The 144,179-nt window shown below is 34.7% G+C and overlaps 3 protein-coding genes across 4 annotated transcripts; 2 read left to right on the plus strand and 1 right to left on the minus strand.

Moving 5' to 3' along the window:
- Positions 1-1,407: 1,407 nt before the first annotated feature.
- On the plus strand, positions 1,408-32,154 carry LOC111047970. 2 transcript variants are annotated; one of them, XM_039428039.1, is made up of 12 exons: positions 1,408-1,716; positions 11,775-11,845; positions 14,813-14,951; positions 15,308-15,411; positions 15,875-15,946; positions 16,960-17,076; positions 17,670-17,766; positions 18,395-18,606; positions 21,249-21,448; positions 22,605-22,761; positions 30,062-30,231; positions 31,226-32,154. In XM_039428039.1, exons 3-12 carry the CDS (start codon positions 14,858-14,860, stop codon positions 31,809-31,811), a joined length of 1,809 nt encoding a protein of 602 aa, XP_039283973.1. In that variant the 5' UTR covers positions 1,408-1,716; positions 11,775-11,845; positions 14,813-14,857; the 3' UTR covers positions 31,812-32,154. The 2 variants fall into 2 exon arrangements, with proteins under 2 accessions (XP_039283973.1, XP_039283972.1); XM_039428038.1 differs by lacking the exons at positions 1,408-1,716; positions 11,775-11,845 and adding an exon at positions 12,550-12,795.
- A 5,739-nt stretch (positions 32,155-37,893) lies between these two features.
- Positions 37,894-67,337, plus strand: LOC111047980 (zygotic gap protein knirps). The gene is made up of 3 exons (XM_022333826.2): positions 37,894-38,884; positions 62,365-62,442; positions 65,664-67,337. The coding sequence occupies exons 1-3, from the start codon at positions 38,795-38,797 to the stop codon at positions 66,501-66,503; spliced, it is 1,008 nt and encodes a 335-aa protein (XP_022189518.2). The 5' UTR covers positions 37,894-38,794; the 3' UTR covers positions 66,504-67,337.
- Positions 67,338-80,724: 13,387 nt separating this feature from the next.
- Positions 80,725-81,249, minus strand: LOC120351586 (keratin-associated protein 12-3-like). The gene has a single exon (XM_039429430.1). It carries the CDS (start codon positions 81,247-81,249, stop codon positions 80,725-80,727), a length of 525 nt encoding a protein of 174 aa, XP_039285364.1.
- Between the last annotated feature and the right edge of the window lie 62,930 nt (positions 81,250-144,179).

A 144,179-nucleotide genomic window follows, 5' to 3' on the forward strand; every position in this document is an offset into this window, starting at 1 on the left:
AATTGTTTCACCTCAAAAAGTGTCAAATGAACAAGATGTAAAATAACGTTGCTATCAACTCTAGTCTCTGATTTATTTGAAAGAAAAATATTGATATAAATGTCATGTTCATTCGACAATACATGTATCAATATTGTACCCTGCAGAGATGGATTTCTCTATTTATGTGAGTTACAATATTTGCTAGCTTGTACACTAATTCAAAATGAATTACATTATATAAAACATATCTAAATAATATTTATTTATATGATGCGTTTTTGATTGTATGAAGATATATTTATTAGAATGAAGATTGAATGCAATTTGAACTCCATTATTCATTACCGTATTGTAATGCAACTGTGAAGCACGAGGGTCGTCTACTGTTGGATGCGCGCGTGCTATCCTGTTTAGGCCCTTATGCACCATCTACGTTTAACTTTAATCCAGGTCTACTATAATTGACCGAGCGAAGTGAGGTCTAAGATTCAAGTCGACGGTTTGGCATTTCTCTTAATGTTTAAATGTTTTTATGTTGCGCATTTATGGCGAAACGCGGTAATAGATTTTCATGAAATTTGACAGGTATGTTCCTTTTTAAATTGCGCGTCGACGTATATACAAGGTTTTTGGAAATTTTGCATTTCAAGGATAATATAAAAGGAAAAAGGAGCCTCCTTCATACACCAATCTTACCGAAAAAATCAGACTATAGAATTATTCATCATAAATCAGCTGTCTAGTGGACTATAATACTACCCGTTCAAAAACATCGAACATCTTGAAAATGTATCTTTCCATGAACGTTGTAGACAGTTGCAGCCAAACCTGATAACAGCGCTCACACTCATATTCCGGGACGACACGTCACGGTACGATATAGGACAGCTCTATGTTTATTTAGGATTCTTTCTAGACATTTTTAATTGATAAATTATTTATTAATTTTTGAGAAAACATAACAACAGGTCAATGTAACTCACTAAGCGCGAGGTCTACTGTTCACAGAACTACTAGTATATTATATATGATCAAATTTTTATCATGCTTTACATTCGAGTTTCAAACAAACAGCTGATAAATCTCTCCGTTTGAACGTATGATCATGATCGTAGATTAAGCTTAGGGCAAAGCGATGCGTGATAAGTCTTCAGTAACGCATCTCAGATCTCACCTTACCCAAGAGCGTTCTGTGTCACATTGCAGTGCAGCTAGGACATCACAATCTCGAGAGAAAAGAACTCTACGCTCCAACATGGGACATTATTATATTTTATCCTATGAACTATCCTATATGATAATGATAAAACACATTTCAGTACATTGTAATTAGAATAATATAATGCAGTCTAATAAGTAACCCACAATTTAATTCAATTACCTTAATTGATGCATTCTAAAAATACTTCTGTTGAACTCAATCTTAATTTTTTGATTGTTTATATTAATATTTTGATATCCAGCAATATCGACTTCAAACTTGAATTTAATGTATTATACTCATTTTATAACGGTACTGCAATTCACTCATAGTGGTTATTATTGTATTTTCACATTCCATCTATCAATGCTTGTGCAGTTGAATAAATTTTATTGATTTCTCATATCAATCAGTTGGTTCTGTTGTGATTTCCTTTTTGTACTCAGCAAGCTCACGATTCGACAGTAACCATAGTGACCCAAGTAACAAGAATGTTAGCCTCTGCGTCAATTATGAATTTGGGACCTCTATAGGTAAGAAATCAATATTGTTTATGAAACGAATTAGTTGTGGGAGGCATTTCCTGTGTCTCCATAATTTAATCACACTGATCTGCTACCTAAAGAGGTATTACTGCACAAGTATAGAAATAAACAAAGACTTACATTGGCTCTTGCCTTGAATTTCCAAATGGCTCATTGATTAATTGATATAAATGAACCATTATTTCTTTCTTTCTATCAAAGCAACATCCACAGTTTTTTCAAAGTACCTAATATCACAGTTGTTAAGTTGTATTTATGTAATGTTATTGCCCAAGATCTTTTCTCTACATATAGTGTCATCAGGAAAGTAAATAGTTTTATGAATGACAGCTATTTGAACCATTCTATGGTACAATTCTATAATTTGAATCCTTCAAGAATCACAGCTGATACTCGAACAACTAAACAATTATTATATTATACCGTTACAATTTTAAATTTTAAACTGTTAATTTTTAATTAATAAGTTAATCAATGGCTGATTTGAATTTTGTCTGCAGTATAGGTTTGCTCAGGATAATTGACTATAAACTATTATCCATATTTGTTTCAAAACTTTACACAGTATCGCCTATAAATGCATTGTAGAAAAAGGAATACCGGTAAACTAACAAGTTCTTTAAAAACCTAATGATCAATAACATTGAGATACAAATCTCAGCGTGAAAAGAAGTCGCTGGTATACAGTTACAAGATTGTAATCCATTTAATTGAATAAATCTAATAATGTTCCTAATTTTGAAAATAATTTTTATTTTTAAACTTGGTAAATTGTTGACTGGTAATATAGAGTATATAAACTTAAGTGCGATAAAAATATAGCCTACCTACTATCACTATTTAGAATGACTTGAAAAGTGCTACCCTCAGATTCTCTCTATTCAACATTTATTTCAAATTATTAAGAATTTTTCAATTGATACCATACTTAAATTCTCTGAATATTGTATAGACTTCTAATATTTTTTATGTAATTTTCAATTTTTCTCACTTCCCCTTATGCCTCTATTCTGCTACTTCCTCTGTTCCTCTTCCCTTTCTCACTCCCTGTTTCTTTTCCCGATTTTCTAAATAAATTAGATACGGTAAAAAAGCTATGTTTTATATGGTATCCCATTCATTATTTTTGTTAATCATCGAACAGTCGGCCTCTGCGCTCAGGTTTTTTTCAACCTTGCAGGGACCTTATATATTCAAATTTTATTCTATTTAATGTATTTAATTTTTCATGTCATATTGTATTTTACTTTTTTCTGGCACACACCAGACAAAACAATGTTTACCCACTAATGAGTTTTTTTTTCAATTAAAGTTTATATTCAACCTTAGATTTTGAGAGTAAAATAACTTTCTCCAAGTAAAACTACAAACTGTATTGAAAATATAGTAAACTGTAGTGATTAATTGAAATAACTGTATATTTTGTAGCCTAATTATAATGAGAATGAAAATTTTCAAAATTCATTCATCTTTTAACAAAGAACAATCAGGTAATTAAACTAGAAAATACAATTGTCATATTATATGTCCGGGCAGAGAAATTACAAGTCCTGTCTTACAATTATAACCAAGAAGAAGATTGGTCAACAAGAAAAATATAAAATATCTTATTAAATAATTTCCCTTACTTCTTCAAATCATCAAATAAAATACTTATCAAAATCAATTCCTCCACAATATGTAAAAGAATTGTAAAAAATGGTGAGATTGTAGTAAAAATAGTTCTTTTCTTGCTTATTGGTGTAAGTATAAGGATGTGTATAAGGATGAATGTGAGCGATTTTTCGCACAGAACGGTAAATAAATGTACCTCAAATCCAGCACTGAATTTTTATATTTAGGATAATAACTGGTAGGGTGATGGATGAACTCAAATAAATTCTACTCAGTTCTATTTTTTTTAAATTGCCTACTACCTGATAAAGTTGATGGTACTGACAATGATATAATGTAGCCTACATTGAATTTGGTATCTAGTAATGTGAATTGATTTCAATAATATAATAAACAACACTCATATATAAGACCATTTAAATAAAATAAATAAATCCTGAAAAAGGATGCACAATCTCTTCTTCATCAGTTGAGAGTAAGCTTACAGTACACGAACAACGCTAGAATAGAATAGAATACATTTTATTGATCAACAAATATATAACATATACATGGATCTCGTCACGTCGGTCAGGTACAAAGGAAAGTGATAGACATTTACATAGATGAAGTAACTCAGATAGGCTACGGTACAATATAAAACAATGTCAGATAACATAAAACAGCATAAGATAACATGGAAAAACTTTGCCATATCAAGACTAGGTAGGTACTTTACAATTAATTCATTATGTGGCTGAACAAATTCGCTGCTGAGGTATTCCTCTAATGTATAGAACACCCTAGTTTTTAGTAGCTCCTTCACTTTTTTCTTGAACATATCTTTTGGAAGGTTTCTGATTACTGAGGGCAGTTTATTGAACAGTACGAACTGTTGATATTTATGGCTCTTGTAGGATTTGTGCAGTCTTATGGTGGGCTTTACCAAATCGAACTTTTTCCTGGTATCATGTTCATGAGATTCAGATTGTTTAATAAAGTATTTTTCATTTTCTTTTATGAAAACCACATTGCTGTAAATGTACACGTTAGCCAGGGTCATGATGCCCAAACGTTTAAAAGTTTCTCTGCACGATTCGTTGAATTTCAATCCCCCTATGCATCGCAGAGCCTTCTTCTGCCATAAAAACACTTTATTTGTAGTGGCGCTGTTCCCCCATAATCGAAGGCCATAATTCAAATGTGAATGAAACAGACCATAATATGTCATTAGCAGAATGTCAGTGGTAACTAAAGGTTTCAGTTTTCTTAGAAGAAATGTGACTCTAGCCAGTTTTTTACAAAGAAATTCAACGTGTTCATCCCAACACAATTTACTGTCCAGCACTATACCAAGTAATTTAACTGGTTGTGTGTAATTTTGTAATTCAGTATTCAGACTGCTCTTTAATGAAAACAATATTTTCTCCGTTTTAGTCTCATTAAGAGATAGACCATTAGAGGTGTACCATTCTTTCGATGCTTCAGATGATAGCTTAAGGTCACGAGTTAGATTCCCTAGATTGGTTCCAGAGTTCAGGATTGTTGTGTCATCGGCGTAAAGTACTGAATGACATGGGATGTTACAACTATAATCATTCACAAAATACAACAAATAGAAATGGCCCCAAAACTGAGCCTTGGGGTACTCCAGTCTTTACCGTTCTTGGGGAAGATAGTTTATTATTTACTTTCACAACCTGTGCCCGATTGCTCAGAAAGCTTTCAATCAAATTCAACTCTTTGTCCTCTATGCCATAGTACTTTAACTTTTTACAGAGCAGTGATTGTGACATGGAGTCACAGCAGTTATGTGACGTTGTGTGACAGGATTTCTGTCGTCTTTTGTTTTTCTATCGGGTACCAGCAGGTAACTCGTGTTTTGCTCTGGGGAAAATTTTCTGTTGTAAAATGCAATCATAATTAAAATAAGTCCATCCTCGGTAGTTAGATAGATGTCCACTTGAGCAAAGTATCACAAACAGGAAACTTGACGAATTGAAAACTTGATTATCTTTAAAAAAATGACTATAACCAGTCTCGGTAAATTAATGATCATTATGAAAAATTTCTAGGTAATCAGTTCAGTAGTTCAGACGTGATGATGCGTCATTCGTGTATTTCCTATCCCGTACATGAAGCGATTCTTTATCCTATAATATTATAGATTATACACAACTTTTGATTAGATGGATTAATAGATGGGTTCTAATAAAATTCTCGGAAATTTCGTAATGGAAAGCTCAATAAGTCAGTACCGGTACCTATTTATATACTATACTTTATTTACTAGTATGATACTAGTTACTAGTGATAATACTAGAATTTATTATAGGCTACTTAAACTTTCCAATACATTTTTGTTAAATTCGATAAAATTTAAGCCGGAAGAAAAAGTCTTACTGGAAAATTATAAAATCAATATTGTTATGAATCAGTCGAACAACTTAAAAACACATTGGTGTGGGGGTCAATCATGTGACTCATTTTGAATTATTATAAATTATTCATCAACACAGTTCAGTGATTTTAGTTTTCAAAAGTATTTACACTTCAGCTCCTATAATAAAATACGAGAGATTTAATAAAATACATGAATGGTATTCCCACAAAACTCACTGTAATTCAGTGAGCATGACTAATGAATCATGGAGACTCCCTGATACCTTAATCTGCTACCTTCTTTCATCTTAGTCTACGGTACTTTTAGAAAATTGAGAATCCCGGTTTTTGTGATGCATCACGCCAAAACTATACCGTACATTCGCTGATTTACTAAAAATTTTCAACAATTTTATTCATTTATCTATTTATCCGATACAAACATAGAAAGGTTCACAGACGAATTCCAGTACAAGCCTTACAGACATATACCAATAGTATAAGAGTATACAATAAAAAAAGAGAGGAATATAATATCGCACTCCATTAAATATCCACAACGATTCAGTATAACTAATAAGATTAGAAGAGAATGATATTTGGGTTAGTTTCAGGAATGTTAGTTGAGGGGTATACTGTAGTAAGAAAAATATTCATATAAATAAGGAAGAAAAAGCTTAAAAGAGCTAGTAGAGCTCAAAAATAACAATTCATTCATCAATTGAGCAGCATAATTTTTCACACGATTTTTCAAATGTATTGTACGGTCATAGAAGGGGTCAAGGAATGGGTGTAGTCTATAGTATAATCTTAATGTTTCATTAGGTAAGAATTCTGAATATACCGAGGACGATTGAAGGCCTATTTTGATTCGTTATTTATAATGAAGACTTAGCATGGTGACGTATATAAACACTCATCATAATGCCTTATATATCTTATAGTGTTTTTTTGCAGAGCGTTGCGAAATACGGGTTACATAGCCTACTATTATAGTCTGTATAAAATAAGTTGAGACACTTGGCCCTCCATTCGAAGAAATTACAGGGTTGCCAAATCATGTAAAATTGCAACTTTATCAAATTTCCAATTCAATGCCAGAATTGGATGTAGAATATCATCCCCTATATCCTAGAAGTGATAACAAAAACAAAGTTTCAGGGTTGAAGGATTAAAAGGAAATTTAACTTTTATGATAAAATTGCAAACATCGCGAAAATTTGTTTTTCTTTTGAATATCACTTCTCTCAGAATCATGGGGCGTAATGCGTGATAATTTTATATCAAATTAACGGGGAGAATGTCTCCTTTCTATTGGTGTCTGGATTATTTTAATCCGACTTATAATTATGTTTAAATAAATGATAATAATTAAAAATTATAATAAATTATAAAATTATTATTTTATAATTGTTTTTTAATTAATGATTATGTTCGTCAATGTCGATATCAAATTAACGGGGAGAATGTCTCCTTTCCATTGTTGTCTGGATCATTTTTATCCGACCTATAGTTATTTTTTAATAATGATTAGCTATGTTCGTCAATGTCGAGACATTTTGAGCAGAAAAAATGAAATTTTCTACATCCTAGAAACTTTTTTGTTTCAAAAAATAAGTTCTGTGTAAATATATTATTAGTTTACTAATTTTATTATTAAACTATAGCAGCGTCAAATCAAGTCTTTAGCTCAATTCAATTTTCAGTCTGTTGGAGAATAAAATATCAAGGTGGTGAAAGCGAGAAAGTTTCTCAGAAATAATTGAAATTATTTTTCCAATTGTCAAAAGTAGTCGGAAGATTGTATTTTGGTCTCTTAGGAATTTAAAAGTTAGGAGAGCGGCTGCATGGTATGCATTGTGTACCAAATTGTTTGCTAAAGGCTGGCAATGTGCAAGATATTTGACTGAACTATTTCAAACGCAAACAGCTGATTGCCTTTGGAAAGGAAAGGCTGTAATGAAACACTGCTTGGATTATTCGAGGCGAGGTTGTCATTTTCACTATTAATAATCACGTGGCTTGCAGTGTTGATGAATTTTTGAATCGTTCTCCGTATTTTGTTTTTGTCGTTAGCTATTGATAGCAAATGTTAGCACACCATTCAGCCGCTATCCTTGACTTTGAAACTCCTGAGAGGCCAAAATACGTTCTTCCAAGTACGTTTGACAATTGGAAAAATAATTTTAATTATTTCTTTGAAACTTTCTCGCTTTCACCACCTACTTATTTTTTGAAACGAAAAGGTTTCTAGCATGTAGAAAATTTCATGTTTCCTGCTCAAAATGTCTCGACATTGACTATAGGTCGGATAAAAATGATCCAGACACCAATAAAAAGAAGACATTCTCCCCGTTAATTTGATATAAAAATATTATGCATTACGACGCCCCATGATTCTGAGAGAAGTGATATTCAAAAGAAAAACAAATCTTTGCAATGTTTCCAATTTTATCATAAAATTTGAACTAGGATACCGGGGATGATATTCTACATCCAATTCTGACTTAGAATTGGAAATCTGAATGGAAAAGAATGGAAATCTGAGAAAGTTGCAATTTTACACGATTTGGCAACCCTGTAATTTCTTTGGATGGAGGGCGAAGTCTCAACTTATTTTAAACATACTATAGTGGTATAAATGAGTTAATTTCATCTCTTGGATAATATAATACACTGTAGGATAGGGTACTCAAATGTATGTTGAATATATTAATTTGTAATTGTATCTAAACCTATTCAAAAGACTAAATATATTTCAAAAGTTAATTAAAAGGTAACATTCAAAGTTTTGAAGGTTTGAACACATTAATAAAGGCCAAGGTGCCTAGAGTACATTTTAGGTACATTGATTATTATACAGAGTGAGTCATATGTATGGGAACCCCTCAATAAATTTGAGACTTTTGTAGATATAATACTGCAACTTTCAGGATAAGTTTTTGGTCAAATACTACCTTTTGACGTACAACTGAAGGGTTCCATACATATGACTCACTCTGTATGAATTTAATTACATTTTTTAGCACATAATCGATAATATAAAACACAATAATTAGATAATTCAATAAAATTGTATAATTGATAAATTAACACACATGCACAATGAATAATATTATGGAATTTCACTGTCTAACTATCGCATATTATGTTGGTCAAATACCAAGATTTTTCTTGGACCTCTAATAAAATTTTATCTTTTATTCTCTGTATAGATCCTTTAATAATTATGAATAATTCACTACAATATTCAATCACTCACATCTCTAGGTTCACACTACCCCACTTTCTTCATGTGTATTTTAGAACAGGAATAGGAGATTCAATCTCAGAATAATATTTCTCCAATCAAATAATATTCCTCCATTTCTATATTATGTACGGTACTTTCAACTTGAAAAAACCATTCATCACCTGATTCACAAATAGTGCGCCTCTATATCCATTGATTGAATAGTAGAGGTAGGCCTACATTCATTGTGCCATTCAAATGCTAACTGAGCTTTTTCCATGTTGTTAAGTGCTACGGTGATTTTTCAATTTCCCCTTCCTTCCATTTACTATAAATCCTATTAGAGAACAATTTCCAAGTGAGGAAATAGTGGGGATGGACTGGTGGAAACGGTTTGTTTGTTGTTGAATGTGAGGAAAGCAGCAAGTTGTGGTTGGAAAAGTGTTATTTATACAATAGCAAATGGGTGCATGGTGGGGGGGGGAGGAGAATGCGTTGATCTGTGTCATGGTACGGAGCCCTCCCTTTGGGGGAGAACACAAGGAACCCCCCTTCCACCCGTAACCATTCAGTTTCCATTCACCTCTTCATCCCAGTACCATGTTTTGAGCCATATTTTATATTGATAATGGTCTGGGCCTGTCCTTTCAACCAAACAATAGAAAGACATTTAATTTTCTCAAAGTAATTTATCACTCAAAGTAAACAGTCATATCTTTGACGTTTCATGAGCGTATTATGTCTGAAAGTTTTTCATTGCACTATTGCGTAGAATGATTACTATCATTTTCATAATTATATTTTATTATTACTGTATGACATTTTTACTGTAACAATAATAACTACCCTATTATTATTATATTATTATTATTATTATTATTATTATTATTATTATTATTATTATTATTATTATTATTATTATTATTCTCCTTTGTTATAAAATCATATTTCTAAATGTAGGATTTACATTTGTTGGATTAATTACCTATCTTCCTTCGCGGTGTAGAAAATGTTTTAGATTGAAGAACTATATTGTGCAGTAGTCAATTGAATCAGCTAAGAAGTTGGAATTAAAAAAAATATTTATAACATTGCAATGAATGATATGTTTTTATTTCTTTAGAACTAATGTATTCTCAAGTGTGCTAAAATAACTGGATTTTTGTCATTTTTTATGAATAGTGCTAGAAATATTATCTATTCAATTTTTCACACAGCTGAACTATCAACTCAAAAAATTATTGTAAATTGGAAATAAAGAATTATATCTAGTCTTACACAGGTTTCATCTTTGGAATTTCATAGCTTAATCAAATATCACGCGTTTTGTGAAATATCCTACTTCTGAATTAATTTAGTATTATTGAAATTCATTGAATGTATTATTCGTTCTCGAGTAAATTGCTGCTATAATTCTGAAAATGAAAAAAAAATCAATATCTTTCAGAATTAAGTGCATATATTTAGATCTATTTTAGGTAAATTGAGGCTGATGATTGACTGTTTAGGACTGCAACAATCCCAAATATTTAGAATCAACGTGATCATGCCAACTATAATAGCTCAATTCAACTGCAACTATAAGCTCAGTTCTGAATTCTGATCAAAGATTAGACCAATGTTGATTTGACGACCATAATCAATTATGGCTTAATATTAATATAAATAATGTTCATTCTTCTTTCTATTTCTCTCCCAGTAGCCTGCACTTGAGAAATATATCTCTATTTCTTATATGAGAAGTGGCTATCCTGCAATCATAGTCAATATACAATAGTGGATCCAAGGAAATCTTAAAAGGTTGTGAGTTTTCTCATGAATCATTATGCTGTACCGTGTCGGAAAATATATGTTGGGAATCCCTAAAATGGCATTTCTGAGTTATAGCGTATTGATTTTCAAATCATTCAAGGTCACACACTAACTGTAACCTATTATGAAACTAACACAGTGTTTTAACACTCACCTTGACTATTTTTATTGATTTTCATAAAAAATCCTACTGTTATACTGAAATACAGAAACCCATATTTGCAGTCATTAAATTATTCTGGAATCAGCTCCAAACAGGAATGTTTGAGATCCGCGAAATAAAGCAGCGGAATAGCACTATTTATAAGCCTATTTTATATACTTCATAATAATAGAAATACAAATTATAGAACCTACACTGAATACCGCTAACATTTGTTTTGGTACAAAACGCCCGTAATTTGGTACAGTATTTGTAACTAAAATTTATAGATAGTAACTTAGTGACTTGTATTCGTTTTATAAAAGTGTCGGTATTTTTTAATAACTTATCATGTGTAGGGATAGCCTCTACGCTCTCCAGAGAACTTTCACCTAGCTCAATCAAAATTAAAATTAATATTCTATCTTATTGATTACAACGTTATTCTTTATCAACGATTACAAAAAATTATTATACAAACTCCGAAATAAAAACATACAGACAAGATACGAAACAAAAAGCTTTCACGTTGTACTATATAGAACACCGTATTTATAAAATGTGTAATCTTTTTTTCACTTCTTACCGTGAATATGATGCCCATATAAGCTTTTTACTTGTGCATGGTTAATTGAATTGGTGCGTGGCTGATGTATCTAATGATCAAACATCATTGCCTATGGGCGGGCGGGATTCGAACCCGCAGCCAGATAGAGCATAATTATATTATAGAGTAGGAGACTGAAGATGCAAACCCCAGCCAGTACACCACTGACGAAGTCATAATAATTCATAATTTGAATTCTCCTATTTGAAATTTTCAGTAACTTTCCTTCACGGAAACTAATTTAAATTCGTGATAAATTTTTCAGATTCATGTTTCAGATATAAGAAGACCCTAATCACATCCTTCCAGTACCAAGAGCGAACTAGTTCCGGTATTAGCGCATTGAAAAGTAAGTACTCATTAAATGCTGACTTATCATGGAAATACACAACCGAACTTCCCTTCAACGATAATTTCCATTGAAAATGGAATTAGAATAGCTCGTGCGGGTTTATTTGGAGAAAACTTTTTTATCTGAGATAAAAATCTCTGGCGTGCCTGAACCTCGTAAATAACTTGACGTCTCAGAAGACCACGACAACAGCAATATAAAATAATAACTTCGTTATAAAGTTATTATGGCCTTGTTTTATCCTGACTTGTAATTATCTTACGTATTGGACGACTTGTGTCCGCAGCAAATGCCAACTTCCATGGAAGGGTAATGGTGGTTAAAGTCTTGATGGGTGTGGTTAAGCAATAAACATGGAAAGGAAAAGGAAAAGGAGATTTCGTTTTGTGGGATTAAGAGAGAGAGGATGAGACTAGATTCTGACTTGGCTGAGTCAAGGGTGAGGGTTGATATAATAGTTTCAAAGAGGGTGAACCTTGGATAAGAATTCACTAAAACGGATCCTCATTCTAATCCAGTACACCACAGTTCCAAAATCGACTTCTTCCACTGTTATTATTATTATTGTGTGTGTGTATGTGTTTTGCGAGTTGGAGTGGGGGAAATTCAAGACGGCAGAAAATTTCCACCCACCGGCTCCACTCATTTTCCCTCCACTAAACTTTCTCCCATCCCATTACCGGGTGCCGGCCACCATTAAAGTATTGCTAAACTCAGTTCTTCTCCGCAATTTGTATCAACCGCATAACTTGATTTTGTGAATTCAGTGGTTGATAACCTGTTCATCGTATCACAGTTCAAATTGTTTTGAAACTTATATTATTTAAACTTAGATATTCAAGTGCCAGCCCTCGCCGAATTGTGTGAATTTGAAGTGATCTTGTTTGCTGTATTAGATTTTTTTGAAGCGGAAATATCAAACAAGATTTATAATGGCCAAAAGACCGGTAGGTAATTTTGATTACTGCGATGAAATAGAATGAAAATTGTAAAAATATTTCACCAACTAACTACAACCTTGATTCTCGCCTGTAATTATATAGTTTACTGTCGGATAATGATTTATTCTGCTATTGTGCAGAAAGTGTTTCTTGGTGTTATTGAGCTGTTCCGCAGAATTTTTCACTGCCATTTTGCGGTATTTTTGAGATTTCTGATCCTCATTACAAATCACAATAATACTCGATCTGAATTCTATAAATTATTGTATGGTACATAATTATATGTTACCATAATTTTAAAAACAATGATCTATTATCGCCTACATTTAAAAATTTCAACAGGCTTATTCTCAAAACTACTGCTCTCATTGATTGTTGTCTTTTTTGTCTCTAATATATCCTCCGATTATTTCGTTATTGAATATCGAGCTCTTGGTCCGAGTTTGCTTTGACATCAAGAAATATAATGCTGAGAATATGGGCTTCTTATTATAAGAGTGCTCACTTTCCGATTTAGAAAAAGATTTCAATTTTTTCTGTATAACAAGTAGCGGCTGATTAGATTTTTTTTGAAAAAAAAAAATTAAAGAAATTTTTCAGAATGATTTTATCAAGACCTTATGTGTTGGATTATCCTATACTATTAAACGAGCAATTTCTGTTTATATGTTTGGATGTTTATATGTTTGTATTTCACCGGATGTCGAAAACGGCTCTAACGATTCTCACGAAATTCAGAAAATAGTAGGTTTATAATATGAAAATTCGATTGCACTAGGTCTCATCCCTGGGAAAACTCGCTGAAGGACATCAAAAGGGTTTATTCATCCTTGTAAAAACAGCTGATAATTTCGTCGTCTGTTGATGATGGAAGTGAGTGAGCGAGTGCATGTGTGTGGAACTGAGACAAAATTATGACTCAGCTGTTGAACTTTTGTAATCATTCAATCAGTGCCGGTTGTACAAGAGCCGGTTAAATTTTAATCCTGATTAATTCCAGTAGAACCAATCTGATAAGCTATATTTTTGAAATGATCTTCTCTGATTTGGATTAAAATTTAACATGCTTTTGTAAGATAAATTTTTGCATTCTTCTGGGAATTAATCTCAATCCACTGTGATTAGAAAGAACCTTTCTGTATGAACTATAAATATATTATAATTTCCTCTTTTGTAATAAATTTTATATGCTTTTGTACTCCAGAGCGGAGCTTGGTGCCTCGATATTCAAAATAATATCTCAATTCATTATTGCAAAGGACTTCCCATATATGGTTATGAATGCAAAAGATTTCATCTTCATTTGAAATATCCCCATTGTCCTAAGATTTCTCTCTGCATTGTCTCTGATGAGATCTATATTGTTTAAAAACTAAAATCAAATTTACTCTGATGACATTCATCTTATTCTGCAAAGGATTCAAGTAATCAGAACTATATCAACTCGTTGGACATTAAATTGAAAGAGGATTGAAAAGGATTTCGATGTTGTTGGATTCATTCAATAATATTTCTTAAATAAACTATTCATACAATCACAGTGAATGAACTCAATTGAAAATGATCATGATTAATATAATAAGTCAATACCGATCACTTGCCAATAATATTACCGTCGATTTCAATTTCGGTGATGGATTAATTTTCAATTACCGTATTGAGTAAATGATTATTTTTTTAGTTCATTCACTGTGATTGTACGAATAATTTATCAAAAAAATATTATCGAATGTATCCAACAGCATAAAAATCCTTTTCAATCCTCTTTCAATTTAATGTCCAACGAGTTGATATAGTTCTGATTACTTGGATCCTTTGCAGAATAAGATAATGTGATAGATGATCAGAGTAAAGTATCAAGTTCTTCAATATAGATCCACTATTGTAATATGTTATTGAATATTGAGGTGGATGAATATTTGTCAGTTGCGAAATTTTGTGTGAATTCGATGATCTAGTTAGTTTGAATATTTTTGTGATTGGATTTGACACTTTTGTAGCATTATCCAATTGAAATTTGCAGCGCGGAGGAAGAGGAGGTCGAGGGGGGAGGTCGAACGCTCGGAGAATGGCTGGCAAAAAAGGAGGAGCCGTCCTACTGCAGACTGAGGTCAACAATGAAGATGATTGGGAAAATCTACTGAAAAGAGAAGGACTCATTGGTTAGTTTGCTTCTATTTCTCATGCAATAATAAGGTGTACGTGATCTTATTTGAAATTGATAAGATTAACACTGAAGAAATGGTCAAAACTATAAAAGCAGTCATTTTAGACCTATTGAATGATTCATCGAAAGTTGGAATATATATAAAAAATAGTTAATAAGCATCAGTGATTTATAGTGAGTTCATCTGGTTAGTCATTGAAATTTGTTAGTATTCCCTAGGAAGTGATGAACGTTATAACAACAGTAGACAGTGATATTATTTTTATGATTGAAAGGAAGTTGGAAAAATTGAAGCAAATGAATATCCATTGTGGTGTGGAAGACTAAATTCAGTTGTTTCTGTGATTACAGTGGTTGATGTCTATTCTGAGTGGTGCGGTCCTTGCTTGGGTATGGTTGGAAATTTGAAAAAGTTGAAGCTTGAATTGGGAAGCGACTACCTACATCTTGCAATAGTGAGTTGGTACTTGAAATTTGATTGTAGAATAGTATATCCTTTAGTAAAATATTTTATCCAGATTAGTTATAATATATCTTTAATATTTATCCATTTCTTCGAGATTTTCATGTTTCATTGGAAGATAAGCTAGACCTACATCATCAAATTATCTAGGAATTTTGAGACCCTAGTACTGAGCAGGGCTTTTATATTCATAGATAATACATTATTGCAAAAAATTTATCCAATCAATATTTGAACTGAACTCCAACAAATATTATCAGTATAAAACACCTTGGAAACTTCTACAACTTGAAGGTACAGTTCTGTTTGAGAATCTGAAGTCAAATTTGTAGATTTTTTAGAGATTTAAAGATGATAATCAATCCATGTTTTTTTCTAATTTGGAGGACATTCAAATTGTTTTTAATAATTGATATCAATTCAGATAACTTCAACATGTTTTGATGGGGTTTCAGGCAAAGTCAGATACTATAAGAGTACTTGAGCGATTTCGTAATAAAAGTGAACCAACTTGGATGTTTATTGGGGTGAGTGTAATATATGAAATATTTAGAACTTATTTGAAGTAAAATATGATTCTGCTTCTTATTAGGCAAAGCTTGAATTTAAAAAAATCAATAATTATAATGATATTATGTTGAATATTGAAGAAGAATTATTTCTTCGAGATTTTTTTTAGAATATGATGAATTTAGACTAGACTGCATCTATCGATATATTTCATTTTCAGTTCACTAAATCATAATAATTGTCATGAAATCATATTCAATCACCTTCTGTGAATCAACTTCAATAAGAAATATCAACTAAAAAATATTGCTGGTAACATACATTTCTACTGTTCTGGGTACCTAGTTAATATGAATAGGATTTTCTTTCCAATTAATTTGTTTTTTCTGTGTAGAAATAAATTCGAATTTGAATTAAGTAGTACTCTTTTACTAATAACAGTTGTAGACACGAACGGATCGGCTACAATACCATTATCAAGTGTCAAAAATCTTGCAATCATTTGAAAAATATTGAGTAACTATAGAAGATATGATTGAATTGAATGCTTTCAAAGTAATGTGGAATGGGTTAAACAGTACCTGGTATTCTAAAATTCACTTCAGTTGAAAGTGTTCCACTCACAGGATATAATGGTTTTTTGTTACCAACTGTCTTTCATCAGTATTATTTCCAATAATTGAAAGTTGTATGGTAATGGATAATTGAAACTTAATTTTCTAAGTTGATCGTTTGATTGAAAACGTGAATAAATTATACTGCCTGATAATTGATAATAAGAAAAATACGGTAACTAAAACATCAGTTATTGGAGTTTTCATATACAAATGAATAAGAATGAATATGAAAAATAACTTGGTTTGTCTGTCCATTAGCCTTTTTACTGTAAGAGAAATAAAAATATATGGACCTTTATTAATATCTGTATTCTATTATCTAGTAAAGGTAACTTCAAGGAGGAATTCAAGATAGTGACAATGTTGTGTTCATGGTTTTACAAAAACCTTTAAATTACATTTAAATTTCGTAGGGAGGTCAGTTGGTCCGTGTCACGTTTGGTGCTAATGCTCCAAAACTCATACGAATAATAACTCAAGAACTAGAGAGAGAACTCAAAGCATTAAAAGGAGAAGCTCAACGAACTGGTGTGAGTAGCAATACCGGTACTCTGAAAATAATAATTATAAAATAATAATAGAAATTATTATAATAATTATTTATAATTATAAAATTAAGTTTAAATAATAGTTGGATTTGGAAATTTTCACAGATGAAAGCTATTGGAAATCATACTTAGCCTATATTATAACAGTGTCATTATTATAGATACTATTTATAAGCTTATTGATCAATAATTAATGCAATCAATATCAAGCAGCTGTATATTGAACAGCTAAACAATCCACTCACGGTTAAATTGAAGAGAAGATCTGGTGAAATTTGGATCATTTCGATTTTCTTATTCTAATTCTAATTATTTTTGTTAGTGCCAAGGTTTTCAATCTGTACACATAATGTTGTACAATGTTTTAATTTCTTATCAGACATAAACAGTACTACGGTATTGTCTTAGGCAATATCAGCTACAGAATGTAAAGCACTTCTAGCGGAAAACATAAAAACTTGTAATGGAACTGTGTTTCATACAATAGTTTTAAAAAAATACATACAAAACAAAAGACAGCCCAATAGACTGTTATTTCAATCAGTTTGGGAATGTAGTTGACAATCGTTTTGCAGATACCATTTGAAGAGATGACCGATGAAGAACAAGTTAGAGCCAAGAAACTTGCTGAGAAATTGGAGGCTGAGAGGCTGAAAGAGGAAAGAGAAATTGGTGAGATTTGCTATGATGCAACTCGCATAACATCTCTAATTCTTATTTTAATTTAATTAAATATCATCTTTTATTCCATCTAATTTTTAATTCAATCTTACACTTCAATTTGATTTATAGTTATAGTAAATATATACAAAAATATGTTTACATTGGAAAACAACATTTGAAATCAAACGCATTATTTTTACAATCCCCCACCCACAATTTTCAATGAAATTCTAATTAAAGCAGTCAAGTATCAATTTTTCCCAAGAAAGATTAAGTTTCACTCAAGAGAAAATTGGTGACGAATGTAATTTAAAATGAACAATGAAATAAGAAAATGAAAGGTGGAATAAGAAAAACACCAGAAAAATAAAGTTTTACTTTATTAGCTGACGAGAGTAATTCTAAATAGATGATACGTCATAAGAAAATCCATTTACAGCTTGTCTTAATTGAAAAAATACAAAGAAGCTAAGGAAATTCAATAAGAATACATGAACGTCCATTGCAATAATTTTACCGTTTGCTGTCCTTTTCAATAATTATTACATAAATTCTTTCTATTGGATTTATTATTTATTTATATACTTCCTTCGTAAATTTATTTGCTTTGGAACAAATGTTTACTTTTTCATTACAGCTGAACAATTGGAGGACTTGAAGATAAAGTCTCTGACGAAGCTAGCTCGCAAATTATCAACGCATACGCTAACACTGTACTTTCCTCACATGATTGATGAGGAAAAAAGGACGTGTAACGCAGCTTTCAAAATGCTCCACCAGTACGACTCCATCATGCTGATGATTATTGATCAGCAAGAAGTCACAATAAAAGAGGATCAGATTAGTGACGTGAGCTATATCAGAAATTTAATTATAACTTAATATCTCTGTTGCATTTCAATGGAAGCAACTGTCGCATGATACAGGAGCAGACTCATAGGTACCTACTATTTATATCCCATCCCATGAGAACCGTCCACTCGAAATAAGCAGCTGTCATGGAAGAAGCATTGATGTGTAGCATTAAAACCTCAATTTGATTACTTCTCTTTGGAATGTATCATATTATCTAGTGAATGTTTGAGAAATATCAAATATGATTGATTTATTCAAGATGATTACAAATAATCACAGTCACCGAGATTATAGATTTTAAAAGCTCAAATAATCTTAAGAATTATAGAATTTTGCTATTAAATAAATATCCAACAGCTTAAACTCGTAATTTGAAGATAAGCTGAAATGTTATAATGATAATGTGATTTATCCACATAAAACGATAAATTGCCATTTGATTTCAGAACATGATATCCAATGTAGATGTGAGAGTTATCAAAAATTAGATTTTCCACCTCATATGAGGTATAATATTATACAAATAAAATAAAGTTAGATATTTTCTGAGAATTCTAAGCAATCATCATTTTGACTTTTCGTGGAGCCGAACTGAATGTGGAATTTTCCATGAATATTGGAAAAATTATAATATACCTTATTTTAAATTTATTAATTAAAACTGGAATGTTAAATATCAATTGTATACCATCTAAAATATTGAAATGATATGAGAGGGTATTGTTATTGAGTTGATATACTCGAATATTTGTTTGGTTCTGTAATTTATTTATTTATCAATGACATAGGTACTGACATAATCATGAAATGACTGGAAATTAAAAAACAGGCTATTGTTTCTTATTATTTAATCAAAAATTCATCTATAAACTATCTATCTAGGTACTCTTTTTTTAATAAATTACTTTAATAGAAACAACTAAACGAGCTTGAACTTTTTCATACTGACTCCCTTCATGAATTGAGAAATGCTTCTACTCAATCAATCAAAGTAGTGATTTGTGAAGTTGTAATGCTTCTAATATGTTTTCTTCATATTCATTATTGAAGATACCTGGTTCATAATATGTAGTTGAATAGTTGATCACTACTCCTGCTCTTCCATATATAATAACTAGTAGGTAACCCGTGCTTCGCAAGGGTCTATTTTTAAAACTGCAACTTGACGTAATAAAAAATTCGAAATTTGAAAATAGGCCTATAACCATCCTCGGTTGATGAAGAATCTTTATGCAAAATTTCAAATCAATCAGTCCAGTAGTTCAGACGTGATGATGTGTCAAACATAATTTTCCTATATCACGTACGTGTATGAGCCAGCTCTTTCCATTATTAAAGTAAAGATGATGGATAGATGGATGATTTATCAGTATCTTTGAATGAGAATAACTTTTGAACGGTTTGAGAAATCGGTGCGGTTTTGATGCGACAGAAAATCAGTTATTTTTATTCGAATAGGATCCCCAATCATACCTATCATCTAGTGTACTTTTAAAAGAAATGTTCAGCTGCTTCTATACAACAACTGGACGCATGACAAATTGAAAACTTGACGTAATGAAATCTTGAAGAACTGAAAATAGGCATAAATAACCATCCTCGGTTAATTAAAAATCTATATGCAAAATTTCAAATTAATCAGTTGAGTATATTTCAGACGTGATGATGCGTCAAACATAATTCCCTATTCCTTACGTGTATAAGCCAGTTCTTTCATTTATTATAGTATAGAAAACTTAAGAATACATAATACTTGAAAACCTCACAGAATCATATTGAGTTTTGCAATACATCAATAAATTTTAGTTCGATTAGGATCCTCCTCAATTTGAATCAGGCAGCCTTTTGTTTTCCCAATTCCAAACAAAATACCTAAAATACTCGTTTCACTGCGAATTCGTGTCTGATAGTACATTATAACTGAAGAATATAAATTATTACTTATTTTATTGTGATCTATTTATGTTTTTCTTATGAAATTCAATCATAGGCCTACAGCATGAAGACTATGTCCATTTCATTTGTACTGGTGGCAAAATTTTACATTAAAAATAATTATTTGATAAAATCCAAGTTCAATTGTAATGAAAACAAATTCCTTCAAAAAATAATTGATAATAATACGTTCCGAGGGGAAAAATTAAGAACAAAAAAATGGGAAGCATCGGAATTGGAACCGAGGAACCATCGCTCCGTAAGCTAGCGTTTTACCGTTGAGCTACACAGCCGTTTGAAAATATTAGTCTTGAAACAGCATTATAACCTTCTCATAAAAAACACACTTTGGGCTCAACAATGTAGCCTATGGAACGTCATGTACGGTATCATAGATGAATTTGGACATTGATTCTGAAAAATCTAGAAGGAAAATTGAAATTTGGGCTTCCAGTTGCACGAGATTGATATTTTTAGAATCTATGTGCAAAATTTGGAGATCTAAATCATTCCCGTTTTTCCGGTATGCAATCCACAAGTTGACATGTTTTGATGCGAACAAACGAACACTCGAACACATGAACAAACACAACCTCACTCTCTCTTATTATATAGATAAAACAAAACATTAACTTGCTCAATGTCTCTTATGAATTTGATGTGTGTCTATTGGATTTTGAAGTGTTTTTCTTTATTTTCAGTTGTTCTACAATTCAGATCAAAAGTTTCCACCGAAATTCATGGAGTCAATCACAAAGCGGCCTTGCTTGGTGACCCTATTGTTGGGTCTGGGAGGTGGTGATTCAGATGCAGTCGATGATTTTCTCGGGGTGGTCGAGCAAAAACTGGGAGATCTTGTTTACGGCCCAGATATGAATCAAAATAAACCAGCACCTAACACGTGAGTAGCCCAATTTCCGGTTGTGTGGGCAATTGATAACAACTGAACTGTTCTCCATTTTATAAATTGTTACTAGTTTTTTGTTTTATTCAAAGACGTGAGCAAAGGATTAAGGAAGTCACTGTGTCATGGAATTTTATTAAACCTACCTAGTAGAGAAATTTATGAGTTATACTGAGCATTTGCATGTGCACATTTGCTATCAATATAGAGATGCCATCTAAAAATTGCGATGATCTTCGGAATCAAATCGCTTTCATATGTTTTTAGGTATGAACTGACAATCTATCATGAATGTAATATGATTCATTCGATTATCATCCATAAATAATTTATTATTAATTCTTTACTTGTTCATAAGTTCAAGAGTACGACACAGATAGTATTAAGTAGGTTGTCAGGTTTTATTTTGTTTTTAACTGATACTTGACAAGTTTAATCTGCATAACTCAAAACGAATATGTACAGAACCTACCCGCTAAAAACTTGATGAGTGACAGTCTTGGTTCTATAGCTCTTCTATTGTTTGTTGTTTTTCATTCAAATTTTGTCTCTTCATCTATAATATTTAATGATTCTGATCCATGTGAGTAATATCAATACATTTTTGTCAATTTGGAAATTCATGCTAAGGGTGAGACTGAATTCCTTCAATCAAAAATAGTTTCAAGATAGAATTATCTCACACTCTGGCAACATTGTCTCAACATCGCTCTGATATGATCATCTATCATTTCAAATCCATCCATTGGCCTAGTATATTAAAAATACTGAATAGAAAATTACAGGATTAGGAAGTGCTGTATAATTTGAGATGTAAGATTTGGACTGTTATGTGTTAAAATATTTCCGTAGAAAACATGATTCAATAAGTAACTTCAAGTGAGAAATGAATATAAAATATTCGATTTAACTAAGTATTTTGTTTTGTAACTTGAAATACGAAAATTTGAAAATATTCCAGAAAATCTCTCTTTTACAATTTTAAAATTAGCGATATACCAGTCATTAATATATTAATTCCAGAAACGTGGTTAAACTTCCCTTTTTTGTGTTCTCTTCTGACATTTTAGAAAATGGATTGAGATACTTTGAGTGATTCATGTATTTTAATTCTAGACTAGTTTCAAGTGGAGCCCATTTTGAATTATTTCAGACCTGCAGATGTTTTTGCAAGCAAGGTTGGCGATGAGGTATGGCCAGGACTATGGACTCCTGTAAATTACCTGTCCAAATCTTCAGCTGTTAAAATTTTATTCCCGTCTGTGATAAGAGCGATCGGATTTGAAGACGATAAGCTACCACCACCAAGGGTATGTTATTTATTATTATTTAAGGGTATGTATGTATATTATTGTGATGCTAGTAAAGATTGTTTAGAGTTATGTAGGCTAATCTTTCATGTAAAATGCATAATATAATTTTTTCAATTTTGGTATATTAAAATGTGAGTAACCGGAATTACAGCATTTTAGTAGCCAAAACACAAAAAATTATATTACTATTTATTTTATTATTAGAATAAATGATCTAATTAAGTAGTTCAATAGGGCTACTTGAATAGTTAATTAATAAAGTGATCATTTTAAAGCACCCTGTTTTCAAAACTGTTTCAATTTAACACTTGAAAGCCGAAACTAGTTGTTGTGTTTTATATAAGTTCAAAAGCTTGAACTTATATATGTTCAGAAGCTTTAACTTATATGTTCAAAAGCTATCTTTATGTTCAAAAGCTATCTTTATGTTCAAAAGCTATCTTTATGTTCAAAAGCTATCTGAGTAAAAGAACCCAGTCCCTAACCATAAATGATTAATCTAGTGTAACTAATTTAACTTATTCTTATGGTCTTCCTCAAGGTACGGTACTGTACTTTCTCTCATCCTTTTCATACTCTATGTAAATGACTTTTTAAATTTAAGACTTTAAACTCAAATGTTATATCCTTTGCAGATTATACTGCAGCTATTTTTCACGGTAATTCATGGAATGAAGTACATACCATAGCTGAACATAATATATGCTTTTAATTAAGAAGTGGTTAAATAAGAATACCTCATGTTTGAATATTGAAAAAACTAATTACATAACTTTCTCTGCAAATATAGTAGGGCAGCCTAACGATAATCAAGATTTGAGACTCCTTCTCAGTGCAATTTAAACTTGGGTAATTGTGATTGTCCCCACAATTAAAAAAGTCACTAATACTAAGTACTTGGGAATCATAATTGATGAAAACCTTAAAAGGGATGTTCATATTAAATACATATGTGGAAAAATGAGATATTTATCTTTTAAATTTTACTAAGTTAACATAATTCTTAATAAGAACCACCTGAAAATGATGTATCATGCTCTAGTCGAGTCAATTCTGCAGTAAGGCATAGTTGTTTGGGGAGGCTGTTTCAACTGTCATATTGCTGAATTATTTGTAGCACAAAAACTGATAATTAAAACTATATTAAGCAAACCCAGGTTCTATCCAACGGATATGGTTTTTAGTGATTTTGAGGTCATGACTATACGTCAATTATACATAAAAACCGTAATTGAATACTTAATAAAATATAGATCCGATTATCCTCTCACACTAAACTCTACTCTTAATTATTATAATCTAAGGGTCACTGATAACAAATATGTAACCTATAACACTAATATTGAATGTTTAAGGAGGCAGTTAATTTACATAGGTACTAAAATAATAAACCCTATTCCAAATCACTTTCTCATGGACAATAAGATCAGCGGAAAAATTAAACTGATATAAAAAACTGGACATACCGTAATTTCTTCTTCCATTTAGATATATAAGACTCAAGATTTCTGCTCCGGCATTGTTTTTTCATTAGTTCTTTTTTCATTTTTCAGTGGACTCACTTACCTTTATTTTACTTACCTATTCCTCTATTTTTCTTCCTTCCCCCCATTTCTACCTTCCCCTATTTCCTCATCACTTCTCTCTTCTTTTCTTTGCCTGCCTATTATATGGGAAACCATAGTTAGCTAGGTATCTTCCTCTCTTTTTTCTCTCTTCTCCAACACACCCAACCACAAAACCCATGGCTTTTTTATATTTGTAGCATTTTATTTGTTCTGTAATTCTTTCTCATTTTGTTTTGTGTTTTTTAATAAATTGAATCGAATTGAAAAAATTGAAAGTGCTTATATAAAAACGTTTTGAAAAATGGTACTATGAATTATTTCTGTATTAATTGAGAATAAATAAATAATAATTTAAATTGCTATCGACTTATTGTGACCTGAAAATAGTAAGTTGGAGTAAGTTGGACCTAAGCTTGTCTAGAGCCAACTCTAATTCACTTCCTAGTCATCCACCGATTTTCATCCATTGTGATTCATTTGTCGTTTTGTCATTAAGAAAGTTTTATTGTGTCTTCATCCTTGAAAATTAGGGTTAAACCACGAGAACCAATCAGAGAAGCCTTCTTTTCACAATAGCCTTCTCTGATTGGCTCTCTTGGATTTAATCATGATTAAAATTAAACAAGCTTTTATGCAACCAGGCTGCAAGTTTACTCAACAATACTGATGTCTTTCTAATTTCCCAATTATAATTCTTGTGAAACAATGCTGTAAGCTTATTTCATTTATCAATGCTTTGCTTATCAGGCTTCACAAAAAAGTATTTGTATATCTAGAGTGAAAAGTACTGTTTTTTCTCCCAGAGGGAAAAGTTTGAAGCCCGAGGTGAAGCCGAGGGCAACAATTTTCCTGAGGGAGAAAAATCATTTTTCACTCATGGAATACACAACATTTTTCCTCCACCTACATTTTTAAAAAAACTACAGATAAAATTATTTTTAAAAACGTACATGGCCAAACAATGTGTTATAACATGATCTAAAAATTAAACAGCTGGGCTGGCTTGTAATCACAGTTCTCCGCCGACAGCGCTATGCGCTATCTGTCAGCAAAAGTTGTAACAACAATGGCCGCCACAACTACAACTATGATGAAGTTCCCGTTTCAAATTTGATTAGTTAATGAGGAATATTCGTTGGCTGGTATTTTGAATAACATGGAATAAAGATTTTTTATACATTTCTTTAGCATAGTGATATGAAGTTTGTAATAATTTTAGCATACAAACATGAATTTCATATATTGATCAAATGTCTGGTTGAGGTATTGAATTTAGTTGGCTTAATGACTGCTCTATATGCTTCCTCATCTGAGCTTAGACCTTCTAACCTATTTCAAATGTACGTTTTTAAAATAGAGATGCTTCCCATGTTATTTAAATGGAGTTACTTTTACGCTCTAGGGAGTTTTCTTGTTTTTTCCTCCCGAGAGCGAAAAAGTGACACTTTAGTATTATGTTCAAGGGAGTAAAGTAAGCACTTTAGACATGAGGTGACGGAAAATGTAATTGTTTAAATTGGCTCGATTCCAAAATGTATCCGGAACCTATTTAAAATCCTAGATTTTATAATCTTTTTTTTGCTGAGGGTGATGCCCACATGAGCTCTAGGCTTTTGCGTGGATCATGAGGCGGATGATAATGAGAGATGAATGGACCAACAATTTTAGGTGGGTTCCAAACTACCGGGAAGCGGTTTTTTCACAACTCATGAATCATATTCAGAGGAGAGCTGGCTCAAGCGGTCACCCTTCCAATGGGGAATCATGCACATGATTCTTAAGGCTGTGCAAAGGCTAACAATAAACTTTTTACTCGTGATATTTTTCAAAGTTTTTTGATTTGCATATCATCAAGCTATCAAAATGAAAAAGTTTTCTTAAGAAAACATTTTTTTTCTGATCATTACTTTTGAGATATACGCGCCTAAAGTTTAAATTTTTGGGACAGAACATTTCAAATTCCGTAAGAGATAAATCCATGAGATTTAGAGGATGGTTTCTACATGGTATTGTTGATCTAGTAAAGCAAACATTTTCTGAAGATATCAATTTTTATGATAGTTATTCAATTTACTAAAAATAACTTTTAGTTGAGTTATTTTTGGTAAATTGAATAACTTTTCCAAAAAATTATCATTTCAGAAAATATTTGTTTTACTAGATCAACAATACCATGAAGAATCCATCCTCTAAATCTCATGAATTTATATCGTACCGAATTTGAAATGTTCTGTCCCAAAAATTCAAACTTCAGTCGCTCATATCTCAAAAAGTAATGATCGGAAAAAAATGTTTTTCTGAGAAAACTTTTTCATTTTGATAGCTTGATGATATACAAATCGGAAAACTTGAAAAAATATCATGAGAAGAAAGTTTATTTTTAGCCTTTGCATAGCCTTGACTCATCTAAGCGATAATGATTTGATGACAGGGATCAAATCGATTAAATTGTCTAGCTAGATAAAATTTCTCGCTGATTGATTATGATTACACAGCTGGAAATAATTCTGTCTCTCTCCCACACAGGCACACGCATCTTCTGTTATCGACAGACGACGAAATTATCATCTGTTTTTCCAAGGATGAATTATCCTTTTCATGTCCTTCAGCGATTTTCCCCAGGGATGAGACCTAGTGCAATCGAATTTTTATATCATAAACCTACTATGTTCCAAATTTCCATAAAAATCGTTAGAGCCGTTTTCGAGATCCGTTGAACATAAATAACCAAATATAAAAATAGCCAGATATAAAAATAATCATGTATAAAAATATAAACAGATATACAGTAATTGCTCGCTTAATATAATAGGATATAACTCCTATTTACGTTGGTCGCATATTTTATGCGTTGAAAATATGTTGGTCGCATATCAAAATGAAACTTCATAAGGTGTTTGTTTATAATATAGAACAAGGCCGTACCCAGAAAAAAAATTCCGGGGGGGGGGGGGGTTGTGATACTAGGCGGGGTCCGGAGGGCCCAATAAAACCTTTCAAGAATTGTCAAATAACCCTTTTCCAGACCATTATGTTTTTATTGACAAAACGAAGCTTTGATGGGCTTGCCCCTCTGACCATTTCCTTACAAACCCGTTTGTTCTCTCTGGTTGGCTCAAAAAGGTGCTCATGGCATTAAGGCTGTTCGGTACACTTTTTTTGTTTAAATTGGATAATCTTTTTCAATATAATTGTTAAGATCATTATAAGAGTGACAAAAAGTGGCAACTGAAATTTTCAAGTGGTCTAATAAGCGAGTTATGGGTCGTTGAACTGTGCTTAATCCGTTTTCTTTCCAGATCATAAATGGTTTCGATTATATTAACAGAGAGAACTTCTCTTAAAAATTCAAAAAATGTATCTCTCCAAACTAAAACATTTTATTCCCCATTGTGCCGTGCTATGAATTTAGAAAGTTAATTTGGAATTTAGAAGCAAACACACAATATAACTTAATAAAAGGGATGCTTGATAAACATACCTAGTGCTAGAGAACGGGAATCCAGAAATGACAAGAGAGACAACGAAATAGAGAGAAGATATCAAATATATTGTCACTTCTTACAGTTAAAATTCAACAGTTAATAAAACAAAATGAAGTTACATCATGAAAACCGAAAATAGAATCACTAAATTAAGAAAATTATCTCCGATATAGCTAATTCGATAGTATCCTACTCTGTCTGCTTTACATTGAAAACATCTTAGATTGAATCATGAGAAGCTTAAAGGACTCTAATTTCAGAAAGAAGAATTGAAAGTTATCATAGATATTGCTCAGAAATTAATCATAAATAACAATAGATATTTTAAAAGAAAGATCAGCATAAAATTCAGAAAACTTTTAGAACATTCAGAACACACTTGGAAACTTTTAAAACACTATCAAAATGCTATCAAATGTTAATCATATCCATTCTGTATCTTTATTATTATTATGAAAGCTGCAAACACAAATATTCCTAAAAAATCACATCACGGAATTCTCCCTTGGAAAACTATTTAAAATTATGTGATATCAAAACAAATTTAGAAAAGTTTAGGGTCCTTGAAACTTCATTTGATCCTTTACAACTTTAAGATGAAAATATCATTTACAAAACATTCATGGACCTTTAAACATTATATTGGCTAATTCAACTCTTAGTAGTTTAATAGATTATAGAATATAAATTTAAAGAAAACTGAAATTCCCAGCTGGATCCTTACATAGAAAATGTGGCCTCACATTTCAATGTAAAGATACAATCGAAAATCTACTATTCAAACGAAATAAATATTTGTAATCTATTAATTCCCAAATCAAAGTTACGATTTAACAAAAAGAATCCAATTCTGCACGTTTTAATTGCTGATTTAAATGGTTCACGTTTTACACCCCTCCCATTTTTTGAAAGTCTATAGTCACTAAAACCCATTCTGCCACATCCGGAGTTCCTGGGATGTTTTGTTTAATTTGGAAAAAGTTGTTACCTCAAAGCTGTTTCTTCAATTTGAATCTAGGCTCGGTGATCGAGCTCTACACGTCCAGATGGACAGGAGACAGCATACCCCAAGCTTCTAGGACTGTCATCGATTCAGAGGCATCTCAGCGGCTTAAAGACACACGTTCACGAGACATTCATGAACCCGTAAATTGATGGACTCGTACATTGATGGACCCATACTTTGACCGCTGTTAGAATGAAAAAATAAACTAGGATAATACAAATTAACTCAACTTCAGTTATATCATAAAGTCAACCTACTTTAGGTTATATAAAACTCAAATCAATACTTATTACTTTAAAACACAAATAGACATTACCTACTTCAATATCTTGATTTAATAGAAAATAATCTATTTGTAATTAGGGTCATGCCCTTTATACAAAGAGATGAGTACATAGTATTCCATAATACATAATTCACTAGTTGATTGAATCACTTCATAATATGGTCTTTTGAGTATTGTTGTTAGTTTTGTTCAGTCTGTCTCTTACATGAATTACATATAGAGTGTAATTAAAAAAAATAAATTACATGATAGAATGATTCTTCCTAAAGAATCAAGAAAGCTTTTCATTAGAATCAGCAGAACAAATAAAATCTATAACACAAAATACGGTCATTTAAATTTAGGTTAATAGCTTCCTCTTCAAAAATAATTTAAAATCAAGAATATCTCAATTCCTTCTTATAGGTACTCCACATTTCTACATATTACACTTAAATGTATCAATCACAATAAATTTAATACTTTGATGGAAGCTTTCATCGATAATAATTTCCTTAATTATATTATAAATCTATGACGCACCTTAGTAGCGGTAATAGGAGGAAAATCTGCATTGCGAGGTGACAAATTTGATATCCTCTCTTCTCAATAATTTTCCCCGTTATGTGGTCTGTGGTGAATAGGAAAATAAAAAATATAGACAATACAAATAGACTTAGCATCGTTTAATGCACCGCAAAATTGTGTGCGTAACGTACTTTTTACTAGAAATTGTTTTTTAATTTTGAACTCTTCTTTATTTACCTATGAAAATAATTAAATAATAGCCTACTTGAGAAATTCAGTTCCTATGTACATGAAAATTTTTATTTTTGGGAAAATTTCGAGGGAGGGTTCCAACCCCTGTGACCCACCCCCTGGGTACGGTCTTGATATAGAATATATTACAACGCTATGACTATAATTGTTTTCCAAACTCGTCTCATCAGATGTAAATTGAATTATTTTACAGTTCATAATGATATTTGAAGCAACAAAGGCGAAAGAAGTGGATGAGCTTGTACAAGAGTTTGCAAGTGAAGTTTTGAAAATGGGATTCTTCGACACGGTTGATCCGGAAACGGCCAAACGAGTTTGCAAAGGAATGAGTGATCTCGAGAAATTGCTTCCTGAAAAACTAAAGTGAGTGATGTGGATTACCTATAGATCTACAATTCATAATAGTAGAATCTTCGTTAATAATATTTAGTAGAACTATGAGATACATTATGAAAAACTGAACTATTTCATGGAAATCGATATGATCAAAATATATTAATAGAATCCCCTTGTGATCCAGGGGTGATGTCCAAAAATTTTGTCACTGTTTTTTTGGGACCCCCAAGATTTAACTTTGAGCCCCCCAAGAATTCCAAGGACGCAGTCTACGTCCAAACCCAACCCTATGTATGTGGGCACCCCCTGGCTAATTGTTTCCAACGTTCCAAATGATATATCCTTCATTTTCCAATTTTCCATTGTATTTGATTCGTATATGTGATAGCAATTATTAATTAATAGCTTATAAAATGAAAAATCATTTATTTCACAATATCTATTCTGTAGATCTTTGCATTATTAATTTCTTTTATTTATTTATAGGTGTATTCTGTAGCATCTGTTACAAATGTTCAAGTTTACTAACTTGATAGCTATTCTCTAACCGCCATGCACAAATCATACTCACATTCTTATACAAAAGTCCTCATTTACAAGAATCTAGATTAAAGAGACTGCAGACTTTGATGGTTGTGTTATAATGTCACCAAAACATTATTCTGCAACCTATGTGTACAAAATTGAATAAGAATTGTGTTCATGTGAACTTTCAATGCCATTAAACCTCGATCATTAGTAAAGTATACTGGTTGTTCGGGGCGAGGGTGGGGGGAGGTAGCAGGAAGCCACCCATCCTTGCCTGACTGCTGTATTCCTTATTATGAAATTACGACATGCTGCTGGCTGGTTGACTTGAATAGCTGGATGATCAAATGCTATTGCTAGTAGTGTCTTGATGCTGTTGAAGGGGTGAATTGGTCCAGGGATCAAGTTATCACCGTATTTTCATTGCATGAATGTATATTTTGTGATCTATCACAGTCTACCCGAATTGAATAATGTGTGTTTAATTTTTCAGAACGACCAAATTGATCATGTCAGTTGCCAAGCGGACCAGCGACCCACTTCTTGCCTTCTCTCAACTTGGTCCCATCTACATAAGTCCCGATTTGAAAACAGGCGTCAAAGAGTCGGATGCATTCTTTCCTCCCGATGAAGAGGAAATCACATCCGCGGATATTGTGTATGAAACGGCAGAAGAAGTAGCTGCAGAGGAGGAAGAAGAGGGTGGAGATGAGGAGGATGATGATGAAGAAGGGGCGTTCATAATGGGGGATGAACCAGGAGAAGCGCAGGAGGGAGCTGCTCAAGAGGGGGCTGCTCCTCCAGAGGGTGCACCTCAAGAGGGTGCACAGCAAGCACCTGAAGAGGGAGCACCTCAAGAGGGAGAACCTCGAACTAGTGAGCCTCAGTTGGGAGGAGAAACTGGAGAGGGAGAGACTGGTCAGGAGCAGGAACTGGGTGATTCCTCTGCTCCTACTGCTGCAGAGTCTGATGCACCAGATGCAGCAAACGCAACAAGTGCTGAAGAGGTTACAGCTACTGAAACTGCGAATCAAGAGACTGAAACGGTTGCAGAAGAGCCTGCACCAGAGGCTAGTTGAAACGCGCAAATCAATCAAACTATTATTATTCTTCTGAATGCAAATGTATTCTAAACAGGTCCTGTTTTCCATTTCAGGACTTTTATTACCTTATACAAATGAAAAGGATGTTGTTTTACTGTTTTAAACGTTGTTTAGAAGTACCAATCATTCCTCACTTATGGAGGCAAATTTTTCGAATGTTACTGATATAATCATGTTGTAGTGTTATGTTCATGTTAATGTTCAGTTGTTATGATATTTTGTTGATGATATATTGTTATCTATTGATTACTTATTCTTGGCAGAGGGTTCCTTCATGATAGTTGAAAAATGCTGTATTAAAATAATTTTTTTTCAATTGGATGATAGTTATCTTTCAATTCTGCAACCTGAAATCAACCAACTCTAATTAAGAACTATTCACGTGTACAGTATAATAATATTATTCATATCTTCAAGATGATTTGACTTTCACATGTAACTTTTCTATCGAAAAATCACAATTGCTATTGAATTGATCACACTCTAATAACGCATGTTCAAAATTGTAGGAATATTATTGAGATATTCCTTATAAATATTTTATTCTGTATTGAAAATGTTTCTGTTTATTAAAATAATGTGTTACCGATTTGAATAGAAAATTTGAGTTCAACAGACGCTGATTTAGTTCATATTCTCACATGAAATTTTAAGGTTGGTCAATTCATCTGTGATTGATGAGACACTTCAACAATAAAAGTAGGCCTACTATTGTGCTGATTTTCGAATATTCTTCTCTAAATTGGACAGACACTCTACAATTTCTATGAGTGGCAGTTTGGGTGCATATTCGGGAATGATATTCATGTCTATCATGAAATTATAGTTCAAACTCTGGAATAGCTTGTGCATCACGGCAATAACCTTATATAAATATGAAGTTCAGAGCTATTCTGGTAATACGCGAGTTGTATTATTAAATTACTGTACTGGCTCTGAATTTCAAAGGGTTTTTTGAAGTATAAATTGGATAGGGAAATCCTCACCACTCAAATCCTCACAAAAAAAAGAATTGATTTTCAACTAGTTCTGAGAAGCATAGCCTAAAGATCTATTTGTGAAATCAAAGTTGCCTTTTTGAAGGAAACTTGGTTCTTCGCAGTAACTAATAAGAACAAGCACCAATAGATTCTGTATTTGCTATATGAGAGAGAGGCTTCCGGTTGTGTTATCAACATGCACATCGGCGAGCCATATTTGTAAGTGAAATTGGTACAATGACACTGTTTCTAACAAGTGAGTACAATACATCATACTCATACATAAATATGTTCCTTCTAACAAGCGACCGAGGCACCGAGGGTGGCTTTGAATTCGATTTCTTCGCACGCTCAGTCCTAATAACAAACTAATGCTGGCGGCTATTGTGAAGTAAATAATCTATGAATGTTGCGCTGGGCACAACAGAACCGGCTATCGCTTTGTCCCCGGCAGATAACAAGATCGAGATCACTTTGAAATAATAACAGTGCAGAATTACTATTATTTTAATAAGCAGGGCCGCCCTTATTATTTCGCGTAATGGGGCAATAAATAGAATGATCTAGTGTGGGCTCGCTTGTTGAAGTCGACGTCTAGAATTCGATCACAGCTCTCCAATTACGCGTCTGTGTCATTGCAATTTGATGTTGCTGCGACTTTTCTGACCAATGAGGTGCCTGCCTGCACCTGCTTTTCTCCAGTTCTGTCCATCAGATGCTTCCCCATTCCTCAACCGGACAATTACAGTACCTGAGAACTGTGCAAACTCGTTGCAACAAAATCGAGAATAGTTTGTCGCTGAGCCACACGATTTATGTTTATTAGGCCAACCAGCGCTGGAAAAACATTCATTGTTCTGTAGTTGAGATTCCAGCCATGCCTCCTGGCTGCTGATACACCGCTAAATTAGAATCGGAATTACTTCTTTCGCCTACTACTGTTATTCTGGAGTAATGTGCTATGTGTTGCCAAGCGAATTTTGTTGCGGGATGATAGCTGAGGTCAGTGAACCATCAAAGTCAATTATTGCTATCGATCTCTAATCTCTACTGTATGTTGTAATGAAAGTTTCTAGATTGACTCTGTGAAAGACATAAAAAAAATGTTCATTGAAAATTCGATTCTGGCTCTATGGAAAATCGAATACAGTACATGATTATTGAAAATAAAACAGGAATTACTATCAAATATCTTGTACTTACATTTTAGCTTCTTGTTCAAAAATTTCTTTATTGAGGACTATTTGAAGTTCACGGAGTGAACCATTGAATTTAAAGAGTGCACAATATTATGAACAGCTCATCATGAACAGTAAGCATTAACGGTTGCTTTTACGAACTCGTAGAACCCTCGTTCAAATATGAAGTTGGACAGGAGTTGATAACCTTATGAAAATCTAATCATCCAAATTATATTATTGAAAATAATATCTGAATTATATTTCACAGTTCTCATACAATTGCATAGTGAATTCGAAACTTTTTGTAAAATGTGGGTTATTTATCGAATTTCGAAGCTCCATTTATATAGCTGATACAGTAGATTTTTCTGTTCATATGAAAAATTATCGAAATCAAAAGGAGTTTCAATTCGAGTTTCCCCATGCATTTGTTTCAATTCGAGTTTCCCCATGCATTTCCCAGGGTGGGGGTGGGAAAAAGTTTAAGTTTATCTACCTCTTTACTGAGATTGATCGATCAGTGGGTTGAGGTATTTTTCAATAGTCTGTTTTTGACTGCCTCCAATCATTCATCTCTTTCAGAATAGGCTACACATGAATGAATACTCCACCATATCGACTTATAGAGGAGAAGTGATTAGTTGATTGAAATGATTGAGAAAGTCCTGGAATATGGACAAGTAATTTGAAATTATCAGAGTTCTCAGGAAAGGAGAGACTGATCGCTGGATAAAGAAAGACTTGATAAATGGCCACTACTAGCGTACGAGAATTCTAATAAAGTCACTACAATACTGCTGCACTCTTAGTGAAGTTTTCTCATCTTGAGACTAAACTTTGATCGATTGGGCAAAACGAGTAGATCCTATTCAACGTTATGAGATTTTCAAGCAACAATTCAAAACTGCTGCTAGACGGTGCGCTACTAGCTTGGGAGCTCCACATGTTATTTATTACGGGACCAGCTCAGATACCACCATTTGAATTTGAATAATACCTCCAAATGCTAAGTTCCCAGGAAGACTGTACGTAGGTCGATTTATCATTGTGCTTCAGAAGCCGTTTTGTTGTCGGAAAAGTCAAAGTATTAAATCAACAGGAAAACGTATTAGAATTTCGCAGTTCGCTCAACAATTTGCAAAAATATTTGTGAAATATTGCTTTACATTATTGTTGACCTCCTGTGAAAATACCCAAAATTATGGTCGGTAACATAGAAATTTATCGAATCTTACAAGATTAAGTGAACAAATTCCACATAATTTTGATACCTTTCCTCCATTTATTTACCCTACCTATTGTAATATCGACTTTATTCTCGGCGATTGAGGGTACGGTTTTCGTGCACCTTGGAGAAAACCGTGCTTGTCATTGTTAACTCAAGATTTATCGAATATCATAAGATTAAGTTCAACATAATTCTGATACGTCCCTTAATATTGATTTATCCCCTCAATAGAATAACGTATGTATTCTTGGTGCTTTGCAATTTAATTCTCACACCTTGAGAGAGTAAATAGCGCATCAATATTATATTGTTATATTCCACATGAAAATGATTCATTGAGTCATTTTTCAATTAATTTTTTCATGTAAGTTGAAAATTTGGAACGATCTTCTCACGTTCAAAATCTGTACGAATTGAAACGAGAAAACGTATAATTATATTGACAAATATATCAATCTTTATTCTCACTTTACTGATAAAACAATTCCAGAAAGACAAAATGTTTCTATTAAGGATTCCCATTGACATTTCCCCACTAATAAATTTCCTCAAAAGTATGTTGTCTGTATAGAATAAGTTGAGACTTGGAGAGAATATCTGCGTTGCCAAATTGTACTGAATTTTAATTGTTTCATGCAAATCCATAGGTCTGGATGGGATGTATTAGATGTAGAGGTGGCTATGATTAGACATCACAGTCGGTGCAGAGTTGCCAATTTGAATATAATCCAGTCATATGGGCTTGCATGAAAAAAATAGATTTCGCACTATTTGACAACACAGCAATTTTATAGTTTGATTACTCTGGGTTTCATCAACTGCGATCAGCTATCTCGAATATCGGTCCAATCAGCTGCTTATACCTTCTTAGCATCGAGTTGATTTGGAATTCCGAATATCTTTTAGAAATCAATCCCACTTGATGTAAAAATCAATTCTTGTGATCCAGTATTAGAAAGCAAAATTTGAAATAATGAATCTCCTAGGTGAACTATTAGCTTCTCGAAAAGTTATCGGGATTATAAAAATTAGATGAGAGCTTCTCCCAAAGCTTATCCCGAGTTAGCAGCTGTTGGTGGAAATGAGGTGAGAGGTAAGTGGAACATTACCGTAGTAAAAAGCTCACATCTGTAGAAAGCTTCAAGGAGATTGCTTGAAAAGTCCAATTTTTTGAATTGAGTTCTTGGAGTGTGAAGCTAAAAAAGATGTCTCTCCAAATAAACAGTAAACAAGGAGACAATGAACACTTTCAGGTGCTGATCTCATTATTTCCGAGAGCAGCTCGAATTTTCTCACAGTTGCAAATGCATTAAAGAAGAGCTCACCTGCAGATAGTGGATCCAGGTTTATGCTGAACTATTTCATGTGGCGGTTGAGAAGGTCACCCGAACCACGTACTATCCAATTAGAGCGGTGCTTTAGATGTGCAGTCTGATTGACCCAATCTTTGCTCTGATCTGTGGTGGTGGTGGCCTTAGCGACCAGCGCAGCGCAGCGCCACCCAATCCTGTTGCCGCTCTCCCAGTCATAGTGATATAGTACGTGACAGTGTTACAATGAATAACGCGTTTACTCACAAAGACGATTGTTTGCAGACTCAAAATCGCCAAACAACAAAATAGAATTCACTTGAATCATTCTAACATACAACGTGAAGAGGTATGCTTGTTGTCGCCGAAGAGATTTGCTATCGACCGCATTGTTATGAATACGTAGATCAAGCCATTTCTAGCATAGCCTACAGTTTGGCAAGATCCAGTTAATCGAATATTGAAACGATGCATGATTTAGATTGTAGATCATAATTCGCTGTCTATGCTGGCCACTAATTGGAAGAATCAATTGTATAGAACAATATAATAAAATAAATTGGGCTTTCAGCTAAACTTGGCAACAATGAATATCTTGGCAAAAATGAAGTGATGTTCACCTCTGATTACTGGAATTGGAATTATAGTAGAAGCATCAGAATATAATAATCTTCTGGGTTGCTCCAGCCAGGATAAATTATTATTTCGAATCATATCAGCAAGCCAATCCAACCTAGGCCTATTATACTGGCTTGAAATCAATCTAATTTTTTTCAACACACTCATATTATTTGAACAAATCATTTTTTTCATTCTCTCAGCGGAAAAAACTTTTAGTTCTCATTGATTATTTTTTTAGTTCTATCAATATTATATCTAACTAATTATATTAATTTTATAATTAATTGTATTGTAAAGGAAGACGATGGTGGCGATAATTAATTGTAGTTCTTATTAATTATTATTGATTGTATCTTTCGATCTTGGAGTTTTGAATTAGCCCATTTATATAGTCAGGTGATAATGTCATCCGCCTTACATGCAGATGAAAAGTTCACATTGGGAACACTTAGGTACGGACACGGAAACACCTGACGGACTTGGATAGTTGACCAGAGAACAGCTACACTCTAGTCACTGGAAGAAGCGACACAAATTTAAGTATTTCTGTTGCTGCTTTTCCAAAGCCGTGTAGCTTCTTTGCCAACAGTCGCACTGTAGTGACCATCACACTATCCTCGTCTATTCAGGTGTCAGGTGTCCTGCTTGTTGAAGAGGCGCCCTGAAGCAGGAAGCGCTGATCGCCCAGAGCTGGTTGACGGGCAAGTGCTGCAGCCTGGCGGAAGACCTGTGCACTGTGCAGAGTTCAGAGGTCGAAGGATGCGCCTTCATTGACAACATTGCTCTGCAGCCGCGAGCACGTGTGCTGTGCTGTGCTGTGCTCTGTTGGCTGTGCTGTGTGCGGTGCGCGTCTCCGACTCTCTCTCAACCAGCTAGAACGCGCGCGCACTCTGCCAATCGCGCCCGGTCCTACCATTCAATATGCGAATATTGATTTTCTCAGCAATATCTGACTCCAAGAACGATTAGAATCTGACTTTCCAAAAAACTGTAAAGCATAATGATACTGCAAAATACTTCATGTGTAGTACTTGCGGGAAATTTTTAATCACCGGCTCCAAATAGTGACTAGTTAATCAATAGATAAATCAGTAGTTATGGGTGAATGTTTGTGGTTCTAATATCAAAGGAAATTTTTAAAAATTTTACATGCCGACTGTTAATCATCAATCATAAAAACATTATAAATATATTTTCTTGATAAGTTTCATTTTTGCAAGTTGCCATAACTATTGAGGGAAATCAATTCCATGTGAGGATTAAGAATTTTGTGCTCCAGACTTTCAGTAACTAAACATTGTGTGAGAAAGAGGTAGGGACATTTACCGATTTAGAGCATCAAGTTTGATAACTGCATACGAATACCATTTTGTGTTGTTGAGGAAATTTGAAAAAAATTCATCTGGAAAACGTGACTGGGGATCATACAGTTTGCAATTCAAAAAACCGGGAATGAAGATTTTCGCTCTAAACAGCTGAGGATTCTATTGGAGAAACGTGAAGATTGTTGGAAGTATTGGAAACCTCGAATTGAAAACTGTTGACTGAAAAGATTTTGTGGACGAGAGGAGTTGACAGAACGACGCTGACAGCTCCATGGATTGGAGATTTTAATGGTGGTATAGGTGCCAAGGGGGCAATGGCGGCTGGGCCCCCCCCTGGACCCCCTCGATGGTGGGGCCAACCACCAGCCTCCCAGCCCCCTCCCCCTCCTGCATCAGCTGACGTTGTAAGTAACTATTATTAATAATATTCTAATTTATATTAACATAATAATTGTAATTTTATATAATTTGTTATCAACCAGAGAAATTCGACAATGGAATATGATCACTTCTTCATATCAAATTAATTGTTAGAGTAAATCCTTTTTTATGATGAACGGAGTTGAATGATCAAGAATACATCTGAGTTATCTGTAGCATTGAAAGAGGATTCAGATTCTAGTTCTACAGAAATAGATTGATTGAATTTGGTTTATTGCAGAATTTCATCAAGATAATAGAAGAATAGAGTCATTCGTTGGATACAACAAATTAATAGAAGGATTGAAAATGATGTGTTAGAAAGTTTTGTAGATGTGAGCTCTAAATGCTTGAGAAATCTCACCCCTGAATCACAAGTGCTGTTTCGGAAATTATCAAGAATTTAATCATTGGTCAAATTTCGAATTCTATTCCCATGGACTTCATTTTGATAGAGGTTTGTTTAGTGGAAATTTTACTTTATTGACGTTTGAAGGGGTACAAGCCCCTGAATCTCCCTCGTCCCTCTCTCCCTCGTCCCTCTCTCACTCTCAAGCCTCTTCATCTTCCTGATCTGAAGGATGAATGGATATGTGTTCAATTATGTGTTCAATGTATGTTCAATATAGTTCATTCAACATAATTGCTACAATTTATTTGATGGAATTGAATTACTCCAAAAACCAAGTACTCATAGTATTTTATTTAGGAGTACTTTTACTTTATAGAGTTCTATACTAAGCGAGAAGAATTGAGAACATTCTCTCGTTTCTCTATCCTGATTTTAGGTATAGTATACATAGCTAAACTTTTGGTTGTTCTTACTCTGAAAAATAAATACTCAGCCCCCCAGGCTTCAAGATTTTTTCTCCTCTCTTTACATTTTTCAGTTATAAATTCTGATTTTTATTATCACAAGATTTCCATTATACTGATAAGACGAGTGTTTTACTTTGTTGACCACAAATTTCAATACATTTTATTTTATTTTTCCTGAAATTTGAATAGGGATAATCTTAAATGGTATAGTTTCTAGCTGCTGCTGTGCAAAGGTATATATTCCATTTCACAAAGTAAAAATCTATAGTCTTGATAATATGAGAGATTTTAACACCTATTTTCAAACTGGCATCCTATAATTTAGTTTTTATCATTAAATCTAGTTCCTACTGGATTCCGATGTATCGCCTGGAGCTGGTCTGTCGGGACGCTTTATCGAATAATTCATATAACTACAAATAAGATATTATCTTAAATAATGCTTACAAAGTCAAATGCTCTAGAATTAATGAATCATGTTCACTCACTTGAATTTTCTTGTTGATCTGCCCTATTATCCTAGCATAAATTATTCTAAGTTGATCTGCTTAGCGCAGGAAAGACTATCATTTTGTTAACTTTATGAGCCTGCTTTTCATACTTTAACGTCCAAACTTCTCTATTACAAGACAAATATATACTTCAAATATACCTCAAATATACTTCTCTAGAAATAAAGAAAATACATAGACGTAAAATAATTTTCTATTTAAATTTAGATGAAAGCTTTTTAGTCCGATTATTTCCCAAAAATTGTTTTGTATACCGGTTGTTCATTTCTTCGGACTAATCTAACAATCACACCGTCCTCTCATTTATAGAAAAATATTCTGCAGCATTCAGTAATAATTTATTGAGAGATTATAACTTACACATCAGTAATGTCCCTTGATTATTGGGATGCCTCCCAATTCAGTTTCTCTGAGAAGAAATTTACTCATGTAAAAATGTTTCTTGATGGTCTCATAAATGAACTTATAAATGCAAACGAGCGAAATGAGAAGAATGCCGGGGTTTTGTGTGGAATCAGGCCGTCTACCATATCCTGTGTTCGAGAACGTTCAACAATAGAAAGGTCTATCAGTGCACTCTGCATGACAAAAAACACTGATTGTAGGAAACACTGTTAATAAATGAATAGAGTAATTGTTACGTGTTGGGCTCTGCACTTGTTTGCTACTGTTTTAAGAGAACATCGGGGAACTCCCATTCAACCGTTAATTGCCCGGATCATAACATAAATTGTCTCCACATTCTGTGTCTCTTGCTTCAACTTCCCAAGTCGATTCATTCATTCCCAACCGCCTCACGCACAAACTTGGCTTTTATTACAAATTCAGTTATGTAGTTGCAATATGCACCCGAAAAGAGTCATTGCTTCCCTTGATAATGGATCATTATTATTATTATTATTATTGCTACCAATATAAGCTAAAATTAGCTTCACGGGGTAGCCACAAAATCTTTATAACAATTATGGATATCTAAATAAATCCTTTCAGTTCATACAATTGTCATTATTATTGTTATTATTATATTATGGAGATCTAAATAGATTATAACGACGTATGTGATAAATATAAGATATTATTATTCTATGATTACTCTAATTTGTAAACTGTCATATTATGTCATATGAGAAAAATTTGAATAAAAAAGTAAATAAGTAAATGAGATTCTTATTATTATCAGAATGTTGATGATTTAAGATAAAGGAGTTCTTGATCATTTAATTTTCATCGTACAGAGACTTGGAAGAATATTCGTGAAAAAAATAGTGATTCTAAGATCTTTTTGGAAATTGAAGTTTACTAGAATATAATCATCACGTGCTAGTAACAAAATTAGATTACTTTGTATTGCTTGATAAAAAGTGAAGAATGCTCTCATTAGTCAATGGATGGGAAAATCAAATCTATTTTGTAGATCTTATAATACTGCAGGACTTCACTACTCTTTGATAACCAGTTTGATGAAAATAAATATTTATACTTTCCATGCCTATTTATATATTCACTAAAATCAGCATAAGGAGTCAACTGTTAACTGCTAGTGATTGTTAGGAAAGAAAAAAAAGTCGGAAAATTGTGGAGTATTATTCATTATTGACATACATTTAAAATGTTTAAATGAATGTTTATTTCAAATTACGAGTATCTATTTCCATTATGTGTAGTGTTACAGTTGATGAGTAAGTTGTGTTATAAATCTTCATAATTATTTGTCTCAGCTTCCTATTGTTCTGCTCTTCTTTAATTTGTGATTTACTTTTTAATTTGTTGTATAATTTGTAATGAGTAGGATGTGACCTAGTTTCCCCATTTATTTTTTTTGTTCATAGTAAGTTCTATATTCTTTTTTTCTGACAAGTTTATCATACAATACCTATAGTTGTGTTTTCTATTTTTTTTTTGGAAGAATAAATTTCAATTTCAATTGTTCGAACTCACTGTCAGCGCATAAGTTATTCTTTGCCGGTATTGTCAATATTCTGACTCAAGTTGAGAATATTTATTTTATTGATTTGTATAATATAATTTTTATGTTGAAAAATGAATTTGAATTTAAATATGATATCATGATGCATATACTCATTCTGCATGCTTCATTGATCTCCCAGAGCAGTGAATTTCATTTCCTGTTTTTCACGCTTTCTTGTTGTGATATCGTTTCTGTTTAGGGCCTACTGCTAAAGTCTTGGAACAATCCTTTAATGCCATCAGTGATATGTTTGAAATTATATTTCAAGTAGTGTCTGCATTTTGGTGGTCAAGAAGAGATAGTGATTTATAAAATATTGATTTTAGAATCTCATCTGAAAGTAATTATTCACAATATTTATTGCATTATTTATTCACAATACAAATTACACTAATGTAATAATATTGGTAGATAAAATAATAAGGTAGTCCTTGTGCTATTTCTCTTCCAAATTTAGGTGACACAGTCCCAGTTAGTCTTTATCGTGTACAATTTCTATACAATTTTAGTCCAAATTAAACATAAAAACTATAAATTTTGAATTTAGATGGTAATGAGATAACAAAGCTCAAGTCTCAAGTTGAGTAGTTCCTGAATATAAGCTGGGTGTTCTCTTTCCTAATCAGAAAAACTCGGCTATCATTGGTTACTTCAGTCCCAGAAGTTTGGCAGCAGATGTCGAAAGTTGGACGATAAATAAAGCTTCATTTAAATGTGTCCACAAAGTTGAGAGTGCTGGAAAGACATTATTCTGAAAAATGTAGCCACAACATAAAATATGGATTAGAGAAGCATCTAACTGACCTAAGCCTCTTCTGTCATGAATAAAATATGAGTATAGCTTTTCCAGAGTTATACTTCAATTTCAATCTATGGAGCATAATCGGGGATAACAGGTTTTCGAATTTTGTATTCACCCAAAATTCCGGCTAATTTCGTAGGCTTTCGTTAAGCAATCTTTGTATGATAAAATTTTCAGAAAAATAATTTTGTTACCGTTAAATGAATTTGGAAATTGTAATTTTTTGTGCGCATTCTCCAAAATTCAATCAAAAGCGGCACCATTTAAGTGAGAAACATCTCATTAGATATTCCATTGAGCTACCGCTGGTTTCAGATCTATTATGGTATAAATTTGTGAGAGGATCATCTCTCCAAAGACTTACTACCATTTTCAGAATGACAGACTGTTATCGATCCACAGATCTCGATAAATACTTTCAGCTCTGGGTTATCATTCAGTAATTCACGAATTTAATCTCCAAAAATTGATCATTCTTTTTCGAAAGTGGAGAAATTAAATTTGAATTACCAAATTCTAAACTGAAAAAGTCATCAAGCCTTACCAAAAACACTCAGCCTTTGAATCCAGCCAATCAATTTTGTGTAAGATCAAAACTTGAATAGAAAATGATGATGCCTTTTCTGTAAAACAGAAGAATTTTCAATTGAAACAATGATCTTCGCTCGTTTTTGATTTACGACATTGTAGCTTATTTTTGAATAAGATCAACATAGAATAAGATTAACAGTTAAGTTGAATGATTAGGAAAGACGCATATTCAGTTTTCAAGATATATACTGAAAACTAAAAAACTATTGCACCTTTGAACCACCCACATGCCCTTAGCACAGGGGGCAGGTGAGGCGGCCTTTGACATAATTATCTCTGAACTATATCAAACAAAACTGCAGAGTCCAAAAAATTTGTTCCAAACATCTCCTATGTATATTAAATATTTTAAGAAAAATAAAATAATTATTTTGAGAAATCGCTGCCTGGTCTAAATTGGCTGACTGCTTGTGCGCAAGTACTGTAACATCCTGGAACATGAAATATTCCACGAATGTTAGTACTACAAAATAAATGAGATTGTGAATGTGAATGATTGTTTGAATAATTCAAATCTACAAATTACTTTCTTATTACGAGCGATTACAAGTAATAATTTTTCTTTATAATATTTTATGTTTAGCTCTTAGAGTAAATTATTTTTAATTTCTTACCAAAATTTGTCGCCTTCTGAATTCTGCCGCCCTGGATTATAGCCTCTTTAGGCCATTCATGGAGGTCCTGCTTTGCTCTTACTCACATTTTCTCTTTCTGCTTCTTAACCTCCTCCTACTCCTTCTAATATTGTAATCCTCCCCTTTCCTTAATTTACTCTTACCGTTTTCTTCTTTTTCCTCCATTTCCTAGCTATATCCTCCCCATCCTCCTCACTATCCTCCTCATCCTGCTATTCCTCATCCTCTTGCTACTGCTTCTCCTCCACCTGTTTCATCTTTCCTTCCATCTTCACTTGCCTTTCCTATTATTCCTCTTCCTCCTCCTCTTACTTCTTTGCCTTCTCCGTCTTCCCCTGTTCCTCCTATTCTAACTCTCCTCTCTCTTTTTTCTTCTTTCTTCTCCACTCCATTCTCCTCTTACTCATTCTCTCCCTGCTCCTCATCATTTCCCTCTCTTCCTCCTCATCCCACTTCTATTCCACTCCTCATCTTTGTTGAATCTCCTTCGTCTTATTGGTTTGTTCTCATTTTTCATGTTAAGTCATACAAAAATAAAAACGAAGTTAAAACTGATTTTACTATCGATCAAGTAGTCCTACGATTGATTAAACTTACTACGATTAAGAACGTTGAGAGTGTGTAACAGATTCTCACAACATGACACTGATGGGATGTAGAAATTTTGGTCGACAACCAAAAAATTTGTAAATGATTAAAAAAGAAGATCGTGTAGGTCGTTATTCATACAAGTTATTATTTTTCGTCTGTTTTTTGTTCACAAATATGATAGCACTAGCCAACCGGCCAGAATTTGGTGCAGTATCTCTTCTCCTTCTATTCCTAAGCTCTTTCATTTCCCTTCTTTCTTCTCATCTTCGCTTCCTCCTTCACCCATCCTTCGTCGCCTCGTCCCATCCAGAATTCGCGTAGGAGCAATGAACGGTCACGAATCCATGTATTCGTGGAATTTATTATTCATTGATGAAAATGTTTCAAAACTGCTACTTACATCTTTGGCTCCATTAGATGTTCGGAGTATGGAAAAAATGTTCGTCGTTTTATGAGAAGTTTGAAGAAAACACTGACCAGAGTTTACTGATTCAAATTATTTCGAACAAGGATAATCAGAACTTCCATATCATTATATCTTCATTATTGATGAATGATTTTTCAATTTCCATGATACTGTATTTTTTCATCTGTTATTCTTCACACATAATAATGATATGATATTGTTATCATATTATCATCTTCGATATATTACGTTTGCATTGTATGGAAGATAGTGGATTAAAGGAAGGGTCGAGTGCATTCGTCTTGTAATCTTGAAATGGGTATGAATAAAACCATATTCATGCATATATATAATAAATGGATCTTCAAGAAATAGACTTGGAAGTTGAAATAAAGTGGAAATAAACCTTTTACTAAAATGCACATATTCAATTTTCCAAAAATGCACAGGGAGATTGTAATCACTGATACAGAAAGACGACACCGATCCGAGAGAATGAAGAAATATTGGGCTGATCGAAAAGCCAGACAAGCAGCTTTAGAACCAAGGACGTTTTTAGTTGATTGACTTGAGTGGTGGACAAAAAAAAAACGAAAAAAAATAGAATAAATGGGTTAAATTCCTATTAACCTTCTTTAGTCATTTCAACAAGTTAACCGTCTTCAAAAAAGGGTATTATCGGTTATGAAGAAACAATTATTGATATCATCATTCACAATTAATTTATGTAGTGGCTAACACAGAAAATAGTTTGAATCGTTGCCTACGACAAACTTGTACTGAATCCGGAGTCATCGAGTTCTTGAAAGCGATTTTCAAGAATTCTTGATCTACTTAATTCTCATTAAAAATATTTGACATGAGTGATATCCATGTATAATTAGTTTGTCCAATCATTGACGATGACTTGCGCAGAGTCAAATTACTTCTACTTCAGTAGCCGTGATTTCAGCTAAGTACTGAATACTTAATTTCTACTTAAAACTATCAACTTCTAATCACTTTGACCAGTCTATGTTTAATGGTTGGATTATTACTATTGCAAGCAAATAATATCGTTCAATACTTCTTCCGTACTTGTTCGGTACAGTAGGCGGCGGTACAAAACAAAAGCAGCCATTTCGATTTGCCCCACACTTAATTACGTTTCCATTAGCAACAATAATTACATTCTACATAATTGAGCTTGTCAACATACATCAAAATAACTGTCTACTTACAAGGCGGCCTGTTGGTTAAAGTTGATGTGAACTGGAAGATTATTCGTTGGCAAGCTTCAATCCTTTCATCCGCTGACAGTTGAAAGTTGTTTATGTGTGTTATGTGATTTGTTGTACGTTTCTAAATAGATTCTTATAAGTTACATTGTGGATTTCAGGACAAGTTACTAACAAAAATAGTCGGTTGAATTTATATTTCAAGACAAAACTAAAATTAATGCTGCACAGCGGAGAAAACGGACAGTCTCTCCGACAGCATAATATATGAAGTAAGGTAAATTTTTCAAGATAGGGTTAATTATCATTGGTGATGCTGATCGGTGATGTTTTCTTTTGCATAAGATTTGAGTCATGAGTTTTCTGAAACAGTAACTTCTAGCTACTCTTTTATTAATGTGGCGGGGGGAATTCTCTTTGATGTTTGATACTCAATTGGAATAAATAAAGATATTTCGGTCAAAAACAAAATACTCATATCATTGAATCAAAGCGTACGCTGGATATCAATAATAATTGATATACGCAATACTTGAAAGTTGGATATCTTCACGAGTCATGGCAAAAGTCAAAAAGTATGAACAAGAATACTTGGAAAAATATGATTCATTTATGAAAAATATGATATTTTAGATTGGGGACTACGCTGGAGCCTATGAAGAGCATGTAGAAAACTTCGAAAAGTAGATCTCCATTAATAGACCTCATTAAGAAATCGTATTTTTCAATGAATCTTTGCCAATATATATATTATTTGTCAAATATATAAGATAAATAAAATATTTCACTAATTTATTGATTGAATTTTTCAAGTATAGTATGAAAAGAAAACAGGTGTTAGCCCTTAACCCTTTGTGGATTTAGAATTTCAGTTTTCTAGATTCAATAGAATACATTTTCCAAAGTTCAAAGTTTGCACCTCCTGAAAGATTGACGAGAATCAGTTCTAAGATTTTGGATGAAATTTCAAGACCATTTGATATTTCCACAGTGAACAGCAACAGCTATTTTGTTCAGAAACTTGCAATTTTCTACACTCACAGTGATCGAAGCCTATGGAATAGATTGATAATGCCGTTCCAAGTTTAAAAACTTGTTCAATTGAATTTGAATTTTTCATGAAATGTGCGCTGTGATGGCAAAGACTTGCCCATTCATAGGGCTCAAAACCTAGACGTTAGCAGTTTTAAATCTTTTCCAACTGCTTCGAACTTATGTTGGTGGAATTTTATGGATTGGTGATGGAATAATGAACTATATTCAGACAATAATTGGAGAAATTTTCAGAGAATTATTTTTACTTATAAGAACTAATTACATCATGAAATCTACTCATGAATTGTTTGAATGTTTCAAGGAGCTCGCCCGGGCTCCTGTTATTGGTTGAACGAATTTATTGACCGCCTAACGTGTATAAATTGCATTTTGATAGCGGGAGCCGTTCAGGACAGGATTCGTTGAATTTTAACCGAGCGCAAGTAATACATGCGCTGCGCTGCGCTGGTAGTCTGCTCCAGTGAAAGGAGTCGGGATGCGATGCATTAGCTGGGGTTTTCGCATCCTCTTGTTGGGCGATCGCGTTCCTTTGAGCGCAGTGCCGATCGGCCATTACAATCGCTTCGTGCTCAGACACCCAGAAATGAATTATTTCCAAAGGCAACTTATGACCTAGGTAATGCACTTGCCAGCTCTCTTTGTCAAACTCCATTAACTACATCTTGTTGTGATGGCACAATGATACGGTTTAGCAGGAGCTGGAACAATCGGTTCTACATCAGCCGAGCTATTTACGCTGCTGCTGCTGCTGCTGCTGCTGCTGCTGCTCGATCATTATCCAATCTAGTTTCTTTGATGCGATACCAGCCACGGCCACCTACCCTTCTGCTTGACTGGCGCGGGTGCCAGTGCCACATACATTGCATCGCCTTCCATCCAGTCATACAATCACTGAGTTCCTACAATTATCATTGTTTTTGCCATCCAAATCAACATCATTCAATGTGCGGGGTGAAAATTTCCTCCATCAATCATTAGCTCAATACTCAGAAGCTACAAAGCTACGGGTTCAAGATTTTTATTCAAAAGTTTGTGCTATAAAAGTATTGGATTTCAAGATCCAGTGCATAACTGCTATTCGTTTTCCAAATGCTGAGGCTTTTCCAGTCTATCCAGGCATGGAAAACTGACCTGGGTTCAAGGTTTTTACTCAAAAGGTTGTGCTATAAAAGTATGGGATTTCAAGATCAAGTGCATCACTGCTATTCATTTTCCAAATGCTGAGGCTTTTCCAGTCTAACTATAAATTACTAACGTGTCACCTAGCTAACATATTAACAACCAAAAATCTTGATTTCTATTCCGTTTTAAACTCAGAACCGTTAAATTCCGTTAAAAACTCAGTAGTTATTGTTCAATTTTCAATACTTTGACATTGCCTTATCGGTCTTTTGTTGTACTCGAATGAAACGGAGAAGCACCAGCAAAATATATAATGTCAAATAATGATACAATTAGTACTGTATTAGTCGATTTCCGAGTGATGACCCATTGACAATAAATCAGTATGCTTGCTTGCTGCTTCGAATCAAATGCACTCCCTACTCATGTGTGATAGATATACGACATTCCAACTCATTCTACTCGTAAAAAACGGATAAATTCGACTATCAAACTCCTTGATTTATTCATTATATTTTTCTAATAGCACTCATCATAAATCCACACATAATCGTAATATTTTTATTTGAGGTTTTACTGTCGTTAGAGGAATTCCTCTTGAAACTTCTAGATTCAGCTGAGGATCAGGTCTGGTCACAGCTTTATAAACACGTCTCGAAGAATCAACCATTCGAAGCTATGAAAGTTTTTAAAATTCAATTTAAGAGGAAGTTATTGCGAGAATAAATCTAAGAGAGAGGAAAGAGAACAGGTAGAATGAACAGCAGAAGATTGCTGTATAATGAGAATAAAAAATAAGGAGGATGTATTTGTGGCGACTATAACCGTATATTCTGTCAATACACTTTACGGGGAGCTGAGTTTAGTTTAGCATAATATATAATTTTTTATTATCGTATTTTCACTACTGGTGAGCAATTCAATAACTCAGTGATGATGTCGAATGTGCTGCTGCTGGGGAGCATCCTGTGTGCTAGTGTGCTAGCTCTCGTCAGAACACGTGCGTTAATAATAATTGCGAGGAGGTTGAGGTGGCCAGCCACTGGCTGCCTGGCTGGCGATCTATGGCTGGCGCGACGATAAATGACTTCTTCATTCCTTTGGAGATCGTCTCGTGTCCAGCTGAGATGACTCGTCCTGCGAAAATTATAAGTAATCGTAACGACTGAAATGTGCCAAGTGCTCTCTCCAACCGCGATCCTGTCTACGAAAAATGTCGACACTTGTGAATTGGAAATCAACATAGCAGCTGCTTATTGACGATTATTCCAAGTACGGAACGATATTTGCATGAAGCACAGTAGCGCAAATCCATTAGCATTTAGTTTAGCTCACTTGTGATCTTCAGACCTATTCAACATGCTGTGTACATAATGCAACAACTTGGCATTCATCCCTTGTCGCTTTCAACCTCCTATTCTATAGATAAAACCAGCAGTTTTACACTTTGCACTTTCCAGAATAATCATGTATTTCTCTGATAAGTTGTGAAGCCGTTAGGTATCTAAATGCTGTGTATCTTAAACTGCTTCATGTCGCAAGCTGAAACAAGGACATTTTAACACAAATAACACAATACTCAAATACTGAAAATGATGAGCCAAAAGTATAGAGAAAAGTATCAATCGTCTGTATCAGAAACTCTACTAGCTGCAAGCTTGAAAAAAACAATTGGAAATTTATTGGAAAAATGTGTTGTGTTCAATAAAAGAATTGGACTGTCCGAAGTAGCCAGTCATAGAGAATTGAAACGTACATTATTTAGAAACATTATTGAGCTGAAAATAACCTGATCTCAAATATTAGAGAGATGGATTTGTTAGACAAAAAAGCCATCACAAGCAGTAAAATTCAGCTGGATGGGAAAAGAGATAAGGATTTTTCATATATCAGTCTTCAGATAATCTATAGCTTTCAGATATACAGCCTATTCAAATAGGTTTGTTGTTTGCTCCTTCTGATACTTTTTTACTCTAATTTACTGGAATATACAAATGAATGCTACTACTTATTTGTGAATTCAATTTCTATTGAATCAAGATTCAATCTTGATTTAATCAAGCATTGAACTCTGTAACGAATGAATAGAAATTAATGTTAATGATCGGATTGAATCCGGGTTAAGAAGTTATTGGTATTCGATTTGATAGCTTAGCTACAGTCTTGAATGACATCATCTACTGTACTCAGAATTTTCAATCGATAATTAGTATTTTTTATGAAGAGCGATTGGCAACGATCGTTCAAGATTCAAGCATTTTGATCGTTCATAAACTAGATTCAATAATTAATCAGATCATCTCACGATACCTGGTCACGCTTGATGCTTCATAGCTGATTGATTAAAATAACTTCAAATTCCTATGTTCGCATGTCACATCTCACTTCTCACAACTCTATATTATTCCACTTTTCTATATCTATATTGTCAAGCTTTGATATTCCGAGAAGACTCAACTTTAATGAGAACCAACTCATCAAACTCTTCTGATCATCACAAAATTCCATTCTCCTAATTTATTTGTTGTGAATTATGAACTGTTCTAGAGATTAAATATCTAAGAAAATATCAAAGCTTTCATCAACTACTATAAGCACTTTTTGGAATGAGTTTTGGTGGTTTAGATCAGAGAAAATAAATCATTAAGACCAGTTAGGAATTTTCTGTTGAAAATGTTATGGCTCACTTTTAATGAACGACAAATAATAATAATAACTACAAACTGTATCACCCTAATTCCATGATAATAGGCTTGCATGTCAGCTATAATCAGTTACACGGGCGTCGATACCATAGTGAACAAGGGGAACGGGCTCCCTCAATATTTCAAAAATAAAAATTGTCACCCCAATATCTTAGAAAATAGTTTTGAAATTGTAGTAAAATTACTGCAAATGAAAAAAATGGTGTTTTGACTGGAGGTAAAACTATTTTATTAGAAATAAAGGCCTTTGATATCGTGTAAAAGCATTTCAAATCAAAGAGTATAGAATGTGGAGTTACATTCTACATTTTCTGTCTCAAATAAACAGTTTTGTATAGCAGACACGAGGCACGTCATCATCAGCAAGACGCGGCTCTTACCATTTCGTCTGTAACTCCAAACATTACAAACTAGCTGAACCATCGACTGGACTTGGAGACGGAACAACCTATAAATTTGGAGTTGAAAATAGCTCGTTTTATTTCATGAATGATCCTTTTTAATTAAAAAAAATTTCAACAGATTTTACAGATTAAACAGATATTATTAAATTATCCTCTAGGCAACGAATTCATTATTTGATCGCTGGCAGCGGGAATAGAATGTACTTTCTATAGAATATAGAATTTCTATTCTTCCCCCTCACTGCCTATTGATAGAGAAATCCAGTGAAACATTTTGAATGAAAAAGATGGTATCAAGTTATCAGAGATTGACAATGGTGTAATAACCGAAACCGGTCTTTCTAAGTATCAATAAATCTGTGGTTTTATACCACAATATCAATTTCCCAACTACACAAAAAGTAAAACATTTATTTCTAAAACATGTATTTCATCCTATCGTGCGTGCACGGGTGCGACTCTTACCTCGAACATTCCAGATATAAAATTTACCCCTTCAATTATGTCAAATATTGAACTTTCCCCCATAAATATTTGTTTTCTAAAAATCGTCCCTAGTAATAGTCACGCAGGTACAAAAAGTGCTGTTTTGGGAGTTGAATACGAACTAACTGAATTCTTTGTGCTGCGATTCTGGACCGCTTGAATTCAGAAAGCTGACCGTTCAACCCAGAAGCTTTTTACAGAGTACCCCAAAAACCTCCAAGTTTAAGTTCCTTTCCCAGATGATTGCAATTCCCACCAAACAATTATTCTTACATTTTTGTAGCTAATAAAAATCTAAAGAGAATGAACCTAAATTCAATTTTTCATCTTCAATGAGTAGGCTACTGAATTCCAATTGCAACTCAGAGTAGAAGCAACATAAAATCCAATTTCTTTACTATTGCATTTGTGGAATTGTTTGTTCTTGAATCAAAATCCACAAATGAATATTGATGATCCATTGAATGGATGCTGGTGGAGTAGGATCGTTTTCGTCATCTAGTAGGGTACGGTTAACGCAATCTCACCTATTGCCATTATATCGAAATAGCTTTACTACTGATGAAGATTTAGCATCAAGTATGAAACTGGTTTTATTCGCTTGATGACTGCACGACCGCGCATGCGCATGTTTATAGGCGAACAATACTAGCTTATTTCTAAATTTAATACTTGCAAACGTCAATTCTATTTTAACGATTCACCAAGACGAAGAAGCATGAACTAATACTTTGGCAGAACATCACTTCAATAATCAATGAAGCTAGTGTGACGACGCAGCTTCTGGATTTGTCTCGCTTCAAGATGTTATTCAAGACCAGCTTCCTCAATATGTTCAGTGATAAAGCTTATTATGCAGCCGGGTCACCCATTGCATAACTATAAGTGATTATTTTATTACACACTGAGTCTATTCCAACAGAGATATTGCCACACAGGCGAGGTATTTGTTTACTTCACTCAACTAAAGCGATCAGTTCTGATTTTTCTCTTTGCATCTCGTTTGAAGCACCGTCGTAATTATTAAAAAACTGAGATCTGACAACCTTGAAGTATTTGTAATCAAACATCAGCGATTGAATCTCTCTAGTATTTATCAATTCATTTTTATTTTCTTTATCGATCTGATTAAAATTGAAAGAGTTTGAGTGATTTAATTGAGTAAAGTATTGAATAGATGTATCTAGAATGGAAATTTTCTCCATTGAAGACGAATAAAATTTCATGTTGCAAAGGTTTCCTGAACAGGTGTCACGAGTTACTTCGAAACTTCAGCAAAAATCGAATGATCGAAGATCAAAGATCAATGTGACTGTAAAGATGATGATAGGCAACCGACAATAAGCGCCTGCAGATGAAAGGGTACCGATCGAAGTATTCTTGTTATCTCCTCAGCTGCGAAAAACGATGATTTTTGTAGCGTTGTTGGTGTAATTTATTGTGGGCCGGATCCAATATTGGCCACGAGAGAGAGGAAGAAGTTGAGAGGAGAGGCCTATCCACAATTGTCGGGGTGGTGACCCCCGAGGTACGTGATACGCGGGGATGCCTTTATTATAGGGGACCGCGTTGACACATACTTCCCGGATTGTGAACGTGCACTAGAAGACTCAAGACCGTCTTGCAATTGTTGCTATAGAATAGTCCTTGTAGTTATAGTTGTATTTCGTGTATAGTTATACTTACTACTAGCGGAGGGCCGATTTTCTTCAATTCTGAAAATTCCCACAGCCTCTTGTATCACGCTTTTTCAGGCATTGTCTTGATCTTGTGATGGACAATTAGGGAAGAAGAGAAAATACTGAAAAGAAAAGAAAATACTGAAAAGAAAAGCTGAAATTTTCTGTTATAGCCATTTATTTTGCTTTATGGAAGAAGATTCGAATGAGGTGGATTCAAGATTTGATAAGTTAACCATACCGTTCAGATTGGAATTATCTTTTTATCTCTAAGAGGCCTTAAGTCCATACTGACTATTATCTCCTTAGTGGCCCCTTGACACTTGCAACTCAAAATTTGTGTATAAATATGTGATCTCAAACCCTAGAATCCAAGCATGCTTTTAATTTTTTGATTAGCAGTTTGTGAACTGAACCCATGTCCAATATTGATTGGATGATCCAATTCCTGATCCTGTCCTTAGGAAACTCAGAAACCTATATGTCTTCATTGAAGAGCAAACGTGGATAGTTCTCGTCCTTATCCTTTATTTCACTTGAAAAACGAGATGATATCAGTGTGATGATTCACTTGCATGAAGTCATAGCGAAAGGTTCGAATCTGAATGAACGCTGTGTGATTGATGTGAGAATCGAGTTCAGTCCAGCAAATTGAATAATTCCAATTTAAACGTTTCTCAGAGTGAGAAATGAAGCTCTCCGAATGATTGACGGGTTTTCGTATTATTGGAGATAATTTGTCATGGATTCACTTTTCATAATCTTGTTCCTTGTGTGTGTGTGGAAAGAACGAAATTAATACGTGACGTTCCAATATGATTCGCTGTCACAAGGAATCAGGTGAATTAATTTCGTAATGTTGGTGAAGATTGGATGCAAATGCATATTCAAGGTGGCTTCGGTTGAGAGGCAAACATGAATCAGTTCAGAACCCTTCCAATCTACGATCATCCAGTCTGCGTCTCTCAAAAATGAATGAATATTCCGGAAACTTGGCGGGTTTTCATCATTGAGACGTTGTTGCTGCCTGCAATGGATTGAGCTGTCATACCGATATACATACGCATCGTGACATACCTTTCAGATCAACTGACATTGATATAATTTAGTAATAACGCAACATTGAATTCAACCTAGCATCATGTTCTCTTGGTCTTAATTTACGTTCAAACAAAACATGCGTGGATGTTGCCTTTGGATCCTCATGCATAATCAGTCTAATATTTCTATGAATAAAAACTGATTCATTTGAATGTTACTTTTTAAAGCTGTCATCCGCATAGAAATGCACGTAGAATAAAAAGTCAAGACAATATTGAGAACTTGATGAATTTCATGGAGCTCAATCAAGTTAGATTTTATTCTTATTCCATCCAGTCGTATCAAGGGCGACCCAGAAATGTTCATTATCATAGAAAATTTGAAATTTTCCAAATTTCCCTAAAATAACTCCTCCACCTCATCAGTGTGTGGATAAGAGTAAGTTACTTCTAAAAATCTTATGGGATGAAGGATCAATTTCAATGAGAAGATCGACTTCACCTCATTCACTTCCTTTTACAAGCTCCAGTTACTTCCGGGGTAAACTCCTTTCTCTTAATCACTCGCCTGAGATTAGTGGCAGCTGTATTTAATTAGTCAGTGCTGCTCCCCATCCTCCATTTGATCGTGAAATTCGTAAGCATATTAACGAGGAAAATTTGCCACTCAGGCTGATTAAGAACAATCACGAGTAGTATTAGAGTTTTCAGCTTCTTGATTAGATGTGGTGAGTATTTGGCGTTAAACTGGCACCTATTGAATTATCAAAGCTGTTCAAGAGGGGCGTCACCAAGTTACTTCTTGACAAGAGCGCATCCGCAAATGAGCAGTTACCGATTTTTAAGAGACCGGATACTCTGAAACCTGTGAGCTCATCACGCTTTAAACATCTGATTTGGAGAATAATTTTACGTTCCAGAGCATCAATTACTTTTCTTCGTTCTCAAAGATTAATAACGGCCAATCGTGTCCGAAAAAACTTGAGCTGTTTCGTAATATGATGTTTTACTCGTTTAATTTGTTGAGTCTGTCAAGTGACTGTAGCCTGCCTTGTCAGCCAGCCTGAACTTGATTGATCACAAAGAAGAAGCCACATTCACACGACCTGTACAATTTGTTAATTGGCCTCACTGGAACTTAATTATCTTGTCAGCACCTTCGTAATACAAAATTCTCAGCTCAGTCCTGCCTGACTCCTGCTCTGCTGTTTTACCAATTCTCATTAGTCACTTGAGCATTGCTCCTAGCCTGAAATGCAATCAACTGGATACGGCAACGCGTGTCGCACCGATACAATGCAGCAACCACATTGTTGTTTACATATTATCATCATCCAATGCCTCACTTCATAAATGATTTATGATCTGAATACGGATGTGGTGTTTCGTAATTTGAAATTTGAAATAATCAAACGCTTACTTGAGTGATGATACTCTAGAAAGTTTTCAAACCTATAGGTTTTCCAGGAGAAATTCATCCATTGAAATCCAAGTTAACTACAAAATTATTCCAAATGAAGAGGTGTTACTTCTATGGATCTATGAATGAATATAATCATATGAATCATAAATAACTAGAGTCCACGCTGAACTGCAGTTTGTAGAGCCGATTTAGTGGAGTAAATTTGATAAAACAAGATGTAAAAAAATGATAAAATCATGTTAACTTCATTCATTAGAGTTCCCTGGAATTTGTAAATATCATTCAAAATTTAGATTGAAAAATAAGTTCCTCACATCATCGTATAGCTGCTATTGCGTAAACGGATTTGGATTGAAAATGGTTATGCTATGGAATTTGTATGCTGTTGAAAATGAACTTCACTTCTGTGTGGTAGTTCCATAGCCTTTTATCCTTCTCCATCGTATTCAAATGATAATCAAATTTTAATTTGGGAACAAAATAATGTGTGTTTAAAGCTTCTCTTCCCCTTTACATCCATAGATATTCCTCTCTATTTTGCAATTCGACACCAATTTAATTTTCTCTTCCTGCCTTTTTTCCCCAAATCTTCCATTCACTAATCATAGTATTTCAGATCCGAATTGAGAGAAACAAGACTAAATATACCTTTTATGAGAGCTGATCAACAAGAGAAATGATAGAAACAGCAGCAATGCGAAATGAGCATGCCATGCATGTATATTATACAATGTAAAGCATATGAAACATGAAAACTTCCATTCAAATGTTTCGAAGATTTATCCTTTATTTAGTGTCAGATTTTGTAAGAGATGTAAAAATACATTGTATTTTTAATAAGATGCATCTGATGAAAAAGTATCAAACAACTAATATTAGTAAGAGTAGGCCAAGAAATGAGTATGCCATGCATGTATATTATAATATAATGTAAAGCATGTGAAGCATGAAAACTTCCATTCAAATGTTTCGATGATTTATCCTTTATTCAGGAAAAAGTGTCAGATTTTGTAAGAGATGTAAAAAATACATTGTATTTTTAATAAGATGCATCTGATGAAAAAGTATCAAACAACTAATAATATTAGTAAGAGTAGGGAATAGCTGGTTCTATTAGTCGGAACAGACCACTAAAATAATCCTATTTGATGATACTCATAAAGATTCTACAAGATTCGGTAATTCACAAGTAAGTTTTTTTTAGAATTTTCTCACATCATGAGAGTCTCAATTTGTTTGAACATTGATTCTCTTCTAATTATAACGAAAATAGTCGGTTTTAAGATTAGAGGTATCATCGTACTATTTTCAAACATGGATATCGTGAGGAAACTCTGACACCTAATACTGTGAGCTCATTAGAAGAAAAAAGGAATCTCATTAACGCAAAAAATAGAGTCGAAAACCTGTGCAATAGGATGAGGGGATGTTAATTTGAAGAATGTTGCCGATTCTGAAATGCGTAACGTTCAATTAACTGTTCAAACCCGCTCACTGATTATATTTAGACTACATCACGAAATGTGTATCCACGCTCGCATTCTGTGGAATAATCAACGTCTATGAATGTGGTCTGTCGGAGCAGAGTTTCAGAGAACTAGAACGGGACGTATGAGAAAATGCAAGACTGTGTTTTTATCCAAAATTTCATTTTAATAACCGACGGTGAGATACAGGTGGTTGGGGCTGGCAGATCGTGATCCAGCAGACACGTTTGTGGCAGATGAAAGCTGGGAGGATCCGGCAACTGACAGAGCAGAGGCAGAGCAGAGCAGAGGATGGCAACTAGCGGCTAGTGGTCGCATTTCAACCGATGCTGCTTTCATTTGATATGAGTTTCGTTTTGCTTTGCCGACGATGATTGCCCGACAAGTGGAACAAATTCGTTGAAACTATATTAACTACAATATTTCAAAGCATATGTGGTGAAACTTATGCCTCCTTCAGGATCTTCAGCTTGACAGAGCTACACTATGCTGATTTGTAGCTGACCTCGTGAGATTCTGTAACACCCAATCATTTTGTGTGGACAATGGTATTCTGAAAAATTTATTTTTAAACAATTGTAGCATCATAATATAGAACTGAAGTTCTAGTTTTTGAAGAAATAATATTGATAAAGTTCAATCAGCCGCCATTTTGGATAAAAGTATCATAGAATATTTTTATTGATGTCATTTTCCTCGTTTTGAAAAGGCCTTTGAAATGATGCATCACAGAATGGGTGTTTACATTTCAAATATTTGAGTTACAACCCCACATTTCTCCAAAAACTAGAACTTCAATCAGCCGCCATTTAGGATACAAGTATCATAGAACATTTTTATTGATGTGATCACTTGTTTTAGAAAGGCCTTTAAAATGATGTACCACGCAATAGGTGTTTACATTATAAAAGTATTCGAGTTAGTAACCCCCTTATGAAGGGTTGGAATTTGATTGTAAAAATCAAAAGGTAGAGTATTTTACCAATAACTTATCCTGAAAGTTACAGTATTATATCTACAACAGTCTCCAACTTATTGAAGGGTTCCCATACATATGACTCACTCTGTATAATAGAAAGAACTGACATTTCAATAGAAATTAAAATATTTAAATCAACATTGTCTTACATGTTGAACATGATTATCACTGTATATAAACGCTTCAATGTTCGTTTACGATGATAATATGAATCAGTCAATGTTCGTTTACGATGATAATATGAATCAGTCAGTTAAAATTGGCCGCTTGAATGTTGTACATTCTTCCGCTTGTAATACATTTCAGCTTTCATGTACATAATTTTTCTCAAGTACAAATTCGAACACAATCACAGGTAGCCCTATGTCTTACTCGTGATATCATATTTATTCAAATGAGCAATCCAGATTTGAGTCCGTTAACCTTAAATCTTCAATAACGGGGACAATGGACGTACCGTCAGAGTCAATAGTGGTTGTAGCGTAGAAAGGCTACATCTACAGCCTTCAATAGTAAAAAGAGAACAAGCGTTGTTGTGAATGAACGAAACAATGCTGTAAACCGACATACAAACACTATTAAGCTCCTGTGTGCCTGAATTATTGTATCGCTTACAATAAATGCATGCCCACACAATATTTGGCGTAGTATTAGTTCTACCATTGTTGGGATCAAGGTAGGGGGACTATAAGATTTGAGTTATAACGGCGTCAAATAGTCTTGTAATACTTCCCACACAATCCAAAATGCACACACTCATCTCACCTATATTATTCCTAACAAGATGCTTCATAAACATTCAGATACATGATTCTGATCAAATATATTAGTAATGCCTCGCCTTTATCGAGAGTACATTATGTAAATCATCACCAAATTTTATCGGCCGAACATTTTCCTCGTATTTATAGGAGTAGAGTCCGAATTCTCCTGTTGCCTTTCCTTGAGAAAACAGTTATCACAAGTACTCATGCACTGTAATTAGTACTTTCCAACAGTTCAGCCTCCTTGGCTGAAATTTATGATGATTCAATTGTAATTAAACGAAACTTGAAACAAACAATATCTCAGTTTTATATTGGGGTGCAGCTTTTCATTAGCTAAATACATGCACGTTGAATGTTTTAATAACTCTACTTCAACGTTATATCTTCCGATCTATCCTCAATATTCACTTTTCCTTATGAATATCAATTTCCTCATTCATAGTCATGCATCACTACCATCATGATTGAAAAAAGTATTGAGCTCCGTCTGAAAGTAGGCTGGAATTGCAAATGATTAATTCAATCGTGGTAATTTTTTGTGTGTGAGAATTTTCTTTAGAATGTAGGTTGAAGTTCATTTGCAACTCATTGCACTCAGTCTATCATAGGTTAATTTAATTATTGTAACATTAGAGTATGTGATCAATAAAATAATATCTGATGAATGACTGCTCTCTATGTGTGGATTGCAACACTGGTGGATAAAATATTGTAAGAGAATGTAATAGTTAATAAATCACATCAGTCATAAATTCGAAATTCCAATATTCTATTGTTACTATATTCAAAGTAGAATACGTAATATAATATATGTATAATATAATTATTTCACGTGGTCTTTAAAGAGCGATTCGCATGGTGTGTTGTGGCCATTTAATACAAATAATCAAAGAGTGCAGAATCGAATTGTTATGTTAAATTTTAAAGATCACCCTAATTATGATAGAGATTACTAGTACCTTCTTCCCACTTCTTTACATTAACACAATTAGTTTCGAGCACTCATGCCATTTTCAAGTGTCAATAAATTTTCACACTGAGTGAAATGAGTGCTCGAAAGTAGTTGTGAATACAAACAAGTAAAAACAGGGTACTAGTAATTTATATAACAATCAAACAACTCAAGTAGCCATATTAATTCATGAAATACATTTACAGGCTTATATGACTCGTCGGCCATAATTATATTATTTATTATCTTAAAAATTGTCACAGCGTGATGAGCAAGTAGTCTATACTGCGCCCACTTACACGAGTAACAATATTATACAGTGAAATTCTCAGTGTCATTGTACCCTACTGAAATGTCTATTGTTCGAAATCTTAACTGATAAAAACAGAATAATGATTATATCTATGGATCATCACCGGAAGGAACAAAGAAGGGAATAAGGAGATAGCATACCCATAGGCTGGCATCACGTCTAGCATGGCTACGACACAGAGTTCACTATGAACGTGGAAAAATCTGTGTGGATTGAATTTGAATAAATATGCCGGCCTCAAGATAAATAGACACAAATAAAGAAGGAATGAGAAGACTGCAATGGTATGGTACGGCTTGCTATTGTGTTAGGGCGCCAATGAATTACAGAGCTTAATTAGGGAGGTGCTTGCCGGCGGATAAAGACACAAATCCAAAGGTGGGATTAATTGCGAGACGGTTATTCCTAATGAGGTGGAATGTGTGAGGGGTGTGGGAGGGATTGAGAGAGCAAAAATGCACGACTAATGACCATTGCACTGTTCTTCGTTTCGCATTGATCGTACATTCCTTTGCACTTCACCCCCACTGGGCTGGTAATTTCCTGGCATACTTGTTGACCGTACTGCCGCCAAGCTGAGCACTGATCAGTGTGCAGCTGACCCATTGTGAACCACTGCACACCTTGGTCAGGTTCCACCTATACGCGGCTACGGGCTACAGACCTCAAGCTACAGGCTGCAGACTGCAGAACACCTGATCCGCCTATGAGATTACCGCGGCTAACGCGCATCTTGCAAGGCCTATTCATTGGCGACAAATTATTCCACGACATTCTTCGAAATTTCAACGCCCATTCAACATCAGCTTACAAGAACTTTCTCGTGGGAAGTTTATTTAACGGTTTCAAACAGATTTCAAGTGGATAAAGCTTCAAACGTGTGTTGGGATGGGCTGAAGGAATTCAAGTCAAACAAGTAGGTTCTCTGGTTATCATAATGAGCCCACCTCACCGATAGGATTTTTCTAATTGAATGAATGTAACCTTCTTATCAGGCATCGGCTTCAGTGACCTCAACATTAAGGGGAAATGATTCAATCAGTGATGAATATATAGCGTCGTTTGAATAAGATGTCAACTCATGAATGAAATAATAATTCTCAAAAAGTCGAAAAGTCAAATTTGTCATCAATGAATGACAAAAATAGATCGTACAAAATCTATAAACCTAGCTTTAACCTTCGAATTGCAATGCCTATTTGTGATGAGTTTTTCACATAATTCATTGATGATGTATGAGGATGATGACAACGGGCCTAGTTTCTGGCTAGGTATGCCTCAATACTCTACATCTCAGTTTCATTAATGTTCAGTTCTCCAGCTCATTATATTGGAGAAATGGGAAACAGAAACTCCTATCGACAATGAGAAACGATAATCGTACATTACCTTATTATTGTTATGATATTATATTTGAAATGTCATTCGGTTTGGCTTTTGTTGTATTTATCAGATGATGAATGATATTATTGGTATAACTTGATTCTATATATTTCTTTTTCTTCACAGATGAACCAGCTGTGTCGAGTATGTGGCGAACCAGCAGCTGGTTTTCATTTCGGAGCTTTCACATGTGAGGGATGCAAGGTGAATCAATCTCTGATCTTATTAATACTAGTAGTTCTGAGAACAGTAGACCTCACGCAGTAATCTCATCCACAAGTACCAGATGTCAACTGTTTTAAATGTTAACAAACTCAGTTCACGTTTGAATTTGTATTTCATATGATATAATTCATCCAGTTCCGTGAAGATCTTTCTATCTGATGGAAATTAATATTTAGGATAAAAAATATTATAATTTCTCTAGCATCATTTAGCTCATTTGTTTATTTTTATTTACCTATTGAATTAGTTTTTTCGCATGTGAGAATATTGATACTGATGGGCACGCATAATAATACCATGACTGCAAAACAAAATATTGAAACCAAAGACCTTAAAGCTGCGATTAGACCAAATTTATTAAAAAAAATGTTAATAACTCAAAACATTTAAACATTTAAACATTTAAACATTTAAACATTTAAACATTTAAACATTTAACATTTAACATTTAAACATTTAAACATTAAACATTTAAACATTTAACATTTAAACATTTAAACATTTAAACATTTAAACATTTAACCATTTAAAACATTTAAACATTTAAACATTTAAACATTTAAACATTTAAACATTTAAACATTTAAACATTTAAACATTTAAACATTTAAACATTTAAACATTTAAACATTTAAACATTTAAACATTTAAACATTTAAAAATTAAACATTTAAACATTTAAACATTTAAACATTTAAACATTAAACATTTAAACATTTAAACATTTAAACATTTAAACATTTACATTTAAACATTTAAACATTTAAACATTTAAACATTTAAACTTTAAACATTTAAACATTTAACATTTAAACATTTAAACATTTAAACTTTAAACATTTAAACATTTAAACATTTAAACATTTAAACATTTAAACATTTAAACATTTAAACATTAAACATTTAAACATTTAAACATTTAAACATTTAAACATTTAAACATTTAAACATTTAAACATTTAAACATTTAAACATTTAAACATTTAAACATTTAAACATTTAAACATTTAAACATTTAAACATTTAAACATTTAAACATTTAAACATTAAACATTTAAACATTGAAACATTTTAAACATTTAAACATTAAAATTTAAACATTTAAACATTTAAACATTTAAACATTTAAACATTTAAACATTTAAAATTTAAACATTTAAACATTCAAACATTTAAACATTTCAACATTCAAACATTCAAACATTCAAACATTAAAACATTTAAACATTTAACATTTAAACATTTAAACATTTAAACATTTAAACATTTAAACATTTAAACATTTAAACATTGAAACATTTTAAACATTCAAACATTCAAACATTTAAACATTTCAACATTTAAACATTTAACATTTAAACATTTAAACATTTAAACATTTAAACATTTAAACATTTAAACATTCAAACATTCAAACATTTAAACATTAAGAGAAACGCCAAACCGTCGACTTGAATCTTAGACCTCACTTCGTTCGGTCAATAAGTTAGACCCATATAATATAAGCACTTACGTAAATGCATATTATATAAAAGCCATTATAACAAAATGTCTTGTCCATGGAACATAGATAATGTAAATAGTTCATTGTTTGTATTGGAGTTAACAAATCAGAAAAATCCAACACATGGAATTCCTATTGCATTATTGAATTACACAATAAAGTTGCAAAAGTCTCCCTTAAACTAGATTCTACTGCTACTAGAAGTTTGAACATTGTCGAATCGAGTAGTTCTAGAAGTAGAGATTCAAATACAGTCCAATCTAATTATCTTGTAATTTTTATCATGGAAAGAACTGCACTTGAGTTGAAATCAACCTATCAATGACAATGACTGAAGACATCTGTCTCAGATGTCAGAGAACTTCAATAATCAACTAACTGAAGACATTAACTGCATTTAAGTGGTGGAAGATTCTCAACTTTCAGTTAAAAATCGTCTAAAAGTAATTTTTCTAACAATAATATATCTGATAATTTATTCAGTTTGAGTAATTTTAAGTTCTTGATAGCATCTCATCCCATTAGAGGACTATCACAAGAGTGCGTCATAAACTCTCTCTACTAGTTGTAAACCTTTCAACCTTATTCCATAGCTGAAACTACAGTAGAATACCTTTATGCTGAATTCATATAATCTGCACTATCCAGTATCCAGAATGTTAGTTTTTGGATTGAGAGTTATCTTTATCGCTTTTACTCGTATAACAGTCCTGGAACATTCATACTATTTAGATAAGTTAATTTTCCAGAAGAAGATCATTTGAGCTAGCTATTCTCAAGATTATGACTTCAATAAAATATTTAAATAGTCTCCATTCAAGCATTTCGCTGTAGTTTTGATTCCCCGTTACTTCGTGATAATCTGATCAATTTATCAAGCTATATAGTCTACCACATTGTCATATTTCTGATGTTTCATTAATGATAAGAACGTTTTACAATCCACTATTAGTTCTTCATATTAGCATAATCATCCCCAAGCAATCAACTCACTAGGATTAATTTTATTGTCTGAATTATACTGAATGCTTGAGCAATTTCTAAAGATGAATAGATAGATGAATAGCTTTGATAAGCTGCTGGTAGACTCACTTCCTATTAAATCGCATTTCCAACATTAACCTTTTGTATTACTCCAAACTCCAAGTGGTTAAGTCTCATGTTCGAAGTTTTTTAATTGAATATATCATCTCGAGGTGAAAAGGACACTGGTTCTATCCAATATTCACATTCGTATTTCGATTTCAGATCAAAGATTCTAATTCGATCATTCAAAAGAATGGTCTAAGAAATACTGCAAAATTGATGAACAAGACTCACAATGTGTCAAGAGTATCAAAATAATCATTGTTTGAGAAGAATACAATAACACAGTTATCCATCCAAGTATGGAATATTTTATACTTTCTCCGATAATACTGTCCTCACAATATATGGACGGATTGTGAAATGTTTTTTCGTTCATTTATGAAATTGTTTTTATAAAACAATCCAAGATTCAAGTCGATTCAAGATTCTGCATTATACTGAGGAGTCATCATGAGTACAGTATAATTATTCACAGTAATACAGTAAGACAGTATGATTCCATAATTCAATATTCTTTTCAAATACGAATCAAGTTTTTCTAGAATTAATATTCTAGCCTTGAAACCTTAAAATCGATCCTAATCTTGTTGATGCATTTCATTTTCAGTCTTTCTTTGGAAGAACCTACAACAATCTGAGCTCGATATCAGAGTGCAAGAACAACGGCGAGTGCGTGATCAACAAGAAGAACCGGACGTCGTGCAAGGCATGCCGACTGCGCAAGTGCCTGCTGGTCGGAATGTCCAAGAGCGGATCGCGCTACGGCCGCAGGTCCAACTGGTTCAAGATACACTGTCTACTACAGGAGCAACAGCAGAGTCATCATGCGTCGGGAGTGAAGCAGGCCAAAGTTTGGGAAGGTGTGCAGTTTCCCGGCAAGCACATACAAGATGTGGATAACAATAATTCGCTAGTGTCGAAGGATGTGAAGGATCAGAGATCGGTGTCACCGAGTTACATGAATAGGGGGTTGAGTTCGGCCGGGGAGGCGGCTGCTGCCCTGTGGGCCGCTAGGACGTCACTCCTGCCCCTCCACCCACATCATCCTGGCCTCCCCTTCCTCGCACCACAATTCCTTCACGCTGGTTCCTTCCACCAAGCACCTCCCTCACCAAATTTCCTCATTCCGTTCATCCCCACAACCCAACCCACACCTCAACCTCCACTCGTCTCTGCACAATCATCAGAATCGTCATCCTCGTCATCACCATCTCCTCCACCAGAGCAGCACAACACATTTGACAAGTCAACGGGTACCGAAGTATTCAGCTACGACAAATCCCTGACTATTCTCAGGTCTCTGGGTCCTGTCCAGGACAAACCCATGGACCTGTCCATCAGCTCGTCGAGACAAGCGAACAGTGAACGAGAAGACATTAGTGATGAATCAAGCAACGAAGAAACTGTTCCTCAACTTAACGAACTGATATATTTCTCTTGTAGATGATTACTGAAATTCCAAATGTGAAGAATTTTATTGCAGTCCTTCCTTATTCAGTATACAGTAAAGTCTAAAGGCGATTGATTCAATTAAGTTTTGAAACTTTATTAGTTTCAAGTTTTGGGAATTCAATTAAACATGGAATCAATTGAATAAACATTTCAAACAATATTTCAATAGAAATGATTCTATAATCAATATTTTTACTAAGCAAATTTTCCTCTTGAAATTCATTTGCTTGATTGGAATCTTCAGCACTTACTTAGAAATTGATATTCAAATTCGTTTATTAATTCATACTAGTTGGAAGCTCTGCAATGTAAATCTGAGAATTTTTTTCAAAATAGACTTATTGCTGTAGTATATGAGTTTAGGGTTCAATATAAATAAGAAAAAATAATTTGTTCGAACTAGATGCGAAATTGCAAAAATGAATTCTGGTCTAGAAAAGATTGAAGGAGAACTTTATAAATCGAGATAATTATTATTTTCACAAATGGTTGTGATTCCAAAGTTCTCTACTTTTTCGATAGAAGTTAACTCACGAATCTTCATTTCACCTTGCCTGTTGATTCTGAAATTGGATTCATCATATTGTACATAACGATTGTAAATAAATATTAAATTTATCGAATGGTCTTTATTGATGAAAATAAATTTTAAGCTCATTCACAGCATACATTATTCCACTGCTGAATTATATTATTCAATTGAGTCATTTGACACGTAATCTTGTCTGAAAAGCACTTGATATCGTCTGTAGGCCTACCTATATTTTTAGAATCATTTATTATCCAGCTCATTCTCAATATGATTGAATAAATGTGCCATTGTTTTCCACTTTGTGTTTCGTTTAGATATTTTAAGATCCTTGTATTTAATCTGTACAATTTATTTAACTCTATTTATGCAACTCTATTCTTTTGCAGTACCGATTTTAAATCTATAGCCTATTTGAAAAAAATATCTGTGAGAAAAACGTTTATTTCAATAAGGGAGAAATAATTAAATTTGCAAGTTTTGAGGCCAAAACTCAAATAATATAATACATGAATAATATGACCAGGGACTTTCAATAGTTGAAGATAGTGTCTGAGTGAAAGAGATTCAATCAATCAAAAGCTATCATATATGTAAAAATGAATCAATATTTGAAAACACTCAGAAAAATAGTTCATAAAAATAGTCAAGAGTCCATTAAATTCCGTCAAGTGAACTCTTAATCAATCGAGCCTTCTTAAACCGGTATGGAATATTCTCTGTAGTTACGATTGATATTGGTTAGTAAAATTTTGCCACTTCCATTGAATCAACGGAAATGGTTTAATCGTGTTGGGAGAAATTATCACTCAGTCATGAAAAAGAATAAGGGACAACTAGTTAAAAGTCTCTCTAATCTTTAAGACACATGAACTAAGAAACTGATTATGAACCATGTTTGTAGCAAGATTTGAATTTATAGTTTTCTCATTGAACCATACTGGGAATCGACATACAAAGTTTGTATTTCGGATTCTTCAGCCTCCACAATGAGAAACATTGAACTACTCGATAAGCTAGAGAATAGTAAAGGCGTCTAGAGTTCTAATTATTTCATTCAAATCTTCCAAGAATTGAAGCCCAGGTTGAATAAGCTCTTCATATAATAATTATAGTTACGAATATGGAATATTTATTCGTCAATTGGAAACTGAACAAAGAATATTGCGATCTGGATATTGATGGAGCAACTGCTTGAAAATTTAGCTCACTTCATTATGTGAACAAGGAAACCTGTAATCCCACACACAAGCATTGAACAAACATTCTTATTAATAGCGGAAGGATGCATGAATTAGTATTGGAACATGAACGTAATAAAGAGCACGCTTCTCCGTAGCATCGCTTATCGTAGCAAATCTTAATTAATAGCCTCCATTTTCTTTGCCAATAACTATTATTGCTCAAAATTCAATTAAGCTCTTCATATAATTATAGACACGAACAATAGATGGAGGCGGCGCACGAAGCTGTTTGGCTAGTTTCTGATAGAATTTCATCCCAAACGCACCAACAAATGATTAGTTTACTTTTTCAATATAAGCTACAAATATGTCGTGTGCTCGAAGTATTGAGTTTCACACTATTTGTCATGGTTTCTGATTTTTGTCATAGTTGATTCAGGAAGACTACTTATCACATTTAGAAGTCCGGAAAATGAATGCAGGATAGAAATATAGAGGATATAATTAGGTGTGGATATTGATGTTTCAACGATGATTCATATTGATATTGTATAATTTGATTTGATTTGTTCATTCGAGTTCGACTCGATATTGAAATAGAACTTGATGAACGATATTGATGAACTTGTTGAAATAGATAATTTCATTCAAGAATATGGACGAGTTTTCAAAGAATATGAACAAGTTTTGATTGAATTCATTATAAGGAGGAAATTTAATGTAAACAATCCTGTAGTCCATATAAAATTCAATTGAATTTCACGTGATTCAAATCAAATATTGAAACTGTATAGGAAACGATCTTATAAGGTTTAGGCATGATACATTGTCATGTTAGTAGGGGAAGTCAGGAAAAGGAACGATATACATGTTGGCTTCATGTATCATTCAAGAGAAAAGATAATTTCAAATTAATACTGTGTTCTGAATTCTTCTGATTCTATGTTATATATATTATCATGAGGAAAACGAAGATTTTCATGATACAAATATGATTATAATAAAGTATTTCAATAGGGCTACTTGAATTCTTAAATGAATAGTCTTTTCTAACCTTTTTTATAACTTTTCAATGTATGTATTCATATGAAAAAGTTTCGAAAAGATGGGTCTATGAAATTATTTCTTCATTGATGAGTACAATAATAAGTAAACTATCTTTATTGAGTCAGCAAGGCAACTATCCAAAAGGGAGTATTGAAATTGGATGTTAGTTATAACGTTTGACAACATATCAATAATCTTGTTCACAAGTTAAATGCGTGGCGATAAGCTACAATGGATCAATATGTGTATTCTGGAATTGAAGTGAGTATTAAAATTCAGCGTTTGCTTAAAAAAGCTTTCTCTGACTTGTTCAATGTTCAACACATGTATAACTTGACTACAACCTTTCACCATGACGGTTTCAATTCTTGGTGCCTCTTAGCAGCTACAGCTACAGCTACAGAACGAGTCTGTTCAAACAGTTCAAGGTATGGCAAGAGTGAGTTTTTGTAATTTATTATTCTTACTGGAATAAAGAACTTTATCATCACTTCAATACTTCAATCATCATTGAAGACCCCCCTGATTGAAAAATTTGACGTCTCTAAGCTGCTCAACAGAATCAGATGAAACGTATACAAGATTGTTAATATTCTATTACAGAATGTTCTAATTTGGAATGTCTTACTGGACTTCTCTGAGTTATAATAATTATAAGAATAATTATTATTCTTCATTGAGTAATATCATCATCATTGATACCTCTCAACCTCTACAACTATTGCTCCATTTTTCTTCAAACCACATCTATACTATTATATAGATCAATATCAAGTAATATCTTCAGCTAAAGTATTCTGTAGATACTCTTCAGTACTCTATTTATAATTAGATGTGAAAAAATATCATTCTTGAGTGCTCACAGTTATTAAAAATGTATTACAATATTGGATCTTCTGTTGTTGGATGGTGCTTACTTGAAAGCACTGACTTACTCATAAGCATGAAGTTTTTGATAATGTGGACTGATGGAAAATGAGATAAGGTTATATTAAGCAATCATTACATTGGTGGGAATTCAACCCATGATCAAGCCCAGCAGGCTGAATTCACGATGCTCAAAAACATTGAGATAGGCTGGCTGATAAGCTAGAAGGCTTAGATGTGATCATAAGAGTCAATTTAAAAGTTATTCATGCTATTTAGTATAGATTAATACACTCAAATAACAACAAAGAATAAATATTTCGCGACTTGCTTTTTCGATAAATTAGGATTTCTACCATTCCAAGCACACAACTCCCCCCCTCTGTGGGCACCCCTGAATGAATAATAAAATTGTTAAACTCTCTTCATATACTAGATGTTATTGTGTTGTACTCCTTGACAAGAACAATAATCCCCCTACTGATTTATATTGATCAAGAGTGAAGTGCTAATACCGTTTTATGAGTAGGAAACTAACTCATGTGGAGTTCCAGAGTTTATTTAAATAAATTCCAATGTTGGCTCCTGAAGAAGCGCTTGCTCTTCAAAGAAAACTGCTTGTCTGATTACATTCCACCTCACATATTAAGGACAATGACTAGTGAGATCAAATTAATGTTACATTTTTCACCAGTAGGATGTGTGATTGATTTCGGTATCAGAACACCTATTGGAACGCAATTATTGGCTTCCGATGATTGACAACTGGACCAATCACAAGGCAGGTCAATCTGATTTCAAATTATAGCTTACAAATTCTTAGTCGGCATCATGCCACGATGTGGTATTTCTGTAACACTGATCATTAACAAATTCCTCTCTAGTTTATTCGATTTCATCATATATTGTTCAATGCTTTCTCACAAGATGAAGCGTGAAGTGATAATTGGATGAATGTGGATAAGATCCCTACACCACACGGATACCCTACTATATCAAATAGTATTAATAGTATGCCCCACTATCCTATAACTATGATATTCCACTTGAAATAAAAAGTTATGGAATATCAGTACAATGATTTAAAAAATCATGATTTCGTATTGAACAATGAGCTTGAAAACTATTTTTCTCTTAATCACTTCAACTCCGTTGAAAAAGATAATTCAACAAATTCTATTGATTGAGTTTTTGATTATCGACTCATAGAACAAGATTTGAAGCCCCACTTTTGCCCGCCGCCATATTGAATTGCATTTCATGGGAATTGTTCCTTATAGTGTTAGAACCTCAAGTACCAAATTTAAAGTCATTCCGTTAATTGACAGATGAGATATCGTGTACTCAGACATACATATACACTCATACACACATACACACACACACACACACACACACACACACACACCACACACCACACACACACCACACACACACACACACACACACCACACACACACCACACACACACACACACACACACAACACACACACACACACACACAACACACACACACACCACCACACACACACACACACACACACACACACACACACACACACACACACACACAACACACACACACACCACACACACCACACACACACATACACATACAGACCAATACCCAAAAACCAATTTTTGGACTCAGAGTACCTTGAAACGTATAGAAATTAAGAAATTGGGGTACCTTAATTTTTTTCAGCAATACTTTCCTTTCCTATGGTAATAGGGCAAGGAAAGTAAAAAATGATGATACGCTTAGCAGTGGAGATTTGAATGCTATTATTATTTCTATGATTAATTTTCTTGGCTTCTAATCAAGAGATGTGGAAGACTTTAACTGTTCTACATCCATCATATGAAAGGCATATCTAATGAGCACATCCAAGTAGTAGAAAAGTAAACATTGACTCTTTAAAGATAACTCGAACTTTTCTCTCTATATCTGAAATGAAGTAGCCTTAAGCTGGGTTTACACCAGAGTTAATTATAACAAAAGTTTTCAACATTTTTTTTATTAACTGATGTTAATAACAACAATCATTAACAAATGTTAATAACATTTTCTCTAATAACAAGGAATTCACTGTTAAAAACACGAGCCATTAACTTTTGTTAAGAGAAATTTTTGACGATTCAGTCAAGTTAATAACTTTTTGTTAATAATTCGTGTTATTAACTCCGGTGTAAACGCAGGTTGATTATCTTTTGTCATCTTGTGTTGTGTAACAAGTTTTCTCGGAAATATATGATAATTTTGCCTATTTGAATCATTATTTGAGGAAATTATGTACATTGAAAATCAGCTGATTATATACGTTCTAAGAGGAAATTATGTCCAAAGAAACAAAGGAGTGGAAATCACTGTTATACCTTCTCTAAAGAAGCCAGTGCACAATATTAATACCTTTGAATTTCAATAAAATTTCAATTCTAGCTACAAATCAGGGACTGCATGTAGGAGAATATTATTTTCATGGTTGATCTTCACTGGAGACTGGAGAAGAGCATGCAACAGAAATCACGATTGGCTAGTAACGATCTTGTTCGATATTTATTGGAATTATAAATAAATTCAATATCAGTTTGAAATAGTTGAGATGCATTTGTTGCAGAGGCATGACTGGTGCATTTGTGATTGCAGCCGGGCTTCTGTAAACATTTGTATGCTTCTGTTCACTGTAGCAGGTCGTGATAAATGTTGTTGAAATGACTATAAAAGATGGTTGAGATAGCTTGTGAATAGGACAATTTATACGGTTATGCCGGTCGGATGGCTGGTTGGCTGCCACCAATAAATACTGGCATTATTCTTCTAGTACACGGCTCCAGATCAGCTTCTCACGTTTTCCGATTGGGGGAAAAAATGGCTCACAGCATTTTCATACCAAATATAGTGTAAAACCTTTGCCCGAACACTTAGTACAGTAGTCAACGATCCCTTGAAAGCAAACGACAGTCCTGATATTATTCAAATCTATTATCAATAATTCTAACCGTTCAACCATTGAAATGCTTGATTCTGTACCAGCTCGCTGATCGTGATAAATTCAATTTATATATCAAATAAAGTAGGTCATCTGATGTCGTAAGGTGAGAGTGCAGAGAGAAAATTAAGTGGAGGGTGAATGAGTGAGTATTGGAAGGCCTAACCCTAGTCCTAGGCATCACAATTTACTACAAATTGTTCAACACTATCGAATGTATTAATATAGGCCTTTATATTTCATGAGAAACAATAAATTCTATATGAAAAAGCGACATTATTATTTTTCGCCACACTGCACAGAAAGCAGCTGTTTTCCAGTCCCTACGTGAATCTGAAAGACATTGATTGCAGACGACTCTCGTCTGACATCAGAACAAGTTTTTTTTGAAGGGTACAAGAGTACCCTTTCCGGCCGCTAAATTTCAAGTGTGCTAAAACAGCTGATCAAAAAAATTTTCATTATTTGAGTTCATTATTCAATAATTTAAATATTTATAATAATAATTATCATCTTATTGTCATTTGAAAGAATAAAAAAGTATAAACTCAACCTCCCACATAATTGAACCAAATCTTTTAGGTTATTTAGACAAATCAGAATAGAAATAAAAATACTTTTCTGAAATACAATTTCTGGATATTCAGATTACCTCAGATTTGCTAGATCTATGACCTTCCACTTTTGCTTTCGGAAGTTCTCAATAAACAATTATTCTTATATATATATATATATATATATATATATATATATATATATATATATATATATATATAAACCTATAGCCTATATATAGTTATTGTAGGCCTATATTTTTCTGTTTGGCGAAAAATAGCGTTCGCACCACGGGCAAAAATGTTTTTCCGGCTCTCAATATTTTCTAGTCCTCGGCCTACGGCCTCGGATTTGAAAACCGATATCGAGCCGGAAAAGTCTCATTTTCGGCCCTAGGTGCGAAATATACTATATAGAAACGCTGAATCTTGCTTTGATACAAACAGAAGCATGTAAATTAATCCAATACTGCTATCTCAGCTGTTGCCATTAGTTATTCGAAGGTTTTTCAATTTTCAGCATGTCAAAGATTTCGAAATTATAGGAAGTTTTAGATTAGAGGGAATCGTAATCCAACATCTTATATCGTTGTTCATATGCATTCAATTGAATGTAATTATTATCTATCATGGCATTCGAAAAGGCATGAATCAATAACTGATGCAGGAAAGTATAACTTGCGTTTCCTTACTCAGCTTTTTGCATGAATGTGATAAATCGCATTCTCCTTCTAATTTTGTTTGATCACAATCACGTGAATAACAACCCTCAATTCTAGCTACAAATCAGGGACTGCATGTTGGAGAATATTATTTTCATGGTTGATCTTCACTGGAGACTGGAGAAGAGCATGCAACAGAAATCACGATTGGCTAGTAACGATCTTGTTCGATATTTATTGGAATTATAAATAAATTCAATATCAGTTTGAAATAGTTGAGATGCATTTGTTGCAGAGGCATGACTGGTGCATTTGTGATTGCAGCCGGGCTTCTGTAAACATTTGTATGCTTCTGTTCACTGTAGCAGGTCGTGATAAATGTTGTTGAAATGACTATAAAAGATGGTTGAGATAGCTTGTGAATAGGACAATTTATACGGTTATGCCGGTCGGATGGCTGGTTGGCTGCCACCAATAAATACTGGCATTATTCTTCTAGTACACGGCTCCAGATCAGCTTCTCACGTTTTCCGATTGGGGGAAAAAATGGCTCACAGCATTTTCATACCAAATATAGTGTAAAACCTTTGCCCGAACACTTAGTACAGTAGTCAACGATCCCTTGAAAGCAAACGACAGTCCTGATATTATTCAAATCTATTATCAATAATTCTAACCGTTCAACCATTGAAATGCTTGATTCTGTACCAGCTCGCTGATCGTGATAAATTCAATTTATATATCAAATAAAGTAGGTCATCTGATGTCGTAAGGTGAGAGTGCAGAGAGAAAATTAAGTGGAGGGTGAATGAGTGAGTATTGGAAGGCCTAACCCTAGTCCTAGGCATCACAATTTACTACAAATTGTTCAACACTATCGAATGTATTAATATAGGCCTTTATATTTCATGAGAAACAATAAATTCTATATGAAAAAGCGACATTATTATTTTTCGCCACACTGCACAGAAAGCAGCTGTTTTCCAGTCCCTACGTGAATCTGAAAGACATTGATTGCAGACGACTCTCGTCTGACATCAGAACAAGTTTTTTTTGAAGGGTACAAGAGTACCCTTTCCGGCCGCTAAATTTCAAGTGTGCTAAAACAGCTGATCAAAAAATTTTCATTATTTGAGTTCATTATTCAATAATTTAATATTTATAATAATAATTATCATCTTATTGTCATTTGAAAGAATAAAAAAGTATAAACTCAACCTCCCACATAATTGAACCAAATCTTTTAGGTTATTTAGACAAATCAGAATAGAAATAAAAATACTTTTCTGAAATACAATTTCTTGATATTCAGATTACCTCAGATTTGCTAGAGCTATGACCTTCCACTTTTGCTTTCGGAAGTTCTCAATAAACAATTATTCTTATATATATATATATATATATATATATATATATATATATATAATATATATATATATATAAACCTATAGCCTATATATATAGTTATTGTAGGCCTATATTTTTCTGTTTGGCGAAAAATAGCTTTCGCACCACGGGCAAAAATGTTTTTCCGGCTCTCAATATTTTCTAGTCCTCGGCCTACGGCCTCGGATTTGAAAACCGATATCGAGCCGGAAAAGTCTCATTTTCGGCCCTAGGTGCGAAATATACTATATAGAAACGCTGAATCTTGCTTTGATACAAACAGAAGCATGTAAATTAATCCAATACTGCTATCTCAGCTGTTGCCATTAGTTATTCGAAGGTTTTTCAATTTTCAGCATGTCAAAGATTTCGAAATTATAGGAAGTTTTAGATTAGAGGGAATCGTAATCCAACATCTTATATCGTTGTTCATATGCATTCAATTGAATGTAATTATTATCTATCATGGCATTCGAAAAGGCATGAATCAATAACTGATGCAGGAAAGTATAACTTGCGTTTCCTTACTCAGCTTTTTGCATGAATGTGATAAATCGCATTCTCCTTCTAATTTTGTTTGATCACAATCACGTGAATAACAACCCTCAAATCTCGGTCCAGTAATGCCAATACCTACTATTACTTAATAGTAAAGTAATAGTAGGTATTGGTAATGCTCTACTCATACTGTAGTCAACCGCACTAAAATAGTCCGATTGGAATTGGAACAGTTGATGAACGTTGCCCACAGCTGATTTAGTTATAAATGAAAACGAAGTAATATTTTCGTAATACACCGGACGATTTTGCAACGTCAATAGATGCGGGGGTGGGGAAGTACTCAGCCGCTCCAATTTCCATGGGACTATTATGGTGAGGTTGACTATAGTACAACTCAAATTGTACGACTTCAGGCGCTGATACCAGTATTCTGGTAATTTTGACTTAATTTATTCAAAACTGTATAATTAGAGGTATTTTATCTAAAAACTTCTTTTGAATCGTTTATAATTAGAAATCGTACTACCTATCCAACAAATTTGAACATATTCCAGTTTAAAAATTTCACATTAATTCACTTTAAATCTCAACCTTGTTTTTCCGGCTCTCAATATTTTCTAGTCCTCGGCCTACGGCCTCGGATTTGAAAACCGATATCGAGCCGGAAAAGTCTCATTTTCGACCCTAGGTGCGAAATATACTATTCCGGCTCTCAATATTTTCTAGTCCTCGGCCTACGGCCTCGGATTTGAAAACCGATATCGAGCCGGAAAAGTCTCATTTTCGGCCCTAGGTGCGAAATATACTATATAGAAACGCTGAATCTTGCTTTGATACAAACAGAAGCATGTAAATTAATCCAATACTGCTATCTCAGCTGTTGCCATTAGTTATTCGAAGGTTTTTCAATTTTCAGCATGTCAAAGATTTCGAAATTATTATAGGAAGTTTTAGATTAGAGGGAATCGTAATCCAACATCTTATATCGTTGTTCATATGCATTCAATTGAATGTAATTATTATCTATCATGGCATTCGAAAAGGCATGGATCAATAACTGATGCAGGAAAGTATAACTTGCGTTTCCTTACTCAGCTTTTTGCATGAATGTGATAAATCGCATTCTCCTTCTAATTTTGTTTGATCACAATCACGTGAATAACAACCCTCAAATCTCGGTCCAGTAATGCCAATACCTACTATTACTTAATAGTAAAGTAATAGTAGGTATTGGTAATGCTCTACTCATACTGTAGTCAACCGCACTAAAATAGTCCGATTGGAATTGGAACAGTTGATGAACGTTGCCCACAGCTGATTTAGTTATAAATGAAAACGAAGTAATATTTTTGTAATACACCGGACGATTTGGCAACGTCAATAGATGCGGGGGTGGGGAAGTAGGCTACTCAGCCACTCCAATTTCCATGGGACTATTATGGTGAGGTTGACTATAGTACAACTCAAATCGTACGACTTCAGGCGCTGATACCAGTACTCTGGTAATTTTGACTTAATTTATTCAAAACTGTAGAGGTATTTTATCTACAAACTTCTTTTGAATAGTTTATAATTAGAAATCGTACTATCTATCCAACAAATTTGAACATATTTCAGTTTATAAATTTCACATTAATTCACTTTAAATCTCAACCTTGTTTTTCTGAACATATAGGATACTCAAGTCTCTCGTCTGTTGGTGACCAGCAAGTCGAGTCGCCAGTAAACTCAGTCGGGAGTATCCAATCTCAGTCGAGTGAATCGGAGCCATGCACGAACGGCTGAAAATCCAAACAGGGATCGTAATACTAGATTACTATAAAAAAATATAAAGAAAAATAAAAATCTCAGTACCCTTTTTGAATTATTTTATCACAACATGTTTCAACATTGATGCCATTTTCAAGTAATATTAAGTAAATAAATAAATAATGCTGGAAGATTCTTATTTTGATCATATTATGTTGGTGTATTCATATCATTTTATGAACTAGGACTGTAAATTTTTGATTTAAATTTGCATGATCCTATCAAAAATGTGGTTATTAGTGTCTAATTGGATTAAGATCTCTGTTTGCTGTTGCCACTTCATAAATATGAAATTCTTCTTCAACATCTAGTTTTCCATTTTTATTACCATAGTTTAGTAATTTCAAATTGGAATTTATATCTGTAAAATTATGGCCTGTATCTATCAAGTGTTCAGCAAATGCCGATTTTTGTTTGTAATTTTTAGATTTTAGTGCTTGGATATGTTCTTGAAACCTAATATGGAAATTTCTACCCATTTGTCCGATATAGAATTTGTCGCAATCACTACATTTTTTAAGTTCATAGATTCCAGATTTTTTAAACTTATCTTGCTGTACATTTTTATTTGATTTCTTTTTCATCAGTTCAAATGCATTATTTGTTGTCCTATAACCTAAAATGAATTAATTTTTTTAAAGTCTTTCTTATAGCTCTAAAGAAATCTCTAAGAAAAGAGATAGTTACAGTAGTTGAGGTTGGGATTATGATTATAGTTATAGAGAAATTGGTAAAGGCTAGTCATTTTAGGAAAAGGTTTGGGGTTGGATTATAGCTTCTAAATGGCTAGTAATAGAACTTTCAAATAACTTTCGAATTTCGAATTATTACGAATTTCTTCATTCTAGTTGACAATCTGGAGTGCTGATGTATGGAGTCGCTTCCCAATTTGAGTCACGCTAGTGTGAATATTGCCTTAGGGGTTTTCTGAAGAGTTCCAAGGTACTCTTGCTATTTTTCAGATTGATACAAACATGAAACAGATTCATCAAATTTCTTGCGAAATCACATGCGAAACGCAACCTCATAGGCACATACAGTATAATTTTCTTGTTAGACATAAATAGTATTTCGACTCAGAATTCAGAAATGACTTACGCATCCCAAGTTGAATGCTCCATCTACTCTGAAATGCATGTTATCTTTATTACCAGAAATACTTCTCTGAATTTCTTCTGAGAAATATGAAGTAGATAGCTTAAGGTTGCTTGACTTGATTATCAAATTGATTTTTAAAGCTACATTGTTGTGAGTAGTTCACAATGTAGCCTACCTGCGATGTTCACTGTATGCGTACTAAGCACAACCTAGGCTACCCGATTGGTTGACGTTCAATTTGTCTAATGTCCGAGCCAGACGTCTGGCAAATCTATAACGCGAGTTAAATGACTGCACTGCACTGCACTGCACTGCACTGCACTGCACTGCACTGCAAAGTGAGTGAGGTCCTCCGATTGGAAGTGCCGATCGTAACTCTTTTCACAGTTGCCAGTCGTAAATGTCTCGGTGCTGGCTGGCTTTCGCACCGGCCTACCACCCATTGTAAGTTAAATTGTGTCGGTAATGTTGTCGATTTACTGCGCTAACTTTGCTCGAGTCTGATCAACATGATTGCTATTAGAAGCAGAGGAGTTGCAGCCCCACACACTGCACAGCATACGGCACAGACTCGTCCATCTCACTCGTTCATCTCACCAATCGTTCTTCATTTTCTTCTGCGCATAAAATGTGGCGCGTGACGTTTTGAAGCATTTTAGAGCCTGAGTTTCTTAGTATTCATCCTCTTCCTAGACAGACTGATTTGGAAAGAAATTGGCAGAAAGCGCTACGCGTCTATGAATGTTTGTGCGCGTGTTGAGGCATTCTCTGGTCATTCATGTGAGGTGATTGTTGTTTGACATTTGAACCTCACACAAATATCTATATCTGTATATCATAAGAATGTCATCCTTACTGATCAGTAATTGGAAATATGGTTGAAATCTGTGTCCGAATATACCAGGCTAGTGTGCCGTGCTATGAATTTAGAAAGTTAATTTGGAATTTAGAATTTAGAAGCACACACAATATAACTTAATAAACGGGATACTTGATAAACATACCTAGTGCTAGAGAACGGGAATCCAGAAATGACAAGAGAGACAACGAAATAGAGAGAAGATATCAACTATATTGTCACCTCTTACAGTTAAATTCAACAATTAATAAAACAAAGAAGTTACATCATGAAAACCGAAAATAAAAGTTATCTCTGATATAGATAGTTCGGTAATAACCTACTCTGTATGCTCTACATTGGAAACGTTTTAGATTGAATCATAAGAAGCTTAAAGGACTCTAATTTCAAAAGAAGAATTGAAAATTATCATAGATATGTCTCAGAAGTTAATCATAAATGACAATAAATATTTTAAGAAAAGATCCACACAAAATTCATAAAATTCTTAGAACATTAAATTTAGAACACACTTGGAAACTTTAAAACACTATCAAAACATTATCAAATATTAATGATCCCCAATAATAACTATTCTGTATCTTTATATCATGAAAGCTGCAAAGACAAACATTCCTCAAGTATCACATCACGGAATTCTACATAGGAAGACTATTCAAAAATATGTGTTATCAAAACAAATTTAGAAAGGCTAGGGTCCTTGAAACTTCTATTCGATCCTTTACAACTTCAAGACCAGACGTCTGGCAAATCTATAACGCGAGTTAAATGACTGCACTGCACTGCACTGCACTGCACTGCACTGCACTGCACTGCACTGCACTGCACTGCACTGCACTGCACAGCACTGCACTGCACTGCACTGCACTGCACTGCACAGCACTGCACTGCACTGCACTGCACAGCACTGCACTGCACTGCACTGCACAGCACTGCACTGCACTGCACTGCACTGCACTGCACTGCACTGCACTGCACTGCACTGCACTGCACTGCACTGCACTGCACTGCACTGCACTGCACTGCACTGCACTGCACTGCACTGCACTGCACTGCACTGCACTGCACTGCACTGCACTGCACAGCACTGCACTGCACTGCACAGCACTGCACTGCACTGCACTGCACAGCACTGCACTGCACTGCAAAGTGAGTGAGGTCCTCCGATTGGAAGTGCCGATCGTAACTCTTTTCACAGTTGCCAGTCGTAAATGTCTCGGTGCTGGCTGGCTTTCGCACCGGCCTACCACCCATTGTAAGTTAAATTGTGTCGGTAATGTTGTCGATTTACTGCGCTAACTTTGCTCGAGTCTGATCAACATGATTGCTATTAGAAGCAGAGGAGTTGCAGCCCCACACACTGCACAGCATACGGCACAGACTCGTCCATCTCACTCGTTCATCTCACCAATCGTTCTTCATTTTCTTCTGCGCATAAAATGTGGCGCGTGACGTTTTGAAGCATTTTAGAGCCTGAGTTTCTTAGTATTCATCCTCTTCCTAGACAGACTGATTTGGAAAGAAATTGGCAGAAAGCGCTACGCGTCTATGAATGTTTGTGCGCGTGTTGAGGCATTCTCTGGTCATTCATGTGAGGTGATTGTTGTTTGACATTTGAACCTCACACAAATATCTATATCTGTATATCATAAGAATGTCATCCTTACTGATCAGTAATTGGAAATATGGTTGAAATCTGTGTCCGAATATACCAGGCTAGTGTGCCGTGCTATGAATTTAGAAAGTTAATTTGGAATTTAGAATTTAGAAGCACACACAATATAACTTAATAAACGGGATACTTGATAAACATACCTAGTGCTAGAGAACGGGAATCCAGAAATGACAAGAGAGACAACGAAATAGAGAGAAGATATCAACTATATTATCACCTCTTACAGTTAAATTCAACAATTAATAAAACAAAGAAGTTACATCATGAAAACCGAAAATAAAATTACTAAATTTAGAAAGTTATCTCTGATATAGATAGTTCGGTAATAACCTACTCTGTATGCTCTACATTGGAAACGTTTTAGATTGAATCATAAGAAGCTTAAAGGACTCTAATTTCAAAAGAAGAATTGAAAATTATCATAGATATGTCTCAGAAGTTAATCATAAATGACAATAAATATTTTAAGAAAAGATCCACACAAAATTCATAAAATTCTTAGAACATTAAATTTAGAACACACTTGGAAACTTTAAAACACTATCAAAACATTATCAAATATTAATGATCCCCAATAATAACTATTCTGTATCTTTATATCATGAAAGCTGCAAAGACAAACATTCCTCAAGTATCACATCACGGAATTCTACATAGGAAGACTATTCAAAAATATGTGTTATCAAAACAAATTTAGAAAGGCTAGGGTCCTTGAAACTTCTATTCGATCCTTTACAACTTCAAGACCAACATTATTTTAAAACATTAATTTATCAATAAGGGACCTTTAAACATTTCATATACTAATTCAACTTTAGTAGCTTAGTAGATTAAAATATAAATTTAAAGAAAACTGAAATTCCCAGCTGGATCCTTACAGAGAAAATATGGCCTCACATTTCAATGTAAAGATACAACCGAAAATCTATTACTCAAACCAAAATTAATAAAATTAGTAATCTATCCATTCCCAATAATATCTCAAAATTACGATTTAACAAAAGTCTAATTCCGCACGTTTTACACCCCTCCCTTTTTTGAAAGTCTATAATTATTAAAACCCATTCTGTCACATCCGGAGTTCCTGGGACGTTCGTTTAATTTGGAAAAAAGTTGTTACCTCATAGCTGTTTCTTCAATTTGAATCTAGGCTCGGTGATCGAGCTCTACACGTCCAGATGGACAGGAGACAGCATACCCCAAGCTTCTAGGACGGCCATCGATTCAGAGGCGTCTCAGCGGCTTAAAGACACACGTTCATGAACCCGTAAATTGATGGATTCGTACGTTGATCCCATACTTTGATGTTCCCGTACTTAGACCGCTGTTAGAATAAAAAAATAAACTAGGATAATACAAATTAACTTAACTTCAGTTATATAATAAAATCAACCTACTTTAGGTTATATAAAACTCAAATCAATACTTATTACTTTAAAACACAAATAGACATTACCTACTTCAATATCTTGATTTTAATAGAAAATAATTCATTTGTAATTAGGGTCATGCCCTTTATACAAAGAAGTGAGTACATAGTATTCCATAATAAGCCTACATAAATCACAAGTTGGTTGAATTACTTCATAATAAGGTCTTTCGAGTATTGTTGTTAGCTATCTTCAATCAGTTCTCTCACATAAATTACATATATAGTGTAATTCAAAAAAACAAATTACATGATAGGTATTTCCTTGAGAATCAAGAAAGCTTTTCATTAGAATCAACAAACAAATGAAATCTATCACACAAAATCCTGATAGAACTCATAATAATATACTATAAACATCAGTCAATTTGGATTTAAACAACAGTAATTGAAATTTAGGTTAATAGCTTTCTCTTCAAAAATAATTTAAATAAAAAAAATATCTTAATTCCTACTAATAGGTATTCTAAATTTCTACAAAACATATATCGTTCATTTTCTTCCAACATTTATCAGTTTGAATTACCATTACCATCTTCCATTTAAAGCAAAAGGACTATTCTCAATTATTGCACTTTAATTACGGTACATTACAATAAATACTTTGATGGAAGCTTTCATCGATAATAATTTCCTTAATTATATTATAAATCTATGACGTACCTTTAGTAGCGGTTATCGGAGGAAAATCTCCATTGTGAGGTGACAATTTTGATTCTCTCTCTCTTCTTAATTAAAGCAACTACTGAGGCAAAGAAAACTAAAAATGCTACTGGAACAAAAGGTTCCAGAGCCAAATACAAAAAAGCCTAAAGCTGGCATGAGAGCCATGATTAACACAAAGTTCTGATCAGACTACATTTTGTACTGCTTATGACAGAGGACAGACGCTGAGTGAATGCACTTCGCTTTTCTCGTCTTGCCGTGGACAGCTGTGTGATCGTCCATACTAGATAGACCTAACCAATGTTAACTGTGATTGGGAGTTACTATTTTCTAGAAAAATTTCCACCAATAGAAAGGAACGTTACAACTACAATTTAAGATACATTCTCCCACCAAGTGACAGCTATTTTTCCTTGACAGCTATAAATTCCTTGCCTTATAAGGTCGTGAGCCAGACTGATACTCCAGGAAAATCGTTGATCTTCTCAGTACCACAACTTCTACACACGCACTTACAGAGTCGACACTACACAACGCAGAAAAGCAGAGGTCATGAACTAAGCTGATACTCCAGGAAAATTGTTGTTATTCTTAGTATCATAGCTTCTATGCACACACTGACAGAGTCAACACAACACAACGCAGAAAAGCAAAACAGCAAAATCCATTTTCACAACAGGCTAACTTCTCAGGCTAATTCGCACAATTCTCATCACTCACAATTGTAACAATGAATATTGTTACACTAGTAATGAAACAAAGTAGTCAGGCTTTACTAATTCCCTCATCAACACAATTTTGAAAATATGAAAAGTGGGTAGAATAGGTAGGTAATACTTCTCAAATGGATGAGAATATAAGGTTCTCAAAACTGTCATTTTCAACAGTGTTATTGATTGTATCAGTTCCATACTGTAGCTGGGTCTGTAGCTTACGAACGGGAAACTGGGTCACTCACTGACAATACTGTTTTCCCGTTTACCCGGTTGCAAAGATACTACTTATTTTCTGAACGCAGCCCAATTCTACTGAACTAATTTTACTTTGAAAGTGTACCAATAATGACGAGATACAATTCTTTGATGCAAGTGCCTATTCGATTTCAAACCAAACGCTGTTTGAAAAATTAGTATTCTCAACGTTGAGATTCTCTAGATCTACTACTTATGAGCAAACTCGACATTTTGAAAAAATGATAACATATAGCTTATTTTGCAGTAAACGAGAACACAACACACTAGCTTCCATGTCCTGCTTCAGTTCTGTGAGCATTCTATTCTTGGTGCTTATCACATAAATAACCAGTGAGCCGTCCCGTATGAATTTACTAGTTTATTCGTCTGTTCCACGAGATACCATCATTATTCACTCCATTTGTCACAACAGATTGCTGGATATTTGTCATAGCAGGTTATTGAATGTGTATACCTCTCCTACATTGGCTACTTATCAAACTTGTGCGAATACCAGTCAGTACCCATGGTCTCATATCAGTTGTACTGCAGGAATAAACTACTGGAAAATCAACCAGTTCTTGAGCAATAAATCTATATTATGTGTGTACGTGGATAATAAAACATATATGAAGGACTGCCCAGTGAGATATCATTAGATCTTGCTATAATCGTGCCGAGAATAACAAAACTCGCATTATCTGTAAACTTGACATGATATATTAAGAGATACTGTGGCTTGGATCATATGCATATCCAACTTTAATTTCCTTTCATGGGTAAATGGGCTCAGATGACAAATTGTCATTTGCTAATAATTGGTGCCGTGATCAGAATAATGAGTAATTTGTTTCTCTGTAATTATTTTCACTCGATTTCTAGATTTGTTTCTCATGAAAATGAAAGCATAGAGTGCAATCGAGATAGTTGCGAGAATTACTCGAAATGAGTAGAGATGAACATAATAATTAACATAATAAGGATCCGTTATAAGTAATCTCTTGAGCACCTCTTTTCAAGAATAATTGGAATCAAATCCAAAGTTTGATACTGTTGATGATTTTTATATAGATAAAGATGAAGAACGATGAGTTATCTGTATGATGTATTCAGAATTAAATCTCTAGAGACCTTCAGTTTCAACTCCTTTCAAAGTCACTTTCAATTATTGCTCCATTGAAATTGATCAAACTTCTTGCAAAGGAGTAGTCATTATGACCGATGTGATAGAGACTGATGATAAAATTTGAAATCATAGTAATATAATGTCAATGAGAAAATCAAACAGACTTCAAAGAATAATATTAGAAGTTTTCTTTGATCATTGGTAACAATAAAAGGTAGTGAAAATTAATAATGTAGATGGGCATTATTCTTTGATTATTGTTTGTGTGTAGAAGCTGGAGAGAAAATTGGAAATAGAAAAGAGCATGTTTTGAGTTTAGATAAAAAATGCTTGACCGAAACACTATGAAATTATTTGTTAATGTCGATGAGGATGAAATTCAAAAGAAAATGGAAGAGTAAAAGTACAAAAGGAACGAGGGAAAAGCGAATACTGTATTTAAAAACTATGTGTGATGTATTCATTCGACTCAATTCTGCGATCGTAACGTTGCTTTTTTCTCAATATGAAATGGCAATTTATTGATTGAGAGACTTCCATATGTAATGACAATTTATTGATAGACAGACTTCCATGTGAACTTTCCCGATCAAGCATTTATTTAAATGGCAACTAGATCGCATCAGTTAATTGCAAAGTTGCCCTGGTTGTATGAGATGGTTGAGCAGGGTGATCGCGTTCATACTTCTAATTATATAACTGTTGAGGAGGATGAGCATGAGTAGTTTAGCAGTTGAGCAGCAACGGTGGCCTATGGCAAACTAGTTCTCAGCATTTGTAAGCGATTCATTTGGTTCATGTGATGTTGCTGCGTAGGCTGCTGAGGAGAAGGCACTTAGATGTTATCGGGGTCGAGGCAAGAAATGGGTGGCAGGGAAAATGATAGCGAGCATTGGTTTGGTCACTGACTAGTTGTTGGGGGAGGGGTGAATCGGAGTACAAGTAAGAAAATGAAACAAAGAGGGAAAGACTGATGGCGTTCTAATTTATGTGTAGATCATGCAGTTTGTGTAGGAGATCGGTGTAGAGGGAGAGGGTATTGTCGCTATTAGAGGTTGATTAGTTGCGGCACCAGCCAGACGCGAGCTCTGGTGGTCAAGCATCTTCGTGGATACCAGCAACCATAATAATACTTATAAAAATAGGATAAGGATTCCACACAGGTTGTTGCTAACAATAATAATCGTTAATCTCCTCTTTAATTACCGGAGAGATCTTCTATCGCGGATCAAAAATTTTGAATTTTTAAAAGTGCCTGTGCTACAATACGAAATAGAGACACCCAGCCAGTGAACAGGCTGCGTACGACCTCAGCGTCCCAGTAATATTATCGGTACTTTACTGTTTACAAGACGTTATCTCTCAGAACTTGTCAAGGCAGCGTACTGTGCATCGGTGAACATTGCTTTTCATAATAAAATTGTCCTCATACGTTAGTGGACACATTCTAAACACACCGTAATAATTGTATTTCACATAAATGAAGACTATAATAATGCGCAGTATAATGCTTTGGTAACAGGACACTATCGTATCTTGCTTCTCCCGGGAAGCGACGAGCATCACCGATAGCCGAGCTAATTACAGCACTAAACTATACACAATTAGGACCCAGCGATCATAGTCGCAGTCGCCAGGTCAGATGCGACTCACGCGAATTCGAAACAAGCTTAATGACCTCCTTAAAACGGTCCCCTCCTCATCAACCCTTCTCCACTCCAACAAAACATTTGCCAAATGAACACAATTACCTGGTAATCGTATCTCTACTGAACAAACTTCTAACATCGTGAAGCTCAAATAATCATTACAATAATAAACTGAAAACAGAATTGAAAGCCAGATTTTGATGCTCATTATCACTGTAATCCAGAAAACGAGTCATCTAATTGATTGTTTCAAGTATCGGAATAAGAATATATTCTTTGACTTGGGCCCAGCAGTATTGTTTTATTAAGAGCTTTGTTGTGACTTATTAATATGAGATACTGATATAGTCTACCTATAGGCATATAGTATATTTATTGAGTGAAACCTGTTTTAATAATAACTATTCATTGAATACTACTATTTATCACTTTTTGCCAATTCTGTTAGGCTATTAATTCTATTATAGGCTACTAATTTCTCTGACTGTTTTCATTTTATTTTTATCTTTGACGTTTGTTTAGAATTGTTTAAAACACTTCGTGTTTTATAAACAATAAAGGATTATAATATTGATTGATTGTTGTTCCTCCTTAAATTACGACAATCATTAAGTAGTGAGTTATTTAATTTTGTTATGTACAATATTTGTTATTTCATTCATTCCAAGTAAAAACTCTAAAATAAATAAATATAATTTTATTGTCATAACATTCATAGAATAAAAGACAACGTCATTACACAAAATATAACACACTAACAAAAGTGAGATATCACTTTTTACAGTATGAGCTGTGACTCTTGACTACAAAATAAAAATGACTGAAATTGCATGAACACAAAAAGCAACAAATAGATACTACAAAGTATATACATAAACATCACATACATACATATAACAGGTCACTAAGCAATTATTATTGGTTTTTCAAGGAAATTAGTTATGCAATAAAAAGGATTCAATAACAGCCAATTTGCTAACCTTCATTTGAATTTTTCCTCTGTCTCCAATATCAAGTCCAGAGGTTTATTGTACATTTTGATACCGATAGTGCCATAACTGTTTGCTGTTTTGGATAATCGATGGTAGGGAGTGTCAATTCTATTACAATTCCTTGTGTTGTAAGAATGTCTACCAAGTCTCAATTTCAAATTTGATGAATTTTTCTTTATGAGTAATAGGACTACCGTCATTATATTTAGATCAATAGAGAGGGGCTTTGCATGTGCTAATCCATCAGAGCCTGCTAATACCCTGACCACCCTTTTTTGTAAGAGTAAAATTCTCTCAGGATGACAACTATTACCCCACATTAGTATGCCATATGTAGCAATACTTTGGAAGAAGACAAAGTAAGATGACCTCAAATAACTGTCCGAGACATGAGATTTAAGTTGTTTAATCAAATAAATAACACTTGACAGCTTACTAGAGATGTAATCAATGTGAGCCTCCCAAGTCAGGCTTCTGTCAATAAATATACCCAAAAACTTTACAGATTTTGTCATATTCGAATTCTCTAGACCATCTCGAAGTGTGAAATACATTGTTTGAGTCTTATTTTCGTTTAGCACAAAACCATTAGCTTCAAACCATGTTGCCGCTTGCAATAGAGTGGAATCAGTGAGAGCTTTGAGCTCTTGCAAGTCATTACAATTATTGAAAAACGTTGTGTCGTTGGCGTACAAAATTGAGTGGCATTTAAGAAAAGCAGGATGAGAATATGAGCTAGTGACAAAAACTGTTGAAAAAATTGTACCTGAGTTTGTGGTAGGAGATATTGATATCGCGCACCGTTTACCGACTAGAAATAAGAAACAAAATAATTCTATCATTGTCGTTCTGAAAAGTATGAATTTGAAGGAAAAAATGGTGAGTTCTGCTCAAAAAGGGCCCTAAAATCAAGCAATCTCATATAATTTCCTCCTGTGCTAAGAATGATCAATTAGTATTTGTATCTGAAAATCTTTCCGCCTATTTCAAAAACTCAAAGTGGCTGACCAAGCAGCAAGCTGTTAAGCATGGATACAAATATGTATGGTACAGAAATGGAAAGATTTTAGTTCGTAAGAATGAAAAGGAACCTGTCATTGAGATATTGCGGGATAATGACCTAACTAAAATCGTTTGAATTATTTCGGAAGCGTTGTTTTGATATTCATTTCATTTTTGACTCATGCCAATGTTTGATCATGAAAAAGACGAATCAGTTCATGACTTTTTCACTAAAAATTTTGCAAACGAATTGAATCCAGACTCAGATTCATTTGTTGAAGAGAGTATTTTCCATGAGGCTACTGAGCTCGTATTATTGTTTGTACCTTTTTCCTCTTCTTCAGACCCTAATAGACATAATATGAATGGCGTCAAATCCAACTTCAATTCACTGACTCTCAATATTAAAAAAATCCAGTTGCACTTTGATGAATTCATACTAGCTTATGATAAATTTCTTCAATCGCTTGACTTGATATTTTTTACAGTTTATGTACAAACTTTTTCGATCTACCTCCTCGGAGATTGTATACTTGGAAGTCTCCAAGAGATGGAACAGATGGTGGGATTGTACGCAATCAGATTGATTATATAATGATGAATAGAAGATATAGAAATAACTGCAAGATGGCCAAAACATTCCCAGGAGCAGATATAGACTCCGACCACAACTTGCTGGTTTCCGATTTCAGACTACAGTGGAAGAAACTGAGAACAAAATCACAGAAGACATTTGACAGAAGAAAAATCAACGATCCACATGTGAGAGAACAAATTGAGAATGTGCTCGGTGCTGCTCTGATTGAAATGAAGGCAAGTTCGGAGATCGATGACAAAATAGGAAAAATAGTAGATGTCACAACAAGAATAAAGAAAAATATTTTGAGAGTTGATAAAGAGAAGAGGAAGTCGTGGATGAGTGATGAGATTTTGGAGTTGATGGAGGAGAGGAGAATGAAGAAAATAGATAAAGACCTAAATCAATATAAATCAATCAATAGACAAATAAGAAAGAAAATCAGAGAAGCAAAGGAGCAGGAATTTAAGGAGAAATGTTTAGAAATTGAAGTGGCTCAGGCAAGGTATGACACATTCAATATGCACAAAAAGGTTAAAGAACTCACAGGAAATTATGAGAAGAGATCTGTGGGTAAAATAGTAAATGACCAAGGAGAAATAATTGTTGATATAGAGCATATGAAATTGGAATGGCAGGACTATGTTGGAAAACTCTTCTCAGACCAAAGACATGAACACGAGTTAGCAACTGAGTTAACAGGATCAGACATTCTCTTTGATGAAGTTGAAGCGGCCATACAGTCGATGAAAAGTGGCAAAGCAGCTGGCCCGTACGGCGTTCAGTCAGAAATCTTGAAACTTTTCAATGAAGATTTCAAAAAAGAGCTGACATCGGTTTTCAATGATATATATAACAGTGGAGAGATACCAGAGGAATGGTTAAGATCAGAATTTATAGTTCTTCTCAAAAAACCGGGTGCCAAGAAGTGCAGTGATTATAGAACTATCAGCCTTATGAGCCACTTGTTGAAAATATTTTTGAAGATTATTCACCGTAGACTGTATAAAATCTGCGAGGATCTAGTATCGCCTACACAGTTTGGCTTCATGAAAGGACTGGGAGCTAGAGATGCGCTTTTTGGTATACAGGTCCTTTTCCAACGCCGCCGCGACATGAACTGCAATATATATGCCTGCTTCATCGATTACCAAAAAGCATTTGACAGAGTTCAGCATAACAAAATGATGGAGGTCCTGCGGGATAGCGGAATTGATGGTAAGAATTTGCGTTTAATTAGAACCCTGTATTGGAATCAGTCGGCATCTGTTAGTCAACAATGAGAAAACATAAGAAGTTAAAATTCTCCAAGGAGTACGGCAGGGTTGTATATTATCTCCGCTAATATTCAACTTGTACTAAGAGGCAATTTTCCAAGAAGCCTTGGAATACTCGGAGGCCGGTGTACTATTGAATGGAGAGAGATTCAACAATTTCAGGTATGCGGATGATACAGTAATTTTTGCCGACACCCCGCAAGGACTTCAACTGCTAATGGACAAAGTCGCTGAAGTTAGTAAATGTATGGTCTGGAAGTCAACATTAACAAAACAAAGACAATGATAATTAGTAAAGAAAAAGTTGACAATGTGCATTTTACTATTGATGGTAGGGTAGTGGAGAGAGTGCTAACTTATATTTACCTGGGTACAGTTTTGAATGAGCAGTGGGACCATTCTCAGGAGGTGAGGGCTCGGATTGAAAATGCCAGAGCGGCATTCAAAATCATGTCAAGAGTATTTAAGTCGCATAATTTGACCCTTGAACTGGAAATTAGACTCCTCCGTTGTTATATATTTTCCATTTTGTTATATGGAGTTGAGTCTTGGACCCTGACTGAAACAACAACAAAGAAACTTGAAGCGTTCGAGATGTGGACCTATAGACGAATCCTGAAAATATCATGGATGGACAAAATTTCCAACAACAGGGTTCTTCAACAACTCAATAAGAAGACGGAGATAATGTACACTGTCAAGAGACGAAAATTGGAGTATCTGGGACACATTATGAGGAATGGAACTAAATAGCAGTTGTTGAAATGTGTACTACAGGGTAAAGTTCTTGGCAGGAGAGGTGTTGGTAGGAGACGAATTTCCTGGTTGAAGAACTTGAGAGCATGGTTTGCAGTGTCCACCCCGGAACTTTTTAGAGCGGCTGTAAACAAGGTTATAATTGCCAGAATGATTGACAACATTCGGTAATGGATAGGCACCAGAAGAAGAAGATGTACAAACTAAATCTTACCTGATGGATCATTCCAAAATTGAGGGTTTCAATAAGCATTTCTGGTTGCGAGAAAATAGAGGTGGTGGTGGAGTTTGTATGTTTCTGAGAAATTGTTTTATTTTTGAAAGGATAGATTATAATTGTGTTTCTTTTGAAATTTTGGAGAAAACATAAGAAGTTAAAATTCTCCAAGGAGTACGGCAGGGTTGTATATTATCTCCACTAATATTCAACTTGTACTAAGAGGCAATTTTCCAAGAAGCCTTGGAATACTCGGAGGCCGGCGTACTATTGAATGGAGAGAGATTCAACAATTTCAGGTATGCGGATGATACAGTAATTTTTGCCGACACCCCGCAAGGACTTCAACTGCTAATGGACAAAGTCGCTGAAGTTAGTAAAATGTATGGTCTGGAAGTCAACATTAACAAAACAAAGACAATGATAATTAGTAAAGAAAAAGTTGACAATGTGCATTTTACTATTGATGGTAGGGTAGTGGAGAGAGTGCTAACTTATATTTACCTGGGTACAGTTTTGAATGAGCAGTGGGACCATTCTCAGGAGGTGAGGGCTCGGATTGAAAATGCCAGAGCGGCATTCAAAATCATGTCAAGAGTATTTAAGTCGCATAATTTGACCCTTGAACTGGAAATTAGACTCCTCCGTTGTTATATATTTTCCATTTTGTTATATGGAGTTGAGTCTTGGACCCTGACTGAAACAACAACAAAGAAACTTGAAGCGTTCGAGATGTGGACCTATAGACGAATCCTGAAAATATCATGGATGGACAAAATTTCCAACAACAGGGTTCTTCAACAACTCAATAAGAAGACGGAGATAATGTACACTGTCAAGAGACGAAAATTGGAGTATCTGGGACACATTATGAGGAATGGAACTAAATAGCAGTTGTTGAAATGTGTACTACAGGGTAAAGTTCTTGGCAGGAGAGGTGTTGGTAGGAGACGAATTTCCTGGTTGAAGAACTTGAGAGCATGGTTTGCAGTGTCCACCCCGGAACTTTTTAGAGCGGCTGTAAACAAGGTTATAATTGCCAGAATGATTGACAACATTCGGTAACGGATAGGCACCAGAAGAAGAAGATGTACAAACTAAATCTTACCTGATGGATCATTCAAAAATTGAGGGTTTCAATAAGCATTTCTGGTTGCGAGAAAATAGAGGTGGTGGTGGAGTTTGTATGTTTCTGAGAAATTGTTTTATTTTTGAAAGGATAGATTATAATTGTGTTTCTTTTGAAAAGGTTTCTTTTGAAAGGATTTATACGTTCTAGTATTAATTCAAATTTCGAAACTTATTTCTTGGTTTTTTTTATCGTCCTCCTAATTTATCCATGTTTAATTTTATCAAAGAGCTCAATGGAAATATTAATAAAGTACCCATTGATTGTTAATTCTTGTTGTCAGGTGAATTAACTTCAATTTGGATGAGGAAAGGTCTTCTATTATAAAAGAATACTATACGCTCTATTCAGATTGCATGGGATTTGTTAGAGGTATTTGGAGTGATAGAAGAGAGGTTCTCGTAGTGAGTACCGGTTGGATCTTGTTTAGATCATTATTTTGTTCGATGGATGAAGTATGATGAACCAATCTATACTGGTGTAGTAGAAAAATCTGGTGTGGCGCACTCACACAACTTTCCTTGCCGTTTTGAAAATTTATCACCTGACGCAAGTGTTCCCGCGCATCTCAAGTCTACTATTCAAAGATCTGCCAGCTGGTGACAGGACAATAACGCTGGAGACACACGAAGTCTGCTATCACTTCATAGTGAATGATTTAATAGAATCAACAGTTTCCAACAGTTTGCATTATTGAATAAACACATTTTCTTGAATTTCGAGCTTATTTTCAATTTCAGGTGAAAATGTCACTGAACATTAATTGTAGAGATTTTCATGCTCAATCTTATCCACTTAAAATTTTTTGTTTAAATTGTATCTGAAGCCTGATAATTGGGAATATAAAATTACACTTTGCATTGGGCGGAGCTCCTGAAATTTTTACAGATATGAGACTTGTGGCAGTTCATAGAGCTTATCAATGACTATTCTAGCTATAAATTTGATCAGAATCGTTGGAGCCGTTTTCGAGAAAATCGCGGAAAACCCTGTTTTTGACAACATTTTAGCCATTTCAGCCGCCATCTTGATTTGGATTTGTTCGAAAATGTTCGTGTCGGATCCTTATAGGGGAAGGACCTTAAGTTCCAAATTTCAAGTCATTCCGTTTATTTGGAGATGAGATATCGTGTACACAGACGCACATACACTCATATACACACACACACACACACACACACCACACACACACACACACACACACACACACACACACACACCACACACACACACACACACACACACACACCACACACACACACCACACACACACACATACAGACCAATAACCAAAACCACTTTTTTGGACTCAGGGGACCTTGAAACGTATAGAAATTTAGAAATTGGGGTACCTTAATTTTTTTCGGAAAGCTATACTTTCCTTACCTATATGGTAATAGGGCAAGGAAAGTAAAAAGTGATCATTTTTCTATTTTACGTTCATTTCCAATGGATCAAATTCTTAGTGTGAATTCAACTATTGAGAGTGATTATAAATATATAATTACTTGAAAAATAGAATAAATCGTCACCTCAGCGATATTGATGTAAATAGCATTTTAAGTTTGAATAGCTGTGATGAGCTCTATAATGAGTTATGCCGAGTCTATGACTTGGGATATGAAGAATTTAAAACAAATATGAAAAGTTAAAAACAAATCTTAAGATAAACTTAAAAAGAATTGGATGACTCTAGAGTTGCATAGAATATTGAAAGAAAGGGATAATTTGTATAGATACTGTGGTACACCAGAGGGCTTGGAAGCATATAAGAAATATCGTAAGAAATTAAATAAAGATATTATAAAAAGGCAAAGTAGTCCAGGCAATGAATGCTCAGAAAAAGGGTAAAGAGGGAATTGTTTGGAAGACAATTTTTGACCCCACAGTTCTGTTAAGGGTAGAAAGGAGGTAAACATATCAAAAGTCCTCACCCCTACCCCCTGTGTTGAGGGAGTGGGGGTGGTTTGAAGGTATCATTTTTTGATTTATCGCATGAAACTAAAAAACGATGTACCCTAAGCAGTAGACTGAGATATAACAAATTAAAGCTTACATAATTTCCTACAATATACATTCAACAACTTTTCTTATAATCTCAATTCGATTCAATTAAAAAAAAAAAATTATTCCGCACAACATAATATTATTACAAAACATTGTACCATCCAAAAATACAAAAAAACTGATGGAAATTATATGTTTCGCTTTCGATGACAAAAAACATAAAGCGAAATAAATATGACCACATCTCGGCATAAGCCCTATTGGAGTGCACTTCTCTTAAAATAAAATAAATTCAAAGGCTAGAGTAGTAGGACCGCTACGCTCTACACAGAAAATAAACTTTATCTATGTGAAAATTAATAATTATAAATTTATCAGTGTTACAGTATTCATAATGCGTATTATACAAGTAATGTATTATATAACAATGTTATATATAACTGTTTTAATGTTTAAAATGTTATTTTAACTGAGTTGAGTTGGAAGCTTTGAGCAGGACTGTTGTGCTTGTGAACGCTCCACTTTGTTTTGCTGTAATAGCTAGTTAATGTCGATTTTGGAGATTCAATGTTGTAGCAGTAGGAAAGTATATGTTTGTGATACAGTGTACAAGTTTCCAGGGCAATCCAAACTGTTAATATTCTGATTTCTTAGCAAATATTGTTGTGAAAAGTTTAGGTTAGAATTGAAAGTCAAGCAGAAGGATTCGAACAGCAGGACGTGGTGCGGGGTGGAGGTAACGGTTTTCGGACGTCTGATAGCGATAAGTACAACTGTGTTATCTACCTCAACTATATAGATCATCATTGATTTCTGCAATAGCTGAACTCAGTTAGTCCTGCCTGTATATATATATTTATTTATTCAGATACCGTAGAATTCGAATAGCTAAGCCAGTCTTACTGTTAAATACACTGAATACTGTTTACTTTCACTTCTGAGTTCTGGAAACAAAAATCCAATTATAATGTCGTTGAATGCTGATAGATTAAAAGTAATTCTAGAGGAATTTAAATCCGAAATTCTTAAAAACACAGCAAATATCATAAAACAAGAAATAAATTCTCTTAATTTATCATCAATTATTTCGGAACAAAATAACAAAATTGAAGAACTTGGTAAACAAAATGAAAAATTAAGACAAGAGCTACAGAAGCAAAATAGCCTAATAAATAATATTAAAAGGGAGAATAACCTAATGTTCTATGGAGTAATGGAGCCTTCTGATGAGAATGAAGATCAGGTCATGAACAGGATCCTGCAAATATGCAATGAAACAATAGCGGTAAAAGTTGATGCAAATGATGTGAATTTTGTCAGAAGAGTGGGAAATAAGACAGACTCTAGTGTTCGCCCTATTATTTTCTCTCTAACTTCAGGATTTAAGAAAACCAGCATTTTGAGGAATTGTGGTAGGCTGAAAAACACGAAAATTTTTGTTGCACAGGATATGGATAGGAAATCAAGACAAAGACGTAAGGAGCTGAACGAGATTCGAAAACGACTAGTCAAAAATAATCATAGCGCTAAAATGAGAATGAATGGCTTAGAGATAGATGGGAAGTTTGTTAGATATGATGATTTGATTCGGGAGCACTACATGGAATCGGAATCCGGAGGAAATCTACAAGTGGAGTCGAATAAAAAGAAGAGGAAAGGTGAAACCCTTCAAAGGCAGATAAGGAAAACTACCCCAAATCAATCACGAAATAACTCTGATATTACACAATTTTTTCGTCCCTCAGGTCCAGACAGTAATATTGCATAATGATGAATCTGAAAATAGCAGCCCTACGCACAAAATTATAAGGAATAGTTCTACAAATGCTAATGATGAGAAGTCTGATATGAAGGTATTGTTCTGGAATATTGGAGGTTTTAATAATGTCTATAACTTTACTAAGGAAACAATCAATAGCCTGACGGAGAACGCGATCATTTGCTTTTCTGAAACATATCTTGTTAACAGCGAATTTCATAGACCGGCTTGGTTTGAGGATTATAATGTTTTCACTTCAAATGCAACTAGAATAAATGTTAGAGGAAGACCAAGCGGAGGATTTGTTACACTTGTGAAAAAGTACTATAATGACACTACGATACTAGATGATAACAGGTATTGGCTGGTATTGAAGGTGAAATTTCGGGGCTTCTCCCTCATCGTCGGAAATGTCTACTGGAGACCTGGTGCAAGTACTGATGCATGTGTGGACTTATTGACAGATTTTATGCGGGATATCAGATATGGCGAATCGGCTGCTGAAATAATTCTTGGAGGAGACTGGAATGCAAGAATTGGGTTGCTCAATCAGTACGTCGAAGAATTGTCAGAGGAGTCGCAGCTAAGTAGTGAAAGACAGTCGAAGGATACTACCTGTGATACTCGAGGTCGCAAACTAGTGGAAGTAATGGAGGATAATGGAATGCTGGTACTGAACGGTAGATCCATAGGTGACAGCTATGGCGAATTTACAAACATGACATATAATGGAAGCAGCACTGTTGACATGGCATGGATAACTTTCGAGCTTGTGAACCACTTAAAAAGATTTGAAATTGCTCCCATCTTAGAGACCAGTAGTCACATGCCCATTGTAGCTACTCTAGAAACACCATGTGAGTATACTGCGCCTGATTTGCCGGTCGTCCAAATAGATAGAACAGTTTCTCACTATGACCTATCTAGGGGAAAAATTAATCAATTCAGGGCCCTGCTAGAAGAAAATCGTGGAATTTATTTCCATTCAAATAATGTCAATGAATTGTATGATAAACTATCCTCTTCTATCCGAGAGACTGCATTACTGTCTGGAGTTTTGATAATTAAGAAGATCTCTTCTAATGGGAATAAACATGTATTTCAAGATAAGCCCTGGTACAATCAGGAGTGCACTGAGGCAAAGAGAGAAATGCGCAGGAAATGGAGGAGATTTAGTAAGGGTCCGACTGAAGCCAATCTGTCGAATCTATTACAGGCCAAGAAAAGTTATAAAGAGGTCACAAGACTTGCAAAAAAAGTATTTCACGAGAACTTACTGAATGAATTACATAATGCAAAGGACAGCAAATCGTTTTGGAAAGTTATTAAGAAGAATACTCGAAAATGGCCAAAGCAAAATCCAAACTGTGTGGTTAGTCTTGATTCTTGGATCCAGTACTATAGAAATTTCTATACAGAGCCACGCTTGGAACTCGTATTGTCCCCAACACCCTCAGTTCAGATTATGGATGATGAAATAAGTCTAATGGAACTACAAAGGGTCATCAATAAGAGTAAGTTGGGAAAGGCACCTGGAGCAGATGGACTAAGCTATGAATTGTTCAAGATTCTGCCTGCTGCATGGGACCATTTCATATTAAACATGTTCAACACCATCTTCACTACAGGAGCAGTACCACAAGATTGGGGGAAGATTATAATGTTCCACTTATTCAAGAAAGGGGATCCAAGCTTGCCAGACAACTATCGAGGAATTGCTCTAATCAATGCCATAACAAAACTGTATACTGGCATATTGGCTGAGAGGATAATGCAGTGGGCTGAATCCGAAGGTAAACTCCCAGAGGAGCAGAGTGGCTTTAGGAAAGATAGAGGATGTGTGGATAACATATTTGTGCTCAGCTCAGCACTGAACATTGCAACTCGATTGAAGAAAAGAACTGTTTACACCATGTTTGTGGATTTCAGAAAAGCCTTTGATAGTTTGGATTATTCAAAATTGTGGCCCAAGCTCTACAACCTTGGAATATCTGCAAAGATGATAAAGTCAATAAAGTCTCTATATGATTCTGCACACATTCAGCTAAGCGATAACAATGAATTGGGAATTGAAATTTCAAAAGGTGTCCTGCAGGGCGATTCCCTGAGTCCTTTGCTTTTCTCTCTGTTCATCGGTGACATTGTGACATTTTTTGAGAGTCAGGGTTGTAGAGGAGTGAATTTGAGTGCCAGTCAAGATCTAGTGGCTTTGCTTTATGCGGATGATCTTGTGATTTTGGACATGACTTGGGTTGGCATAATGAGAGCATCGCGTCTCCTGGAGGAATACTGTGTGCAGAACGGTCTTGAGGTGAATGTTCTGAAGACGAAGGTAGTACCGGTCAGAAGAGGAGGTAGCGGAGTTAAGAAGAATGTTACTTACCAGAATCAGGAGATTGAGACTTCAAGCACATACTGCTATTTGGGAACAGTCTTTTCATCATCTGGACTTTTCTGCACTAATGTACAAGAAGCAAGTAAAAAAGCAAGGGTGGCATCTGCAAAAGTTAAGGAAATCCTGACCACCACAAAGACAAGCAGATTTCGGACGGTCTTCAAGCTATATCAGTCCATTGTTGCCTCCACTCTCCTGTATGCAGCTGAAATCTGGGCTCCATCATACTGTGAGAAACTTGAATCGACTGAAAAACAGTTTTTCAAGTCTTTGTACTTCCTGAGGAAAAATTCTCCTATGCATTTTGTGCGTCTTGAGATGGGATTGGACCACATCGAGTGCAGAGTATTGAAGGGAATGTTAGCATGGTATTTAAAGGTTAAGAGAATGAGAGGTGACCGCTTGCCAAAAATATGTCTTGAAAGACTGACGGAATTAGATGCACAGCCCAACAATAAAGAAAAGTACAACTGGATGACGCAACTTAATCGGAAGCTCGACAGTGCCAATCTTGGTGAGAGTTTGATCGCACTAGAATCCAAGAGAGATATAGATGCCCTAATAACCAAATTTAAGGAGCACAAATTAAAAACGGATGTCGATAGGGTGATGATTTCTCACTACAATCCGCTTTATCGTTGTATTAGTGGTTTGGGTGCTGAGGAGGAGTACTTGAACTTCGGGAAAAGCATATGGAAGATGCGTCTCATCAGCCAGCTGAGACTTGCTCAGCCAAACTTTGCAAGAATTCATCACAAGGGGTACACGGCATCTTTCTCAAGTGAGGAAATCTGCTTGCTGTGCAACCAGCGGGCTGATAACAGCTTATGTCACGCTCTCTTTGGATGTCCGACTTTTGATGACGGCAGAGGAAGGTACTTGGCGGAGTATCTGCGGGGGAGCCAGGAACTTGACGAACAGTATAAAGAGCTATTACACATAGAGACACCAGCCAAGATGGATAAGATTTGCTTTTACTTTTTCAGCTACATAAGATTCAGGAGATTCGTCGACGAGTTGGACTGATATCTGATCTGTTTTTTTGTGGCAAGACTGATTAAGGACAAATATGTTTTCAGTTTTCCTATTTTCAAATGATATTTTGTATTTTATATAATATGTAAACAAACTCAACTCCATTTGTATGTTTAAAAAAAACGAAAGCAAATAAAATATTCTATTCTATTCTATTCTATAACTGTTTTAATGTTATTGAATGAATTTCCATTGATTTTCATGGGAAAAAATTAAGTTAAATGAAAAAAATAATACTGTAAAATAAATAAAGTAATTTCAAAAATTTTCTCAGTGGACAGCGAATGTCCTATTTAAATGATGAAAACAGAATGACAAGGAAAAACCACTGAATTAAGAATAAGATTATAATATCCAATATTCATACTATGTACAATCCTCAAAAAAGATTCACAGTCATTCAATGTGAACAGATAGAACTTCAAACTTTTAAGAAATGTACATTGAATGGGACTGAGGTACATATCAAATTTTCTTGAATTTAAATTGAACATTCTAGGAGCATTAAAAGAAAATGAATGTTGAAAAATTGTTAAATTAGATTGGGGAATTTTAACTTTTTTAATATTATTTTTTTTTTTCATTCATGCGTGAGGGAAAGGAAACCTGCTGACAGATTCCACACATGATCCGAACTGTGTGGATATGTGGGGGTGGCACATTCTCAGAAGGAGAATGGTGAGCATAGTGAAGCTGTACCCCCGACCCACTAAAACCAAAAATCCTCCATCATCAACAGAAAGGGGGGCTGGACCATAGGCTTCCACATTCTCGGCCCCCCTTCTGGAAATGGATCTTCGTGATGAAAAAATCACTTCTGGTATCACTGTAAGATGAAAAGGAACACATTTGGTTCAAGAACACTCGGGTTGTAACACATTTGTTTTCACATCTATTTTGAGCCCATTAAGCGGTTTCGCTCTTGATCTTTAACACCATTAAGCGGTAAACAATACATGAAACAATTTATTATAAAAACAAACAACAACACCTGTTTGGAGCCTGTTAAGCAGTCTTGCTCTTAGTATCCAAATCCCTGTTATTGTTGTTGCCGTTATCGTTTGTCTGCTGCCTTTTGTGTCAGGATACTGGACACCATTGTCTCAACTGCCAGCCATGCAGGTTGTGACTCCAGCATGGCCTCAACAATGGTGCTTGGGGTATGCCGGCCAATGATATGCCAACATGTTTCCCTCTGGGTCTCCCATCTACCGCAGTGGAAGATGGTATGCTGAGCATCATCGGTGTCCTCGCAGTACCAGCAGTGAGTTTCATCCCAATGCGTTTCAGATACGACGCGAAGATTCCATGCCCTGTCAGAAATTTGGTAAGCCAATAGCTGACGTCACCATGCAGCCTGCCAAACCAATTGCTCAAATTTCTGATTTGTCTCGCTGTCCTGCTGTTTTCTGTAGCCCACCTTTCACTCCAGGTATCCATTAGTGCCTGCCGATATGTTGCCTTATCTCCTCCATTATGTATCTGGCAGCGTTCAATGACCTGAAGGTCAAAGGGAGGGGATGCCAGACACAACATGGACAGCCTTGCTTCCAGCTGTTCTGTATGCACAACAGACTCGGAGTGCCATTCTCCTCTTGATCTGCTCTAGCTTCTTCATGGCTCTTCTGTTGGCAAAGACCCTTTGCCATATTGGAGCAGCATACAGGATGGTGAATAACACTTCCAGTGCCAATGTCTTTCGCTTGCCCTGTTTTGGTCCATAAGTGTTAGCCATAATTTTCTGGAGAGCTGAGGCACTTTCCCCTGCTTTGACAGCAACCTCAGCCACATGTGTGGCAAAGCAGCGGCATTTGTCCAACCAGACCCCAAGATATTTCAGCCAGTTTTTGGGTATGATTTTAGTATTGTCAATCTGGAAGGAAATGGGTTGTAGTCTTCTCTGACCAGACATGACTACAATAGCTCCAGTCTTATGGGCTGCCAGCTCAAGCCCATTGTTGAGTAGCCAGTTGTTGATTAGCTGGATTGAGTTGTTGACTTTATTCATCAGCTGGATTTCATTGCTGGCAGTAACCACTAAGACAATGTCATCTGCATAGCCAATTATGTTGGCTCCATCTTCAAGGGGAAGACGTGGGACTCCATCATATAAGATGTTCCAGAGTGTTGGTCCCAATACGGATCCTTGAGGTACCCCACTGGAGAAGTTTGATTTCAAGGCTGCCTGTAGAAGATGTTGCAAGTAGTGTCCGGTGTTGGAAGTAATTTTGTACCATCTTCTGTAGGTAAGTGCTGATTCCTGCTTCTTGAAGCCGCTGGTGGATCAACTGCCATGAAGCACTATTAAAGGCGTTCTTGATATCAAGGGTAATAACTGCTGGTATTCTTCTTGTTGAGCGAGTTCCAGCTGCAGCTGTATCAACAATCCTCATCACGTGCTGTATGGCATCAGTTGTGGAAAGGCCCTTGCGAAAGCCATACTGGCGATCACATAATAAATTGTGATCTTCAAGTTCTGCCTTCAGTCTATTTCCTAGCAGCTGTTCTGAGAACTTGCCAACTACATTCAGTAGACAGAGTGGCCGGAAGGAGGAAGGTCCAATAGCCTCAGCTGATTTGCCGAGGTCAAGGAAACTTGAAATGAAACCCGTCTGAAGTCATATCTGATATCCCGTGTAAGATTTGCATCAAGGCTTCTTAGAAAGAATAGCTTTAGTACTTTAAAAACATGGAGATTTCTGATTTTAGTATCTTAAGGCGGGATGCACACCGGAGAAACGCGCTTCGTGAAAAAAGTTTCAGGAAACGTGAAACGAGAGTTGCTCGCAATCGACTGATAAGATTACACAGGATTGTGCACACTGCGTTTCATGAGACTCCAATTTCCATGATTGCGTGAAACCAGATTTCGTGAAACTCAAATAATCGGTTTCCTCTAGCTGTAGTTTCACGTTTCGCATCGAGAAATTGTGTGATAGCTATTTGTAATTTGTGTGATAGCTTCAATTTTACTGAAAATTATGGCAGTAAAGTTGGCCGAAGCTGTAGAAAAACGCCCGTGCCTTTATGATTTTAGACTGAAGGAGTACAGCAACAGGGACAAAGTACAGATTGGGTGGGAAGCAGTTGCAAAAGAAGTGAACAATTCTGGTATTCACAATTTAGATTTAAGGAGAAAAACTAAATATAAAATGAAAATGACAAATAACTATTCTTAGCATTTGATCCCACAACGTCAAAACTTGTATCTCATCAAATGAGTACATTCATTATTATATTAATAAATAATATCAATAAGATAATTATACCTAATAATACCAATAAGATACTGAACAACGCCATCACGTTATTTTATTACAATGTAACTATAGCCTATACATAGAATTCAAATTTTTATTTGAAATTATTTGCAACATGCACTTTTTGTGCAATAAACGATTTGATTTGAAAATGAAATAGAGAATTAACAAATAAAAGCAGAGAATTTACATTATTATTCATTTCTATATTTATATTCAATTCAATGAACAATATATTCGGGCTGATCCCTTAAATTTTCACTAGATCAAACTTGCTATTATGGATTTGACTACTTTTTCTGAACAAGCTATTAGCACTCGGAACTTTAACGTAAACATTCCAAACGTGCATTCTACAGTCTTGCGACCCAAGTCATTCGATAATTGAAGATTCGTTTTTCATCAGTCAAAGCAGCCCTCGGATATGGCCTCATTAGGTAGGGTTTAAGACATTCGGAAAAAAACCTTAAATTTTATAGGATCACTTATGAGCAAGTTCGCAACAACGAGGGAACTATGGTCTCAATCCCTGATCAGTGGATGTACCCAGTATTCTCGTCTTTTCTTTTCATTCTTTAGCCACCATGACAGAACGACCGCATCGTCATCGGAATCCATCGTTAAACTGACGGGAAAACCGTTTCTTTTGTATGCATGTGCGAGTGAAACGGATTGCATGAAACAAGTTTCATGAAAACGCATTCACGAAACGCGTTTCTCCGGTGTGCACCCCGCCTAAGCTGGAAAAACAGTGGCCAAGAATGATCAGTTCTGAGTGATCTGGTAATTATACGTATAAATGATTTAAAAAAAAAAATATGGGATACAGTGTTGTGACATATTTTCCACCCCACATAACAATACCATAGCTCATGCGTGAGTTAATAAGTGCATGGTAAGCATTCACTTATTCAAGTAAGTACTTTATCTCCTCTAGTTTTCGAGATATCCGCTCTTGAAGGTGTGAAATTTAAAAAAAACGTTTGTCACAAATTTTTTGCTATTGTTGCTTTTATAACTTTTCAAAAATCGACGGGAAAAATCAATGCTGATTATGATGTTATAGAGCCTTAAATTCTCTTCAATTTGATGTGTAATCTCGCACTTTTACGAATTTCCCTACTTCTTTTGCAGCAGCTTTAGTGTTGAGTGTGAAATCTCCATTTTTGCAACAATAATTTTTGACTTTGCAGCTTTGTTGAGACTAGTTAGTAGAGGAACATATCAAAAGTCCCCATTCCTAACTCATGTCCTAAGGGGATGAGGGTGGCTTAGAAGTTTCATTTTCCAGTGTTTTGCTCCAACACTCATATCTTGAGAACAATGCGTTCAACCGTCATAACTAACAATTAAAAATTGAACGTGATAAATTCTCTACACTTTTTGTTCAGTGGATTTTTGTGATATACCCAACAGTTCTCGAGATATTCGCTCTTGAAAGTGTGTAATTGTAAAAATAAAAGTTTTTTTCCAATATTTTGCTCTTTCAGGGCTTACAACTCTCCATTAATGCATCATAAAAACTGGTGCATACGATAAGTTAGTAGAGCATTGAATTCTCTTTGAAATGATGTATCATTCCACTATTCAAAGTTTTCCTTTCATTGTTATAGCTGCTTCAATGTAGGGGGTGAAATTTTCATTGCTGCAACAAGTGTCAACTCAGCGGTTCTACACCTTCAACAGAATTGATGAAGATGCGCACTTTTTCTATGTTCACCCACTGATTAGTCTAAATTAAGCTGCGAAGTCAAGAATTGAGTCACAGACTTCAAATTTTCAAACGATCAATTGTAGCAGCAATGAAAATTTCACCCCCTACATTGAAGCTGCTATTACAGTGAAAGTAAAAGTTGGAATAGTGAAATAATTCATCATTTCGAAGAGAATTCAATGCTCTACAAACCTACCATAAGCATCAGTTTTTATGATGCATTTTTGAGAGATATAAGCCCTAAAAGTGATATTGATAAGTGATACAGAATAAGTGATATTGTTGATTGTGAGCTCTTGCAGAGTGATGTAGATGGTCTGTGTGGGTGGTGCGTGGATAATGGATTGGATGTGAATGTGGGAAAATGCAGTGTCATGAGGATTACCCGTCAGAGGAACATTACATTGAACAAGGCTCCGTATCATATTAATGGCATAATTATTAAAGAAGTAGATAATTTCAAAGACTTGGGAGTTGTTTTCGCTCAATTTCTCTCTGCATGTTGAAAGGATTGTGAATAAGGCATATCAGCAGCTTGGTTTCATCATCAGAACATGCTCACATTTCAACAGCATACGGACTCTATGCTATCTCTTCAAGACACTCATTCGTAGCGTTCTGGAGTATGGTTGTGTGGTTTGGAACCCATACCAGAATTCACTGATACATCCTTTGGAGTGTGTTCAAAACAGATTCCTTAGATATTCATATTTTTAAAAGTTCAACAATACATGCCCCTTCGACTTTCCCACATGACAACTCAGAATGATATTCGGTGTGGAATCATTAAAATTGAGACGTGATTTTAGTAAGCTTTTGTTCGTTTTTAATGTATTCAATGGCAGAATCAGCAGAATGCCAGCGTCTTCGCTCATGTCTATTTGGTTAATATAACTTATAGCGATCTGTCTCAAAGAAAACATTGATAGTTATTTATAAAGCCCTATCTGAATCCGTAGTTAGATACGGTGTCAATGTTTGGGGTAATGCAAGTGGCTATGAAATTGATAAAGTTAAGAGATTACAAAATTCCTTGCTAAAAATAATTCATTCAAAACAAGAGAGTTACCCTAATAGTCCAGTCAACGAAAGTTTATAGAGGGAAAAGTTTGGAACACAATTTTAAACTACACAGCTCTTCTAAGGATAGTTAGAGGATTAACATATCAAAAGTCCTCACCCCTACCCCCCGTGCTTAAGGGGTGGGGGTGGTTTGAGAGTACCATTCTTTCATTTTTCGCATATATCTCGGAAACTATGCATCTTATGAACATTTATAATAATTAAAAAACTGAAGCTTACAAAATTACCAACAAGTTTTGTCCTTTACATTTTTTCCATATCACTCATAGTTTCTGAGATATCCGCCCTTTAAGGTGAGACATTTTTTGAAAAACACTTCTGCCTTCAAGTTTCTCATTTTTTCGGCCTTATAATTTTTGAACGATTGATGAAAAAAATCCGTGCTGATTATGAGCTGATAGAGCATCAAATTATCTTCAATTTGATGTATATTCTCACTGTTTAACGCATTTCCCTACGACTGTTGCAGCAATTTTAGTGTAGAGAGTGAAATTTTCTGTTCAGCAACAATAGATAAGTTGACAATGGAATTTGAAGGGAATATTTGGAACACAATTCTCGACTTTGCAGCTTTGTTGATACTAGTTTGAAGGTGAGCATATCAAAAATCCCAACCCTAACATCATGTGCTGAAGGGATGAGGGAGTTTTGAAAGTTGCGTTTTCCACTTATTACTTACATGCTTATATCTTGGAAACAGTGGGTTATATTGACACAATCAACTACGTTGAAATGAAGCTTAATAAATTTCCTACAAGTTTTGTCTGATAGAGGTTTTCGATAAATCCTATACTTTTCGAGATATTTATGTTCTAAAGTGATGCATTTTCGAGAAACCAGCTTTTCTTCCATTTTTTCGCTCTTCCAAGACTTATAACTTTTCAAAAATTGATAGAACAAGAATGTGCTAGATACGAGATTGTAGAGCATTTAATTATTTTTCATTTCATGTATAATTGTACTATTTGACGCAATCCCATACGACTGTTGCAGCAGTTTTAGTTTTGAGTGTCAAATCTTAATATTTGCAACAAGTGAATTTTTCCGAATATTACACTATATGATTGTCATCTATATTATATGATTGTCATCATAAATTGGCAGTGCTCTTCGGTACGAACATTTCAACACCTATATATTGAGCACCTATTGGAACGTCTGCCGGACTAAACACAGGGGTTGTTTCTAAACTTCCCACCAAACAAAGATACTCAAAACTGGAACTGGTGCAGCAGTCGTAAGGGAATGCGTGAAATAGTCGAATTATACATGAAATGAAAGATAATCAAATGCTATACAATCTCCTAATTAGCACATTCTTGTTTCATCAATTGTTGAGAAGTTATAAGACTTGGAAGAGCGAAAAGATGGAAGAAAATCTGGTTTTTCGAAAATGCATCACTTTTAAGAACATAAATATCTCGAAAAGTATAGGATTTATCGAAAACCTCTATCAGACAAAACTTGTAGGAAATTTATTAAGCTTCATTTTAGCGTAGTTGATTGTGTCAATATAACCCATTGTTTCCAAGATATAATCATGTAAGTAATAAGTGGAAAACGCAACTTTCAAACCACCCTCATCCCTTCAGCACATGATGTAAGGGTTGGGATTTTTGATATGCTCACCTTCAAACTAGTATCAACAAAGCTGCAAAGTCGAAAATTGTGTTCCAAACATTCCCTTCAAATTTCATTGTCATAGTTCAAGGTTAAGGCCTATAGTTTCAATCAGGTACTTGTGGATGAGAATACTGCGTGAGGTCTACTGTTCACAGAACTATTAGTAACTATAAAACGTCAAGTAGAATTTTGCATGTGCGAAGACAAGGTGCTGCATATAAGAGTTCTATTGTGCCCGAATACAATAACCATCATGGTTAATGTGAACTTAGTTATCTTGTATCAACTATTTTCAATGAGTTGCCAGATGATTTAAATGGTCTGGATACAATAATTGTTAATTTATTGTTTATTGCTTATTTATAATTTATTGTTAAAAATAAGATGAAACACTTTCTGTTAAATAATTTGAGTGAATTTGAATGATCTTCATGAATTCTTTCTATTTTTATCGTTTTTTTCTTGTGTATTATTATTTGTGACAAGCAACAACTGAAATCCCATTGTTCATTGCTACATACTGCTACACAATACAATTAAATTAATTATAATCAATGTATCAATTAATTTTTTTCCACTTAACATTTACAACTATTTCTCTTTTGATATGATTTGAATTAAGAATTATTATTTTGAGATTACAGATTGATCATGTACTATTTCTATGTTTTTTTTTTTAAATATAATGTAAAACTTGACTCCCCCAGTCAAACTTTCTTTAAAAGGTTTTGGAGAATTTATATTTCGTCTGGTTTATAATTTTTGAAATCTTCCACAGAGAAGGAATTTTCTTATCATTTGTCATTCTTGCTTTGTTTATCATTCTTCATTTTTTGTTTGTAAGATTTTTATAAGTGTATTCTTCAGTTCTGTTCGTTATATTTTCTATAATGGACTCCCTTCTTCTGGGGGTACCAGGACGAAGGAAAAAGGAAAAGGAAAGGATTATTCATTTCTGTACTTGGAAATCCATTATTCTATGAATATTCTGTATTTTCATCTCATTCGAATTCGTATATCTTCTTTGTAATTTGATGGCTGATGGAATTGAATTTTCAGATTGAAATTTGAATTTGATTTAAAAGGAAAAAGGAGAGGAGATGGAACGCTATAGCCTGGGATACAATAAGTTAGTGTGATATTAGGCTCGTTATTCCAAAGAAGATGCGGTCATTCATCCAGCATTCCTCTTTCCTATGTAGGCTATGTGCAGTATATGACAGCAAAATTCCTAGCTCACTTAGAAACACCGTTAATTTCAATAAGGGAATACGGTACTAAGAATTATCCTATTGTCATAATATTATTCTTCCGGTTCTAGGTCTGAGTTATAAACTGCTATTGACTACTCAAATCAGTGGATACTGTTGGACACTGCACAGTCAATAAACCAATTCTATCCTCAAATGAGTTACTAACAAATGGTGATGAAGAGTCAAAACCCTGTTGTTAATGTAGAATTACTCAATTATCTGCCTTTTAGTTGCTTGGTTGCTTGTCATTAGGTGGATGTTTACAAGAAATCCAGCTCACGCTACTAGCTATAAAATTCAATTGTAAATCCACATAGGAATTCACTTTCTACATTTTCCAATAACGTATCGTACTTCATCAGTTTTGGGATTGAGAAACAAATTTTACTGAGATCTGAATACTGTCTGTTGTTGAACGGTGGTTGGCTGAACCCATCTCCATACGATCTACGCCAAAACAAATCAACCTCACACCATAAAAATCAACACTATTCAAATACTTGAAAAATGTTAACAAAATTATCATAATCTATAGTGGGTTAAAATCACTCATGAATCAAGAATAGAATAGAATATCTTCATTAGCTTCCATAGAATATCACAATTTTACCTATAGGCCGGACAGTCAATACAATACAATACAGAACCATGGAAACAAGGTTGATTGCTCCACGTATAACAGATTATAACAGGACTTGTGCAGTGAATGCGAGGATAAAATAGTGATTAGACATAGCCTATAAACTCATTTTTCAAGTGCTAATGTTGGCTGTCATTCAAAAATGTGTTGTTTGTTAATCAATTCAAGATTGTTTATCCATTCAAGATTGTTGATCCTCCTAATTCAATTAATCGTATAATTATTATTGAGAACTAAAAATACAGTATGAAAATGATTCATATTTACATTCTTTTCATTAGAATTAAATCGCAATAAGAGACAACAGGATAATGTTTATAGTTAATCCAAGCTTCAAAATTCAGCCATAATTGACTAGTATCAAATCAGTAAGTTGTTGGAGATGAAGCATTTCAACCAGGTGCAGAAACGCACACCGTGTGGTCTGCGAGGAATCTCTATGACTATGTGCACAATTCGTAACGGAGATTCATTACCATGCTGAGATAGGTTTTTGCATAGCGCTGTGGGAGCATCTTATTCTGGAAGCTGACCCATTATGCTAGGGATTATCTATTTCTACCTCATTCCGTGCACATACAACGCAAATCGTAACAAGTTTAACTCGAATAATCAAATGCAAATTGATTGATGAGCTGTATTTGTTGGTTTAACCGACTGTCGAATAAAACGTTGGGCACATTATTTGATCAAGGAAACCAAATTCTCACAGTCTGCAGTGAGAATCATGTAATCTGTGGATACTCAAGAACATGAAGCTGAGAAGAAGAATATTTTTGGTGGAAATCTTCTATTTGTTCCATCATAAACCACCTAGAGTTCTTGGTACGCCAAATTTCCCACGACATATCGGCTAACTTCATGAAATGTTTCCCCACTCCTCCTCCTCCTCCTCCTCCTCAATCCTTTTTTCCTCCAACTCCTTCACCAACCTATCATCATCGTCCTCGTTCTTCTTCTCTTCCTCCTCTTTCTGATCCTCATTCTCATAATACTAGAGAGTCTACATTCCAGAACAGCAACGAAAGTGCACTAGTTTCCTCTTTAACAACGCAAATTTTTATCTGAATTTGAAGGGTAAACTAGGAGGTGTCCAGAACTGTACTAAGAATTCTGATGCCATTTGCAAGATATTAGTCAATTTATCGCGATTATGCAAAATAGCTAATTCGGAAATCAGATGAATGAGTCCATTGATACCGAGAAAAGTATGTGTTCAACAAACACGAAGATTGATTAATTCCTGGATGAATTTATTCCTTTACATCAGTTGATGAGCAAGAAGTTGTGTAAAATCATTGAATAGTTCTCCTCTCCATTCAATTTGTTAAGATTCACTATTGAACTTAATGAACAGCACTTAAAAACTGTTAACATGTTACAAGTGGAGTCTCGTTTTCATCTCGTGACATCAACTATTTGCCGAGGAACCACCAAGTATTGCACAATCGTTTTACGATGAGGTCACTGTTGTCGATAAATTATCAATCGAATGTGTTCCATTTTTAGGGCAATAAATTGGCAGTCGAGTCCAGAGTTGGCCATTAATTCAGTGTCGCAGGATGGTGGGGTGGTGGAGAGGACGATGCTGGATTCATAAACCAACACTTGAATGGAGCTGAACGAAATCGATACATCGCTTTTGGCGTAATCTGCTTTGAAATTTAGATTCATCTGTTGGATGAATCCTCCTTGGGCCGTTAAAGGTCGCGCAAGATGTGATTTAGATGATGCCGAGTGAGAGCAGCGTGGGATGCAAATCCAGATAAATGAATAGCAGCAAAAGTTGGAGCATGGATCAGCGTTTTTCGAGCAGCGACCCCCTCACTTATATTTCAGGTAGGACACACAAAAAGAGACAAAAATCGGGAGAAAGCGATTGACCGAACGCACCTTCGATCAGAGTTATTGCCCGTATCATAGTTTTATTACTTTATGGTGCAACAAAAGGTTATTTACAGCGACCAAGTAATGTTCGATCCATTCACAAAAACGGGCCAACCCGAATCTTCTAGGTGGTCTCAACTTTCGACTGTAACTCTTTTTATTCCGCACACTGCTACGTATTTATAGGAGGTGACGCAGCTTCTTTGGTGTCTTGTTCGTGTATTCCGAGCGCTCGCTACGAATATTGATCAACTAAAATATCTGTTTCGCGAAATCCGATTTCTTTCAGTCGACAGGGAGTTTCCTGGATGATTCATTCCAGACAGATCTAATATCCCACTGCTTGTATGCAGATACAAGAAAATAAAGACGACGCACACATTGAATGTGGAGTATCATTGTTCGTATTCGCTCCCAGAAAATACAGAAAGTAGAATGAGACATTGCAGTGGAATGAACATTCCCTAAACAGTGAGAATCCTCAACTCAAACTATATCTCAGAAATGGAAAAATTATTAGATTTTGAAGATTTGAGATTTGCCTATTTCTGGGAGAAAAAGAAATTATTTCATCCTTCCAATGAAAGATTTTTTACGATTGCTTGGATGATTCGATCCTCGATTGTAGGAAATTCTAATCAGTAATAACTAACTTCAAGGAGAACAAAGTTACACTCGTAGAATTTGACTCTGATAATTTTAAGTTGAGGGGTGCGAAACATGATTTTTGTATTGAGTATTTTTTCTCTCGGAATTTTCTTGTTTTTCTTCAAATGCTATTTCTTGCAAGATATTTTATAAAAAAGGGTTTTGGAAATGTACTTCTGAGAAATTCTTAAACGTTATATAAATCATCGCAGACACTACTTTGAAGAGTTTCTTACTGTTTTATTCTACAAACTTGGAAGAAACTCTGAGAGCGGATTTCATTTCATCTTAAAAATCATTGGCTTATCATCTTTAAATGTATTTTGTCGGATTTCTCAATTATCAAGACTTAGAAGAAATGCATAAATAATTATAAAGTGATAAAAGATTAACCAGTTTGCATCTTTCATGTTTTCTAGTTAATCAGCATTGATTCTTAATCAATATTGATTTTCCGCTATGTATTATTCGTCCTTCGTGGAGACCACATTGAAGTGAATTCAAAAATTTCCACCGTGAATATTATTCACTTATTCGCATTATTATGACATCACTCTTGAAATGAAGTTTCATTCTACATGGAAAGCCAAGTTAATCTGGATTTTTATGGAGAGGTAACAAACTATGCAGTAGAATAGAGAGCTATTATGATAGCTATGGGTGAATATCGTCATTAGATGATCATTCGGAGAAATCAGAAATATCACTGATTTGCAACTTGTCTAGGAGTTGGTACTGGATGTTATATTAGTGAGTTGCCTTAATCCTACTGGTTTTGAAAGACATTTGAATTATGGGCTCTGTGAGAGTTGTGAGTTTCTACATCAATGAATTGCTATTAAACCATTGTATCTTGATTTTGAACACGATGAAAGACTTTTCGATTTCGGTATTATGGTTCAATATGTCCGATAACTTTCCAAAGCGAAAGTTATTCACATCGATAGAGAAAATTCAATTTACTCACAATATAATACTAAGCGTTATAATTGAAGGATGAATATTTCTGGATTCAATATCCATTATCAACGTAATATCAACGTCATTGTCCAACTAGTCATAGGCTACACGACTAATATCGTGAAACTGAAACTCACACCAGTCAAATACGATTGACTATGGGTGAAAATGAACTGAACTAAGTTTCCAGTTAATTGAACGCGTCATATTATTGTTATCCAAATTCCAATCTCCTGATTGATGTTGATGATGAGTCTCACCTAATGTGAAACTACTCATGTTGACTGGAGAAGTGAGCTAATAAAAATAAATAACACGTGCTACCAAAATGAATGAGCCATGTAATTCAGTTTGACATGTCAAGTTAACACTATTGCTGTTAGAAGAGTGAAAAAGAGTTAATTGGTTTTTTGTAGTATATCCATACAAATCTATATATCTTTAACAATTAGGAGGCGCGATTGTTTATTTGGTATGCAGCGATGTTGGAGGGTTTGGGCATCATTCGAGAGGATTTTGGAGGTGCCAGTGAGATTTAGGGGGTCAAATCGACCCCCGCAGCGTACAAACACAGGGAGTAACGAATGTCCGGATAACAAGATGATGCTCTGCTCAGCGCGATGCCAGACCGGTAACCCTTCACACCAAACACGTGCTAAACGGCCGCCTTTTAGTTTATGCTTTATTTAATGAGGTAAGCAGAAGTGAATCGCTTCCAGTTCGAAAAAAGCTTTCTCGTCTACTGAAGAAAATTTACGAGGAGCTGGGGAACTCACTTAACAGCATGTAGCTGTTGGTGTAATGTATTGGCGGTAACTGAACTCAACTGAACTGATGTGCCAACCAAACGACTAACTTTCGGGTCGGTGGTCTCGTAATAAAATTTGATTTAGGAGATTTCATTCCGGACCGGCTCGTTGCAGATGACCAAGGAAAAAGCTGGGGTTACACATTGCACAAACAAAAATGGATTAGTTCACGAGAACCTTCAAGTTCCAAAAGTATTCGTAGAATCAGGAAGACCAGAGAGAATCAATGGAATTGAGTGGCTGAAATTGAAATTCTGAATTAATAGACACTTGTGGATAATCTGGTACTCCTAAAACAACCAGAGCTACTATGAGGGACATAATTACTATCAATAACAAAATATAAATAATATTACGAAATATTTACTGAAAACTATGTATTATCTTCATAATATTCATTGTATTATTTATATTGGTACTTATTGTAAATTGTTATGGCAAATCAAACTTACCTTAGTTCGAGTTACAGGATTGTAAATCCGAATTAAGTACAACTCAATGTAGGCTGAAAACAGTCAACTGCTAAAAATACATTTAAGAATTACACTAAACCATGATCTTCCAGCTTGAAATGAGAATTGTTATAATTATTGTGAAAATATCAATTGACTTGCATCATGAAGTGAAAAACCTTCATAATATATTTCATAACTGATCATTCTATAAGATGAAATTTCGTTCATGAATAATGGGTGGAAAAATGCTTCAATATTTTGAAGATAACTCCTATTATAAATCTTTCAAATATCGAACATTTCTTATCACAGTATTTAGATAGTTTGAAAAAGTACATATTATGAATCTGAGTAATACCACATGATCAGCATAATTTTCACGATGAATTCGAAATCAAAGCAAAAATTTTATTTGATGAGTAGAGAACGTGGAGAAAAGAATATCCATCTATATAAATAACGTATTTGGATAACATGATATTGATTCCATGCAGCAGTGAAACATAGCCAAAGGATAAGATGTGAATGGATACCAGTTATGATTCCCAGGCTGAGAGAGGATCGTGTAGTAGCTGTGCTCGGGAGAAATAGTCTACTCGTCGATTTCTGAATTAATGGCATTAGCAAAAGGGAAATAAGACAATGCCTGCAGGGATCATTCATACGTGATCTATTTGATTGACAGATACCGTGAACAGAAATAGTCCCGGTTAAGATTGGTAGAGGATAAATTTGTTCCACATAACTAAGTCGGTTGGATACGGCTGATGCTCCTACACGTTCCGCATTTGCAGCTTGTTATCTGGTCAGCTTGTTATGATTGAATGCAAGCAGCTCGATGACCGCCATATTTCACTTTGGAAATTTGGAGCCTCGGGAAGCACACTGCAGTAATGCGCTAGGTGTGGAAAATATGGCTCATATCGAGTGCTTTACCGAATGATGGTGCAGCCATTTGTAACGCCATACGGCCAACCACAATGCTATTCTGCCAGCAATCAGTTACTTACAAAAGTTGTTATTCAGTTCAGTTCATCAATCTGATTCCCAAGGAAGCAGTTGTCTGTCTGATCCTGGATCGGAGAACTTCGTCTTCAACCACCATGTCATTAATACTCAGTTTGGTTGCAGTTCTCCTTTAGCAGTACTTGAGTTTCAGGAATAGTCCAATTATTTATTCATTTTTGAGAATACATTACATGAGAATAAGGAGTATTACGAGTAGCTCCTTAAGTATTAGCTCTGTGAAATAGCTTTCTCTAGAAACAAAAAATATAACCAGTTAGGCCTAACTCAAAAGAGAATCAAGCTGTGACATATTTGTTACTTGGTGGGAAAAAATAATGGTATGATGACTACTTACCCTCAGGTTGGTATTGGGAATTGGTCCAAGGAGTAATGGTTGAAGCTGGATAGGGAAGAAGAGAGCATAAATTTTGAATAGATTCCCTGTTTTTCGCCAAGCGATAGCTTCGATCAGCATAAATATTTCTCACTCTCTATTGAACTAACTCAACATATCATAACTTACTAGTTCAACAAGATTTCAAACCATCGGAGTATTGAATCAATAGGAAAAGGATTCGCTCATTTTAGAGATTAACTTCTTGAGATGAAAGTTTCACATGATTTTTATTCTAATTGTAGAGTTACATCAATAATTGAATATATTTTTCATCATTGGCTAGTGACAATACTTCAAACGTTTTCCTCCATACTAGAAACGGATAGAGAGCATGTTATGCTCCGAGCGCACCTAGGCAGAAGGTGGACAGAAAGTGATGATGATCATTTTTATTCCCGATCAAACCCGTTTTACAAATTCGAATCCATTTTTTGATTTATATCAATCAAAATTAGGTTTACGTAACGTGAGGTTGAAGATTTACTCCATATTTGATGGTTAATTGATTTATCGGTCATACATGAATATTTTGTTAAAATCAAATTTTTAACGTTGTCAGATACTCGAATAATATTGAAATGTTTTTCCAAGTAATACTGGAAATAAAACTTTTAGTATAAGCTGTTGTTTTTCAGAACAAAAACAATTGTTGCAAACGCTGGGCCCCAGACAAAATTACGACCAAGTTGAATTCTGTTTCAGTTTCGCCATGTCGTTGTGTAATTTAAGGTCGCAGCGGTTTCTCGATCTGTTGTGACAGAAACAGATCTATTCGAAAATAAATTTGAGAGAGCCGAGCAATTTATTCATACATCGGTGGTATTGTGAGCCGGCCGGATTTGTTACCGAGTGCAAATCTTGTCGAAGGAGAGGAAAAAAGTAGTCTATGTTAAGGGATGTTGGGTGGAGGGGAAAGCGTGGGTTTGAGGTCGATTTAGGACGAAACCTGCGTTCGTGTAACGCGCTCAGCCGACAATAATGTAAACAGAAAACAACAAGGATTATAAATCCGGGAGCAGAGGACGGAGGGTGAAGGACGCCGGGAGACCGTAAACATTGTCGCGAATCGCGACTGACGCTATCTGGGAGCAGAGTATCAGGTGGTGGTGGTGTCAATTTGTTTGGCTGCCTACTCTTTCCCCTCTCATTCCTCCACCACTCTCTATAGAGTTCTCTCCTCTCTGTCTCTTCTTCAGAACCCTCCAAGCAGCTCTCTAGTTCTCTCTTCTCTAGTCTCTTTTTCAGAACCCTCCAAGCAGCCACTACATCCGAGATCTATTTCCATCGCAGTTATCTACATATTTGACTAACGTGAAAAATGTCGCCGAGCTGAATATTAGTGAGTGCTGCATGTTAGCAACTTTCCAATGCCATTCATAACTACTGCCGTTTAATCTGATTGTACCTTTGCCACATTCATACTGAACGGGTTGCTGAACAAATGCCTTGGACTGGATGTGATTAGAGTTAACTGAAGATAAAATAAATTCTTTGAGAAATTATTCTCCATTGTATTCTTTTATAGTGATCAAGTGAATAAAATGGATGATTCTATTAGAGAAGGCTGCTGCTGGTCTTGTAAAAGTGACCAATATTTAGTAATATAGTATGTCGAATTAAAATTCCAGTAATAGTGTTAAATTTTTATAAAATCACTCAAATTAGGAAAATTAAATGAATTAGTTTATCATATTTAATAAAACTGTATTCATTTGATTGAATTCAATTATTTTTTGATTATTGGAATAATCAATGAATCTCATGAGTTTCGTTATCTCCTCTTCTCATCACTATTTGATCACTATCATCTTCTCATCACTATCATGAAATACTGGATAACGTCAGTTCTCGAGGGCATATGAGCACAAGCTCAGTTTGAAATTGAGAACTAATCATTTCCCTTGAATAATGTATGAAAATTATGAGAAATTTTTTGGTGATTCCTGGCAGTAGAATTCAAATTTCAAGCTAGGAATTCAAAAGTAGATATACTGGATTTTCAAATCTATTTTCATTCAACTGTAATCACAAACACAATAACAAAAACAACAACATCAACAACAAAGCACATCCACCTTGACGCAATGATTTTTTTTCTTTTTAAAATCCTACAATGTTCAACTCAACTCCATATATTTTTTCCAGCTGATACGAAAGTCGTTGGAGGTATTTCGATTGATCTTTGCAGATTACTTTCAAGTGGGACAGTAAATATCTTTTGAGGAGAAAAAGATCGATTGAGATGGTTGTTGTCTATTTTAATTATTGACTCATCGCACGGCAATATGGGTATTCCAGTTTAACTGCTTATTGAAACGTGCTTTGATGAGTTTTCTTTACCTTTTCCGCCAGTTCTCAATTGCATGGTGATTACCGGATGAAAAACACACAATTTCATCTAAGGGGTTGAGAAGTCAATGACATCGACTACCGACTTGTAAGTAGACAGAGACTAATGAAAATGGATAATAAACTTGTGATGAGTTGTACTCATTTGCCAAGGCTAATTACATGTAGTGCCCCTGTTTGAATGCAGCTTCCGACCAATGGCAGGTCGAGAACTGCTGTACTAGTCAGGTGGCTGGCATTAGACCAAACTGCTAACCGATATTGCCTGTTACTGTCTCCACGCTTTTTGTAGCAAACCAATGAACCGTCTTCTGTCTCTCTTTTACTATGCACCTGTAATTTGTACCGGCCTGGACCTCTACTCTGTTCCCACAACAATATTCTACTATCTACATGGTCGCCAATGGTCGCCAATATGCTAGTTAGTAGTAGTAAACCATACTCGTATAGATACTGTTTATCAGAGCTAACATCCTGCTTATCTTTTAAGTTTATAACAGACATTTGTTTTACTCTTCTACCCTCTCTCCAATTATCTTATTCCTCATTTTCTATCTCAACACCATTATCATTTTCAATTAAAGTTTCATTTTCAGTGCATTCCTTCTTTATTCAAATACCCAATGCATTTTTTTATCTGATTCAACCACTCTCTATAACATATTCTAGTTACTGCGATACATCTATATTTCGTCCACCTTCTAATGAGGTGTGATATTTTTAAAGGATGTTAGCTGATTTTTTTTTTTAAATAATTTTAATAATAATCTAGATAGATGTGTTGAAATTCCAATTATCCTCGCTATTTGGATGTCACATCTCAAATGAATGTGAGGATTCAGTGGTCAGACTTCACGTAAGTGTTCCCTCAAGAACAGCCGTATAGAGATAATAATGAGTGGATAAATATTGACATAGTTGATTGCCATATATCTCTTTTGAAGTTCTCCTACAACTCTGAGTTTAGTATTGCAGATCTCCCAGATGTATCAAGCTTTCTCTGTTACATGAATATATTTTCAATCATATTGTAATAAAGTATGCTATTTTCTTTGATTCTTCACATGATATAATTTGCAATTGGGAAGATCATCTCTATTATAGTTTTCCATACTCATCTGAATTGTACTCAAAAATAGTAAAAAATTTCATACATTGGGAAATCTAGTTCGATGTGGTTATAATCTACTCATATGAACTACAACTACTCATATGAGTCTATCGTCTTATTTTCTCGAAGGGTTTGAAAATAATAGTACAATATGACGACAAGAGCAGAGCTCTGTCACTTCCAACGTTTCTCGAGTTTAGCAAATTGAGAATTCAAGTTTGATGGCATTCTAGCACACACAGTTGGCCGATGAGCTCAGAGTCGCACCTTTGTTTGCAATGGACATTACAGCGGCGACCGACGGGCCAGCCAAGGCTGCTGCGGGCCCCGGCTTGGTTTCGCGAAAAGAGGCTGCTCTCAAAGGAGGCGCGCTCCGAACACCGAAGAGCGTTTGCTTGTATTTGACTGATGCGGTGATGCCCGATCCACGCAATATGTGCTCTGCTCGCGCCAAGCCTCTATGTACACCGATCTCCTGTTGTGTGCTTTGGTCTCGAGTGTCAGCGCTTTATTTATTTGAGGCCTGAAGAAAGTACCTTCGCTAATAACCTCACTCACCTGTGCAAACACGTTCGCGGCTTTCTTCGCCTCTCTGTCCACCTTCTGCCTCCGTGCGAGTGCGCGCTCTCCTTGCATAACATGCTCTCTATTCGTTTACTCATCAGTTTTTAGCATGCTTCGGTGAACGAGCATCTAGACGGAGACATAGTTAAAAGTCTCATTCTAGGGAATCTGTGCCGTTCTTTGATGAATAGGCAAGAGGCAAACTTAAATATAATTATTTAATCTCAGGGCCAAGCCACATGAAGTGTTATTCCAGTGTTTTTGATGATGACGAGATGATAACTAGATGCGGACGAGTTGGCAGGACAGGGAGCTGTCCGATTGTCTGATTATCAGTTGTTCAAGAATCAGCTGAAAATCATCCAATCGGAGAGCTTCCTGCCCTGCCGACTCGTCCGCCGCTAGTGCAAAAACTACTGAGAAACGCTTCATGTGGCTTAGTCCTAGGGAAATCTGTACCGTTCTTCGATGAATATGTACCTATTATTATTGATAGTGATATTCTCCACCCACTTGATTCATATGTTATTTTTATTGTTTGTCCGTGATTGGTGATCACATGAGTTTCAGGATTATGCGTGGGTGACAGGGAAGATGTGATAACAAATAAATGAAGTTATAACTGCAAGTGGGTTCCGAATCACCTTGTAGTGATTTATAAATTTTTTACAAGAGTGTAGGAATCACAAAATCTTTTACTCTAATATTATAGATATTGGGGAGATTTTATAAGCGATTGTTTTTCTCTAGGTGGGATTCAACATATATTTGAAACTATTCTTCTTGGAAAAGCACTTCTACATGTATTTGTATTCCTGAATAGTTTATGATTCATTATTATGAATTGAATAATATTTAATAATGTTACTGTAATAATTCAATGTTCTGTTGCTATTGAATTCTTATTCTACTCAATATAAAAGATTTCATGTCGATATAGAAGTATGAGGATCATCAATTTCTTCTTAGTGATAAATATGAACTCGAAAAACTAATATTGATAATAAATTATTATTCATTCAAAGCTAATTTTCCAAGTAGAGAGTTCTATATGAATGAAATGGCTGGAAAAAATAACATGGAGTTTTAAGTGAGACTAAATTTGTGTGAAGGATGATTACCTAGTATGTGCTTAGGAAAACCCTCTTCTATTAAAAATACCTCAATTCTCAGATACCTTGACAAAATAAAATCCACTATAACCTTGGAAATGGTGTACTTCTCAATTGCCTGCTTCTATATCATGAAAACAAATTGAATTTATCATACCTTCGAGAGTTCGGAACAAGTTGAAGTCGTAGTGTAGAGATCACTTCCGGCTGCTTAAATGTTTCTCAATGTTAGTGATAACAGAAAAGATTCTTAAGAATCAATGTGAAACTCGAGAAGGGAATTATAATGAGATAATCTTAAATGTCTAGTTCAGAAGAGACAACCCGATTCAATAATATTGTCTGAACTCAATCTCTCTTTCAATGGCCATGGTTTTTTCCAAATAGAATTTCATTCCATAGATTTTGAAGTACAATATAAGACTGCAATTCCAACAATGGCAAACCTAATAAGAACGAATGTACATCATTCTTCCAAGAATGTAGATCTTCCTTGCAACAAGGATGTAGGTCTTCAATACAAACTTAGTGGTGAAATACTGAGTTAATGCAAATTAGCATATTGTCTTTGGCTTAAAGGATAGAACGAAGAGGATACTTCCTTTTTTGTCCACAGCCGAAAGAATGCTATTGTGCTCGAGTAAGAATCGATCGAGGATTTCGATGTTTCATATCCATTTGAAATGCTGTTGGGCGCTTCCAATATATCATCCCATGTCACTATACAGTTATATCAGGATTACATCAGCAGCTCTTTAAATAATGTGTATACACACTTGTATCTTGGAGCAAAAATTGGAGGTTACTGATACTACAAAAACCTTTTGATACTCCTATCAATCATGCTTGACAAGGAAAGTCATAATGATTGCTTCAGTTGAATTATGAATTATGTTGATGAATGAATATTATCAGTTGAATTATTATTATTCTCTTCATCTCCTCAGGGTGCAAGATTCGGCACCTGACGGAATAGGTAGAGCCATTCATCTAGTGAATTAGAGCTAAAAATAAGCTATCGCAAATTATATTGCAAAATTAAATATCATATGCATATGTTTTAATAGCCTAGATTTTGTACTTCTTTGATTTAATAGAAATTTCTGAAATATTGATCTATATTTTTTCTTTTAATAAAATACCTTTAATAATAATTTTACTTGCGCAAGTATTACTCTTATTAATTTCTTAATTTATAATAAAAACCCTTTCGGCGAGCTAGCTTTGATCATCAGATTAATTCGAAGCACTAGGGCGCCCATCACTAATTCAATATTTATCACTCACGTGTCGAAAATCTTCTTGTAAGCCGCCGATGTCGATCCAACTCCATGTGGTCCGGGAATATGTTAGCCGGAATCGTCTCTTCCAAGGGGTTATAAATTTATTTGAAATTGAAAATGACTTCTGCTTTACAATAGCATCACGAAGTCCTTTAAGAAATTTAATAATGTGATTTAACTTTAACTTTTACAAAATCATTATCAAGGTACTACGCTCTAAAATATTTGGGGTCCTCTCCTGGTGGCATTTGGTTGGCGAGTGCTGGTTCTCCTTTCTCAAGTTTTACAGATCCTATTTCCGACTTTCAAATTAGCATAAAATTTAAATATCTTAGTCTTCCGCCATTTAGGTTCAAATAGATCTTACAAAAAATACCAAAATATTGCTTAGATTGTATGATTAATAATTTCTTTGCTTTCGAGCCATATCGATAACATAGACTATACAAAGTTTTAACACACAATCTAGTACATTTATATAAATATATAGAAATATTTGAATTGGCCTACAGTTGCCGCCTATTAACTGCCGTTTTACTATTGGTGCATGCAAATTTTATTCGGTATTCATGCGCCTGGTACCTCTTATTTCCTGAATACATTAAATTATTTTTATTTGGTTTTTTATTTATGCTCTTTACATGTTAGCTAATATTCTATACATTAATATTAATTCCATGCTACCTAATAATTAGCCACGTGATCAGATGTTTTTTCACATTGCACACCATCTGATTGCAATAAAGCTCTGCCAAGGGGTTTTGGTCAGATTCTACGTTTCTCGGTTTGATCGATCTCTAGGTCACCGATCCGTGAATACATGTACATAACCTCAATCTTCAAATATTTTATACAATAATCTATTTATGAGCAATAAAATTTCCTTCAAATCCTTTTTAGGTTTTTGTACCATTTAGCCAGAACAAGCTGATGCTATCTAATCTTAGTTATTATCTATTTGGCGATATTAGCCAGTTACTTTATTTTCAGACCTATTACTATTTCGGTTAGGGATTTTTATCTACCCAAAATTTAATACTTTACACCACATAGCAATTCGAATTATTTGATCCTTTTCACATTTTTTATTCCTCACTCTCCAATAACCAACACAGTGAATCTTTCTCTTTGGTTTATACCTGTTAAAATACTTGTGACACTCATGGACGGGATTACTGGTTTATTGGGCTATAGAAATGAAGAGATGACGATGGTGCAAATTTGTGTTATTGGCAGTTTCCCACGAGAAAATAGCTCCCTCTTTCGGATTGAAAGATGAAACACTCATTCGATCGGTGAAAAAAAACTAATTACTTCCATCGCAACTGTGTTTGTAGAGGAGAACTGTGGGAAAGAGAAATAAATATGGTGGACGGACTTGTGTGTTGGGGACGTTATGAATGAACCGATTTCTCTGCAGCGACGACTGTGGAGTACTTACTGTACACGCAAAAGGAATCTGGCTGCATGTCGACTGCAGGTATGCTATGCAGGCAGCATGCTGCAGCCGCACAAACGCACAAATAATGGTGCGACCGACTGCGGACGCAACACGACAAATTTCTGTTCAATAAATCGGTGCCCTTCCAGGAACGACAGGCGTGGGTCACAGACTAGTAAAATGTAACAAAGGTTCGCTCACTCTCCCACTTTCTCACTCTATCACACTCTCTCTCTCCCTCTCAATCTGCTGCATCCTGCGTGTGCAGGTGAGCGCGCGTATGTCCTATAATTTACTCGGCTATTGTCACCGAGCAATTACTGCACTAGCGCATACTGGCTTTTAGCAGCACTACATGCTTCCCCCGACTTGGAAATACTGTAATGCTTAAACGCCAGTAAATCAACGCAGGCTTCGGTTTGTTCCACGATCTTCACTTTTTCTACCCTCACACTGATCGTGCCACTTTTTATTCGCGCAGGTATCGTCTCTCTAACCAACCAGTGTGATTAAAGAAATAAAAAAAAACCATCATCTGCACGTAAGATGACGACAAAGCAAATAATTGGCTTTAAATATGAAATGCTTAATCTGTAATTTGAGAACTCAATAATCGTTCATATAATATTAAAAGGTGTGAAGATTTTCAACTACACATAGAACTAGCATACATCCAAAGTATAGTTTACTCTGTATAAATACTCTGTAGTGATAAGTAATGGTTCTGAGGACTACAATATTGTAGTAAAATAACGAAAGGGTTTCTACAATAACTCGTGCAACAATGAATTTTATAAAGAACAGTAAGTATAATAAATATTTAAGAATATAGGACTATCACTCACCAGTGTGATTGTTTTGTGTGATAGTGCTGCTCAGTGATCCAGAAATTGATGCAAAATAGTTATAAACAGGAAATGATGCTACAGAAATGCGAATCAGAGTAGTGAATCAAAAGCTGTCTATTTCATAGAAGACGATTGGACATATTCATGACATGCTGAAATCGAATTGATTACATGCTGAAACTAATAAAGTGTAACAAATTCAAATAAAAAACTGCTTCAGTCAGAGCTGCGCTGCGCATTATAATATGATTTCCAAGAGTGAAAAAGGAACAGGAAAGGAGTTCTATCCTTTTGGACTAATGCTCCGACGAACTTGTTAGTGACCCGGAAGGGAGTTTATCTTACAAATTTCACCTGCAGTAATTACAATCAGACTCTCTCATCAATCCTTGAATGACTATTTATTTGCAATGCTCTCATCAATAGTCAGTCAAACACCAACTGTCATTCTGACACAGTTGGGAGAATCATCACAATTGGGAGGATGTTACTTTGATTTTGAAGAATCATTGCCTCGTGCATTAAACAATCATCAATTTCTTGGTTATATCTCTCCCTGTCCTTCTTCTGCTGCAGACATTCTTCGGCCACAATACGGAAACAAGCATAGTCGCTGTTGTCAATACCAATTATCTTATGTGACAATCGATAGACGTGATTCATCTATATATGGCCTTCGTTTGAATCCCATTCCGCCGCATGAGATGCTTGCCACTCAAGTGACGCAGACTCTCTACCCGGTTAGTGCATGCAAATCTCAATAGCATTTAACACGTCGCTGACTAAAGCAAGGACTGTTTGGCTTGATATGAATACAATAACACTTCTAATGGATGACTTACGTCCAAACAGAATTCTGACAAGCTAAATTATCGATTATACTCATTTCACCTATCATTGTACCATGTAATTGATGTCATTTGTCAAATATCCTACTTATTCGAACGCAAGGTACAAGAATTTAATACCAGTATCACCTAACAAACTGCACTTACTTATGCTTCTTATCGATATGAGAAAGAGATATCACAGATGAATAGGTCAACCGCTTTAGAATAATTTAGAAGCATTTATAATAATATGATATGTCATTCGTAAGTTTCGTAGTATATGAATCGAGATCTCAAATTGCATATTGTAACATCTTGAAATAATTTGTTTAAAAAAATACTATGGTCACAAAGGTACAAATGAATTGGTGTGAATGGAATTCAGGCTAATTAAATATTGAATATTCCTCTCATTATATTCATTGAAATATTATCATAATAATTGGTATTTTTTAAATATCAGAATGAGTATACTGTTCTATAATTGATTCTGGATTTTATTATTCCTACTGGAAGTACTGTACTATTCATACTCCAAGCTTCATTCGTTCCTAGTATCAAGTATCTAGACTATAAGTTTTTATTCTATGACCATAAAACGCAAGGAAATTCCAGTAGAAAAGTCTCCGTTAACATCAAAGCAGAGCTTGCATGCATATCACCCAGTCGGTTATCATGAGAGTTGTATATTGGTACATGATCATAACAGCTCGCCCAGTCGACTGGAATGAGGGTGGTATTGGCCATTTGAATACTTGGCCAAGTTCACTTTTCGATAATAAACTTATTCGACTGCTGACCAGCAAGACCAATATGGTCATATTGACCTTCTCTTAGGAGCATCCTCATGTTCTCCAATTTGAATAAACTCTCAACTACCTGACTTTTAACCAGTATTGACATTTATGCCTTTACGGCAGGCGTCAAGTATCACTTTTGATAGTCTTCATCCGGGGGCTAGACTGACAAAAGCTTTCAAGATCCTACTTTAAATGTGCAGACCAACATCTGTGAATGATAAGAAGCTCTAGTGTTAGCGCCTGAATCCAGATAGTTTTCATCTAATACGAGAGAATGCAATCACTGAACAGAAACCATAGAAAGCAGAAGCTCAGAATAAACCATCTATAGAAGTTTTCTTCTATAAGTTAGATTGTATAAGATAGTATAGAAGCTTTCTCTGACAGAAGGTAAGAATTAAAATCAATTCAACTGTAGGATGGATGATCCTATTACTCATACAATAGCTACTAGCTAAATGGATTATAATAAATAAAACGCTTGTCTTCAAAGCATATAAATATCTACGAGTATAAAATCATTTCAAGCTTATATTTTTTAAGCGAGGTTCACTCAATAGGAGTTGATGAGTTCGATTAAATATCCAGATAAATGTTACTTTGCTGAATGAATGTATTGTATTTTCATGTTCATAGTTCTATAATTTACTCATTCATAATCTATATATATAAGAGCGAAATGGCACTCACTGACTGACTGACTGACTCACTCACTCACTCGCATAACTGAAAATCTACCGGACCAAAAACGTTCAAATTTGGTAGGTATGTTCAGTTGGCCCTTTAGAGGCGCACTAAGAAATCTTTTGGCAATATTTTAACTCTAAGGGTTGTTATTAAGGGTTTGAAGTTCGTCTTTCAGCATGTATATTCTTCTTCTTCCAATCTCTTAATTATAATTGAAATTTCCATATCATATGTTACTATAGAAATATAATCTAGATGGAGTACCTCTTCGAAACAGTTGTTAACTGGCAACTAAATTATTAATAATTTTGGCAACTAAATATTAATAATAAGTTGAGTTGACTTTGTTAGGTTGGCACCAAGTTGAAGATTTAAATAAATGCATTTATCGCGGAAAAATTGATTGGGCACTGCTACTCCAATCCTAGGAATATTATATTACTAGCCGTCAGGCTCGCTTCGCTCGCCATATCCGTTTAGCCAGATGTTTAGTCTTGACCCCCAACTGGATTGTTCTAACATATGATATGTTAAACGAAATTGAAATTTGTAACAGATTTTAATTCTCGTTCCATGCTTTTCATATCAAGACTCATGGTATTCAGTTATAGCCTACATCAAATCCTAATCCATAATCCAACCAACTATAATCAAATAATGTAATGATTAACTAAAAATAATATGAAATGATTTGTGTTTCAAAAGAGTAATGTAAAACTCTGATAATCCATATAGAGAGTTAGGCCTACGCATTAGTTATTGCCAAAAATCCTTATCAGTTGGCCTCGCTTCGATCGCCTGCTGATCTCATTCTTGGACGATCCAGTCGGGGGTCCAGGGGGCGGAGCCCCCTGGCTAGACGGATATGGCGAGCGAAGCGAGCCTGACGGCTAGTTACTCCATAATTTACGAAATTGTTGCAAATCATGTATAAACCACTTGACTGAATGGAAGATTGTTGGTTGAGGATGATGATTTAACTCTGCGAAATGTTCACAGTAGAACTTTGAGTCCATGTGCCTCATAAGCATTCTAATCTAAGTAGTATGAGTTAACTTTTGTGGCGATTATGAATAATACATAATAGAATTACCCCAATATTATCAGTAATTCTTAACAAACTAAAAGCACTGTGATTGATAATTCTGTCAATTCAATATTATTGTTTAGTTCACAGCTAATCCAGCTACACTGAAAAGCATTGCAGGAGAACCAGCTGAGCTGCTGAAAGTACGCCGTGTGGATAGGCAATCTGCACAACTGCTACACATAACCAGTATTATTCAGTTGCAACAACAGGGGCCGACTTCATCGTAGACTTACTTCAAAGCAAACTAGTTCTCAACTAGTTTCGTTTCAACGAAAACCTTTTCTCTACAATTCAAACAATCTGCATAGTTTGCATTCAATCTGGATATCAATATTGAATACTAGCAGGTAACCCGTGCTCCGCAAGGGTCTTTTTTAAAAATTTAACTAAAAACTTGACGTAGGCTAATGAAATCTTGAAGAATTGAAAATAGGCCATAACCATCCTCGGTTGATTAAGAATCTATATGCAAGATTCCAAGTTAATCAGTCCAATAGTTCAGACGTGATGATGCGTCAAACATAATTTTCCTATCCCGTACGTGTATAAGGCAGTTCTTTCCTTTATTATAGTATAGATGAGTTTGAAAATTCAACCTGTGGATCAGAGATGATTCATAATGATCATATCAAAATTATCTGATTCATTACGGTGAGTGGCAGAAAAGTTGAATAAGTAGTGGATGATTAATATTCATTTGTTGAAATTTCATTGTATTGTTAATCATCTATCATATTCAGTGTATATTATATGAAAATTTAGAACATAGAACATGAAACTCAGAGAACTCAGTTTTTAATAACAGTCCAAAAAAATATGGGCTCTCTTCAAGATGGAATTCTTTTCCTATGGAAAGATGGATAAATTTTCTGTATCAAAAATTAGCTATTGAATGAAAAAGACTAAGAAATTGTCAAAAAAACACTGATTTATTGATAATTAGAAAGACCGGTTTCGGTTATTACACCATTGTCAATCTCTGATAAACTAAAACTAAATACAAGAGCAGCAGAATTTATACTAGTAGGCGAGTACTGCTATTGGTCGAGGGCATGAACGCCTGCCATTGGCCTAGCTAGACAGTCTCCTCCCACTCAACGGTGTGACAAAATGGCGGCTTAAGCAACAGAATCGCCATGATAATAAAATGTACTTTCAGAACAAAATAAGAACCAAGAAAACAAGTGTGAAAGATAATAAAACAGATATGTAAATGGAAAAACTAATGACTAATGTATGCTTAAAATGTTATGATAAAACTAAATTCGTAGTGTTGTATCGGTTGAAATGAATCTGGTCATTTAAACTATACTGGGAATTTTCCTTAATTACTCTTGTTATTTCTAAAGCCTCTAGAATATTCTAAGATCTGCCTTTGTTATTAACATGCAGAAACTCAACATTCTCCTTAACTGTGAACTTGTGATTATTTGTTATCAAATGTTCTGCAAAGTTAGATTCCCCATTTTGTTTATTCCAATCTCTGATGTGTTCTTTAATTCTACTTTTGAAACTTCTACCAGTCTGACCCACATAACAAGCATTACAATCATCACATTCAAGTTCGTACACCCCGCTTTTATCCCAAATATCAATTTTGTCTTTACTCCAGCTAAATAGACTATTTAAAATCGGTTTGGTCTTGAAAGCAACATGAAATCCATTCCTCTTCAATTCCCTACCTATCTTATCAGATACAAGGCCTAAATATGGGATTGTTATCCAAGTCTTCTCCTCACAGTTTGAGCCTACAAAGCTAGAATTGATTGAAATTTCTCTATTAATTTCACTCAATAGGTCTAATCTGTCCACCATACTTTCTTCATACCCATTTGTGACAGCTATCTGTTTAATTTTAGTGATCTCAATATCAAAATCATGATGGCTCATAGGTATTGTTAGTGCTCTATAGACCATGCTATTGAAAGCAGCAAGTTTGTGAGAAATAGGATGACAAGAATGAAGAGGAATGATAACATCAGTATGGGTTGGTTTTCTGAAAATAGAAAATTTGTGAAAACCAGTGCTATGATCTATTCTTAAATCTAGAAAATTCAATACACAAATCCTGTTCTACCTCTACAGTGAATTTTATACTCTGATGTAATCCATTCAGATAGGAAAGAAAATTGTCTAGTTGTCTGTTACTTCCTTTCCATAAGCAAATAATATTATCAACATATCGAAACCAGTAAACAATTTTATCTTTGAAATTACTATTTTCAATGATTCTACTTTCTAACTTATCCATAAATAATTCAGCTAGGAGTGGTGAGAGAGGTGACCCCATTGCCATCCCCTCTCTTTGTTCAAGAAATCTATTGTTAAATTTGAAATAATTATGCTGAGTGCATAACTTCATCAATCCTATCAGTTCTTCTCTGAGTGTATGATCATTTATAGAGGCTTTCATTATTTCCTCAGCTCTTTCAAGACTTTCTCCCACCGGAATGTTAATGAATAAATTAGTAACATCAAATGACACAAGGTTATAAGATGATAGGAATGTGCTTCATATTGTTGACCAACTCCAATGATTTTTTAATACTAAACTTTGGATGAAAACCTGTTAGTGACCGGAAGGTGCTATTCAGTTTGTGAGCTAATTTAGAGCAGGGGGAATTAACAAAAGATACCACTGGTCTTATAGGAACATTAGTTTTGTGTAATTTAGGTTGACCGAAAAGTCTAGGTGGATATGGATTCATGACTGTTAGATACTTAGTTTCTTTCTTATTAAATAATTTGGTGGTGGTAGTCAACTTATTTCTAATCAAGCTATTGATTTTGGTGGTGGGATTGGAGTTAATCTCAATAAAATTGTTATCTGCAATGAAATGGTTTACCTTACTTAGATATTCATCCATATCCATTATTACTGAAGTGCATCCTTTGTCAGCTTTCAAAATCATCAAGTCATTGGTTTTCATCTTCTTCTTTAAATTCTTCATGATGTCTGCCGTTTTTGTGATCTCTGGTCGAAGTTCCCTGTCTAGACTGTACAGCTAGGCCAATGGCAGGCGTTCATGCCCTCGACCAATAGCAGTACTCGCCTACTAGTATAAATTCTGCTGCTCTTGTATTTAGTTTTAGTTTATCAGAGATTGACAATGGTGTAATAACCGAAACCGGTCTTTCTAATTATCAATAAATCAGTGGTTTTTTGACAATTTCTTAGTCTTTTTCATTCAATATGAATAATTACCACAATATCAACTTCTCAACTACACAAAAAAAATTAGTTACCTTACTCAATGCACCTTTGAATTGATCAAAAATGGTAAATTATGATATGAAAACCATTCACCTCTAAATTATCTGGTATAATTAGAAGCGTTTCAAAAAAGAAACATTACACAAAGTCCTTTTTTCGAAAATTTGAATTGATTAAACTTGAAAGTAACTAATTGTCACAACTAACATCTATGATAAGAACTTTGATCCATGTCATCTTCTTGAAATATTGCAAACTCAGATAGATGATGAATATTTTTTATAATTCATATGAATCTTAGTTGAGCATTATACTTTAAACTGTAGCATCCTAACCAAAAAAATAGACACATATCCAGAGGAGGAGTTACAAAGGCACTTGAGAACATTATTAAAATTGAGAATATTTTTCGTTTCGAAGCTCAAATGAGAACAGTTTTTATTCTCCAGCTTCGAATTGAGGAAGGAAAATCCATTACTTCCAATACATCTGAACTATTTGTGTGGTTCTATATTTAGACAACACCAATATACAATAACATTTGATTCTTTATTCCAAATTTTTGCTTCGAATCTACTCTTCAATCGGATACGTAAACCTTTCTTTTCCCAAAAATCTTAAAACTACAATCCAGATTTTCCTTCTCAACTATTGTGATGATTTGCACATAAATAGATAAAATTTCCACTATATCTTGGAAGTATTGCCAACATTTTGAACTGGGCAAGCTTAATATATTCCATGTAATCAAGGATCGAGAGTCGTATTATAAAAAAATCTAAAACTGAGAATGAATTTCTCGCCTTGAGCAGAAGGCAAGTGATTGACTGATGTTATCAGACTTTTCGTTTCAGTCTTCAACTAGTTACTTATTACAATGGTGGTTTATGAGATTTATTCCATACTTAATTTTCATCATAATTTACAGACTCCTTTCACAATGTGAAATGGGCTAAAATGTGGAAAATTGTTTGTTATAATTATTGGAGAATCCACCACATTCTAATAAGACAAAAGAAAATTCTGCGTCAGAAGATGGAGACTTCAGGCCGCTAGTAGAGATGAATGAAGAGGCTTCTCGAATGTTCCTATAAAAGGAGGCTTTTTAAAGTAGCTCTGAATCAGCACCAAGCACCAAGGAGTGAGTATGTTGGTAATAATGTGATTAAATACGATATAGCTGGGATATAAATATAAACCTCTAGTTATAATGAAAAAAAGTAAGGAAGATAAACTTGGTAATAAGCTTGACAATATGTCTAAAAGTGGAATAGATTGTGTTTGAGAATACTGTAGCTGAATTACACAAATTGGATGAGATTGACTTCTTAAATTGAACCTCTACTCGAATTTCCACTCATTTCTACTCAAAATCTTACTCAGATTTCCACTCAAATTCGGATTTCCATTCAAATTCCTTATCCAATTGAATTCGTACTCGAATCGAGGCTTTATCAAGTCATGATATGAGACCCTGTTAAGGGCTGGACAAAAATTAATAGTTTCCAAACGATTGTCAGCAGCAGTGCGTGACATATCAAGTGGATGCTCTCCGAGCAGAACGACGTTGAGTGAAGAACCGGCACATATCAATGGTGGACAGCAGCATCAGCATCAGGTGACCGCGGCAGACAACACTCCCGCTTGTATTGAAATGAGGATGCACATGCACAATAGCACATGCATGTTGTCGATGCACCGCGGTGTAGTGGTCAGCTTCTCTCCATTCTGTCCGGTCTTGCACTCGTGAGATGCCACCTGCTACTTGTACCTATCTGACGAGAACGCTCCACATAAGGCTATGAGCCGTCAGCCTGCTAGTCAGGGGTCAAGCGTGCCACGCTACTTCCCACAACATCCACCTCCAACTCCACCCTCCGCACCCACAATCACAACTATAAACATCTATACTTCTTCTTTTTCTCAGTCATTTCTCAAACTTTCACCGGTGGCGATTTATAGCGATATTATCGTTATTAACTGATCGATGGACAAACCAGAGAGATGAACAATTACAAAATAAATGCTGTCACGAACTTCATGTTGTCATCAAATATTCGGAATCATACATGCGTGTAATAGTTGATTTGGGACGTTCTTTTGGAAAGCTTCTTCATGTATCTCTCCTTTATTTTTATCTTATCTGTATAATAATTTTGATGAATAAAGCCGAAATGAAGTGTTCAATTTCTAAGCCATTCTCTTCTTTTTCTTCTGATTTATTTATTTGATTATATTCCACAATCACAATACCAAATTGATGATTGGGAGATAATCAACATGATAAACCCAAAACTGTTTCTCTCCCTATTTTGATAGGAATAGTCTGAATGAGGTTATGAAAACACTTTTATAAAGATCACAAAAATTTACAGTCCAAATATATATTATACTAAACATTTTTTATCTGCGTTGATCAGAAAGATGAAATAAATGTTTATTACACTTGAAAATGTATTAATGAAATGAAAAATTAAAAACATGATGAATTTGAAGCCAGAAAATTCACAAAAACATTCACTATCAGCTGATATCCTCCTTCTTCTTTTTTTCTTATGTTTCTTCTTCTTCTTCTTCTTCTCCTTCTTCTTCTTCTTCTTCTCCTCTCTTCTTCTTCTTCTTCTTCTTCTTCTTCTTCTTTTCTTCTTCTTCTTGTTCTTCTTCTTCTTCTTCTTCTTGTTCTTCTTCTTCTTCTTCTTCTTCTTTTCTTCTTCTTCTTCTTCTTCTTCTTCTTCTTCTTCTTTGATCTCTTTCTCTCAATATCTTATAATATAGGCCCATCTTCAACGTTTTCATCATTATGAAAATCTTCTAAATGCTATTTCAGATTTTTCTACTATTTCTTCACTCCATTCATGTTCGCCTCCTCCATTGACACAGTGTGTAGACCAATTCATGAACTAATTTTCCCCGAAATACTTGATCTTTATACTGCCATCAGCACAGATACGAGTCAGAAACTGTACTACAGAAGTTTTGAGTGTTTGTGTCAGTATTCCATTCATCGGAATATTTTTTAGGTCGCTGGTTCAAGTAGTGTGAATTTTAGGAACAAAAAAGGGCTGACTGAAAGTGGATCAATCGTTCTTCTCATTCTTCTTTTAACCGCGCAATTTTCCATCAGCTGGACTACGAATTTATCCAGGCCAGAGCCTGAAAGACATTGTTGATAAGTTATGAGCTGTCATTCTAAACAAATCGAAGCAGCTCGATCCGCAGATCCATTGTTCGAGTTCAAAAACACAGCCAAAGAAGTTTGAGATCGTTTTTCTTTGCTGTTTCTTTTGCTGGTCAGGCGATCTAGATTTTTTAAAGTGCTAACGGTTTTCAGTAGGAAGTGATGGAATTTGTTTTGGTGTGCCACCTGAAAGATTCACGATGAAGGAAGATTCGACCTACCTGAAGACCAAATCAATCAATCTTGAAGTTCAGATGTGAATTTCAGACGCATTCTGATCAATGGTAAAAAATACAATAAGAAATGTACAAGGGATTCTCTTTCTTCTGAAACTTAAATGTGAAATAGGCTATTCAATAGCTTCATCGTTTACATCAGGGCATCACATCATTTAAGACTCCAAAAACAAGCTAAGGACGGGATAATTTTATTGTGTTCTAAATTAAGGTTATGACTTCCATCTCATACCTATCATATTAGCATCAGTGTCTTCATGCTTCATATCCTTAGGGTAAAGTATACTTCCAGAATAATACAGCCAAATTCTACGAGTTCAGTAATTATATCATGGAGGCAAAATGGTTAATCAAGATTTTATTGATCCACTACCAAAAAAGACTGTGTTGAAGAGATTATGTCGATCATTGCCAGAAAATCTTGGAAGGCCATTTCCCACAGTGTTAAAGAAAATACTAGACAAATTTTGTCACATGATGTATGATGCTATCATGATCTTTTGTTATCAAACTAGTGAATTGATAGACTGCATTACTTCCCACAAATAATTGATATCACAATCAACTTCAGAAGCAGCTTCAGATTCAGGTAACACAATCATAAAGAAAATTAACAATAGTATATCCATTCCTATGATCTCTCTTATAGTATTATTCCTATAGTGATTTGAAAATTCTCACTCGTTTATCATTGGATTCAGAGCTTCTCTGGTCTAGTGACTGTAATCCGTATTCCAAATCCTTTTGAGGGATCCGTAAGTCTCTGAAGCAAAGAAGGTCTACTCTGGATACTGTCCTCAGCTCTTTGATCGTTATTAGCGAGAGGCTGTGTAAAAAAGGCTTTGCTGCCAGATAATGACAATCTCCTCCACATTATAATCAGCGGCCACTGTTGGAATACGAAAATTGCCAGACATCAAAGCCCCGGTCCCATGTGGGACGCCCACAGCAACGTCTTCATTCTATCCTCAATTTTATTCTAAATCCGTACTCTATTTAAATGCGCCAAGTCGAGTCGTAAGTTCACAATACAGAATCTTTCCCACCTTATTAAGTTTAAATTAAGGCCGTGCATAATCCCCTAACACGATCGCTTGGAACTGATACAAGTTGATGACATAAATGAGGCCCGACTCGCCTACATACATCGCGTTTCTAAATGCCGTGTTTTACGCTCAATAAAAATAATACTACGAATGCCTATTTGTCTTAACTCGAGTGTAAATACCATATAATACCAACTAGTTTCACACTCACACCGATAGACGGCTACGGCTTAATTTGTATCTTACCGCTCCGTTATTTATGCTATATTAACAGAACTGCAATAGCTGAGCTCACGATCGCCTAATAGTATGACAATGAAATATGTTGAAAGTAATGAATTCCAACTCTCAATAATGTCCTCCTAATGTCTTGATAGTGGAGAATTTACCAAATGGATGGTTGAACTAGAGTAATAGGTGTAGTAACTTCATCAGTTTTTATTGAAAAAATTATAAATTTAAGTTGACAACTTCAATGTCTGACTTGAGAGGGGAAGAATGCCTGTCATCGTCAGCCACCGTATCTTGACCAACTGGCTTAAATCAAGAGTATTATTGTTCTAAAATCTCTTTCAATGGCAAACATATCTGCTCCAACTATTTTTTTCTATAAATTTGCTAGAGAAAAATAAGGTATTCAAGTATTCTCTTCTTGTTGGTTATGATACTTGAATTTATATTTTTTTCAATAAAAAAACTGATGAAGATACTACACCTATTACTCTATTGAGTTCTAGTGAAGTAAACTGTAGTATTCCAGGAAAAGGATACGAAGAGCGGTTTCTCTTTTGCGGTAATGATGTTGCGGGAGTCTCCCAATCAAGATGAGGGCGTTGGGTGGGGATAAGGTGGGCCCTCGACCGAGTAATTAAATTCATAAAGCGCCGGGCGTATTATAATTGAAATACTCTGGACGTGTGTCCGATACAACAACAACTATGAACCGTATCAAAACTTATGATTATACAATTATGGCGCGAGACATAAGCTCATCGTCTCACGGTCGAAATGTCGGCTCACGCTTCGTACTTCGATATGTTTGAGCCAGTAATTTGAAAGCAGCGTTTCTCACCTTACAGACGTTGGCCATCAGCTTCATATCAGTGGTGGGTGCTCCACTCTCACAAAGAAAAGCCCTCAATTGGCAGACGCGCAAGCGCGCTCACTTCTCGTATTTCACAAAGCAGGATATTTCACTTGCTCGCTAATTATAACTCGACTTTTGCTGCAGCTTTTCGTAATGTAAAATACATTTCACGTCTCGAATCAACAACGTGATGAAATTGGTTTCCCGAGAGCGAGTGATAATTATATGGAATAGTATAATATTTAAGTTTATCGTTTTGAAAGGTAAGTCATGGCCAAGGCACCACTAAACCATCACTACCATCGCTCCTTGCTTCTTGCATCCGTCTCAATTCTTTGCAACACAACCTTTTCTTACCTTGAGAAGCTTATTTATAACTTTCATCACCACTATACCGTATTAACGCCTTCACTGCAACTCGAGTATCTCTGACGAAGAATAATGTGTGCTTGGCTACGCTTGACTTATTATTATAAATACTAATTACATTCTAAAGCGCTGAGGCTGTAGTGATCAAAGGTGTAGCTGTTGACCGGGAGAATCATGAAGTTGGTAATAGCTGCATAATATTCAGAACATTACGCATTTCGAAATTTCCACCACTTCTCAGGAATTTCACATTCATCCATGTTATTGTGAAGGGGTATACTAGTAGTTCTGTGAACAGTAAACCTCACGCAGTATTCTCATCCACAAGTACCTGATTGAAACTATAGACCTTATGGAAATACAGCAATAGACTGGCTTCTCCACACATCTGTGTAATCACTTGTCAGCTGATTTATGATGAATAATTCTATAGTCTGATTTTTACTTTCCTTGCCCTACTACCATAGGTAAGGAAAGTATTGCTTTCCAAAAAAAATTAAGGTACCCCAATTTCAAGTTTTCTATACGTTTCAAGGTCCCCTGAGTCCAAAAACATGATTTTTGGGTATTGGTCTGTGTGTGTGTATGTGTGTGTGTGTATGTGTGTGTGTGTGTGTATGTGTGTGTGTGTGTGTATGTCTGTGAACACGATAACTCCATTCCTAATTAACCGATCGACTTGAAATTTTAAACTTAAGGTCCCTATACCATGAGGACCCGACAATAAGAAATTCAATAAAATTCAATTCAAGATGGCGGAAAAAATGGCGGATAATTACTAAAAAACCATGTTTTTCACGTTTTTCTCGAAAATGGCTCTAACGATTTTCTTCAAATTTATATCATGGATAGCTATATATAAGCCCTATCAACTAGCATAAGTTTCATTTCTGGGAAAATTTCAGGAGCTCCGTAATATTCTTGAGAAAAATGGCGGATAATGACTAATAATCCATGTTTTTCACCGTTTTCTCGAAAACTGCTCTAACGATTTACTTCAAATTCATACCATGGATAGATATTCATAAGCACTATCAACTGGCATGAGTCTCATTTCTGGGAAAATTCCATGAGCTCCGTTATATTCTTGAGAAAAATGGCGGATAATGACCAAAAACCAGGTTTTTCACGGTTTTCTCGAAAACGGCTCTAACGATTTTCTTCAAATTCAAGCCATGGGTAGCTTTTCATAAGTCCTATCAAATGACATGAGTTTTTTCCTTGGAAAATTGCAGGAGCTCCGTAATATTCTTGAGAAAAATGGCGGATAATTACTAAAAAACCATGTTTTTCACGATTTTTTCAAAACAACTTGACCGATTTTTTTCAAATTCATACTCTGTATAGTTATTTATCAGCTCTATTAACTGGCATGAGTCTCCTTTCTGGGAAACTAATGGGGGGTCCACCCCATCCTTGAGAAATGGACTTTGTAACCTCCTTCTCGTGCATGTGGTGGGTAGGTAGAGCAGTTCATAAAAAGAACACATAGTCGAGATATTTCATCTGTAGAACAGCTGTTTTGACGACTTTAAAAAAATGACGACTAAAAAAATCATTGAATTTCACAATTTACACAAAGGAAAAAGTACTCTGAAAACAATTATATATACACATATACAAAAGTCTGATCGTAGTTTCGAATATGAGCAAGGAAAGTTGTGTGAGTGTACCACACCAGATTTTTACACTTATATTGGCGTATGAAGGAGGCTACTTCTTCCTTTTATATTATCCTTGAAATGCAAAATTTTCAAAAACCTTGTATATACGTCGACGCGCAATTAAAAAAGGAACTTACCTGTCAAATTTCATGAAAATCTATTACCGCGTTTCGCCGTAAATGCGCAGCATATAAACATTTGAAAATTCAAACATTCAAACATTCAAACATTCAAACATTCAAACATTCAAACATTCAAACATTCAAACATTCAAACATTCAAACTTTCAAACATTCAAACATTCAAACATTCAAACATTCAAACATTCAAACATTAAACATTTAAACATTAAGAGAAATGCCAAACCGTCGACTTTAATCTTAGTCCTTACTTCGCTCGGTCAATAAATATCGTGAACAAACCAATTGAAGATTTACAGTGATGAAATATTATTACTTTTTGTGTAGTTGAGAAGTTGATATTGTGGTAATTAATTATTCATATTGAATGAAAAAGACTATGAAATTGTCAAAAAACACAGATTTATTGATACTTAGAAAGACCGGTTTCGGTTATTACACCATTGTCAATCTCTGATGAACACCAGTTTTCATTCAATATAAATATTATTACCATGAGTCAAAACTCGGAAACAATGTATTGATACATTCTTCTCAGCTCATACCTTTGGAACATATTGAAATTGTAAATTTGATGATTTGAATTTGGCCTCCATAGTATTGATAAGAAGAGGGGTCCTGACTCCTGACAGACAAAAGTGTTGATATATTGTGATCTACATGATTGCTGTTGAATGAACAATGTGACTGAATACCTCATTTTATTTTAGACACCTGGCTGTAATAGTTGCACATCATGATTTTCCACACACAATGACTATGAAATTGTAAATTCTCGATGGTTATTGATTTCTTTGTACAGAGTTTATCGATAATCCACATGTTCCAGTTAACACAGTGAATTTTTAGGAGTTGAGAATAACGTGGAATAGAGCTAGCTAGTGTCTCCAGTCTATAATGATAAGCATTATCATGATGACGATATTATCACAACATCATTCTGCTCCAAACAGAGCAAAGAAGTATATTTTATTGTCCCTCACGAAAGTATCTTACCACTATCTGAACGAGAATGCTAATGAGAAAGGGCTGAATCACCGCTATTGATAGCTATCTACAATCAGGATCAACACTATTGTCAAGTCGTATTCAAAGTTGTGTAATGGTCGGAAACTGACTAGATGTTACAATTTTTAATGAAAGCAGGCCAAACACGGAAAATTGGAGCTGACCACGTATTTTGGAGAAAAAGCAGAAGGAAACAAGATTTCTTAAGACTTTACACCAACCGTAAAGCTCTGTAGCCTGTAGCAGTGCTTTAGTCCTGTATTATAGTGGAGATCAAATAGCCGATGCTATAGATTGGTTGACGAAACAATGTCTGGTTTGGGCAGAGCGCAATAATATGCGAAATGAATGTTTGGTAACATGATAGTTGCCGTCCAGGCCGTGGGGGGCGCTGTCTTCGCACTCAGCTCTCACCATCGTTAAAATGCCAACATAACATTATTTTTTATAACGTGTCCGGCATTTATGGACGAAGCACAAACATGGAAGTAAACATGTGGGTAATAGGTAAGGACTGGAAATCGAAAAACTATTCTTTGTCTATTAGAGACAAGCGTCCAGTGACTTTTTATAACAGTTCCGACCGTAAAATTGTAGATGATGTTCTTGAAATTGATTAGTAGATGATAATCTAGGGATAGGATTGATTTGGGATATCCCGATGATGTCAGTGAGTTTGATTTTGTGGATATGTGAAAACTATTATATATGGGATAGTAAAATTAGCTTTCTATTGGGTTTATTTTTGTAGTCGAATACCAAAATACTCCAATATTTGAACTTTGGGACCTTCTTTTTCAGCTTTTTATCATAGGTCGATGCTGATATATGAAAATGGAAATGATAATCGATAATTAAAAAATGATGATTGTCCCCGCAGGTTTTTTATCGCCAAGTTTCGAGTGAGCACTATGCTCTCGATTCTTTCGTTATAAAATTAAATATGTTTGGCCGATAATTAACAGCAGTTAATTGCTTCGAAAGATAAAGTTTATCTTGCTTCTAGTACATTTTCTTCCTGTCTTACAAAAGAATCACCTAAAACTCTCACAATCATGCTCATCGTAGTACCCATATAAGCATCCTTTCAGAAAAAAAAAATTATTAAGCGAGCAATTTCTGTATATTTATTTGTTATATGGTTATGTGGTCATGTAGTTATATGGTTATATGGGTATATATTTATGTTCAACGGATCTCGAAAACGGCTCTAACGATTTTGATGAAATTTGCAATATAGTAGGTTTATGATATAAAAATTTGATTGCACTAGGTCTCATCTCTAGGAAAACTCGCTGAAAGACATTAAAAGGATAATTCATCCTTGGCTGGAACAGCTGAGACTTTCGTCGTCTGTGGATAGTAAAAAGTGAGCGAGTGATTCTGTGGAAAATCGAAATATCGCATCCCCGAAATTCATAAGCTGACGTACAGTTAGCTGTAAAATATAAATACGATCATTTTACATCATCTGTTGTAACACTGATAAAAGTAAGATGTCAATTATTCCAGCTCTATGGTCCGGGAAATCAGTGTTCATCTACACGGAATCCTATTATATTAAGCGAGTAATTTCTGTATATTTATGTTCAACGGATCTCGAAAACGGCTCTAACAATTTTCACGAAATTTGGTACATAGTGGGTTTATGATATAAAAATTCGATTGCACTAGGTCTCATCCCTGAGAAAACTCGCTGAAGAGGATAATAACAGATAGTAATTTCGTCGTCTGTCGATAACAGAAGGTGCGAGTGCTGTGTGGAAGAGAGACAGAATTATGTTCAGCTGTTTTAAACTACTTGAAAATAAAAATTTCTTTATTTGCAATTGATCAGCTTTTCTCTCGAGAAAAATTAACTAGAAATTTTAATCGATTTCAACAAAATAATCTGATTTGTTGACATGATATTATGGTTTATCACTCTAAATTAGAGTATATCATGATATTCAAAGTTAATCATTATTTTACAGTTTTAAGTGATTAGTGGGTGTTATTTTGTTATTCAATTTGATTTGTAAACAATCTAAATTAGAACTTTTCTGTTTTTGAATATTTTGACTTAAAATTGAACTTGAATTCAAGAGTATAAAACATAACCTACATTTTGGATAATTTATAGTGTATAGACCAAAATTTGGGGAAGAAACAGTTTTGGGCTGTGCCCATCCCCAATCATTTTGAAGAATTGTTTTCTGTTTATCAATAAATAAATAACGAGCAAAGCTCGGTGCCCCAATATTCATTATAATTCGTTCAAGTTATTAGTAGGCTTATCGTGTCGTGAGTTGAAACACAACATAAATTAATATCGGTTGGTTTTCAAATAATTTAGAATTGAATTCCAATTGGACAATTAATTTTTGCATATGATGATTAAATTTTGATCATTTACACTTTCATTTTAGAAAGTAGATGAGTTATTTAATTCAATAAATATCACTGATACTATCGTAATGGACTTCCATATATGAAATAAGTTAAAGTATACGCCTATATACGCCTTCAGAAATGAAAAACGCAATAAAAGGTATAATTTCAAAAAATAACGGGTGTAAGTGTACGTCCAGTGCCAACATGCCTATCATCAAATTTTTGGTTGGGAAACGGCGGTCACTATTGTTTTTAAAATAAACTAAGTTCAAAGTAACACAATTTTACATGCATTTAACCTATGAGTAGCATCCATTTTCATTATCGAAATCATCAAATTATGATATTCCTAATCTAAGTTTTCCTAACCCAAAGCTTTTCCTAACCTAAGCTTTCCTAACCAAAACTTTTCTAACCTAAAGCTTTTCCCAACCTTAGCTACTTATGGCTGCTACTTATAGGTAAAATGCATGTAAAATTGTGCTACATTGTACTTAGTTTATTTTAAAAACAATAGTGACCGCCATTTAATTTTTGTGATTTTGTGCTTAAAATATCATACTATATCGATCCCAACCAAACATTTGATGACAGGTATTTTGGCACTGGATGTACACTTTAGCCAAATAACGATTACATTTCACACATAATGTCCGACTGATAATGAATGAATTCACCTGGAAACAATGGTAACCAACCAAACAACTTCATAGAAACCAATACTCACTTGATTATCATAACAGTTCTTTTACTTATTCTTCTTCTTACAGAGGCTCGGCCTCCCCTTGAAAATTCAAATTGATAAGCGAGCCTTGCAAGTTAGCTGGCTCTAAATTAGGTTAACGTGAAAAAATTATCTATAGAAACTTCAATTTTCTCATAAAATATGTTTCACCACAAGTTCAAAGGATTGTTGTTCTACTCGAATTTCTGGGGTCATCATATTTTCAGATTCAATCTGTATTTTATGACAGTGTTGTTATTGGACAGTACATACAATACCAGTAATTCTCAAGCGAGTACTACATTTTAAGGATAATTGTATGACTTTCTCCTTTTTAATTTTCCATCCTTATGCCTATTGAATCCCGAGCGGGGCTCGGTCCCCCGATATGAATAATAATGACAGTATTCTAGGTTTATAGGTCTGGCAACATTGTCAATTTTGGAGAAGTCTCAATATGGCTCTCCACTTGTCATATCGGGCGGGATATTTTTTGAAAATCCAATCCAATTTAAACATCCTTATCTCTGGAGAACCTGAATGGTATGATAATTTCTAAAGAATTATTATTATAACTTTGATGTGAGCAATATGGTAGTTCATTTTTCATAAAAAATACTAATATACATCAAAATGAAAAGTAAACAGA

Source organism: Nilaparvata lugens, chromosome 5 (genome assembly GCF_014356525.2).
Source record: "Nilaparvata lugens isolate BPH chromosome 5, ASM1435652v1, whole genome shotgun sequence".
NCBI lineage: Eukaryota > Metazoa > Arthropoda > Insecta > Hemiptera > Delphacidae > Nilaparvata > Nilaparvata lugens.

Bases quoted from the DNA above. Each gene is read 5' to 3' on its own strand.
- LOC111047970 (XM_039428038.1), top strand. The intron at 15,947-16,959 runs GTGAGTGTAATA...TAAATTTCGTAG, and splicing joins CAACTTGGATGTTTATTGGG to GGAGGTCAGTTGGTCCGTGT. The intron at 18,607-21,248 runs GTGAGCTATATC...CTTTATTTTCAG, and splicing joins AAGAGGATCAGATTAGTGAC to TTGTTCTACAATTCAGATCA.
- LOC111047980 (XM_022333826.2), top strand. From the start codon at position 38,795: ATGGCGGCTGGGCCCCCCCCTGGACCCCCTCGATGGTGGGGCCAACCA. The intron at 38,885-62,364 runs GTAAGTAACTAT...TTTTCTTCACAG, and splicing joins CTCCTGCATCAGCTGACGTT to ATGAACCAGCTGTGTCGAGT. The intron at 62,443-65,663 runs GTGAATCAATCT...TTTCATTTTCAG, and splicing joins TCACATGTGAGGGATGCAAG to TCTTTCTTTGGAAGAACCTA.
- LOC120351586 (XM_039429430.1), bottom strand. From the start codon at position 81,249: ATGGGTGGTAGGCCGGTGCGAAAGCCAGCCAGCACCGAGACATTTACG.